The sequence below is a fragment of the Aegilops tauschii genome, chromosome 7 (genome assembly GCF_002575655.3).
Source record: "Aegilops tauschii subsp. strangulata cultivar AL8/78 chromosome 7, Aet v6.0, whole genome shotgun sequence".
Taxonomy (NCBI): Eukaryota; Viridiplantae; Streptophyta; class Magnoliopsida; order Poales; family Poaceae; genus Aegilops; species Aegilops tauschii.
This window is the reverse complement of record NC_053041.3, coordinates 124,192,569-124,336,747: the sequence shown is the minus strand read 5'-3', so window position 1 is coordinate 124,336,747 and position 144,179 is coordinate 124,192,569.

Sequence of the window (144,179 nt, the reverse complement as noted above, 5' to 3'; positions counted from 1 at the left end):
TTTATCTTGAATCTTTCGGATCGAAATATTCATGCCACAATAAAAAGAATTACATTATGCTAAGTAGCATTCCACATCAAAAATTCTGTTTTTATCATTTACCTACTCGAGGACGAGCAGGAATTAAGCTTGGGGATGCTTGATACGTCTCCAACGTATCTATAATTTTTGATTGTTTCATGCTATTATATTATCTGTTTTGGATGTTCAATGGGCTTTATTATATACTTTTATATTATTATTGAGACTAACCTATTAACCGGAGGCCCAGCCCAAATTGCTGTTTTTTGCCAATTTCAGTGTTTCGAAGGAAAAGAATATCAAACGGAGTCCAAACAGAATGAAACCTTCGGGAACGTGATTTTCGGAACAAACGCGATCCAGAGGACTTGGAGGCCACGAGGCAGGGAGGCGCGCCCCCCACCCTCATGGGCCCCTCGTAGCTCTCCTGACTGACCTCTTTCGCCTATATATACTCATATACCCTGGAAACACCAAAACAGGAGCCGAAGCCCTATTTCCACCGCCGCAACCTTTTGTACCCGTGAGATCCCATCTTGGGGCCTTTTCCGGCGCTCCGCCGGAGGGGGCATTGATCACGGAGGGCTTCTACATCAACACCATAGCCTCTCCGATGATGCGTGAGTAGTTTACCTCAGACCTTCGGGTCCATAGTTATTAGCTAGATGGCTTCTTCTCTCTCTTTGGATCTCAATACAAAGTTCTCCTCGATTCTCTTGGAGATCTATTCGATGTAATCTTCTTTTGCGGTGTGTTTGTCGAGATCCGATGAACTGTGGGTTTATGATCAAGATTATCTATGAACAATATTTGAATCTCCTCTGAATTCTTTTATGTATGATTTGTTTTCTTTGCAAGTCTCTTCGAATTATCAGTTTGGTTTAGCCTACTAGATTGATCTTTCTTGCAATGGGAGCAGTGCTTAGCTTTGGGTTCAATCTTGCGGTGCTCGATCCCAGTGACAGAAGGGGAAACGACACGTATTGTATTGTTGCCATCGAGGATAAAAAGATGGGGTTTATATCATATTGCTTGAGTTTATCCCTCTACATCATGTCATATTGCTTAAAGCGTTACTCTGTTCTTATGAACTTAATACTCTAGATGCATGCTAGATAGCGGTTGATGTGTGAAGTAATAGTAGTAGATGCAGGCAGGAGTCGGTCTACTTGTCACGGGTGTGATGCCTATATACATGATCATACCTAGATATTCTCATAACTATGCTCAATTCTATCAATTGCTCGACAGTAATTTGTTCACCCACCGTAATACTTATGCTCTTGAGAGAAGCCACTAGTGAAACCTATGCCCCCCTGGGTCTATTCTCTATCATATTAATCTACCGTTATTTCTATTACCGTTTATTTTGCTTTCTTTACTTTTATTCTTTATCATAAAAATACCAAAAATATTATCTTATCATCTCTATCAGATCTCACTTTTGCAAGTGGCCGTGAAGGGATTGACAACCCCTTTATCGCGTTGGTTGCAAGGTTCTTATTTGTTTGTGTAGGTACGTGGGACTTGAATGTGGTCTCCTACTGGATTGATACCTTGGTTCTCAAAAACTGAAAGAAATACTTACGCTACTTTACTGCATCACCCTTTCCTCTTCAAGGGAAAACCAACGCAGTGCTCAAGAGGTAGCAAGAAGGATTTCTGGCGCCGTTGCCAGGGAGCTTACACCAAGACAAGTCAAGATTTGATCTCCCGACAACGAGCCATTTCTGGCGCCGTTGCCGGGGAGTCTACTCACAAGTCATGACATACCAAGTACCCATCACAAACTCTTATCCCTCGCATTACATTATTTGCCATTTGCCTCTCATTTTCCTCTCCCCCACTTCACCTTTGCCTTTTCTTCACCTTCTTCCCGTATGTCTTTTTGTTTGTGTTTCCATGTGCCTTCTATTTTCTTGCATCTTTGCTTGCTAAAAATCTATTGATATGGATCCACTTAAAGTGTTCTACTTAGATCTTCTTCGATCTATATGTGCTCGTGCTGAAACCCCAACTAGTTTAGTTGAGGGAAAATCTTTAGATTAGCATGCACATTTTGTGTGTCATCGTTTGTTTGAAAAGGGAAGCTCTTATGGTATCAAATAAATAGTTTGCTATGCTATGCTTGGAGTCCTTGTGAAATTTATGATTTTACTTGTTGCTCTGAGAACCCTAAAAAACACCTTCCCTACCTATGTGAGTTTAATGATAATGAAATCTTATCGTCTTATGGAAAGGGTGTTTATAGTTACTATGATATCGAACAAATTGAAGAATTTGTCGTTTTTAAGGGTGCTCATGAAGTTGCTTCTTTGATTGAAAAGTATGATATTACTCTCTACAAATCTGAAAATTCCGACATACTTAGATATTGCTATGAAAACTATGCTCATAATGCCTATGTGAAGGAATTTATTGAGAGAATGACCGTTGCTTTGGAAGAAAATAATGATATGCATGAATCTATAGATAATTATGATTCCGATGATTTGATTGAAATATCCCTTGATGAACATGATGCTTGCTATTCTTGTGGCCAGGATGCCAATATTTATGAAGACGAATTTGCTATAGTTCCTTATGTTAAACATGAGATCGTTGCTATTGCACCCATACTTGATAGTTCCTTCGATGAAAAGCATGATTGCAATAATCTTATTATAAATTCTATTAATGTCAATTGTGTTAATGATATGCAAAACCCTAAGCTTGGGGATGCTAAGTTTGCTATGTCTACTACTTGTTGTAATGATCATGATTGGGGTGATTTTTCTTATGATCTTGAAAATTTATTTAAGCCCCATGATCAATTTGAGATTTATAATAATGTTTGCGATAGTATTGAAAGTGGGTTTGGAAGAGTGTCAACTTTAGATCCCACATATTTGGATTTTGATCAATCTTATGAAGTTTTTGATAAAAGTGGGTTTGGAGAGGTCATGACTTTAGCTAATGTTAATCCCACTATTTTGGGGGTGGAGGAACAGGACCCCGTGGAGGGCTGGATGAACAGGACCCCGTGGAGGGCTGGTTGAACAGTAGCCGGTGGAAGGCTGGATGAATAGTAGCCCATGGAGGGGTGGTTGAACAGGAGCCCGTGGAGAGGGTTGGTTGAACAGTAGCTGGTGGAGGAGCGGTGGAGGGCTGGATGAACATGAGCCCGTGGATGAACAGTCACAGGTGGAGGCTGGAGGAGGTCGACGGTGGATGAACAGTAGCCCGTGGAGGCAGTCGACGGTGGAGATGAACAGTATCCCGTGGAGTCTCGTTTTGCGGTACGCCACACACCTCCCGATGAACAGGACTCCCGTTTCGACCGTAGCGCTCCAACACAAGTCCGTTTCCTCCGTTTTGCGATATGCCACACTGCTCCCGATCAACAGGACCCCGTTTCGACCGTAGGAGGTCCAAGAGAAGTCCGTTTCATCCGTTTTGCGATATGCCAGACCCCTCCCGATGAACAGGATCCCGTTTCGACCGTGGCCGGTCGAACACAAGGCCGTTTCCTCCGTTCTGCGATACGCGAGGCCTCATTTCGATCGACTGTTTCGTCCAAGCCGGTTGGCTCCCGATGAACATGGTGACGACGCAATTTCTCCATTCCGACCCAGCCATGTACACGAGCCCTGGCCGTACGTATGCGCGAGTAGGCGTTCGAGACCCTGCCCGTATGTACGTACGTGGCCGTATTTACTTTCTTGCATCCTGGCCGCTGTACGTATGTGTACATGATATTAACGGGACTGCGTGACATGCTACATGCGCGCCTCTTCTACGACATGTGCGCGCCTCTACTACGACACGTGCCTTTCCTTACACGGCCACGGTTCATCGCTGCAGGCTGCAGACAGACCGATCGACCAGTATGTACGTACACGTTCGCGACCAGAATGACAACGCTACGTACACTTCGACCAGGTGTGTCCCGACTGTCAGGCACGTCCTTGCCTGCGAAGATGTAGCTGGTGGGTCCCAGCAGTTAGGGGCGAATCATTGTTTTTACCCGTAATATGGACGGACTTCCTTCCATGCGAAGATGTAGCTGGTGGGTCCCAGCATTCAGGGGGAAATGTTTTTTTCGCGAAATACGGTGGCCCATCCGGTGTGTCCCTGCTGTCAGGTGGAGGAATCATTATTTTCCGCGTAATAAGGAAGCACTTCCTTGCTGCGGCCGTGGACCCAGCTGCCAACCTCTCCACGTACAGTACTCTTCCGATGGAAGTCGTTCCTTGACCACATTGACCACGCCACGCCGAGAGCACCAAGGCGGTGGACGACGGAGCTAGGGAAGTCGTGGCAGTGGATGCCCACACGGAGAGGAGTACAACGGTTCACTGGTTCGGCCATGGTGTGAGGCTGCCGTCGCCGCAGGGCCTGCCCAGCGGTGGGAGTAGTAGGGGACGGTGAGGCCTCCGCGGCAGCACAGTCGGCCACAGGAGGCAAGAGCACGCGGTGGTTTGGACGGCTGGAGCAAGAAAATCAGAGGTTGAAGAAGCAGGACGACCGTTGGATGTTAACAATCCAATGGTCACTGGTGATAGAATTGTTTGTTGACTAAGTTGACAAAGCCCTCCGTCCGCGTCAACTTAGTAGGCCCACAAGTTAGCCTCCCACTATGGTGGGTCCCAGCTAGCAGGGGGAGTATTCATTTTTTGTGCGGAATAAACTTCCTTGCATGCGAAGATATAGCTGGTGGGTCCGAGCTGTCAGCGGGAGTATATATTCTTTTTGGCGTAATAAGGAGGTACTTGCTTGCGTGCGTCCATGGACCATGTGGGTCCCAACTGTCAGCCTCTCCATGTACATCCCTCTTCAGATGTTGTTGTTTGTTGACAACGTTGACCACGCAGTGCCGAGAACACCAGCGCGATGGACGACGGCGAGACCCAGAAAGGGAATGACCCGGCGGCGGCGAAGCCACAGCAGTGGAGGGATGTGGGTGAGTAGAGGGATGGCCTGGCCAGCGGCGGGAATAGTAGGGGGCGGTGAGGCCTGCGCGGCAGCACAGCCAGCTATGGGAGGCGGGAGGAGGCGGTCTTTCTAGCACCGGATTTGGCGGCTGGAGCAAGAAGATCAGAGATTGAAGAAGCCCGATGGCCGTTGGATTGACATCCAACGGTTACGTCTGCTAGAATCGTTTATTGACGTATATAATAAGTAAAAAAAATCTTGCATACACGTCAACTGAAATAGGCCCACAAGTCAGACCATTCCCTATTTTTTTAATAATTTATATATAGCTCATTGTAACTTCTTATGCAATTTATTGCAGTCCATTTTTTTGTTGGCCAGGGCCAGGGTTAAAAATTTAAACAAAATTCCGCATATTTCTGTGGGTTCCAAACTATTTTTAATACCGAAATGTCGAGCCAGATTTAAAGTACTTTGAAGATATATTTAAATTAGGTTAAAGCCCAGTGAAATAGGAATATGATAATGTGAAAAAATTCAGAAATAATAAAGTAATTGCCAATTTGTCATCTGTTTTTATGTTTACAACCCATTTCATATTACTTTCAAGATTTGGAGGCGTCTTGAAAGAGTTTCAGCCCATCAGGGCGTAGAAAAATAAGTAGGCCTGTATTAGGTATTCTTCAGAAAAAATAAACTGGGCTCATTTTCACAAAGAAAAAAAATAGTTGGGCTGGTCATATGGTCAACATAAAATATAAGCCTGGGCTAGACGGGCCACAGCCCAGTTGAAACCCTGCTCCGTCTCAACAATAACAAAAAAAAGACTGCTCGAGCAGCTACGTCCCAGGTGTCAGCCGATCTTGTGCTGTTCTCTTGTCTATTGACTATATACGCTGACAATGTCGTGGGTCCCAGATGTCAGGAAACCACTAGGAGGAAGCATTTTCTTTTTTCCATATGCTGACATGGTGGGCCCCTACTGTCATCCTCTCCACGTACTTCTGCCGATTCCTGTTGTTTGTTGACCATGTTGACAACACGAGAGGGCGGCAAAGCGGCGAGCGCACCAAAGCGCGTGGAGGACGACGACGAGGCCTTGAACATCGGCGTTAACGATTTAGGAGACGGTGGGGCGGCGATGCGTGCGCTGAGGCGCAGCGAGCCGTGGGAGGCGGAAGAAGGCGCCCCGCCAGCGCTGGTTTGGTTTTGGGGGCTGGAGGAAGACAGGACTGAAGAAACACGTCAGACTGTAAAAGCAGCAAGAGTACTTAACAACCTTAACTGAAACCAGCAGGGGCACTTAACAAGCATAGCTGAAAGCAGTATGAGTACTTATGCAGGTTCAACCGTACAAAGCACGCCTCGAACAGTGCTACTTTGCCTACAGTTAACCAAGGGTGAGGCCGCCAAGCCCTAGGACGAGGCCCAGGCGCCACCCCGCGCATCCACAACCTTCTGAAAGCGGCTTCATCTCGCAATGTGGTCAATAAACACGATATTCGCTTTAGAGCCATGGAAAAGCAGGCACATAATCTTCTATCCTATTATCCAAGATGGACGGGCCTTCATTATTTGAGACCACCCATGAATAAGTATTTTTTACCTCCAAGGGGAATGGAGTAGGTCGACATAAACATCATGTTGTGACCAAGCGCAAGTCTGACCCGACCATGGTCAGGCATCTGTATAGGAACAATAGAACTGGGCAGTTTCTATTTCAAGAAGATCATAGGTGTAAAACTGTGTATAAGCAATAGTTTATGAACAACATATATAAAAGAAAATAGCTCGTAAGTTTCTCGACACAGTTGGACCTGTTCAACGAGTGCAGCAGTGGCACACATATCCCACGTGGCCTTCCACCATTGAAACGCCCCACAAGGACCTCAAGATGATCAATAAAGTGTAGGAACTTGTGGATGCCGTCCCAGTCAACTTCAGTGCCATCAGTAACAGCCGAGTTCTTACAGAATAACAAACGAGTAGCCTGCTTAACTCTGAAAAAACCTACACGTGCCACCAATTATAAGAAAATATTAGTTAGAAGTAGTATCTTCGTGAGAGATTCGTTGCTACTTCTAAAGTTAAATTGTGATTAGTTAGACAGAATAGGTGGATTAAGAAGTAATCGAGGCAACAAGCAAGAACCAGATACAAAACTAACATGGATGAACAATTGGAATGACGTCGGGGTGGAAGATCGTAACACTTGAGAAAGTTTATCCAAGTTTGGCCATAAAAAAAAGCAGCGATCTTGTTGGTTCATGAACCCAACTCGGAACTTATATCCATGGCTTGTCTTCCCTGTGACCATTAAACTGGTGTATTCAGTTATGGAAAGGCCGAGCATCTTGAGTACATGTGTCACTACTAGAAAAAGGGCTATAGATGGGATTGACACTAATGGCGCACCAGACAAGCCGTGCGCCATTAGTATATACTAATGGCGCACCACCTTCTGATACGCCATTAGAGTTGAAACTACTAATGGCGCACCTGGCCCAGGGTGCGCCATTAGTATCAATTTTTTTTAACTAGTGCGCCTGTCCAAACATACTAATGGCGCATCCAGACACAGTGCGCCATTAGTAGTTGAAACTACTAATGGCGCACCTGGCCCAGGCTGCGCCATTAGTATCAATTTTTTTTTAACTAGTGCGCCTGTCCAAACATACTAATGGCACATCCAGAGACAGTGCGCCATTAGTAGTTGAAACTACTAATGGCGCACCTGCACCAGGGTGCGCCATTAGTATCAATTTTTTTTAACTAGTGCGCCTGTCCAAACATACTAATGGCGCATCCTGCCCACGGTGCGCCATTACTAGTTGTAACTAGTAATGGCGCACCTGGCCCAGGGTGCGCCATTAGTATAAAAAGTTTTTTTAACTAGTGCGCCTGTCCAAACATACTAATGGCGCACCACCAGAAGGTGCGCCATTAGTAACCTGGATTACTAATGGCGCATCTGGAGTTGGTGCGCCATTAGTAAGTGGGCAGCAACAAGATATTTTGGACAGCCTCTCCTACCCACACTCACTTTCTCCCCACTTCATTCTCTCCACCTCCTCCTTGTCTCGGGTGCCTCCTCTTTTTCACCTCATTTCCACCATAGATTCATTCAATTTAAGTGGTTAAATTACCTTGTTTTGATAGGTAAGTAAGGGGGGAAGCTATATTTATGTTGTTCTCCCTACAACAATGTGCACATGCACTTTTTATGGCCTAGCTAGATCTATGTATGTTCGTGGTGTTGCATATGTTTGTGGTGTTGCATATGTGTTTGTGTTTGGAGGTGTACCGGTATTTGAAATGCGATAGTTGCCAATATTTTGCCGGAATGTTGATTCATTTCCGTTTCGGCGAGAATTTTGGCATTAAGCATTCTTTTTGGTCCTATTTTTAGGGAAAGTCATGCCAAATTTTTTGTTGGTTCTAAAATATCGTTTTGCTCTACCCCGCAGGCGACCATGGTCCGCATGATGACCGAAGGCATCGTGAATAGGTTTTTGAGGTCCGCGAAGGCCGAGATGCTTCAAAAGAACGAGACGGAGATAAGATGTCCGTGTCGAAGATGCAAGCTGAAGAGCCTTATTGCGGACCCGGAATCCTGGCAGGTGCGGGACCACCTGCTCTTGCGTGGTTTCATGGATGGCTATCGGTAGCAAGGTGATGAAGATGACTACGAAGTCGTCCATGGGGGCCGGGCAAGAAATGAGGAAGGGCATCAAGACAACCACCGCAGCTCGGGCGGGCGAGAAGACGAAGAATCCCCAGGAGATGATCACGACGGTGATGCTGTACACAGTCATCATGTAGAAGATGCAGGACATGATGATGAGGAAGATGCCGGAGCAGACGACGGGCATGATCATGAAGATGATGATGCCGGCGGAGCAGACGACGCTGGACCATCGATGGGCTGGGTGCAGGACCCTCATATTCAAGAGCTGCTTCTCAAGCAGACGGATAACGCAAGAGCTGCCGCCTGAGAGAAAGCCAAGATGGATCAACTTGAGTTAGACGCGGTTACTCCATTGTATGAAGGATGCAGGCCCGAGGATACCCGCCTGAAAGTAACGCTCATGGCTCTGGAGATGAAGGTAAAACACAAAATGACCGACGCATGCTTCGACGAGAACATGCCATTCTGGCACGAACGTCTTCCCAAGGGGAACAAGTGCCCGACCAGTTTGGAGGAGGCGAAGAAAATCGTGTGTCCTTTGGATTTACCGCACGTGAAATACCATTTGTGCATGAACAATTGCATCATTTATCAGGACGAGCACGCGGAGTCTACCATATGTCCGGTGTGCGGCGTCACTCGATACAAGAAGAGGAAGAAAGCTCCTCGAAAAGTGGTGTGGTACTTTCCGATCACTCCTCGTCTGCAGCGGTATTTCGCGGACCCTAAGGTAGCAAAGCTCCTGCGTTGGCACGCGGATAGGGAGGAGAAGAAGCGAGAAGATGACGCAAATGATCCGGAGATAGATAAAAAAGACAAGATGCTGAGTCACCCTAAGGATGCGAGCCAGTGGCAAGCGTTGAACTTCGAAGACCTAGAATTTGGGAACGATCCAAGGAACATCATGCTGGGCGCGAGCACCGATGGAGTCAATCCGTTTGGCAGCTAGAGAAGCACACATAGCACCTGGCCTGTGTTTGTGTGGATGTACAACCTTCCCCCCTGGTTGTGCATGAAGAGGAAGTACATTCACATGAGTATGCTAATTGAAGGACCGAAACAACCAGGGAACGACATCAATCTGTATCTGGGGCTGCTGAAAGAGGAGCTTGACATGCTGTGGAAAACGCCAGCCAATACGTGGGACGCCGCAGAGAAAGAATATTTCCCTATGAGAGCCGCGCTGCTCACGACGGTGCACGACTATCTCGGTTACGGATATCTCGCGGGGCAGGTGGTCCACGGATTTTCTGGATGCGTCAGGTGCATGGATGACACAACGTATCGCCAGCTAGATAGAGATCCCGGGTCTTCGAAAACCGTGTTCATGGGACATCGAAGGTGGCTTCGCGACGATGACCCATGGAGAAAACGCAAGGATCTATTCGATGGTGAAACCGAACCCCGAGGACGCCCGCGTACGAGGAGCGGCGAGGAAATAGACGAGCTGTTGAAAAATTGGAAAGACTGCCCACTGCCGGGAAAGAAGCAAAAGGCGCCAGAGCCGGGAAAGAAGCGAAAGGCGCCAGAGCCGCTGCTGAAGGTATGGAAAACGAGGTCTGTTTTCTGGGACTTGCCGTACTGGAAGATCCACCGTGTGCCTCACAGCCTTGATGTCATGCATATCACGAAGAACGTGTGCGAGAGTCTGCTTGGTACCCTGCTCAACATGCCAGAGAGGACCAAAGATGGGCCAAAAGCAAGGGCAGACTTGAAATCAATGGGCATCAGGCAGGAGCTTCACGCTATATATGATGATGATGATGATGAGGCGAAGCAGGACACGGAAAGTCGTCGCAAAGGCAAAAAGGCCAAGAAGACCGGAAATGACTACCCTCCCGCGTGCTTCACTCTAAGTCAGGAGGAGATCGAGCAGTTTTTCACCTGCCTCGTAGGAGTAAAACTTCCTTACGGTTACGCGGGGAAGATAAGCAGATACCTAGACCTAGCGAAGCTGAAGTTCAGCAGGATGAAGTCTCACGACTGTCACGTGCTGATGACGCAGATACTTCCAGTTGCAATCCGTGGGATCATGGACGTGCACGTCCGTGAAACGCTATTTGGCCTATGCAACTTTTTCGACGTCATCTCTCGGAAGTCTGTTGGCGTGAGGCAACTCAGAAGGCTACAGGAAGAGATCGTGGTGATACTATGCGAGCTTGAGATGTACTTCCCGCCCGCATTCTTCGAAGTTATGGTGCATCTGCTGGTCCATATCGTGGACGATATCATCCAGCTCGGGCTGACGTTCCTGCACAGCATGATGCCGTTCGAAAGGATGAATGGTGTCATCAAAGGATACGTTCGCAACATGTCACGTCCAGAGGGAAGCATAGCCAGGGGCTTTCTGACCGAAGAGTGCATCTCCTACTGCACGAATTATCTAGGCATTGAGAACCCCGTTGGTCTGCCCGTCAACAGGCACCTCGGCAGGCTCGCTGGATGGGATCACTGTGAGGGTCGCCGCGAAATGCATGTCGACTTCGAGGGTCGACTCGCCGACTTTGAAAGAGCAAACCTAGTCGCGCTACAACACATAGACGTGGTCGATCCTTGGGTGGTAGAGCACAAAACCTTTATTAAGAAGACGTACAATGACCGAGGCCAACAGAGGACGGACGGAGATATACTCAAAGAGCACAACTCATGTTTCACGCGTTGGTTCAAGCAGAAGCTTCTGTCGTACCCTTTACATGAGGATTCTTCCGTGGAAGAACAACTCATATTCGCCTTGTCACAGGGCGCCGAGCACAACCTGATGACCTATGAGGCATACGATATCAACGGCTACACATTCTACACCGAGGCCAAGGACATGAAGAGCGATGGTTATCAGAACTCCGGGGTAACGATGGAATCCTACACCGGTAACGACAAGGACAGATACTACGGAAGGATCGAGGAGATCTGGGAGCTGAGCTACGCTGGAGAGAAGGTCCCGATGTTCCGTGTCAGATGGGCCAAGAGCGTCCTAAAAGAAGACCGGTATTTCACCACCATGGTTATACCCGAAGCCAAATCCAAGACCGCAGGCGCAAACGTCACCGCGAAAAATGAGCCATGGGTACTGGCTTCCCAAGTGGACCAATGCTTCTTCATTACCGACCCGTCAAAGCCCAGTCGTGTTGTCGTGAGGAGAGGCAAAAGGAAGATCATCGGAATGGATGGAGTAGCCAATGAGCAAGACTTCGACAAGTACGGCGACCCGAGAATCGAACATGACGACGATGATGAAGTAGCAGCATACACCACAAGAAGAAGCAGGACCACCGTACCTAAAGGACGTCCGTTCCACAGAAGAACTCCATTTGCGAAAAAGAAGGGCAAGAAGATTGTGAACAGATAGCTAGCTAAGATCGATTGTATTTAAATCGTAGCCTTCATTTCTCGATTGTATTTCGTGGGCACTTTTTGAACTATCATGAATATTTTTAAATTTCATGGACACTCGATCTCGATCCCCCTCCATCTCGATTGCTAGCTATCCCACCTCGCCAGATCCGGTCCCCCTCGCCGCCGAGCACCCCCCGGTCCACCGGCCCCCCGCACCCCACTGTCTTATAAAAAAATTATTACTGTCTTATAAAAAAATTATTAATGTCTTATAAAAATTTATTACTGTCTTATAAAAAAATATTACTGTCTTATAAAAAAATTATTACTGTCTTATAAAAAATTATTACTGTCTTATAAAAAAATTGTGGAGCCTGGGAATCGAACCCAGGACCTCCTGGTGTGAGAACTGGCTGCTGACCAGTCGAGCTAGTAGAGGGAACTTGGTGTGGATTAGGTAAGGTGGAAGATAACCTGTTGGCTCGAGCAGAAATCAAAAAAAAAATACTAATGGCGCACCAGGGTGAGGTGCGCCATTAGTATGCATGTACCTGTTGGATAACCTATCCCCTCTCTCCCTCGCCCTCGCCCTCGATCCCCTTCCCCTCTCCTCTCCCGACGCCGCTGCCCCGCCGCCTCGACGCCGCCCCGTCGTCCTCGTCTCCGCCGCGACGCCCCGACGCCGCGACGCCGCCCTCTCCTCTCCCGACGCCGCCGCCCTGCCGCCCCGTCGTCCTCGTCTCCTCGGCGCCGCTCTCCTCGTCTCCTCGGAGCACCACCACCACCCGGACCTCGTCGCCTCCCGGACCTCGTCGCACCACCACCAACATCCACAGCGTCGACGTCTTCGTCCCCGACGACGCCCCCGTCTTCTACGCCCGCAGGTACCCCATCCAAATCACCCCCGCCTCCATTTCCCACCTCTCCCTCTCTGCTCCTAATACAACAATCTGTCTCTGAACTTCGCTTTTGGACTCTTGATGCGCCAACATTACAGGGTGTGTGCGCTTTTTTTTAGCTTGGCATGCCGTGTGTGATGTGTGAGTTTTAGTCTGAACCTTCTCCCCTGTTCTCTGTACCTATCATATCCATCCTTTAATTTGTGAGTTCTATCAGTCTATGAGATGGGGATTGTAATTCTCAATGGTTTGTTGCCAGGATTGGTATGCTGGTCGCCTTGGGAATTGTGATTGCATTTCTCAATGGATTTTACAGTGTAAACCTTGTAGGATTTGCAGTGTAATTCCTGTCTGGATTTAGAGTGTAATTCCTAGTAGATTTGCACTGTACTTGTCATTTTTGGGTTTGCAGTGTAATTTCTGTCTGTATTTATAGTGTAATTCCTAGTAGATTTACACTGTACTTCTCATTGTTTGGATTTGTAGTGTAATTCATGTTTTTACAGTGTAATTGTAAGTGGATTTACACTGTAATTCCTACTGGATTTACAATGTTTTTCTTAGTGGAGTTCCACTACAATTTTAAGTAGATGTACACTGTAATTCCTACTGGATTTATAGTGTTTTTCTTACCGGAGTTCCACTGTAATTAGAATCCAGTGGATTTAATTTACACTATAATTCTAAGTGGATTTACACTGTAAACCCACCCCGGCCTCCATTTTTCCCCGCCGACGTTTCTGGTCATGCAGCAACCTAGAAGCCTGCTTGCCAGTCAGTAGCAACTACCTGTCCAGATAGTTCTTCGTGTATGGTGTGTCAAAAGAAAAAACCTTAGTAAAAATGGTTAGGATGCTCATGCTGGACTAAAACCATGGAATAAAAAAGGCAGAGGTAACAGTTTTTTTGGCGGTAACAGAGTTTTTTAGCAATGCATAGAACACCATAACTTTAAATTAAACACCGCCTACTTACATACAAGGGGAATCTTGACTAATCCTACTCATATTTAACAGATAATAAGTTTCTTTTTTTAGAGCACATGTTTCTAACCAACATATTTGAACAGTATATGAGCAGTAAAAGTAAGAGTGAGCAAACTAGCACCTCGCTTTGATTTGGCAGATATTGCCAAATATGTGGACACAGTGCTGGATGGAGTATAAGACTAAATCTCTTGTGTATCTCTGTACACGTTTGCATAGTTCATCATGAACTAGCACCACAGACCAGCTTATGAGTTGCTCCAAGAAACTCAGTACCTTGTTTGGGTGATAGTGCTATGAAACTTGGCGGGGTTCCTTTTGTGACTCACCTGCCAATTTAGTGCGGAGGCAATAACCACATGTCCTTGATTGATTTGTAGTTTTGTAGTTGGTTGTTACAGAATGCAGTACCTTGGTTGTGAAGATAATAAAAATTATGACAATGTTGTGCAGGAGTAGTAATAAGAGAAGATCGCTCTGAGGTGAAGGAAGCAAGTGAGAGGCAAAGTGAGTTATTCTCTGGTCGTGTATTTAGTTAGTTACTTACTCCTGGTAGCTAATAAGTGGTTACTCTTTGGACTTTGGTGGTGTATGTATCAAAGCATGTTGTAAATATAGCAGCTCTGTTCTACTTGTATCACTGTATCATTGTAGCAAAAGTACAAGGATAAGATCACTTGGGCATGAAATGGTTCCAGAAACCAAAAGCCTGTTGTACATTATAGCAGTTCTCTGTGTTTTTGTGTAATGCCTAATGCCTTCTCTGTGTTTTTGTGCATAGATTTTAGGGCAAATCTAGCACAGTACAGTTAGCAAAGCTAGAAATCTTTTAGGAAATTTTAAAAACAGTAGCAAAAAAATTAGGTATAAAAACAGTAGCAAATAAAAAAAGAGTAGCAAATATAACTAGGGAAATTTTGTTTAGGTATAAAAACAGTAGCAAATAAAAAAAAGCAGTAGCAAATTAAAAAAACAGTAGCAAAAAATTAGGTATAAAAACAGTAGCAAATATAGCTAGGGCAATTTTGTTTAGGTATAAAAAACAGTAGCTACAATTTGTAAAAAGCATGAGCAACTGAAAAATCATCCTGAAATATAGCTAGGACAAACTTCAGTCTTTTTTTTGTTTGTAACAGAAACTACAGTAGTAAATATTTCCTGAAGTAAATATTTTCAGTCATTACAAATATGATACTGCTTGGAGATGATACTGCTTGGTGTATTTTCCATGTTGTGATGGAGGCCTTTTTTGCCTTGTCCACCCGAGAGGCCCTTGAGTTTGCCGGAATGTCGATTAACTTCCGTTCCGGCAAATTCGGGTACTCCATATGTCCTATTTTCAGCAAAGGTCATGCTGAAATTTTCCGTGAATTTTAGCATGAATTTGCTAAAAATAGGACATATGGGGTACTTGTGACTAATGCATGGGCTGGGGTATCTTAGTAGTTAATTAAGTAGGATCAAGTGCCCCGGCGTACTTGTGACTAATGCATGGCTTTTAGGGTGCCTCGGTGTCGATAAAAACCGAAATGATGAAAGCTTAGGCTTTTAGGGTGCCTCGGCGTCGAAAAACCCTCAATGATAAAAGCTTAGCTTTTAGGATGCCTCGATGTCAACAAACCCTAAATGATGAGACCATGATCTTGTTCCTTGACAATAACCAACTTTTTGACCAAACTTTGTTCCTATTTAGAGAGAAACATGGCCAACAACGATGAGGCCGGGGGTTCGAGCGTCAAGCCATTCTGGATGCTGTCCCAGGAGATGGAGGAACAACCTCACTTGTATGAGGATGCCGCCTTCCCCACCGATCCTGAGACCACTGATGGTACCGCCGAGGATGACCCCACTGATGCCACCACTGATGGTGCCGCCGAGGATGCCACCACTAATGGTGCCGCCGAGGATGCCACCACTGATGATGGCGGCGCACGCACAGATGGCAGCCAACCGAAGAGGCAACGGAAGGACCGGCGCCCGACCGTGCTCCGCACCCTCAAGGAGGAAGTTACTGAAGTGGACTCCGACGGGAATCCAACGGCGCCCGAACGAATAGTCAAGGGGTACTCGCTTCAGCTCGGGTGCATTCTCCGGAGCACCGTCTCGATCAACACCGAGAACCTGAGGCATCCTGACCGAGGGAATTTGCGCAACCTCCTCTTCACGAAGCTGCACGAACGATACAAGTTCCCCGCTGAATTTGAAAACACAAGCCTCAAAGGGAATAAAGTGAACAATGCTGCCCTCACGAAGATGAGCAAGGCCCTGTCTACTTGGAAAAGCAATGTGAAGAGAATGGTCGAGAAAGGTGAGAGTTATGAGAAGATCAAGGAGAAAAATCCTTCGATCACCGAAGATGACTACAACGACTTCAAGATCAATTGCTCGAGCACCGCAAACTCCGAATCAAGTAAGTGGGGGAAAGAAATGCGGGAGCTGAACTTAGGGGAACACACACTCGGTCCCGGCGGTTACAGAGTGGCGGAGCCTATATGGGACAAGGAGGAGGCGGACCGTTCCGAGCAAGGCCTACCGCCCCTCTTCGATAAATACGGTAACAAGCAGACCAGGAACTTTGTCAGGGCCCGGTACAAGAAGGACCCGAAAACAAAGGAGCTTACCACGGATCCGAAGACCAGGGCGCTTGAGCTTGTTCTGGTAAGGAATACACCCCCTCGTAATTAGCTCCATATGGTTGCATTCTAATTAATGAAGCCAAATTTCTAAATGGTTCACATTCCTTCCGCAGGCGACTGAAAGCAGTAGCGCGGGGTCGAGTAAGAGCAACCCTTGGGACACCACTCTAAATAGGGCGTTGAATGTAATGAAGAACAAGGATAAGCTCAGTAAGCCGACGTCAGCTGGTCGTGTGGCCGGCAAAGGCTTGTCGACAAAATGGTCGTCATACTATGACACTGCTGGGCGAAAGGAGAAAAAGACCAGCTCGGAAAGCCAGGCGCGCGAGGTTCAAGAACTCAGGGCACAGGTGGCGCGGATTCCGGAGATTGTCCAAGAGCAAGTGCAACAACAACTCGGAGCGACGATCACCGCCATTGTGCCTACCTTGATCCAGGGGATTAGTGCGTGGATTGCGGGCGGCCAACAGGGGCCGCCCCCGATTCCTAGCTTCACGGCCAGCAACTCGCAGAACGCGATGGCGGGGCCATTGGTGTCTCCGGCGGAGCCGGCATTGGTGTCTCCGACGCCGGCACGGGAGCTTAATGCACCCGGGTGTACGCCGGCCGGCACCTCTGCAGCAAGCGGCCCCTCCGTCAACTGCACGCCCGCCGTTGGCGGTGCCTCGACATTAGCCGAGCTCGACGCCATCATCACGGTAACTAATGAAGCCTCTCTCGGCCGAGGACTTCATCTCCTTGCCTTTGACTGGGCATCCCTAACGCCCTACATGTTTTCGCAGGGCGCCGCCGACGTTCCGTGCACTCTCCTGCACTTCGTGAACAACGAGCTGGTCGATGTCGCCAAGGGAAAAATCGTTCAACCGGGCAACCCCTTGTTCCACGGTACCCAGATGCCACCCAACTTGTTTAGGGTTCAACTGGTTCGGGTGCTGCCAGGCTGCGACGAGGTGTTACCTCCGATTCGACCAATGGGGGCCGACGATGATGACGTGATGAACCTCAGCGCCTACCTGAGCTGGTCCCTTCTTTGGCCGAAGAGCCAGATTCGTTTGGGGGCGGGGGACACCACCCCAAAGACAACAACGCCAGTCGTGCCGGCGCCAAGTCGGCCCCATGGCAAGACCGCCGCAACGGTGCCGGACATCCCTATGCCACTGGATCCAAATATGCATATGGCACAGGATCAGAACGACGACGACGACGATACATTTGCCAACGTCGATCAGTACTTTGCCGGTCATGGGGATGGTGGCGACTTCATGGGGCCTCCTTCTCAAGAACCCAACCCAACAAAAGACGTGTGCGATCTAGCTGGTACCGCGGAGAAGCCAAGTTGCAACAGGCGTCGTCTGCTGTTCAGCTCTCAGGAGACGCCTCCAGCTGCCGACTTCACCGAGCCTCAGATAGGCGAGGTGCCAAATATGATCAGCCCCAACACACTCAAGAAGGCGGTCTGTGAGCAGAACTCGGTCCCATTACAGGAGATCAAGAAGAAGGCACGCAAAAGAAAGACTAACAAGGGTGCGGGCCAGCCGGCACCGAGTACGATCCGTGCTCAGGACGGGCCACCTTCAACTGCGGATATCTCGAGGAGGGTGCATGTGGCGGGTAGGCCGATGCTACCGAGAAATATGCTCGATGCTGCAACCGGTGCTATGCGGAGTCTGCATGACAGTGTGCTTTCTTTGGAGAAGCGGCGTCTCCGAGAGAAGGATGTGGCATACCCGGTTTTCGCGGCCAAGGTGCCAGAGGGCAAGGGCTTTGTGGATAACTCCATCGGGGGTACGATCGTCCTGCGGTTTGATGACATCCACGCTATGTTGAACCTTCATCCGCTGCACTACACCTTCGTTCGGCTATTTTCGCTGAGTATGGAGATGCGGATCATTCGCGACAAGACCCCGGACATCGTGATAGTCGACCCCTTCTACATGCGTGCCAAGATCTTGGGCAGCGCTGGGGACCGGCAAGTCGCGAGTTCTTACCTCGAAGGCGTCATTCTGGCAAACCAAGATAAGGACAACTTCCTCGTGCCTTACTTTCCCGAGTAAGTCCTCCCCTCAACCGCCCCGTAACATATGAATTCTTAGATTTCGATCGTTTTTCTTTTAACATTCCGTGTTTTCTGCAGTGACACACATTGCACGCTCATCCTCCTAAGCCCCAAATATTCCATGGCCACGTATTTCGACCCGGACCGTCAGTCGAACGTAGACTACACAAATGTCAAGAAGGTTCTTGATGATGTTCTCCCCGGCTACGTCAAATCTGGAGGCACCTTCACCAGGCCTATTCGTAAGTACGGCAAGCACGTGTTCTCCCACAACACGACGTTCTGCTGCGTCAAGCAGCCGCCTGGCGGTCAGAAGGGTGCCTACTACGCCATCCATCACATGCGGGCGATCGTGCGGGACCATAATCACCTTCTCCTACCAAATAATCTCAAAGATTGGGCCGCAAGCTTGGGGGCAATCCAGGACGCGGACATCAGACAAGAATTCTTTCGCATCCAGTCGGAGTTTGCGGAAATCATCCATCAAGATGTCCTTCGTACCTCGGGGCAGTTCTACCTCAGAAATCTACCGTCCAACAGTGACATCGACACAATCCTACAAATGCAGGCTGACAACGCCCGTTGTTTCATGACTCCCACGATAGACGGCGGCTTCATCCATGCTCCGGTCCGTTGAGTCGAGTCGAAAGCAGTGATGCTGTGTCTAGTTCTGAAACATCGATTGGCTCATGTTGTAATTAAACTTTAATGAACTTGTAGTATGTCTCTTTGGTTTCGAGAGTCCTTCAACTTAGATGTAATCGATGCTATTAGTGTCTTGCTTTTCTCTTCCGATCGTTCTGTTGCATACTTATATATTGCTTATGTATTGTCTGTGAATTGGTACTAACCTTTCGTTTGGCTACTGCATAGCGATGCCGTGGTATGTCGTGTACAAGGGTAAGGTTCCCGGAGTCTACGACGACTGGGAGGAGTGTCGGAGACAGGTTCACCGATTCAGCGGTAACAGTTACAAAGGGTACGCCACTAGGGTCGAGGCCGAATCTTGATACGCCCGCTATCTAGCGGGAGAGGGGAGGGAGCGTTGGAGGAACCGGATGAAGACGAGTTTCATCGTGATGATGCTCATCGTGATGACCGCAGCTCTCTTCTATGTGATGGTAGTTTAGATGATCGATATCGACTTGTAATGTGAAGACAAACTCGCGGTCTCGAGACTTGTAATATAATGATTCATACTTATACATTTTGTTCGGTCTTTTCAATTCGGAGACTAATATGATGAATTGTATTCGGAGACTAAAATGATGAATTGTATTCAGAGACTAATCTTTTATTGTATTCGATGAATCTGTTGTTGATGTGTGCTGTCTATATTTTGTCCAATTATACATTTTGTAACCTGTGCAAAAAACAGAAAATAAAAAATAAAAAAAACCTAATATTCATACTAATGGCGCATCACATCATAGTGCGCCATTAGTATGCCAAAGGATACTAATGGCGCATCACTAAACGGTGCGCCATTAGTATGCCGAAGTTACTAATGGCGCATCCATCTGTAGTGCGCCATTAGTATGCCAAAGCACCTGGGTATACATTGCCCCCTGGGAGGCATACTAATGGCGCACTGTTGTATATACTAATGGCGCATCTGGGGTGCGCCATTAGTATACCAGATACTAATGGCGCACCAGTGGTGCGCCATTAATAAAATATACTAATGGCATGCTACTAATGGCGCACCACTGATGCGCCATTAATGGCCAGATTAGGTGCGCCATTAGTAGGCCTTTTTCTAGTAGTGTGTTCTGGCAGAGCAAGTAATGCATTGCAGAAAAAAATGAGAATACAATGTATTCCCTATCCAAATCTAGAAATAATTTCCTCCTTCACGTCAGTGTTGACCATGGTACTAGTACCTTTTAAAATCCTGTGCGCGTTTTAAAATCCTGTGTTAGTATGAGAAGGAACAAGTGTGGCGTCTTGCCGAGGGCGCAGAAACCTGTAGGGTCCTCGCACTTTGGGCACTGCAAATGAAACACACTAGATTCAGTAGGAAGAAAAATGCATCAACGGCGACGGCTGCCATCCTAGGATTACCCGCGACCAAGGGACTTGGATTTATCGGGGATGGATGAAGAATCCGTACCTGGTTCTCCATGAGAAAACCCTATGCAATCGCCGAGAGGGGGTTTTCTCTGAACAAGCAGACGAGGGAGAAGGGGAATCAGGCCTAGTGAAATATTGCTGCTTCGTTTGTCCAGCTTACTGCTAAAGCTGGAAGGGGGGGTTGTGATTTGACGGCTCATTGGGCATTACTGCGGCACTACGACTGGGGTGTGTCTACCGTGCAGTTGTGCACTCTAATTTGGTGCATATGGCACATGGACCCCGTTGCCGGATGCCCCACGTATCAACGAAAGGAAGTAGAAAGACAGGAGTAACTAGTTACACATAAATATATTTTTGACAGAGAGGTACTCCCTCTGTAAAGAAATATAAAAATCTTTCATATCACAACTTTATACATAAGAAAAATCAAGGGGAATATATATAACTTATATAATTATAAAAACAGAGTTTTTTAACACAGTATAGACAAGTTGGGGATGATGGTGTGCCTGCCATCCTGCAATATAGGCCGTCCGATTTATATCTGACGGATAGGAAGGAAACTATGGCATTTTTGCAAAAAGGCACCCACACACATCTCCACATTGCAAATAAGGCCTTCCCTCGTTCATCCTTTTCTCTCACAAGATAAAATACTCATACAAATGCATCTTGATGTTACGTGCAATGCATCGGAATTATAGGGGTTCAGATGAGAATATAATACTCAGACAGGCTCACGGTTCTGGACTTTGGGCCACAGTCCGGTGGGCCTGCATGTTTGGGGGGCCATGTGTTCTAGCTCAGTGCTTTTCATATTGCAAGCGATCGGTACGGCGCTGGTTTTAGATGCTGTGGCAAGGCGAATACACAAAATTGAATAAAGCATGACAGTTGTTGGAATGAAATCGAACGACAGTTCCTAACAGCAATCAGAGTTGCAATTCTATCAACGATATACCGTGTGATAAATAATACTATCGCACTACTTATACACACATGACACTTGTTTCACCATGCCAGATTATTACATCAAAATCTCTCGGAGGATAGATCAGTTCGGCAGTTGCGTGCTGCTACTGAAGAATTTCAAAGTTGATTTGGACCAGCTCTCCTTGCCGAGAAAGTTCGATTTTGACATCATCCCCTACCACAAGATATGATTTAGACTTGAACCTTGACCATCTTCTAGCATCAATCATCATGCGACCATCCTTTGTACTTACGGTATATTGAGCAGGTTCATTCACACCAAGGCTGCGCATGGTAAGAGAAACTTGGCCAGGGTCGCCCGGATTGTTGAACGACTCCCTCGTTGCTCTAGGAATTCTCTGTTGGCGAACAAGAAGACATACAAAAACAGTTAGATCAACACAGTGAATCATGTGAAACAACATGGAAAGAAAAAAGAACGACACAGTTGGGCGGCCAATGCTTACCAAGAAGCTGGACATGTCGTTTTTTTAAGGACTTTGGTATATGAAGTGCGAACTGCAGCCCAATCTATTGTCGGTGCAACTGCTGGTTCTGTTGCCGCTGCACGGGCCGGAGCAGATGCAAGTGCAAGTGTTGGTGAAGGTGCTGAAGCCATTACTGGTGCCTGTGCCGGTGCGACTGGTAGTGCCGCTGCTGCTGCCGGAGATGGTGCTCCTTGTAGAGCTGGTGCCGGTGTCGGAGTAGGTGCCGGTGTCGATGCACGATCCTCCAGTAGATCAGCCTGATCCGCTGACGCGGTCGGCGCCCAATCCTCAGCTGGATCAGACTGAGTTGCTGCTGCTGTCAGTGCTAGAGCAACTGTCGGTGCTCGATCCGTTGCTGAAAATGGTACTGATGTGCGCGGCAGCGGCGATCGTGTCTGGTCTGCTATGATCAGCTTTCTAACTTGAGTAGGCTCCGTGACCGTGATCCAGTCTTTTTCTTCATATCTTTTAAACGCGAGAGGACTAATTGTGGCATGTTTGTTAAACCAAACTGCAGTTCATCATAGGGATTCAGGTTGTACTCAAACAACAGACCGAACCAATTTTATCCAGTAATATAAGTGATGGACAGTGCCTTCATTACTGACACGACATCACAAGTGAAACCTACAAAAATAGCCATCGTAGAGCAAACCAAACGGTTTATTCTGTGATGAATGTCACATGGCAAAACCTGCATCGTAATATTGTAGCAAAAGAAAGAAAACATGACATTAAATCAATAAGATTTAGGCAGTAAATCAATAAGATTTACTTGATGTGACACAAGTGAATCCTTACCAGGAAATCACTATGTTGAAGTACTAAACATAATATTGATCATCCAACTACGCGTGGGATACGGGGCCCCCGCCTACTCCCACAAGCAGGACAGTCCAAAGGTCGTAACAAAACATATGGACCGAACATCCATGGGACTGGAAATCCTGGTGGGTGCGATAAACCCTGCAATGCATACCGATATTGGAGTGTAACCATAATTCATAAACCGCACTCACAAAAAAGATGATCTGGATACTTCAAAATATACAGACTGAATTGAGTGGACAGACATTAACATAGACTGTTCTCAGGATTCACCACACACCAAAAGTGGCAGTACTAAACAATACAGGGTTCACAAACACAAATCAAGTACTGAACAATAGTACTTACTACAGACAAGCAAAGTTGCACTAACTAAACTGTGGCACCCTGATCCGCATGGAGCAGGGGACCTACGCACGTCAGCCCAGGATAACACCTGACGCACGACAGGTCCATAATACAGCATTCCAGGTACAATAATATTCATCAAATACATGTGCAACAGAGTACATCATTGATGAATACAATTATCTGATATAGCCCTAAGGCTATTAAATGACAGCGGAAGTCTATAAAAAGGAGGCGGAAGTCTTGGTTTGGCGGCTCATCAACTCAGGCTGGGCTCCACAACTCACATGACTGGCAAGGTTACGGCCTAGCACGACGGATCAAGCGAACAATTCGGGTATGACCTACAAAACTGGCATGACAAGCCAGGTCAGTACATTGAATGTACTTGCAAGACAACCAAATACATAGCATCCAAACAAGCAGAAGACAAAGCGAGAACCGAGCGTATGCAACAACCTATCTCATATCCATTACTAAACATGGCATGATAAAAATCAACTAAGCATGAACAAAATCATAGCATCTACTAACATGGCAATAACAAGGCATAATAAAACAAGATTATAACATGGTAATAGCAAAACCTACCATATCATCTCAAACATGGCATAATTTAACATATAAATCAACGCATGGCATGGCATCATGAAACTACCGATTATATCCAATGCAGACATAGCATGTTAAGTATATACAATCATCTTCTGTTCTGCCTTAGGTTTTTAAATGCAACGTATTACTCATGCAATGCAACCAAACTCATACAACGAGTCCCTCGGACTCTCTTACCAGCGGGTTGCCTCACAACTGAACGGTGATCTTTCCGACGATCACAACCATGACCAACACTTGGTCTCCAACACTTATCGAGACCTCGTCACGTGATCATGTCAAAACATCTCGTGACTTCTCACGACTATCTCATAGTTCAAGTCACCATATAGTTGTTATCACATCTTTATTTATCAACTTAATTACTTCAGTTTGTCCTCCATTTCGACCAAGACCTGATAGTGGGACCTACTACGAACTGTTGCTATCGATAGACTTTATACACTCTGCAGAGGTAGCACACTGTACCCACACCACGGAACCCATGGCCTCGTCATCCCATTCGGGTGGACCAACGACATTCCGATGAAACCAACCTACTGCCATGACGCTCTCCCGGCCACTCCGACCCAATCCCCAACGGGCTGGTCCTGGGTGGCCCCGTGTCTACCAAAGACACCCCAACCACCGTCGTGGTCAACTCCCACTCGGGGACACTCCCACTCGCGGACTGGTACCAAAAATCTCAAAAACGAGCACACAAGGTTATGTCCGCTTACCTGATCAGGGTAAGCACGCCCATAACCTTCTCTAGTGGGAGGCACCGGCGAGAGGTCACGACAATAGCTCGCATTAAGGACTTCCCACAAAGGCAAATGTGGCTGCACTGAAAAAGTTTGATTTGGTGGCACTATGACTCAATCCCATCGATGACGGAGGAGGTTTGTTATTAGTAAGTCATTTTAATTCCTTCTCCATCATCATGAACATGAATGCAACAATGAGCATGCAGCATACGATTGCATGAACAAAATATTGAACTACTCAAGTGCACAGCTATAGCATAAAGAACATGACAATACCAAGTAATAGCCTATCAATGGTGCATTACAATCCTCATAACATTGTATAACAATGACATGCAAATAAAGTAGAGTAGTGACATGGCATTATCAATAACAACATTTTAATTAGCATGGCAAAAGATATCATGAAAACACAAGCATGCATAACAGGCATAATAACTGCAGACGAAAATGATGTGAAACAACTACAACTACACACACACAAGGTGCAAGCAAAGTCAACATGCAAGTTCGGGGCTCATGATAAGAGGTTGGCTTGCCTGGGGGTCGACAAATACTCCGAGAAGAAATGGGAAACGATCGCGGAAAGATTTGCCAGAAACAGTTCTCTCTCGGAGGGGGCTGTTTACGGGCAAGGGCAGAATGGTCATTTTCACTATGTGAAAACATTATGAAAATGATATCAACGGAACGGGCTCGACGAAACGAAGACGTGGGCTTTGGATTCACCTCATTTGGAGTTGTGGGTAAAAAGATATGACCGTTTAACTATCAGGGACCAATCTGTAAAGAAAATCATTACAAACGGGGCCCTAGCAGAAAAACAGATCGCGTCTTTCTCAGAAATACGCTTTCCAGAAAAGAAAGCGCATTCTAACCCGAAGAAGAGGAAGAATACGCCTTCGGCTTAGGGAAAGCGCACACTCTGGAATATGCCTTCGGGGTTCCGAAAACGGAAAACGGCTCGAGGCGCCGCCACTTAACTGACGTGGCGAAGCGGGGTCAATGCGGGGTCACAGACGAGGGGACTCGCGAGGGGGTGGGGCCTGCCTGGCTGTCTTCTTCTTCCTCCCGCTCGACGCGCGCCTGGCCGAGGTGAGACGCCCGCCCCGACGGCGCTCGCCGGCGCGTTCGGCCACGGCAGGCGACGGGCGACCTACCCACGGGCTTAGGAGGAGGAGGCGCATCCCGTGGTGGTCTCCGTTGCCGGCGACGAGCACGGGAGAGGGAGTCACACAGCCCGCGGTGGAGAGGGGCTTCGGCCTCCGGTGAACTAGGGGCTCCGGTGGGGAAAACGGTCGGGCGAGGCTACGGGGAGGCTTGACGGACTCCGGGCGAGGCTCTGGTGGAGTCTAAATGGCAAGGAGCGCGCGGGATCGCCGAAATCGAGAGGGACCCGAGGCGGCGACCACGGCGGTGATGGGGTCAGAGAGGGGCTCTGAGCTTGGGGAGAGGCTCGGGGAGGTGGTTGTGGACTGCGAGGATGCTCGGGGCGTGCTTAAATAGCCGCGGGAGGGCTCGAGGGGGAGGGGAGGAGGTGGCACGCAGCAGGCGACGTGTCCGTGCGCCGGTGAGGGGCGCAGCATCGGCAGGCGCGGCCAAAGCTCATGGGAAGCGGTGGGAAGGCGACGAGGAGGGAGCAGACGCGGCGCAGAGGCTCACGGAGACGAGCAAGGCTCAAGGACAAGAGGAGGAAGCGGACACCGGCGAGCAAGAGGACGAGCTCACGGGCACGCACTGCTCGAGCGTTGGCACGGCTCGCCAGAGAAGAAAACGAAGGGGGCCAGAGGTCTAGAGGGAAGACGACGTCGAGGGGGAGCTGTTGGGCATTAATGGCGAGGCGAGAGACGGTCCGGGCAGCGATGCCGACGACCACAGTGGCTAGACCATCGTTTTGGCTGGTTACACGCGTGGTCACCACTGGCATGGCGCGCTCTGGGTTTTTTACTGATGTAAATTCATGTCTACCGCGTAGTCCTTCCAGCGTGGAGTGTTACCATGGTGAAAGATCGGGCAGAGACAAATGGAGATGAGTGAAACAAGCTCCACAAGTTTGCTGTTGCAAACTTGGCAACATCCTAGAGATTAAACCAGAGAGGGTAAATGGTAAACTTGATGTCCGGGAGGCTTGGGGTGAAGGAAATATGCCCTAGAGGTAATAATAAAGTTATTATTTATTTCCTTATATCATGATAAATGTTTATTATTCATGCTAGAATTGTATTAACCGGAAACATAATACTTGTGTGAATACATAGACAAACAGAGTGTCACTAGTATGCCTCTACTTGACTAGCTCGTTGATCAAAGATGGTTATGTTTCCTAGCCATAGACATGAGTTGTCATTTGATTAAAGGGATCACATCATTAGGAGAATGATGTGATTGACTTGACCCATTCCGTTAGCTTAGCACTCGATCGTTTAGTATGTTGCTATTGCTTTCTTCATGACTTATACATGTTCCTATGACTATGAGATTATGCAACTCCCGTTTACCGGAGGAACACTTTGTGTGCTACCAAACGTCACAACGTAACTGGGTGATTATAAAGGTGCTCTACAGGTGTCTCCAAAGGTACTTGTTGGGTTGGCGTATTTCAAGATTAGGATTTGTCACTCCGATTGTCGGGGAGGTATCTCTGGGCCCACTCAGTAATACACATCACTATAAGCCTTGCAAGCATTGTGACTAATGATTTAGTTGCGGGACGATGTATTACGGAACGAGTAAAGAGACTTGCCGGTAACGAGATTGAACTAGGTATCGAGATACCGACGATCGAATCTCGGGCAAGTAACATACCGATGACAAAGCGAACAACGTATGTTGTTATGCGGTCTGACCGATAAAGATCTTCGTAGAATATGTGGGAACCAATATGAGCATCCAGGTTCCGCCATTGGTTATTAACCGGAGAGGTGTCTCGGTCATGTCTACATAGTTCTCGAACCCGTAGGGTCCGCACGCTTAACGTTACGATGACAGTTATATTATGAGTTTATATGTTTTGATGTACCGAAGGTTGTTCGGAGTCCCGGATGTGATCACGAACATGATGAGGAGTCTCGAAATGGTCGAGACATAAAGATTGATATATTGGAAGCCTATGTTTGGACATCGCAAGTGTTCCGGGTGAAATCGGGATTTTTCCGGAGTACCGGGAGGTTACCAGAACCCCCCGGTAACTTAATGGGCCTTAGTGGGCGTAGGTGGAAGAGAGGAGAGGAGGCCAGGGCAGAGCCACGCCCCCTCCCCCCAGTCCGAATAAGACAAGGAGAGGGGTGCGGTGCCCCCCTTCCTTCCTCCCCTCCACCTTTTCCCCCTTTCTCTCCTAGTCCAACATGGAAAAGCGGGGGAGTCCTACTCCCGGTAGGAGTAGGACTCCTCCTGGCGCGCCTCTCCCTTAGGCCGGCCGAACCCCCCCTTGCACCTTTATATACGGGGGCAGGGGGGCACCTCTAGACACACAATTGATCATTGATCTCTTAGCCGTGTGCGGTGCCCCCCTCCACCATATTACACCTCGATAATATCATAGCAGTGCTTAGGCGAAGCCCTGCGTTGGTAGAACATCAACATTGTCACCACGCCGTCGTGCTGACAAAACTCTCCCTCAACACACGGCCGGATCAGAGTTCGAGGGACATCATCGAGCTGAACGTGTGCTGAACTCGGAGGTGCCGTGCGTTCGGTACTTGATCGGTCGCATCGTGAAGACGTACGACTACATCAACCGCGTTGTGTTAACGCTTCCGCTTTCGGTCTACGAGGGTACGTGGACAACACTCTCCTCTCTCGTTGCTGTGCATCACCATGATCTTGCGTGTGCGTAGGAATTTTTTTGAAATTACTACGTTCCCCAACATGGGGTAGAAAGGACTATGGTCCTGGGAGTTTTGAGGTAAAATGGACAACTATTTACCATAGTTGTTGTACAACCACCAAAACTGACCCAGAAACTTAATCATGATGAAACACTCACTAGGAGTGATGGATTGGGATATAACTTGGCAAAGCCTGATGATTTGAACATACCATGATGCTGTAAAAAGTTCATACCAAATGGACTCACCAAAATGGTACTTCCTTCACAGCTATCATTTCTGTCCAAAAACTTCAGAAAAACCCTCAGGGCAATTGGTTAAGTGAAATGAGCCACAATCTTGTGGAGATAGGTTGTATGAGTAGGAGAAGGCCTGGGAAAATTATCAGCCATAATGGAGCAAGATAAAATACACTTGCTTCACAAACTGAAAATTTGGACAGAAAACAAGAATTGCTCCTGTGCTCACATAGTTCAATGAAATGAATTGAATTTGGGTGGAGGATAATGATTTGAGATACTCGAGAGGATGGAAAAGTTTCATCCCATTTGGAAACACTATGAAGGTACTTCCTTCACAAACTTGTGTTCTGGTTAGAAATTTGAAACATTGCACAGGGAGCTAGGCTGAATGGATTGAGCTCATCTTTGGTATCCATGGGTTATTTAACAATGTTAAACACCCTGCCAAATTGCAGCTCAATTGGACTTAGCAATAAAGCACTTCCTTTGCCAAATTTGAGAGAAGGCAGAAACTTGCATTGGATCATGTGCCAAATTTTGAACTGTGGAATCATGATATTAGGATGGAACTAGTGATTATATAGCAAGGACAAGCTCCACAATTTATGTGGGAATTTTCTCTGCTATAAAAATAATAGTTCCTTTGGAAATTGGCAGAAATGCAATATTGGAATTAAATAGGAAAAGGCAATTTTCCTTATTTAATTATGGCCAATATACTTGCCAGAGCTTGGATTAGGCATAAGCATCAACTCCACCAATTCTCATGAATTTAGGAGATGGCTAGATATGCCTTTGGATTTTATTCCTCAGAAAGGCAAGAAAAGGAATAAATCATAATTCAAAAATATTGCATTGGACTTAGCAATATTTTTGCATATCCAAGGTTAAGAAAGATAGGATGATCTCTGGGATCAATTGGGAGGATCAACAGAGCAAGGAAAATGGTGGCTCCTTTGTAATCACAAGGGCATATCCAAATTCCAAAAATTTGGAATTAGGGTTTAAGAGGAATTGAGCTGATGCAAATGAGGTCTTGCCCACTGAAAAAGACATGAGCAGGATTTTGAAAGGTTGGAAATGACAAAAATTTCTAAGGGTCATCCAGCAAACTTAGGAGAAAATTTTGAAAATGAGTGCCAGGAGAGAATAACAGCACAAAAATTGATAACCCAATTTTGGGGCTGTTACAACTCTTCCCCCCTTAAAAAGAAATCTTGTCCTCGAGATTCCTAGGGTTACAGCACAAACGAAAGAATAACAACTCCGGAGAAAAACCTCGGGGTTAATTTTTAACCCTTTGGTTAAATACAAACGAGTTGGGGGCACCGAGAAAAAAAATTCGTGGATTCCTCCATGAAACGTAGGTGTCGAGGTAGAATCAAGGGTGAAACCTGTATCAGGGTAGATGTACTGGATCGAGTGAAATAAAATTGGCAGTGTTTCTCCGGAAATGAAATCAAGAAAAAGAATTAGAGACGAGGAATTTCCAAGCGGAAATGCCTCTGCGGGGTTTCTAGAGTTGGAAATCTGGCACACGGCGTATGCACAGATAGATAGGGATATGTGACTTTGCATTTCCCCGAGTACTGCCCGAATGTACTCGTGGGCGAACCGGGTATGCGTGCAGTATGCAGAAAAATCTAAACTAGCAAACAGACAGAGGCAATAAACATGCAACGAAAAAGACACCAGGCAAAATCATTCTACGGTGTTTTAATGCTAGTGGGTATATGTACTCCTGGTATACATATACCTACACCAGCGCGCATTTTATTATAGACTCGAGACGAGTCAGGGATAATTTAGTGTATGTGATCTACTAATTAAAATCTTGTTAGCAACACAGTGTCAACCCTGTCAAACATTTCTGCTTGACAGAGAGACAAGCAAAAACAACACAACAACAAAAGCACAAAAACATACATAGAACACAGCATACGGACTACAACAGTACCAGCAGACAACAAAGCACGAACGCTCTACGCGCTAAACGAAACAACTCATACCGGGATACATAGTTCTATCTTCATATTGGCGATGAACCGACAGACTGATCATCTTACTGCTTGATTGAGGTCATGCAAAGGACTTGCCTTGCTGGGGCTCTCCGGGAGGACGAAGACTGATCCAATCTCCATCTTCATCGTCCGACAGCACTATGGGTTGGGGTTCGGCTGCTGGGGGTGTGGCTGAAATTGATCCAAGCAAATGCTGCTGGTGGATCCATAAAAGAGCCTTGTCGAGGGTGACGATGTTGGGTCTAGGCCACAACACAGGCTGAGAGGGTAGGACTGGTTCGGATGGCGTTGGGCAAATGACTTGAGATGCGAATTTACGAGACTCACAGTAAGCTTCCTTGACGACTCATACCGCATCATTGTCCAGAGTTCTAAACTCGGCAAGCATCTGGGAAATCATCATCCCCTGGGCGGTGATATACTGCACCAGGCGAGCGATTGCGGGGTCATCCCCTTGGCTAGCGGGAGAAGGCTGCATTCCTACCTCTGTCACAATGGGGTAGAAGCAGAAATCATGCCTTGCTGCCATATGCGGGTATCTGGTTCGGAGGTGAAGCATAGCCTCCACAGCAGCGGCCTGAATGGCTAAATCAGAGGTAGGCATAGCTCTACCCTGAAAAACCAACGGCTGGCCATCCGCAGCTAGGCTGATGCACACTCTTGCATCAAAGCGATGAAGGTGAGGGACGGGTGATGATTGGAACACCAGGTAATCGGGGCTAGCCTTACAGCCAAAGGCTTTGGTGAGCATCTCAGCAAGAAGGGGTGGAAAGCCAGTGTGGTTGACGGCACTGGTGCGGGTGTAAAACTTGGGAGCTTTGAAGGTGCCAGTCATGGCTGGAGTGCTACTAGCTAGGCTTCTATGCAGGGACATGGCTGACTGAGGGGTTTAGCGATATGGCGAGCGGAAAGGAGGCTTTTATAGGCGGCTATGCGGGACATGCCCGCATGGTGTGGCCCCTTTCCCTTAATGGCGAAGGGCAAGCGGTGTGGCCGACCAGAAAGGATATGGTTGATGTTCGTTCCACGGATAACTAGGCGGGGACAGCGGGGTGAGGACGTGTCGGTCCTGACTGCGCCACCTGTTGATTAACAGTGGCCATGCCGGATGCCAGGGATGGGTCAAATCCCTTAGGGCCATTACGGGTTAATGGTAGCGGTGATCTAATTCTAGGATAACCTATGCCAGCCTGGCTGCTCTGATACCATGCCCTGTGGCACCCTGATCCGCATGGAGAAGGGGGCCTTCGCACGTCAGCCCAGGATAACACCTGACGCACGACAGGTCCATAATACAGCATTCCAGGTACAATAATATTCATCAAATACATGTGCATCAGAGTACATCATTGATGAATACAATTATCTGACATTGCCCTAAGGCTATTAAATGACAGCGGAAGTCTATAAAAAGGGGGCAGAAGTCTTGGTTTGGCGGCTCATCAAGTCTGGCTGGGCTCCACAACTCACAGGACTGGCAAGGTTACGGCCTAGCACGACGGATCAAGCGAACAATTCGGGTATGACCTACAAAACTGGCATGACACGCTAGGTCAGTACATTGAATGTACTTGCAAGACAACCAAATACATAGCATCCAAACAAGCAGAAGACAAAGCGAGAACCGAGCGTATGCAACAACCTATCTCATATCCATTACTAAACATGGCATGATAAAAATCAACTAAGCATGAACAAAATCATAGCATCTACTAACATGGCAATAACAAGGCATAATAAAACAAGATTATAACATGGTAATAGCAAAACCTATCATATCATCTCAAACATGGCATAATTTAACATATAAATCAACGCATGGCATGGCATCATGAAACTATGCTGAAAATAAACTACCGATTATATCCAATGCAGACATAGCATGTTAACTATATACAATCATCTTCTGTTGTGCCTTAGGTTTTTAAATGCAACATATTACTCATGCAATGCAACCAAACTCGTACACCGAGTCCCTCGGACTCTCTTACCAGCGGGTTGCCTCACAACCGAACGGTGATCTTTCCGACGATCACAACCATGACCAACACTTGGTCTCCAACACTAATCGAGTCCTTGTCACGTGATCATGTCAAAACATCGTCGTGACTTCTCAAGACTATCTCATAGTTCAAGTCACCATATTCTTGTTATCACATCTTTATTTATCAACTTAATTATTTCAGTTTGTCCTCCATTTCGACCAAGACCTGATAGTGGGACCTACTACGAACTGTTGCTATCGATAGACTTTATACACTCTGCAGAGGTAGCACACTGTACCCACACCACGGAACCCATGGCCTCGTCATCCCATTCAGGTGGACCAACGACATTCCGACGAAACCAACCTACTGCCATGACGCTGTCCCGGCCACTCCGACCCAATCCCCAACGGGCTGGTCCTGGGTGGCCCCGTGTCTACCAAAGACACCCCGACCACCGTCGTGGTCAACTCCCACTCGGGGACACTCCCACTCGGGGACTGGTACCAAAAATCTCAAAAATGAGCACACAAGGTTATGTCCGCTTACCTGATCAGGGTAAGCACGCCCATAACCTTCCCTAGTGGGAGGCACCGGCGAGAGGTCACGACAATAGCTCGCATTAAGGCCTTCCCACAAAGGCAAATGTGGTGGACTGAAAAAGTTCGATTTGGTGGCACTATGACTCGATCCCATCGATGACGGAGGAGGTTTGTTATTATTAAGTCATTTTAATTCCTTCTCCATCATCATGAACATGAATGCAACAATGAGTATGCAGCATACAATTGCATGAACAAAATATTGAACTACTCAAGTGCACAGCTATAGCATAAAGAACATGACAATACCAAGTAATAGCATATCAACGGTGCATTACAATCCTCATAACATTGTATAACGATGACATGCAAATAAAGTAGAGTAGTGACATGGCATTATCAATAACAACATTTTAATTAGCATGGCAAAAGATATCATGAAAACACAAGCATGCATAACAGGCATAATAACTGCAGACGAAAATGATGTGAAACAACTGCAACTACACACACACAAGGTGCAAGCAAAGTCAACATGCAAGTTCGGGGCTCATGATAAGAGGCTGGCTTGCCTGGGGGTCGACAAATACTCCGGGAAGAAATGGGAAACGATCGCGAAAAGATTTGCCGGAAACAGTTCTCTCTTGGAGGGGGCTGTTTACGGGCAAGGGCAGAATGGTCATTTTCACTATGTGAAAACATTATGAAAATGATGTCAACGGAACGGGCTCGACGAAACGAAGACGTGGGCTTTGGATTCAGCTCATTTGGAGTTGTGGGTAAAAAGATATGACCGTTTAACTATTAGGGACCAATCTGTAAAGAAAATCATTACAAACGGGGCCCTAGCAGAAAAACAGATCGCATCTTTCTCAGAAATACGCTTTCCAGAAAGGAAAGCGCATTCTAACCCGAAGAAGAGGAAGAATACGCCTTCAGCTTTAGGGAAAGCGCACACTCCTGATTACGCCTCCGGGGTTCCGAAAACGAAAAACGGCCCGAGGCGCCGCCACTTAACTGACGTGGCGAAGCGGGGTCCCTGACGAGGGGGACCCGCGAGGGGGTGGGGCCTGCCTGGCTATCTACTTCGTCCTCCCGCTCGACGCGCGCCTGGCCGAGGGGAGACGCCCGCCCCGACGGCGCTCGCCGGCGCGTCCGGCCACGGCAGGCAACGGGCGACCTACCCACGTGCTCAGGAGGAGGAGGCGCATCCCGTGGTGGTCTCCGTTGCCGGCGACGAGCACGGGAGAGGGAGTCACACGGCCCGCGGCGGAGAGGGGCTTCGGCCTCCGGTGAACTAGGGGCTCCGGTTGGGAAAACGGTCGGCCGAGGCTACGGGGAGGCTTGACGGACTCCGGGCGAGGCTCTGGTGGAGTCTAAATGGCAAGGAGCGCGCGGGATCGCCGGAATCGAGAGGGACCCGAGGTGGCGACCACGGCGGTGATGGGGTCAGAGAGGGGCTCTGAGCTCGGGGAGAGGCTCGGGGAGGGGGTTGTGGACTGCGACGATGCTTGGGGCGTGCTTAAATAGCCGCGGGAGGGCTCGAGGGGGAGGGTAGGAGGTGGCACGCGGCAGGCGACGTGTCCGTGTGCCGGCGAGGGGCGCAGCGTCGGCAGGCACGGCCAAAGCTCATGGGAAGCGGTGGGAAGGCGACGAGGAGGGAGCAGACGCGGCGCAGAGGCTCACGGAGACGAGCAAGGCTTGAGGACAAGAGGAGGAAGCGGATACCGGCGAGGAAGAGGACGAGCTCATGGGCACGCACTGCTCGAGCGTTGGCACGGCTCGCCAGAGAAGAAAACGAAGGGGGCTAGAGGTCCAGAGGGAAGACGACGTCGAGGGGGAGCTGTTGGGCATTAATGGCGAGGCCAGAGACGGTCGGGACAGCGATGCCGACGACGATAGTGGCTAGACCACCGTTTTGTATGGTTACACGCGTGGTCACCACTGGCATGGCACGCACTGGCTTTTTTACTGATGTAAATTCATGTCTACCGCGTAGTCCTTCCAGCGTGGAGTGTTACCATGGTGAAAGATCGGGCAGAGACAAATGGAGATGAGTGAAACAAGCTCCACAAGTTTGTTGTTGCAAACTTGGCAACATCCTGGAGATTAAACCAGAGAGGGTAAATGGTAAACTTGATGTCCGGGAGGCTTGGGGTAGAAAGGACTACGGTCCTGGGAGTTTTGAGGTAAAATGGACAACTATTTACCATAGTTGCTGTACAACCACCAAAACTGACACAGAAACTTAATCATGATGAAACACTCACTAGGAGTGATGGATTGGGATATAACTTGTCAAAGCCTGATGATTTGAACATACGATGATCCTGTAAAAAGTTCATACCAAATGGAGTCTCCAAAATGGTACTTCCTTCACAGCTATCATTTCTGTCCAAAAACTTCAGAAAAATCCTCAGGGCAATTGGTCAAGTGAAATGAGACACAATCTTGCGGAGATAGGCTATATGAGTAGGAGAAGGCCTGGGAAAATTATCAGCCATAATGGAGTAAGATAAAATACACTTGCTTCACAAATTGAAAATTTGGACAGAAAACAAGAATTGCTTCTGTGCTCACATAGTTCAATGAAATGAATTGAATTTGGGTGGAGGATAACAATTTGAGATACTTGAGAGGATGAAAAAGTTTCATCCCATTTGAAAACACTATGAAGGTACTTCCTTCACAAACTTGTGTTCTGGTTAGAAACTTTGAAAAATTGCACAGGGAGCTAGGGTGAATGGATTGAGCTCATCTTTTGTATCCATGGGTTATTTAACAAATTTAAACACCCTGCCAAATTGCAGCTCAATTGGACTTAGCAATAAAGCACTTCCTTTGCAAAATTTGAGAGAAGTCAGAAACTTGCATTGGATCATGTGCCAAATTTTGAACTGTGAAATCATGATATTAGGATGGAACTAGTGATTATATAGCAAGGACAAGCTCCACAATTTATGTTGGAATTTTCTCTGCTACAAAAATAGTAGTTTCTTTGGAAATTGGCAGAAATGCAATATTGGAATTAAATAGGAAAAGGCAATTTTCCTTATTTAATTATGGCCAATATACTTGCCAGAGCTTGGATTAGGCATAAGCATCAACTCCACCAATTCTCATGAATTTAGGAGATGGCTAGATATGCCTTTGGATTTTATTCCTCAGAAAGGCAAGAAAAGGAATAAATCATAATTCGAAAATATTGCATTGGACTTAGCAATATTTTTGCATATCCAAGGTTAAGAAAGATAGGATGATCTCTGGGATCAATTGGGAGGATCAACAGAACAAGGAAAATGGTGGCTCCTTTGTAATCACAAGGGCATATCCAAATTCCAAAAATTTGGAATTAGGGTTTAAGGGGAATTGAGCTGATGCAAATGAGGTCTTGCCCACTGAAAAAGACATGAGCAGGATTTGGAAAGGTTGGAAATGACAAAATTTTCTCAGGGTCATCCAGCAAACTCAGGAGAAAATTTTGAAAATGAGTGCTAGGAGAGAATAACAGCACAAAAATTGATAACCCAATTTTGGGGCTGTTACATAAACTCTGCAGACTATTTCTTGCCACCGACCTACGGGATGAACACCGCATAACTGACTAGGCCATGGACTTTGTGAGAGATGTCTACCTGCACCATCACCATCTCGTCAACCTTGGAGAACCTAACAGAGTGGTCTTTCCACTCATAAACATGACGATGAAGACATGCCACATCAGATTCGTCGGGAAGCTTTACAAGAACAACACCCTTCACAATCGAAGGCACAACCAGGAAATTGTTGTGGTCAAGTACAACCTCGAGAACACGCCTGACAACAATGCTACAGGAAAACACTAGTTCAGGACACGTGGCGACAAGGACACAGCAGCTGGATAGTTTAGCAGTAGAACTCATCCTCAGGTCTTCCAGTTCACACGTCATGACTTTCAGAACTTCATCTCCACCGCGGACCTGGTTCTAATTCAAACAGAAACCAAATATTTATTACTACCTCCGTTCAGAAATATAAGATGATTTTCGATATGTTACTCCATAGATGACTACATATACGCACAAAAATGAGTGAACAAAGACACTAGAACATGTCTTCAAAGGCATGAGAGCAGAGGGATTACTTGCAATATCCATAACACAAGTTACTGAGGCAAATATACCCTCTTAAAAGGTAGCATTGATGTTCATAAAGTAGTTGAAAGTAATCTATACGAAATTAGTGTCAACCTCTTGCATGTTTTGGTCAAAATAGGAATTTAGAACCGTCATTTGGCACACAAAAATCACATGCAAGATCACCCGGAAAGTTGTACTACTAGTACTAGTACTGCGTGTTAGATGAAAAACCACGGTCAAGATCGAGAAAAAGATCGTCAAGAAGAGATATTACCTGGACTTGCTTAATGAGGGATCTCGGAGAGGGGGGCTTGGACAGGGCGATGGCTTTGAGCTTGTCTGCAGTAGTCTTGGCGGGGTGCTTGCGCTTCTTCTTACCATGAGCCTCGACGGTTTTGGCCAGAGCCATAGACATCACTTCAGCCGGTGCTCCAGCGTCCACCAAGAAACTGTCAAATATAAATAAAAGAAAAGAAACCATAATCACAAACCCAAAAGAAGAATAGAGAGGGAGTTATAGGATCAGTGTCGGGGTTGCAAGACCGGGCCTTGGCCAGAATCAACACCATTGATGCGCTCACCTTTCCTTCTTTGGGAGAGAAGAACAATGGCAGAAGCAGGTCAGGGTTTTCTTGAATAAATGAGGAACACGATGAGGGAGAAGCGAGTGGTGGTTTTCTTCAAGAGAGGAAGCTGAGAGAGAAGAGTGAAATGACGGTTGCTTCGTCCGTCCAACTTACTGCTGGAAAGGAGGGGGTTTTGTGATTTGACGGCTCATTGGGCATTACTGCGGTGCTTCGATCGGGATAGTCTACCATGCAGTTGGGCACTCTACTACGGAGTAATTTAGTGCATGGCTGGTGGACCCCGATGCTGGCTGTCCCACACGTCAGCGAAAGTGAGTAGCAAGGTTCCCGATGACTGTCAAGGAGGATCCGCACGGTAGAGCGTCTCCACTGTTTTTCTGAAAAAAAATGATTACAGCAAGCGTTTCCACTCTTACGACGGAGGAGTGTGAAACACGGCAGCCACTAGAACATACACACTGCTCCTACTACTAGGCATGTGCAGTGGTTCATACGTTAGTACTAGATAATCTTGTTGCTAGTGTAGTAAGATATGACGATAACAAATGATGTTGTGCGCATGTCAACTATATGAACAGTAATGTAACATAGTACCACTTTTTCGACTGTCCGGTCGAGAATGAACGGTGAGATCAATGTTAACAGAACTAGGTCTACAGCGCACGGAGAGTACGGTGCTACAGTACTCCACGAAACATGAACGATATGAAGCGATTCAGTGTTAGGCAGGGTGTATGAAGGGTGCACGGGATGGGAGCAAAAGTTCCCTTCTCGACCCACTTTTGGGTGTTTGGTAGAGTGCATGAAAGGTGCCTGAGTCCACACTAGTAGGTTAACACAAATACACGAAGAGGGAACAACTATATTGAGATGCGAATGCAACCAAACACACCCACACGCTTTGTGCTACAGTGACTGATCTGCACCTTCTGAGTTTGATCCAACGGTCATGTTGCGGCGAGACATGGACATGCCCGTGCAGAGGACGCCTAAACACCACCGAAGTCCCTCTGCTTCTCGATGCACACGACGTTGGTGATGCAGGGTGCAACCGCCCGCAGAGCCCGCTCCCGGTCGACGGGAGCCAGCTCGTCAAAGACGGCGTCCAATGGCATGAATGGATTCCGGTGACGGAGCCCCGAGAGGATTCACCCAGCAACGGCGATGGCAGCCCTCAACCCCTCCTTGTCCAGCTCCGCCCCCACCATCACGCGGAGACGGCTCAGCTCCTCAGAGATATAGGTGAAGAAGGAGACTAGGTCAGGAAGCCGCAGCTCGTTGAAGTCGGCGGGGTGGTCGAACGGGTTCAGCCAAACGGCCGGCATGGTCGCGCTGGCACGACGGTAGGCATCGCGCAGCTGCAACACGTGCGTGGCAACTTGGTCTACCAAGTGGCTGAGGCGATCATGGACCTCGTCACGATCGGCCCGCTCGCGCTCCAGCCGGCTCCCCTGACGGCGTATCGTATCTCCCGCTTTCTACAGCAATGCCGCTGACGCCTCGAGCATCTTTGTGGTGGACGCCTGCTGCTTTTGAAGCTCCATGAACTCCCGCATATAACGGAGGAGCATGGCACTCCTCTCCTCCTTGAGCTCACGGAGCTCCACGTCCTTTTCCCTGAGCTCCGCATCCTTGGCCTGGAGCTCTGTGTCAGGAGCCTCACCTCAGACTCCATGATCTACTGCGCCGCCATGGCACTAGGTAGAAGCAATGGGGGCAAAACGGCTGAAAGGCAATGCAATCTACGGGAAGGCGGAGGGAGCCAGCCGAGGAGCGGGGAATCTTTTGGTTTTCACCACGGGAAAACACCAGTCGATGACTTCTCACATCAGGGAGCAGTGGGTTTTACAGGCGGAGTCATCGTGACTAATTGCTGCCGTGCCTACTCCCGTCAATCAAAAAATTAAAAATCCTACCGCGCCTGCCCCCATCAATCAAAAAATTAAAAAACATGGCGCACCCAAACACCAGAGCAACGCCGCGGTGGATATTTAAATTTACATGCCGGCAAGGAGATAAAAAAAGGGATGAAAAAATAAATGTGGCGGCAGCCTAGCTAATCAGTCGCACTAGCCCAACTAGCTAGCCACCGTGCTTCACTGATGTAGTCGGTGGGAAAGGTGGTCTTTCGTGATTTGATGACTCATTTACTTGCTTCAGCGCTACGACCGAGGAGGACCTAGAAAACGTGCGCGGTTAGACAAGTAACGGCATGAGTTACACGTATATTGCAAGTTTACGAACAAAAATGACAGCCGCATAGAATATCACATCCACCCCGCAGCTTAGATGCTATGGTGATATGATTTTTTACATCGTTGGAACTGATATCCAATGGCTTGGGAGTAGTCTGTTATTATACGAAATTTCCAAACTCTCCAAGGTTTTTTTGCAAATAAAACATTTAGGCCTCGTGTGTGCCGCTACATCTTGGATCCAACGGCTCCCCGTTGCTTGTATTAGGTGCTCCCCGTAGCTTAATTGGCCGCTACGTTGATATGAGCATCTAGGTCGTATGATCTGTGATCAGATGCCACATGCGTAGTACTTGTACTTTCTGCGCAATTCCCAAACTCTCTCAGGCGTATATTGTAAAAACTTTCAAACCTCCTACTATGAGCCGTTAGATCTCCGTGAACTCGTATCACCATAGAATCTACGGTGCGGGAGCACCTCATATTCTCCCGTGCGAGAAAACATCAGGTGCTCTCGCAGCTTGGATGCTATGGTGATACGAGCTTCGAGGTCGTTTGATCTGAGATCCAATGGCATCTGAGCAGTCTTTGTGCTTGTAAGCAGTGGCCGAACTCTTTGGGGGCTTTTCTGGAAAAAAACATTCGAACCACCGAGGAGTTGTTGGGTCACAAATCCAACGGCTCCGAAGAGCTTGTATCACCAAAGCATCTAAGGTGTGGTAGCACATGATATTCTTACATACATGAGAATATGATGTCCTGCTCTCTTAGATGCTTTGGTGATACGAGCTTCAAGGTCGTTGGATATGGGATCCAAGGGCATCTGAGTAGTTTTTGTACAAATTGTGTGCAATTCTCAAACTCATTAAGGTTTCCTATAAAAATATTAAGACATCCTGTGAGCTGCTATATCTCATATCTACAAGCTCCAAGCAACTCGTATCAGCATAGCATCTAAGGTGTGGGGGCACATGATATTCTCCCGGGGAGGAGGGGGGTGCACAATCAATCGGTGTTTGGGAGGGTGGGGACAAATATAATCTAAACAATCCTAAACAGAGCGTCACAATTTTATCTAAGGTCGAGGGGTTAACCCCCGACAATCTACATAGCTCCACCTAAACACAACATTTGTATGTACTGTAGTACTAGACTTAATATTCATGTTTCAGTTTCCTATTCATTTAAATATTGAATTGAGGACCATGCATGTCTTACATTTTACTCCCTTCGTTCCTAAATATTAGTCTGTTTAGAGATTTCAAATGGACTGCCACATACAGATGTATATAGACATATTTTAGAGTGTAGATTCACTCATTTTGCTCCGTATGTAGTCACTTGTTGAAATCTCTAAAAGACTATTATTTAGGAACAGAAGGAGTATTTTTGAATTCGTGTCATACATGCATGGTTTGGAAAAATAGATGCACTATACTTATTGGATTGTTGTTGTGTTCGTGTGTGTGTGTGTGTGTGTGGTCATATGCTTGATACATACAAAGTTTTCTCACCACCATACCGTTCATCTTTTAAATTTGAATTTCCAATGAAAAACTTACTAGGGATACCATGAAATGTGAAATCCACGTTGAGATCACTATATCACAAACTCACTCTAATTCAAGAACTCGTCATAAATCAATTACCACGTTGAGATTACTATTTGCAAGGAAAATACGGGCATTGTAATACACAAAGATTTGTTCGGCAATTTAAAAGATTCCTTTTGTATTCTTGAATGGTAGGACCCAATGGCGTACCAGCCAGACCTTGGCTCGTGTTGATCCTAAAAGGGGCTCGTGTCCATCTGGTGGCGTGCATGGTACGCACATTAGCCAACCCCAACCAGTGGAGCCTCTGCGTTTCGAGTCGAAATATCTGGCGGCCAGAATTCCAGCCCTAGGAAATTCCCCTCATGTCCCCGGTCCATAATGACTACCGATGAACAATGGAGGGATGCTTTACTAACTAGAAAACGTTACCTACCGTGCCGAGCACGGTTCAATTCCCTCGGTCGGCGCTCCCCAAGGTCACCCGTCAACTGCATTGCCTAGTACTACTACTACTACTACACCAGGATGAGCACATAATTGAGCCCGTTTGTTTGTCTAGTACTTGAGTTAATATATTAGGCAATGCACTAGTACGGAGGGATTATCCTTTTACTCTGCATATATAACTTGTCTGAAGTCTAACTAAGCAAAATGTTTGACCAAATCCTTTCTTAAGAAATACAACAGGACAGATGTATCGCTTGAAAATTTATTGCATGATGCAGGTTATGATATTGTTTCGAGTCCTGGATTTTAAATTTCAGAAAATCCAAAAGTGACCAGGAATTCATGAAACCGAGCATGGTCACGTGATATGGCACAAATATTCCTACGTAATTTTTTCCTTCAATTTGAGACAAGCTGCTTATGAGAAGTTGCACAAATGAAGAGCCAAGGTATTTTGGAAGAAAGACCTATCACATTAAGGCGAACACTTTCACTATTGAAACCGTGGGCGTTTACGTGCCGCCACGAGCCCTGCTTCACATCGGCAGGTCCCGTCCGAGAAAGCGTGTGATGGACGTGAGGCGTGCGAGCAGACCGTTGCGCTGGCTGACAGGGAGGCGTGCGAGCAGACCGCTGCGCAGGCTCACCGGGAGGCGAGCCCTTTGACTAGGCTTCGCCGCCCACCTTCATCCCAACTGCTCCCACTTTTAATGTAGCCGGCGCCGCAGTTTAAAATCAACCCCGCAATACCCGGTATCACAAGAATCTTCTCTCTTCCTCTCCAATTCTCCTGTCGTCTACCTCCAACCAGCCTAACCTAACCGTACGCCATGACGCATCACGATGGTCTGCACTTAGTCTTCTAGTTTCCACAGGAAGACACCCAGCCGGAGTCTCAAGAACATAAGGCACTTTGGGACAAGCTTTAACCGACCTTGCGGGAAGAAGCCGCGCCTGTCCCCGCTCCCGTTCCGGCTCCCATCTCCCCGACTGCGCCAGCGCCCACCATGGCGGCATTGATGGGCAGGGAGCCGCACATTGTCGCCAAGCTTGATGCCACGGGGTTCCACGAGGTCCCCGCCGACTTTCACGCGCCCGTACACATGCCAGCGCATGCGCCTGCGCGTGCACTGACGCGCACGCCAGTGCACCTGCCAGCGCATGCGCCTGCGCGTGCATTGACGTGCGCGCCCATGCCAGTGCCCGTGCACCCGAATGTCTCAGCCGTGCCGTTGCTAGCGCTTGTCCCCGCACGGGTGCCAGTGCCCCCCTCAGCGGCATGGATGGCTGCCGTCGACCGCTTCCTTGCACCAACGCCAGTCGCCTCCTCCCGCCAGTTGACTCGCTCCTGCAGACCGAAGTCCAAAACATTGTGGCCTTCCTTGAAGCTAGGGCCAACGTCCAGGAGTACGCCAACAACGGCGCAAGACGCCGTCGTCACCGTCGTCGTCACCGTCGCCATCGGTCAGTGGCCCGACGACACACATAGCACGATAGAGGAGCCCCTTCCCTTCGCAAGACGCCCCCGCCGCCGCTGCGTAATCTAAATTTGCCATGAAAAACGTTCGGATTGCCATGCTTAAAATTCGAACGTTTATCATTTCCGTTTATTTTAGACCGATTGTCGTATGAATGTAAAGTCGGAGTCAGACTGAATGAAATCTATGGTTTGATCGATTGAATGTTCTGCTAGAGCCATATCAAATTAAATATAAAACGTTATCAAGCCACATGTATTCCTTCTCATCCAACGACCTAGACTGCTTCAATGTCGAGCGCTCAACACGTTTAGCGTGTAGTTAATTTCATGCCAAACATAGTGCTAATCACATAAAACACGCAAATAATATCCTACTTAATATCCGCATGCACTTAATATACTTCCAAATTAAGGTGCATTGCACGTACACATTGACTAGTACTACTAGTACGTGAAACTGGTGCCATAACTTGTGAACGCATCCAGATATGGTCAACGGCAACATCACTCGCGAGTTCTTCGTGTTTGCCCGTGCATCTAAACGCAGAAGGGGAGGAGAGAGAGAGAGAGAGCACACATTGAACTCACCAGTAAGTGAAGGCGAATAGTACGTGCTAACGAGCCGGTCCTACTACTGTACTAAAAATAATATTACATGTTATCCATTAAATAGGCTGTGGTAATATAAAAACATTATATGAACAAAGGGGGGTACAACAAACATTGTTGTTCTACGTTTGTTGCCTATTGACGTGCGGCTTGAAGGCCCTGGTCGCATGTTCGATCCTGGTCCTCCTTTTAATTTGTATATGGGTCGAATTTTTTTTCATGATAGGTGGGCCCCTCGGTGTGTAGTTTGTAGCACTTTAATCTGTGGGTCAAAATTTGTTCCATTCTATGGACTATCGGTGTGTAGTTTTGTAGCTTATTTGTAATAATTAAAGAGAACAACAGAGTTTTTTGCAATAATACCATGGTGCGACGTTGAAGGCGAGAAAGGACGTGTGAGAGAGCAATGACCGTGCCAGAGGGAAATCAATTGGGCGAGGTGCGGGGGTTGCAACAGTGTTTGCAGTAGTTGTGGGCCGAATGCTACGAAAATATAATCTAAACCCACCAGAATAAATGCCTACACAAATTAATCCAAGGTTGGAGTACCCCTCGCAATGTAAATAGCTCCGGCTTTGTGAGGGATGGAGAGGTAGCTTCAATGTGTGGAAGATACGGCATGAGAAAGTGAGTGTGGTCCGACATTCATTGAAAAGATATATATGCTCTGGTGAGATATTGTCCGATTGAGCTTTTGGGAAGGGTGAGGGCTGTAAGATAGAGCTTGAGAGATGATCCAGTCACAGACATGTAGATATATTTTGTGCGTGGGAGGAAGCAAGGTCAATCGATTACATACATAAAGGGAGAGAGATTGAGCGAGTGTGGGTCGTCGTGTGATCGAAAGAGTTAGACGGGTTGGAGAGAGTGACCTAGATAGATAATGTGCATGAGAGAGTATACAATATGAATATGTCGAATTGGGCTCAAACATGGAGATATATCGTTTGTGTCCGAGAAAGAGCGAGGTCAATGGAGACATACAGAGAGAGAGAGAGAGAAAGAGAGGGAGAAAGAGAGGGAGAGAGAGAGATTGAGCGAGCGTGGCCCGCCATGAGGTCAAAAGAGTGGGGCGGCTTGGATGGATTGACCTATATAGACAATCTGCGTGAGAGAGTATAGAGTGTGTCGATCAAGGCCTATCGTAGAATTGTCACGGCAGATGTCCTAGGGTGAGGACTTAGTCGTGAGGCCAGCGCATCTATGTGGTAGCTTGAGAGGGGTTGAGCGGAATTGAGAGATGCAACACAAGACAAGGGTTTAGATAGCTTCAGGCCCCGGGAAACATCATCCGGTAACAACCCTACATGCTGTTTGTGGCTAGGTCTCATTATGCTTATGAGGGAGTCGCGGTAAACTGGCTCTCCTCTACTTGTGTCTAGCCCTAGAGATTATTGAGCTTCTTACATGTACTCTTTGGGGAGCCCTGCCCCTCCTTATCTAAGTTGAAGGGGCGGGCTACATGTGGAGTCCTATTAGGATTAGGACTAGTCTACCTTTTAATACAAACCAGATACAAGTCCGGGTCTTGACTCCTTGTAAGGGAAATATTCTTCACGCCTTTCTTCTTAAACCGGCCCACCATTAACATAAACCGGCCTTCTGGGCCTTGGGCCTTGTCATCCGTCTGTCCCGCTCGCCGGGTCACCAGTGAGTCATAATGTTCAGGCAGGTTGCTTGTAAACCATCTGGTCAGGGTGGGTCGCCAATGAATTGCCAAGCTCTAACCGGGTCATACATCCGGCGGTTTATACCGCGGGGTATATCCCCGACATTAGCCCCCAGTTTAATTCAGATTTATCCATGTTAAACTGATCTGCAACATAAACACAAGAACAAATTTGGCAGGTTGTGCTCCGGTTTAAATATTCTTATAAACCGGCATTTGATCATCCTTAAGTCCTTGTCATTTCTTCCTTCTGAAAAATCCGAGTCAATAGACCAGCTTCATAATCAATTTGCTTGGAGAAGATATTTTACGAATAAAGAATCCATTTGAATCGGCGTTCAACGCTCTGATTTGACAAAAATTTTGGTCTTCAAATATTCAACTGATATCAGCCGGTTTGAAAATGTAGAACTTGCCGGTTTATCATTGCCAAAATTGCCAGGTTATAAAAACTGATGATCCCGGATTATGACCATTTATAGACGCCGGGTTATGATTGTTGCCAACGCCGGGTCACACAATTAACCTTCCTGATTTGCCCAAAACTGAGAATTTGAAGATGTTCCTCCTTTATATGCATATTACCTATAGCCCCCAAGTCTTAAGAGGAGAACATAGTGATAGCTTAAGACTTGTTTCAATATAAATGTTGCAACCTTGAAGAAATCCAGATTGTTCATCTCAGTCACTAGTCACAACTAAATATTCCACATATGTAGCCCCCAAGTGCCGGGCTGTTATTCTTGCAGCAACCTGGGACTTGTAATTGTGTTATACCCATAAAAACTTCAACCAATGTAGCCCCCAAGGCCCGGGTCAAATAAGATAATATTGAGCTGGGACTTTAAATATACTTCATTGAAAATAACATCATATAATGTAACCCCCATCATGGGGCTTGAACCCACGTCCACAAGGTTAAGAGCTTTGTGATTTACCAACTCAACAATAAACCTTGCAATATAATGGATTAAAGCTTGTGTACCTTAAATTTTTTGACAGAAGCAATTGGTTGCCCCAAGGGCCGACTCATTATGATATGATGAGTCGGGTCTTTAATAAGGCCAGTAAGAATGACTTTGCATTAGCCCCCAAGTGTCATGGTGCATGCTTGCAGTGACATGAGACTTGCATATTTGATGTAATCTCAACTTGAATAATGTAGCCCCCAAGTGCCGGGTCGTAAGCCTGCAGCGACTCGGGACTATTCCTTCAATTGTAGAATAAATCATATCCATCGATAATATAATAGCCATTGCGCTAAAGCGACTTTGAAAACCTTAATCATAATACTGGTTATTAATAACCATAATAAAATCCATCCATGTTGGCTATTTGAAGATTTGAATAATATAATCCAATGATTTATAAGCGCATGATTCCAATGGCGCAATCCCAATATATACTGGCGACTTATAGTCCAAAGCCAGGCTGGGTTAATAAACACCGGATATTATCTTATCTCATACTAGCGACTTATAGTCCAAAGCCAGGCCGAGTTAATAAACGCTGGTGATTTATAATCATGCTTTATTCAACCTGTTTCTGCATACAACAAATTTAAAGTGTCCTGGCGGTTTACCGCCGGACGGGTCATAATGCCCAACATATAACCCGGGTTTATAACCAAGGCTGCACTTAAGAATAATCAAATATGAAATGTATCATACCTGTGACGTTGAATCACATCGTTGGTTTACCAACTTTTTGTAGTAAGGGTGATAACCCTAATCTTGAGTATTGATAACTCCTTCCATATTGTGCCGGTTTATGATAAACCGTACCGTGTTGTGATAAACACCGGATTATCCATATATAACACTAGCGACTTATAGTCGAAACCAGACTGGGTTAATAAGCGCCGGATTATAACTGATCACGTACTGACAACTTGCAGTTGAAAGCTAAGCCGGGTTAATGAACGCCAGTTTATCAAAAACATCATAAATCTCATCAAAGGAGAAAAACTTGGCAAATAAAAGCATATGAAAACTTGTAGTCGAGGCTTTTCACGGGCTGCCAGGCCCCAAATTCGAGGCTTTTCATGGGCTGCCAGGCCGCTGAGTTAAACCATTTTACAAAGCCTTTTAAGATGGACCTCAATCTTTAACCAATCGTCGTTTTAACTTTGACAAGTTCAGGGTCTTATGAGATTGACTTGTCAAAGTTCGGCGGGTCATACCAGGTTTACCTGGACGGAGTGACTTACTTAAAAAAGGCAGGCTAACCAGGGGTTTTAGGTGTATACACCAGGCTTCCAAGCCGTGGCTTGATAGCTTATTACAAGTGTAGATTCTTTGTTCATTGCGATAGCAAAGAATCCCCAAGCAATATTTTGAGTTGTGCTCAGTGGGTGCCTATGTTTGAGTTGTTCTTTTGCAACACTCTCTTTGGCCCCTAAGTAGTTTTCTGGTGTAGCTATGGTTCGGACACGACCAAGCTCCCAAGTGATTTTTCTGATGGCCTTGCGCCGATCAAGAGGTGTAGCTATGGTTCGAATACGACCAAGCCCCCAAGTGATTCTTCATATATGACTTTATAAGCCGGATCAATGGGTAAACAGAACTCCGCTTTATAAACAGAAGCCCCCACATGATCAATAATATGATAAACCAATAAGGCAGGATACCCATGTTTGAACCACGCATCATGGCAGCAGGTCCTCTTCGGCAACCTTTAACTTTTTGCAAAAGATAAATTCTTTTTGAACCGGGATTTTTAACCGGATATTGAGAGCTTCAAAGCTTTGTGGGAGAAATCTTTCCCTTGAACCGGATTTTAAACCGGAATCTTCATTTTCAGCCGGAAATTTTCTGACGGCCTTTAAACTCGAACTTGCGAGAAGTTAATTTTTTTGAACCGGAAATTCTTAAACCGGATTTGAGAGCTTCAGAGCTTTGTGGGAGAATAGATTTCCCTCGATCCGGATTTTAAACCGACATTCATCATTTTGAACCGGAAATTTTCTGACAACCTTTAAATTTTCATCAATATGGTAGTAGCCTCCGGGACCGGGTTATCTTTCCCTCCATCGTCCTGGGGTTCTTAAATTTGCTGAAACTGGCAAGATTTGCTGAGTCATGTCATCGTAGCCCCCGAGTCTCAAAGGTGACTCGAGGAGTTGGATTGAAACTCTCCATATTTGACCGTGATATAAACCGGCATAACTTGTATATCATTGGTGTTGATAGCACGATGGGAATCCACAGAAGGTTGAGGTGACTGCGATGGGTTATAAATGATCCCGTATGAGCCGTGTCAACAACTCGGCCAATGGTTCCTTCCAACTGGTGATTTGAAGTTAACCAAACTATAGTGGCGGCGACTTGTGCACCTGCCCATTGAACCACCCAGTGCAGACGGCGGTTGATAGTATATGATAATTTGCCTCCATTTTGTTGAAATAAAACTGGGTTATCCAAGCTGTGACTTGCTCATACTCAATAAACAGCTCATGCAGACAAGTGCGGCCCGGTATGTTGATGTAGACCAGGCCGCGAGAGACGGACGACAAGGATGGCCGCAACATCAGAGGCAGCTCGGACAGATGAGTCAATCGCGGCATTGTAAGTCGGTCTGCAGAATGCGGCTTGCACATATATTCATCGAGCTTGATGGCATGGTAAAATACTAGCGCATTATAATGATGGCGCGAGTTATACATCCATGACACAGCCATAGCTTTTGCATTGAACAATTGTCCTGCATAAACAATATTGCAGACCAAGGCAAAGATAAACTACTTTTTTGACAAAAATAATATATGCTAATAAAATATATTTTAGATGGATATCACCTATGTGTTTAGGCTGAAAATAATCCGCCATGAAGTTGATGATCATTAGGTGAAACTGAAATCACTCACGGGTGAATCGGCCGCGGCATTGTAAGCCGGTGCGGACGAGAGAGTCGGCCGCGGCGTTGTAAGCCGGTGCGGATGAGGATGTCGGCACCGGTGTTGTAAACCGGCACGGACGGGAGAATCGACCGCGACACTGTAAGCCGGCGCACACGCGCGAGTCGGCTGCAGGCGCGGACGGATGTAAACCGAACATCGGGGGCGGCGACTTACACGTGTATCCGTTGAGCAACATGGCACGGAAGAATGCCAGTGAAAAATTATGCTGGCGCGCGCTCCATATCCGCGACATAACTATATCGCGGTCATGGATAATTATCCTGCATAAAAAATATTACAGGACAAAGTAATTGTTTTCGGATGAAATAATGTATGTGATGAAAAAATAAAGGAAAAATAGCACCTGATATTTGTTATCGGGTGAACGCGGACACTAGCGCCGTATAATGCTGGATGTAGTTGGACAGATGTTGTCTGAGTACTGGTACTCCGGTACCATGGCCTTCACGAGGATAGCAATAAGTGCCTTGCTTTGATCCTTGCCCAGTTTTTGTTCCGGCGGCTTATGGGTTGAACGGATAGGGCAAAGGGCATGCAGCACCCTGTCGTGCACGCGGGAAGCACTGCTGGGCTCCTCTCTTCAAGGTTTGACCCTGTACGGCGTGCACCAGCAGACAAAACGAGCAGTGGCGGGGCTGCAGCAGCTCGAGGATAGCACGAGGCAGAAGGGCGGCTCGTCGATGGAGACGAGAGCCATGGCGATGACTCGACACAGCTTCAGGGGCAAAGGCGAGGCCGTGCAGAGGTGGCTTGAGGAGGCGTGGTCGCAACAGCTATACCGGACGTGAGCAGCTTCAGTATGGCCACGCGTCAGATTGGACGCGGAGGAGACGTCGACTGTAGCGCGGACGCAAAGCGAGCGCGGAGGCAGTGCCTTGGAGGCGACGACAGCAGAGACGACACGGTAGCCGTGGCATTTTTGGTGCAGAGGTGGAGTGACTTGAGGACGAGGTCTGGCCGACAGAGCAACTTGACGCAGCCACGCGCAGAGAAAGTGACTCGGGCCCGGAGACGAGGCCACCGCGGTGACTTGAAGGCGGCCGCAGGAGCGGCGTCCGGCAGAGGCGGCTCGGCAGTGGGCTCGAAGCAGAGGGACGAGCCGGCGGCGGCTGACAGGGCGGGGCTTGCAGGCGAGGCAGCCCCCTCGACGGCGGTGGCTCGAAACCGGCCTCAAGGGTCGGAGACCGGCGGAGGCGACAAGCCAGATGAAGCGAAGATGGCAACGGCGGTGGCCGCTCCGACAGCGCTGGCAGAGGCTAGACTCGAGCGGCGCGGCGGATCAGAACAGGCGTGTCGAAGCAAGCAGCCGGTTCAATGGCGGTACCGCCCAGTCGGCTGTAGTCGTGGCCGCAGCGGACGACTCAGCGGCAAGGGGTAACCGCGGAGAGGCTCCGGGCCGCAGCAGAAACGACAGCGGGAGGCCAGACGACTGGTGTGGACGCGCGCCTGGGGAGGCGGCTTAAGGACCGGAGAGGCGACTCGGACTCGCTGCGATTTGAAACTCCGGCCAAAGTGAAACCGGTGGGTAGCGGCTCGAAAACCCAACTACGGCCGTATCCGTTTCCGAGTCATGATGAGTTGACCAAACCGAGTCCTGGTCTTCTTTCACTTGGTAATAATTGATTCACCTTGACGTGACATGCTGATTTGATTCTCATGTAGACTAGTACTACATCCAATCTGATTAAGCAATCTTGCCTTCTCAGGGAAAACTTTAATGACAAAATAACTTCTGGTTTTGCTTGCTGCCGCCGCAATGAAACTTTTGGTCTTGGCGGATCTTAACTCAAGATTATGCATGCGCACTTTTATGATCGATGGCCCAGCGATCTGATTCATAGCATATGCCCTTGCATGATGATGCAACGACGGAGATTGACTTTCTTTTGGTCTTGGCGGATCACGTCTGCAGAAATAAACAACTATGCTATGGCGGATCACGCAATTGTGGCAGCGGACCGATCGCATCTTTCGCCAATTCCTTTTAATCTCAACTGATGAACCGGGAGACAAGTTGAATTTTTTCTGGTGTCCAGCGAGCTTCTCGAACCCTAGGAAAGATTACTCCAAGAACTCAACACCACCGTGCGCGGGCCCCATAGTGGGCGCCAACTGTCGTGGAATTGTCACGGCTGATGTCCTAGGGTGAGGACTTAGTCGTGAGGGCAGCCCATCTATGTGGTAGCTTGAGAGGGGTTGAGCGGAATCGAGAGACGCAACACAAGACAAGGGTTTAGATAGCTTCGGGCCATGGGAAACATCATCCGGTAACAACCCTACATGCTGTTTGTGGCTAGGTCTCATTATGCTCATGAGGGAGTCGCGGTAAACCGGCTCTCCTCTACTTGTGTCTAGCCCTAGAGATTATTGAGCTTCTTACTTGTCCCTCTTTGGGGAGCCCTGCCCCTCCTTATATAAGTTGAAAGGGCGGGTTACATGTGGAGTCCTATTAGGATTAGGACTAGTCTACCTTTCAATACAAACCGGATACAAGTCCGGGTCTTGACTCCTTGTAAGGGAAATATTATTCACGCCTTTCCTCTTAAACCGGCCCACCATTAACATAAACCGGCCTTCTGGGCCTTGGGCCTTGCCATCCGTCTGTCCCGCCCGCCGGGTTACCAGTGAGTCATAATGTTCAGGCAGGTTGCTTGTAAACCCTTTGGTTAGGGCGGGTCGCCAGTGAATCGCCAAGAAATAACCGGGTCATACGTCCGGCGGTTTATACCGTGGGGTATATCCCCGATAAGGCCCGAACAGGGAGATATATCATTTGTGTGTGAAAGAAAACGACGTTAATCGAGACTTAGATAAAGAGAGCAAGATTGAGCGAGTGTGGCCCGCTGTGCGGAAGAAAGAGCGAGACAGTCTCGAGGGAGTGACCTAGATAGACAACGTGCGTGCGTGTGCACGAGAGGATGGGGGCTAGATAGGCAATGCATGTATCTAGCGAGAGAGGGTGGGAGGGAGAGAGAGAGCTCGGCATGGGGTGCAATGGCGGGTGTGTGAGGTAAATACATTTGGTAACAGAGTGGAAAAGGGGGTTGTGTAGTTAAGAGAGTTTGAGATCGAAACATGGAGAGAAAGAATGAACGTGTGTGGGAAACCGATAGCTTCCTAAGGTGGTTAGGAGAGGAAGATTGGCCGATAAAGGAAGTATGTAGGGTGTGTGCCGGGGGGGGTGGGCTAAAAACAACATTTGAATGTAGATAGTACGAGACTTAATATCGATGTTTCAATTTGGTGTAGGTTGTAAGATTTGAACTGAGGACCATGCATATGGGTAATTATTTCGAATTCGTGCCATACTAGGTTGGAAAAGTTGACATTGACTCGATTGTTGTGCTATTTTGTAGGTCATATGTTTGAATCCATCCAAAAGTTTTCTCACTACCATGGTGTTCATCATATACATATGAATTTGTATTTAAAAAGTAGTGTGGATACCATGAAATGCGAAATACACGTTAGAATTGGAGATCGCTATGTGACACACTCTAATTCAAATATCTAATTATGTGACACACACTCTAATCCACGTTAGCGTGGATACCGTTTCGATTTTTTTTCAAATAACTCCTCATTAATTAATTTATAGTATCTCGTTTCGAATGACTAATTATTTGCAAGGAAAACACGGGCATGGTAATACATACAGATTCATTTGCAAATGAAAGAAGATTCGTTTGCATTCTCAAATGTAGGCGCACCAGGCAGACCAGGGTCATGTCGTGGTGGTTGGTTGGGTCGTACGGACGCTTAGCACCCAGCCACCCACCCCCTCCCTCCCTCCCCCCTCCCCCAAAAAAAAGAACGATGACAACATAAGTTCGCGCTTCCACGTTTTGGATTGAAATATCTGGCGGCCCCAATTCCAGGCCTGCAAAATCTCCCTTCTCCATCGTCCCCTTCCGCGCCCAGATTGCTCAAATCCCTAATTCGCCGCCAACCCAAGCAAAGCTCGAATCGCCCCTCGTCTCATCTCTTTCCCCACCTCTTTGTTAGACGACGACGAAGACGACGGTCGCGCTTCACCACCGCACCGGAGCTACCTCATTTATGCCCTCGTCCAACGCACCGGGTGGTCCACCGACAATGTCGGCCACCGCAACCGATGTGCCTCACAGACGCCGACTTACACCGCATCATGTGCGCTTCACCGATGCCGTCTCCCACCTCACCGGGGCTACTTCACCGAGCACATCGTCGCACCTCCGCCCCCTGAGGCCGTTGGGGCTTCACCAACGGTCTTGTCCACCGCATCATAGGGCTCCGCTGCCACTCAAGATTTGCATCCGTGCGCGGCCAGCCAACGCTAGCGCATCACCCTCAACGGCTCTGAAGTGACCCGCACTCTAGCTAGGCGAGCATGCCCAAACACCGGCCCGAACTAGTTATCCACACATCACTCCCTTGTGCACTCTCCTGGCGATGTTTGGATATCCTTTCACTGCTCTCTTAGCTTACACGGCTATGCAACTCTGACTTTAACTCTTATTTCTTATGGAGATATCATCTGAAACAAGCAAAACCATTTTTTAGCGAAGCATGATGGCGCTACGAGATCTGGTACACATCCTGCACACCCGTATAACCTTGTAAGTATCTGTCCTCCGGTACAACAGCAAGGTCCATTCCTCTTATTTGATCAACCATTCGCCGTGTCAAAAATGCAGAGGGGGATGCAAGGAGCACAAGGCCTGCACATCCAAGCAAGTGGTAACATGGACTTGTACATGGAACATCCCAAGCGCAAGCAGAGCTGCAGTAAGCCTGTAACGAGCTAGCGTAAGTCCGTGCATTTCATTTAATTCGTACTGGCCTGCGTGTATGATTTGTGTGCAGTGGCGGATCCACGAATTCAAGTTACCAGGGGCGAACATTTAACTTAAAAAATACGAAGGCACCTGCACTCCGGAAATCAACATAACTTGAGAAATGTGAAGCTACATGCACTTTGAAAACCAGCTAACGATCCAAAGTAGTTCAGATTATAAAACACTAAATGATGCAAGCACCAAAAAACACAAAATGCAACATGGTGTACAAGGACTACTAACATGGTCTGTACCTGCTTGAATTATTCGTTCTCTGGCTGAAAATATCGAAGTGTAATTGCACCTATAACTAGTGAACAAACTGCATATCAATATAGCTATTCTGCACAAGTATACCAATAGTTTCAAACAATAGATTAGAAAAGTATTTATGCTACGTTGTCATGATACGGGGACTTTCTGGTAGATGGCCTCGACGTTTCCTCAAGCGATGAAAATGTACTATAATTTGCTTGTCATCAATGCCTGCAAATCTCTATGTCTCTCTCAACATAGCAGATCATCATTAGACACTAAATCCTTCAATGGGAGCTTGCAAAATGCTTGCATTAGATCCCTCATTAGACACTATATGTTCGTCACGCATGTAAAATGTTTGCATCAAATCCTTCATTAGCAGTCTATTCATTAGACACTTCAGGCTCAACAACAACATGAGCTTGTATGTTTGCACCGCAAACTTATTACATCAGATTCAGTCAGTTCAGTATTGATTGGGGGAGTTATAAAATAAGCAGAAATTGGTTTCATTTTCTCATAGATTCCCTACATACAAGCAGTTTTACAACACTGTCAGGTTTAACTATTGGCCAGAAATTGAACAGTTGAATCAGATATAAGAAGGGATGTGATGTACCTGCTCATTGCACATGCCGCTCTTGCAAGCTATGACTGTCCGTTTGCGCAAGCTCGATGCCATGCCCATGCTGCCGCTGCTGCCTCCCACGCAGGCTACACCTAGGGTTGGATCTTCATCTTCTTGTCCTTCCATTTGGTTGAAGCCCGGCGACCGCCCTCCAACGAGGGCGCGAGGAAGTGCTGTGTCGGTCTGTCCAGCGGCGGGTAGATTAGGAGCAAACCAGACTGGAGGCTGGAGCGAACGAATTGGGATTTATCCTACTATCAATCGATATGGGAGGCGCTCGTTTGGGCCGCGAGCCTGCTGTAGGGCCTGCCTTGCACTTACGTTATTGGCCCATCCAAATTGAAACATTTTTCTTCATTTTTTTACATTGCCTGCTTGTGCGTTGGGGCGAACAAAACTAGCCTGGGCCAACCTGGTCGACTCAAACTAGGTGCACACTTTCCAGCCACCCGAGGCGGCCGCCCGTACCAGCCCCTACGGTGGCGTCAACCCTTTTTCCGTGTATGATTGGGGTAGTGAAAAATATTCGAGTGGCGCTTTTGATTTACCCACAGAATGGTTGAATTGCTTGTTTCTATGAACTGAGTTCGTCAATAATGTGAAGGATGCCAGTCTTTTCATCCTATTGTATATTGCTTAGATATCGATATGCCAAATGTAATCGCATGAAATATACAGTAAAAGCCAGTGTGATGTGTGTGGCTACAAGTAGTCTGACTACACGTCCTCATATAACATATCAAGGACGCACCATCTTACCAGATTAACCATTCGACTAACCAATGCAGTGTGGGAAGAAAGAAGTATAGGGACTACGTATCCAAGCAATTGATGCCATGGACACCTTCGTAGAACCTTGTAAGCGAAAAAGAAGTTGCAGTGTGCCTATACAAAGAGCTATCGTAAGTTCAGTTACCTGCTTTTCGGAATTTTAGTTAGCCACTTATTGCAAAATTGTTTAATTACATTGTTTGGCTTAATTTAGTTTGCTACTGATTCCATAATGCCATAGCCTGTTAATCCTATTATAGACTGCACCTATCTATGTGTTTGATACTTACTGTTAAGAATTACCTGTTTTCCTGAACTTAAATAGCTACTTAAGCACGTAGATAGCTGGTCATATGTACTTCTAGGGTGTAGCAGAATTCACGTTTAATTTACGTTCTGATACCCTATTTGTTTAAATGGTTTGTTGTTATCACTTGTAGCACTAGTAATGTTTGCATGTTCATAGATAAACAACTGCCAGGTTTATATGAGGGACACTGTCTTTTTAACTTATATAGAATCATTTTGCTTACATCAAAGAAATTTACAGATCTCTGTGTTGCTGCTAAACGGTACCGACTTGTTACTTTAATACGTTGCCAAGAACTTGTTAGTTTTACTAGTTCATGTGTAATTAAATACGTTGCCAAAACTGGTTAGTTTTACTAGTTTGATGTTAGTTTCTTATGGCTCTTGCAAAACTTTATTTATTGATTGCTAATATTCAAGTTTGCAGGATCCAACTGAAACTTCGTTGGCACAACATGTATGTTTTCAAAAACTTCCTTGTTTACCTAGTTTGCTGCTGTAACTTGTTGCTGTAATCATCTTACCAACTTCAATTTTTCATGATCCAATTGGAAGTCCAATTGCACAGCAGGTACATTTTCAAAAATATATTTGTGTAACAGGTTTGCTACTGTAACTTGTTGCTCTAATCAAGTTACTGACTACTCAACTTTTCAGGATCCAAGAGAAACTCCAATGCCACAACAGGTTCCTTTTGCAAAACTTGTTTGTTTAACTACTTTGCTGCTGCAACAGGTTGCTCTAATCATGTTACTGGCTACTCAACTTTTCAGGATCCAAGAGAAACTCGAATGCCACAAAAGGTACCTTTTGCAAAACTTGTTTGTTTAACCGCTTTGCTACTGCAACAACCGGTTACAATGATGTTAATAACTACTTTTTAGCATCCAATTGAAACTCTTTAATTCCTTGTTTGTTTAACTGGTTTGCTGTTATAACTCCCAGTTGAGATGTTTTGCTAACTTCAACTTTTCGGAATCCAATCGAAACTTTAATGGCAAAACAGGTTAGCCCAAGATCAAAGAGCGAGGTCCCCATGGACGTTGTATCATCCCACAGGATTGGCACCGGCCCAATCGTGCATCATGAATTGCCAAGTGCTGATGCTGTAGAGGCTAAACTAGTGGTAGAAAGAGATTCTGCTTCTTCACTTAGAGATGAAGTTGACATGTTGAGGACGCAAACAGCACAATCACAAGCAGTACTCAAGACAAGCATTAAATATTTGGTGGACTTCAAAACGAAGTAAGCTGAGACTAACCGCATTGTTAAGGTCTTGAAGGAAAAAAAGGAAATTAAATTCCCACTTGGTAAATCATAGGTGAAATGTTTTTTCCATCGTTGAATAACCTTTGTGTTGTTTGTTCATGTAATCGATCAAACCATTTTTTCTAGAGATCATGTAATGATTTTTTTTGTTTTTGGGTTTGTAATTTTATTTGAGCACAAGTCTGTATTAATTGATAAGACTCGGAGACATTTCATTTTGATTGCTGTACCAGACCTACAAATATGCCAATCGGGCTGAATGTGCATTCAGCAACAATAGTAGTATAGATGGACCACAAGTGGCAAGCATCGGAAAGGGCCAATATGTTGTACTAGCTTCGCGAAAAAAGGATGCTCTTCTAGAAAAAAAAGTACAGCGGCCTGGCTTATGTATGTTAGTTGATATTATTGATCCATATACTCTATAAGTGTTTATATGTCTGTTAGTTATGTACATTCTTGGTTGATTGACTTGGTATTTGAATCTTGATACATCGCTTGTGTACATATCTAAATGGGAGTACACATTATGCTGTGTGTGACATTTGAGTTGGACATAAAGTGTTCCAAATATTCGAATTCACCTTAAACTGGATTCTAGCTTCTGAATTTGAGTATCGGCATTTGTAAATCATATTCATATATGACAGTGGAATACATCTTTGTCATGCTTTTGAAGATATATAAAAACACATATAATGATTTATAAAGATTCGTATAGGAATACAAAATGGATTGGAATTTAGTTGCCAGGGTAAACGTGGATGCTTATTGTCCCAAAATTCGAAAGAAGCGGCAAAATGTCCACTCCCACATCGGCTGCCCAAAGCCAAGTGTTTGGGAGATGAAATTACTGTCTACCCCTTACATGGACAATCCATCAGCCCGATTTCCACTACTCTCAATAGGGGTAGGTTAGTAACTTCAATTGGACGTGACACGACCGCCTCTGAGCCCATTCCGACACGGTGGGCGCCAAACATGGGCGGCAAAACACATTTGATTCAAGCTCGTCCGAAAGACCTCTGTGTCTCCCTCCATTTCCCCATTCATACATGGTGGGCGGCAAAACGAACTCGACTCGGCCGAAATCAATGTAGGAAAATATTTTCAGTAGGGGCAGGTTTGTAACTTCACTCAGACATGACACAACCGCCCTACCTATCAGCCCCGTTCATACACCGTGGGCGCCAACCCTGGGCACCAAAACACCCTTTTCTCGCCCGAAATCGCTCTGGGTAAATATTGGCAAGATGCGAGATTACCGTCCTATCCCCAACCGACAAGACGTCCATATTTTAAACGGGGGCTAAGTTCGTAACTTTCCCATATTTCAAACAGGCGCGTCCCAAAAACATGGTTCCCCGTACCTCTCCCTCCATTTTCCCATTCATACACCGTCCGCGCTAGAACACCATCCCCACACCAGCCTCCTCCGTCTGCCCCCATCCATCGCCGCCGTCCTCCACCCCATCCATCGCCACCGTCCTCCACCATGCCGGAGCGCCTACCAATACCGTGTCGTCCACTGCTAGAGATGGGCGTTTCTCATCCACGGCGACGGACCAAGAGCCTTGCATCGCGTCCTCTCGCTTCATCGGCACCGTCGTCCTCTTTGCCGGGGGCCGCTCACACGACTTTCTCTTCCACCGCAATGGGGCTTATCCCCCGATGCACCCGTCTACCGTCGCAGATCTGCTTCAACGCCACCGACAGCCATCGCACCTTCGATGCCTACACGGCACCGCAAGAGAGGTGGTACTTCATATCTCCTCAACTTTTTTATCTCAACCAGAAAATAGATCGTAACTTGGTTACTGTACTTTCTTTTCAGCTCTTAGAATTTAGTTCTTAGTTCGAAGCAAACAATGGATGCTAAATAGCATTTCTCCGGTTTGCAGCTTTAAATCTGCCATGGCACAGTCATAATAGGGTTTAATTGATCCTGCTTTGGGTTTAATTGATCATGTTGGTTCCGTGGTGGTTTCTTTAATAGAAATCAGAGGGGAAACCCTCTTTTGCTAAAAAATGATTAGGGTTTCCCCCTTTTATGATCACTATACGATCAACATACGTGCTTCCTGTCATAATAGCACTGCTCCACCCATCAAGCTAAACAAGCTTAGTTGTTCAAATACTAATCTGATATTTTTAAAACAGAGTCATTTAATTGGTCAGCTAAATGTTCCTAATTTAGTTTCGAAAATGCATGTTCGCCGCTCGGGTGTGTATCTCGACAGGGTGCCCACGGTGGGCCGCGGCCCACCCTGGGATTTTGGGTCGGCCCAGGCCAGGATTCCCATCTGTTCTGCTACGCGCTTCCGATCTCTACTCGCCCCCAGCCGCCTACCTCGCCCAACGACTTGCTGTCCCCGAACGTCATGACTCTAGGAGGAGACGCCGGACTAACAGGAGGTCAGGAGCCACTCACCCAACAGCGTCACCGCTGCCCGGGCGCACCGCCGTGCCTACCTTCGCAGTTCGTTCAGGGCTCAGGCGTGCAGCACCCACTAAACCAACCCGATTTATCCTGAGATATGTTCTCAACACTCAGCAGCCACTCCTCACTAGTATAGCGAGCTGCTAAACAAACGGTTTTTAACCCCTCTCTGCAACGGCCTTTGGAACCGTCGGCAAGTGAGTGTTGGCGATAGGGGGGTCCGTCCCACAGGACCCAGAAACCGTCGGGGATATGCCCTCCTGGCACACACGCTCGGCGAAATGAGGTCGTGTGCGACCGGCGAGCACTCAAATACAGAAATACGTACAGTAGTGCTAAAAAATACAATTGTACAGGCGAAAATAATTTCCGGTCGTAAGTACATCCCACACAGTCAGCCAGCGCTAAACATTTCCGTTCGTATATACATCCCACACAGTCGCTCCAAGAAAAACGTTTCTGATCGCAAGTACATCACACACAATTTTCCCGGTTAAATCGTTTGTGATAGCGTTTCCATTGCACACGGTATTAACAATTTTATCGTTTGCGTTATTGAATTCATCACACACGGTGCCTAGAAGAAACTATGTGTCAAGGGCTGTCCATCACACACATTTTTATGTGGTAAACGTTTGCGCCAGGTGGCTTAACACAAATAGTTTTCAAGAGGATGTCGTGTGTGATTGTTCATTAATCTAACACGGTTTATTCCTAGAAACTGTGTGCGTTATTGAATGCATCGGACACAGTTTTTTCTCAATAACCGTTTGCAATACAAAAACCCAATTAGCAGGCTAATTATCCGGTTATTCATAATCCATTTACTAATCTAATTGACATTTCATATTGAGCACACAATATATTTCATTTTCATAATTGAAATACATCAGAGCACAACATCATATAGTTTCAGCACTCAGCTACCCTAGTACACAACTACACCAGGACCAAGTTTCACATGCAACATCTATAACCTTTCGAAATTAGCATCATAGACGGTACATACACAGATGTATCTCATCTGGGAATCTGTTGTAGCAGAAGGCGAATAATGAGCCTTCATTGATGTTGAAGGTCGTTGTGACTTTAGGCCAGTGCCCGTGGATGATTGACCGTCCATCCTTCATCCTCTTCGGGAACACTTCAATATTGAACCGTGGGTGTTATATGAATACCTTCCTCGCCTCCTGACCATACAGGTGGTTTGAGAGGTAATCATCAGCGAACTGCTTTGGAAAGGCCTGAAAACAAGGATGTGCATAAATATCTTCTCTATATTGGAAATGGGGCAAAGGAATAAAAAAGGCAAGGTATAATAGTTAGTACCATCTTGTAGTGAACTGATGTCTTCTTCATTGTGCAGACAAAGATCTTGTTGTTTTTTGTCGCTAATTTCTTTATCCTACCAATCTTTCTGAGTTTCTTGACTTGACTGATATTCATGGACAACTCATTTCCCCATATGCAAAAAGGGTCGAACAGTGGGTCAAAACCTCTGACAGCAGGACCTACATGTGCAAGACCAAATTGTAAAAAACCTAAATATTAGAATGGTTCCTGCAATTGCACAATAACGTGCTATTAGAGAACGGACCATGCACGTGCTAACCTCGATTGTAAACCTCAGTGCTTCCCATTATTTCCCTGCAACACATATAAGGTAGTTAGTCATCAGGTTAAGTAAGGGTTCGCATGCTATCAGTAAAATATGTTGATGAAAAATAAGCACATTGCAAATTCATCAGATTAATTCAAGCCACATGGAAAACCCATTTATCCAAACCAAGCATGATTAAGAACTAGGAAATATAGCACTTGTATATGTTTCTCATGTATTAAGTGCAGCCAAATTCGATTTATTCCTCACATGGTATACAATAACAGAATGCAGCCACAACAATTGAACATTGCATTGCAGAATTGAACCAAGCAGTTAACTAAACACCACAACAGATGAACCGAACGTTAACTGAGCACCACATTGCACAATATAACATACTCCTAATAGAAGGTCAGACAGTTAACCAAACCAAGCATGCTTAACAACTTGGAAATATACCAATTGTATTTGTTTCTCATGTATTTAGTACAACCAAATTCGATTTATTCCTCACATGGTATACAATAACATAATGCAGCCACAACAATTGAACATCGCATTGTAGAATTGAACCAAGCAGTTAACTAAACACCACAACAAATGAACCAAACGTTAACTAAGCACCACATTGCACAATATAACATACTCGTAACAGAAGATCAGACAGTTAACCAAACCAAGCATGCTTAACAACTTGGAAATATTTCACCCTGAAGAATTGAACATCACATTTGCAGAATTGAACCAAGCGGTTAACTAAACACCACATTGCACGACATATAGAACATATACACTATAGCAGAAGATTGCATGGTAAAAGTAGATAGCACAATTCACTAGCATTTGTTAAGGAAAGGCAGTTGCTAGAAAACGATGGCCTCGAGAAAACGCCACGAACTATCGTTTAAAGCAGCCAACCGCGTCGCAGCGTCGGCGCGTGAGGCGTCATCGGTGGCCTCGACGGCGAGGTGCTCCTCCAAGATCTGGGGGTCGGCATGAATGGGAGATATCGAGACCTCATCCGCGCGTGCGGCCGCAATCTGCTTCTCCGTCTGCCAAATGCTCCTTGAGGTCCTGGCTATACTGCATGCACCATGGCTTAGGCCGGCGCTTATTTGGTGGAGGGGTCGGTGATTCGGGTGGATCATGTCGCGCTCGCGCCGGTGGTCGATGCATGTGGGATGTGGAAGGAGGAGGAGGATGGGGGTCGGGTGTGGATTACCTGCCTGGATAGGTGAGGCCGAGCAGCGTGAAGGAGGGTCGCCGGCGAGGAGGCAGCGGTGCTGCAAGCACGGGGTGAAGGTTTCAACTTAGAAAGGAAGGCGGAAACAGGGGAAATCTGGCTTTTGGTAAGGGGGAGGGGCGGGGAGGTAGATATTTCTGCGGAAGTCGAAAATTTCGAATCGCTTGAGCCAAAAAACTGGCGAGCGAAGTGTCATCAGACACAGTCCCTTATTCAGACTGTGTACGATATGTGAACATTACAAATGATTCAGATAGCTTAACCCGTGTGTGTTGAGTTTGAATGTCAAAAATTTTGGTTCAAATTTCCCTGGTTACAGTGGTCATCCACGTCATTGCATAATTTGGATACACAAAGGAGACTACAGCACACCCACACTTCTTAATCAAGCAAGTTCAGCAATTAAACAGAGCTAGTTGACCTAAACATTACTCTCACAAATTAAAGATCGGCGCTCTTAATTAAACAAAACAAAGAGTACTACTACGGCTGGTGCTCGTCGATCTCCGCCGCCGCCTCCATGTCCAGGTCGCGCCCGACGGTCTCCTGGGGAAGGGGATCCATGGCATCAATTGCACCATACTCGGCAAGCATCTCGCCACCCGCGTCTGCCATATCTTTGGCATAGGCCACCACGAGCTGGGCGTGGGCGGCCGCGATCTGGGCTCTGCCGGGCTCCGTCGTGGCAAGGTATGCCGCACAGGAACGGACAACTACTCAAACTCTCTCGGTGATTGCCAGCTCTTCGGCCGTCGTTGCCGACCGTTGTCGGAGAAGCTTCGTTCAATTTGTGCGGTGACCGCCACGAGCTGGGCGTCGACGGCCTCGACATGGTAGTGGGCGGCCTCCATTAGGGCTAAGGCCGCCACCGCGGAATGGACAGCTGTTGTGCCACTCTCGCCAGTTGCTATCCCCGAGGCAGATGCTATTGCCGCCGCCTGAGAAGCAACATCGCCCCTTTGGGCTGCCTTAGCCGCCCGGACGCAGACTGCTGTTGCCCTCATGAAGCTTGTTAGCACGCGCCTAGCGGCTGCGGCCGCGCTCTCGCCGGAGTGGGCCGCTGAAGTTGCCCTCACGACGTGGGTTCATGTCCCCATCTTTCACCGGCGACGAATGAACAGTGAAATGATATTTGGGGAGTGAGCTAGTGTGCTTGACACGCCGGCTATGGACTGTAGCCAACGCACCTTCTCGCGTAAGCCATAGGCGTACTATACACCGACGGTGCTCCATGATATTTTGTGTAGCATCTCACACGGTTGGTGATACTAAACTGTGTGCGATCTACTTGTTTTATTGTCTTGATTTGAATTACGTAATGGGGTCACAGCTACAAAGGATGGTGTTTGAATTGTTAGAACTTTTATCTGCAGTGAACATGCAACTATAGGTGTGTCGTCAAAAAAATTGGAATTATTCAGGGTTCGTCTGGATGTTTTTATACATTAACTGGGTTTCCCAGACAGTTTATGCGCATAATTCAAATTTGAACTACATGCACATGCTCCAGTGCACATAAACTGGTTGAAAAATCAAATATGTGTCCTCGGTTGCATGCTTAGGTCCCATGTAAGAAATGGGAATGAATTTCAAACACCCTGCCACCGTCACTCGGCCACAAGCATTGAGATACCTGTTGATTGCCGGCAAAATGTTGATATACTTTGTTTTTAAATTCTAGTAAATCCAAAACTCGTCTGAAATTCATCGCAAACGTTTTAGTTAGAACACCCGTATGCAAACCGACAGCTTCCCCAGGAAGCCAAGGGAAAATGTGTCGAGCAGGATTTGTGTAGCTCTTGATCGCAAACGTTTTAGATATAGCACCCATATGCAAAGTGAGAGCTATGGTCTTCCCCCTTAAGTCGAGGGAAAATCCGCAGCGCAGGATTTGTGCATCCCTTCAACGCAAACGGTTGTTTTGGATGACCCGTGTGCAACCACGTACAAACAATTTGGTAAGATTTGCATCTGTCATATTGGGTATGTTGCCATTTATCAAACTGGAAAGATTTACATTTGCTGATCTAGTAACGTTGCCATTTGTCAATCCTTGTAACACTGTGATTTGTCAAAATATGCAGCTAGAAATCACTAGCACTATCTAATTTTTGCAACTAAAATTCAGTAATTTGATACGTCTCCAACGTATCTATAATTTTTGATTGTTCCATGCTATTATATTATCTGTTTTGGATGTTCAATGGGCTTTATTATACGCTTTTATATTACTTTTGGGACTAACCTATTAACCGGAGGCCTAGCCCAAATTGTTGTTTTTTTTTGCCTATTTAAGTGTTTCGAAGGAACGGAATATCAAACGGAGTCCAAATGGAATGAAACCTTCGGGAACGTGATTTTCGGAACAAACGTGATCCAGAGGACTTGGAGTGGATGTCAAGCAATCAATAAGGAGGCCACGAGGCAGGGAGGCACGCCTGCCCCCCTGGGCATGCCCCCCACCCTCGTGGGCCCCTCGTAGCTCTCCTGACAGACCTCTTTCGCCTATATATACTCGTATACCCCGGAAACATTAGAACAAGAGCCGAAACCCTATTTCCACCGCCGCAACCTTCTGTACCCGTGAGATCCCATCTTGGGGCCTTTTCCGGTGCTCCGCCGGAGGGGGCATTGATCACGGAGGGCTTCTACATCAACACCATAGCCTCTCCGATGATGTGTGAGTAGTTTACCTCAGACCTTCGGGTCCATAGTTATTAGCTAGATGGCTTCTTCTCTCTCTTTGGATCTCAATACAAAGTTCTCCTCGATTCTGTTGGAGATCTATTTGATGTAATCTTCTTTTGCGGTGTGTTTGTCGGGATCTGATGAATTGTGGGTTTATGATCAAGATTATCTATGAACAATATTTGAATCTCATCTGAATTCTTTTATGTATGATTGGTTATCTTTGCAAGTCTCTTTGAATTATCAGTTTCGTTTGGCCTATTGACAGTAGGGGAAACGACACGTATTGTATTGTTGCCATCGAGGATAAAAAGATGGGGTTTATATCATATTGCTTGAGTTTATCCCTCTACATCATGTCATTTTACTTAAAGTGTTACTCTGTTCTTATGAACTTAATACTCTAGATGCATGCTGGATAGCGGTCGATGTGTGGAGTAATAGTAGTAGATGCAGACAGGAGTCGGTCTACTTGTCACGGACGTGATGCCTATATACATGATCATACCTAGATATTCTCATAACTATGCTCAATTCTATCAATTGCTCGATAGTAATTTGTTCACCCACCGTAATACTTATGCTCTTGAGAGAAGCCACTAGTGAAACCTATGGCCCCCGGTTCTATCTTCCATCATATTAATCTCCCGTCAACAAGCTATTTCTGTCGCCGTTTATTTTGCTTTCTTTACTTTTAGTCTTTATCATAAAAATACAAAAAATATTATCTTATCATCTCTATCAGATCTCACTTTTGCAAGAGACCGTGAAGGGATTGACAATCCCTTTATCGCGTTGGTTGCAAGGTTCTTATTTGTTTGTGTAGGTACGAGGGACTTGCGTGTGGCCTCCTACTGGATTGATACCTTGGTTCTCAAAAACTAAGGGAAATACTTACGCTACTTTGCTGCATCACCCTTTCCTCTTCAAGTGAAAACCAACGCTGTGATCAAGAGGTAGCAAGAAGGATTTCTGGCGCCGTTGCCGGGGAGTCTACGCACAAGTCAAGACATACCAACTACCCATCACAAACTCTTATCCCTCGCATTACATTATTTGCCATTTGCCTCTCGTTTTCCTCTCCCCCCACTTCACCCTTGCCGTTTTATTCGCCCTCTTTTCCCTTCGCCTCTTTTTGCTTGCCTCTTGTTGCTTGTTGCCCTTATGGCCCTGCCTAGATTTGGTGATCTTCACCTTAAAAGGTTGGAAGAGATTGAAAGCAACGTCAGAAGTTTTATGACTTTACAATTTGAGCATAATAATTTCTTTAGAAACGAGCTTAAGGGACAAAAAGGCTTTATGGAGTACATGAATAAGGAGCTTGATCATATGTCTAAGGAATTCTATGGTTTGAAATCTAAGATTGCTCATTTTGAAAAATTAATTGCTGAAATTTCGGATAAGCAGGCCACCTTAGTTAATAAGATGGCCGCTAAACCGGAAAGTTTTTATAAGAATAAAGATGAAGATCTAAAAGTTATTGATGTGTCTCCTATTAAAAATTTGTTTTGCAATATGAATCTTGATAATGATGGGATTGGAGATGAGTCAACTTTAGTTAAAAGGCGTCCCAATAATTCAGAGTTTTTAGATCTTGATGCAAAAATTGGTAAAAGTGGGATTGAGGTCAAAACTTTAGATAGCATTGAACCCACTATTTTGGATTTCAAGGAATTTAACTATGATAATTGCTCTTTAATAGATTGTATTTCCTTGTTGCAATCCGTGCTAAATTCTCCGCATGCTTATAGTCAAAATAAGGCTTTTACTAAACATATCGTTGATGCTTTGATGCAATCTTATGAAGAAAAACTTGAGTTAGAAGTTTCTATCCCCAGAAATCTTTATGATGAGTGGGAACCTACAATTAAAATTAAAATTAAAGATCATGAATGCTATGCTTTGTGTGATTTGGGTGCTAGTGTTTCCACGATTCCAAAAACTTTGTGTGATTTGCTAGGTTTCCATGAATTTGACGATTGCTCTTTAAACTTGCACCTTGCGGATTCCACTATCAAGAAACCTATGGGAAGAATTAATGATGTTCTTATAGTTGCAAATAGGAATTATGTGCCCGTAGATTTTATTGTTCTTGATATGAAGGAAGGGAATATTAGATTCCAATTTCCATTAAGGAAAGGCATGGAACACTTCCCTAGAAAGAAAATTAAATTACCTTATGAGTCTATTATGATAGCCACTTATGGATTGCCTACCAAAGATGGCAATACTTAAATCTATCCTTGCTTTTATGCCTAGCTAGGGGCGTTAAACGATAGCGCTTGTTGGGAGGCAACCCAATTTTATTTTAGTTTTCTTGCTTTTTATTTATGTTTAGTAATAAATCCTTGATGAAGCCTCTGGTTAGATCTGTTTTATGTTTTAATTAGTGTTTGTGCCAAGTGAAACTATAGCATCTTCTTGGATGATAGTTATTTGATCTTGCTGAAAATTCCAGAAACTTTCTGTTCACGAAAACAATTGTTTAAAATCACCAGAACGTGATAAAATACGGATTCCAATTGCAGTAGATCAATAAACAAATTGTATAGGTCTTCCTATTTTGGTAGATTTTTCTGAGTTCTAGAAGTTTGCGTTAGATACAGATTACTACAGACTATTCTGTTTTTGACAGATTCTGTTTTTCGTGTGTTGTTTCCTTATTTTGATGAATCTATGGCTAGAAAAAGAGCTTATAAACCATAGAGAATTTGTAATACAGTAGGTTTAACACCAATATAAATAAATAATGATTTCATTACAGTACCTTAAAGTGGTGGTTTGTTTTATTTCGCTAACAGAGCTCATGAGATTTTCTGTTGAGTTTTGTGTTGTGAAGTTTTCAAGTTTTGGGTAAAGATTTGATGGATTATGGAACAAGGAGTGGCAAGAACCTAAGCTTGGGGATGCCCAAGGCACCCCAAGGTAAAATTCAAGGACACCAAAAATCTTAAGCTTGGGGATGCCCCGGAAGGCATCCCCTCTTTCGTCTTCGTCTATCGGTAACTTTACTTGGGGCTATATTTTTTTCACCACATGATATGTGTTTTGCTTGGAGCGTCTTGTATGATTTGAGTCTTTGCTTTTTAGTTTACCACAATCATCCTTGCTGTACACACCTTTTGAGAGAGACACACATGATTCGGAATTTATTAGCATACTCTATGTGCTTCACTTATATCTTTTGAGCTATATAGTTTTTGCTCTAGTGCTTCGCTTATATCTTTTAGAGCACGGTGGTGGTTTTATTTTATAGAAATTATTGATATCTCATGCTTCACTTATATTATTTTGAGAGTCTTAAACAGCATGGTAATTTGCTTTAATTGTGAAATTAGTCCTAATACGATAGGCATCCAAGATGAGTATAATAAAAACTTCCATATTGAGTTCATTGAATATCGTGAGAAGTTTGATACTTGATAAGTGTTTTGTGATATAAAGGTGTGCTAGTTGAGTAATTGTGAAATTGAGAAATACTTGTGTTAAGGTTGGCAAGCCCCGTAGCATGCACGTATGGTAAAAGTTGTGTGGAAAATTTGACGCATAAGGTGTTCTTTTATTGCTTTGCTTATGAGTGGAGGTCGGGGACGAGCGATGGTATTTTCCTACCAATCTATCCCTCTAGGGGCATGCGTAGTAGTACTTTGCTTCGAGGGCTAATAAACTTTTGCAATAAGTATATGAGTTCTTTATGACTAATGTGAGTCCATGGATTATACGCACTCTCACCTTTCCACAATTTTCTAGCCTCTACGGTACCGTGCATTGCCCTTTCTCACCTTGAGAGTTGGTGCAAACTTCGCCGGTGCATCCAAACCCCGTGATGTGATACGCTCTATCACACATAAACCTCCTTATATCTTCCTCAAAACAGCCACCATACCTACCTATCATGGCATTTCCATAGCCATTCCGAGATATATTGCCATGCAACTTTCCACCATTTTGTTTATTATGACACGCTTCATCATTGTCATATTGCTTTGCATGATCATGTAGTTGACATTATATTTGTGGCAAAGCCACCGTCCAAAATTTTTATACATGTCACTCTTGATTCATTGCATATCCCTGTACACCACCAGAGGCATTCACATAGAGTCATATTTTGTTCTAAGTGTTGAGTTGTAATTCTTGAGTTGTAAATAATAAAAGTGTGATGATCATCATTATTAGAGCATTGCCCATGTGAGGAAAGTGTTGGGGAACGTAGTAATTTCAAAAAATTTCCTACACACACGCAAGATCATGGTGATGCATAGCAACGAGAGGGGAGAGTGTTGTCCATGTACCCTCATAGACCGAAAGCGGAAGCGTTAACACAACGCGGTTGATGTAGTCGTACGTCTTCACGATGCGACCGATCAAGTACCGAACGCACGGCACCTCCGAGTTCAGCACACGTTCAGCTCGATGACGTCCCTCGAACTCCGATCCAGCCGAGTGTTGAGGGAGAGTTTCGTCAGCACGACAGCGTGGTGACAATGTTGATGTTCTACCGATGCAGGGCTTCGCCTAAGCACTGCTATGATATTATCGAGGTGTAATATGGTGGAGGGGGGCACCGCACACGGCTAAGAGATCAATGATCAATTGTGTGTCTAGAGGTGCCCCCCTGCCCCCGTATATAAAGGTGCAAGGGGGGGTTCGGCCGGCCTAAGGGAGAGGCGCGCCAGGAGGAGTCCTACTCCTACCGGGAGTAGGACTCCCCCCCTTTTCCATGTTGGACTAGGAGAGAAAGGGGGGGCGCCGCCCCCCTCTCTTTGTCCTATCGGACTGGGGGGGGGGGGAGGGGCGCGTGGCCCTGCCCTGGCCTCCTCTCCTCTCTTCCACCTAGGCCCACTAAGGCCCATTAAGTTACCGGGGGGTTCCGGTAACCTCCCGGTACTCCGGAAAAATCCCGATTTCACCCGGAACACTTCCGATGTCCAAACATAGGCTTCCAATATATCAATCTTTATGACTCGACCATTTCGAGACTCCTCGTCATGTCCGTGATCACATCCGAGACTCCAAACAACCTTCGGTACATCAAAACATATAAACTCATAATATAACTGTCATCGTGACGTTAAGCGTGCGGACCCTACGGGTTCGAGAACTATGTAGACATGACCGAGAGACCTCTCCGGTCAATAACCAATAGCAGAACCTGGATGCTCATATTGGTTCCCACATATTCTACGAAGATCTTTATCGGTCAGACTGCATAACACATACATTGTTCCCGTTGTCATCGGTATGTTACTTGCCCGAGAATCGATCGTCGGTATCTCGATACCTAGTTCAATCTCGTTACTGGCAAGTCTCTTTACTCGTTCCGTAATACATCATCCCGTAACTAACTCATTAGTCACAATGCTTGCAAGGCTTATAGTGATGTGTATTACTGAGTGGGCCCAGAGATACCTCTCCGACAATCGGAGTGACAAATCCTAATCTCGAAATACGCCAACCCAACAAGTACCTTTGGAGACACCTGTAGAGCACCTTTATAATCACCCAGTTATGTTGTGACGTTTGGTAGCACACAAAGTGTTCCTCCGGTAAATGGGAGTTGCATAATCTCATAGTCATAGGAACATGTATAAGTCATGAAGAAAGAAATAGCAACATACTAAACGATCGAGTGCTAAGCTAACGGAATGGGTCAAGTCAATCACATCATTCTCCTAATGATGTGATCCCATTAATCAAATAACAACTCGTGGCTATGGCTAGGAAACATAACCATCTTTGATCAACGAGCTAGTCAAGTAGAGGCATACTAGTGACACTCTATTTGTCTATGTATTCACACATGTATTATGTTTCCGGTTAATACAATTCTAGCATGAATAATAAACATTTATCATGATATAAGGAAATAAATAATAACTTTATTATTGCCTCTAGGGCATATTTCCTTCGGTCTCCCACTTGCACTAGAGTCAATAATCTAGATTACACAGTAATGATTCTTACACCCATGGAGTCTTGGTGCTGATCATGTTTTGCTCGTGGAAGAGGCTTAGTCAACGGGTCTGCAACATTCAGATCCGTATGTATCTTGCAAATTTCTATGTCTCCCACCTGGACTAAATCCCGGATGGAATTGAAGCGTCTTTTGATGTGCTTGGTTCTCTTGTGAAATCTGGATTCCTTTGCTAAGGCAATTGCACCAGTATTGTCACAAAAGATTTTCATTGGTCCCGATGCACTAGGTATGACACCTAGATCGGATATGAACTCCTTCATCCAGACTCCTTCATTCGCTGCTTCCGAAGCAGGTATGTACTCCGCTTCACACGTAGATCCCGCCACGATACTTTGCTTAGAACTGCACCAACTGACAGCTCCACCGTTCAATGTAAACACCTATCCGGTTTGCGATTTAGAATCGTCCGGATCAGTGTCAAAGCTTGCATCAACATAACATTTACGATGAGCTCTTTGTCACCTCCATTAACGAGAAACCTATCCTTAGTCCTTTTCAGGTATTTCAGGATGTTCTTGACCGCTGTCCAGTGATCCACTCCTGGATTACTTTGGTACCTCCCTGCTAAACTTATAGCAAGGAACACATCAGGTCTGGTACATAGCATTGCATACATGATAGAGCCCATGGCTGAAGCATAGGGAACATCTTTCATCTTCTCTCTATCTTCTGCAGTGGTCGGGCATCGAGTCTTACTCAATCTCACACCTTGTAATACAGGCAAGAACCCTTTCTTTGCTTGATCCATTTTGAACTTCTTCAAAACTTTGTCAAGGTATGTGCTTTGTGAAAGTCCAATTAAGCATCTTGATCTATCTCTATAGATCTTGATGCCCAATATATATGCAGCTTCACCGAGGTCTTTCATTGAAAAACTCTTATTCAAGTATCCCTTTATGCTATCCAGAAATTCTATATCATTTCCAATTAGCAATATGTCATCCACATATAATATCAGAAATGCTACTGAGCTCCCACTCACTTTCTTGTAAATACAGGCTTCTCCAAAAGTCTGTATAAAACCAAATGCTTTGATCACACTATCAAAGCGTTTATTCCAACTCCGAGAGGCTTGCACCAGTCCATAAATGGATCGCTGGAGCTTGCACACTTTGTTAGCTCCCTTTGGATCGACAAAACCTTCCGGTTGCATCATATACAACTCTTCTTCCAGAATTCCATTCAGGGATGCAGTTTTGACATCCATTTGCCAAATTTCATAATCATAAAATGCGGCAATTGCTAACATGATTCGGACAGACTTAAGCATCGCTACGGGTGAGAAGGTCTCATCGTAGTCAATCCCTTGAACTTGTCGAAAACCTTTCGCAACAAGTCGAGCTTTATAGACAGTAATATTACCGTCAGCGTTAGTCTTCTTCTTGAAGATCCGTTTATTTTCAATGGCTTGCCGATCATCGGGCAAGTCAACCAAAGTCCATACTTTGTTCTCATACATGGATCCCATCTCGGATTTCATGGCCTCAAGCCATTTTGCGGAATCTGGGCTCACCATCGCTTCTTCATAGTTCGTAGTTTGGTCATGGTCTAGTAACATAACCTCCAGAACAGGATTACCGTACCACTCTGGTGTGGATCTTAATCTGCTTGACCTACGAGGTTCAGTAATAACTTGATCTGAAGTTTCATGGTCATTATCATTAACTTCCTCACTAATTGGTGTAGGTGTCGCAGAAACTGATTTCTGTGATGATCTACATTCCAATAAGGGAGCAGGTACAGTTACCTCATCAAGTTCTACTTTCCTCCCACTCACTTCTTTCGAGAGAAACTCCTTCTCTAGAAAGGATCCATTCTTAGCAACGAATGTCTTGCCTTCGGAACTGTGATAGAAGGTGTACCCAACAGTCTCCTTTGGGTATCCTGTGAAGACACATTTCTCCGATCTAGGTTCGAGCTTATCAGGTTGAAGTTTCTTCACATAAGCATCGCAACCCCAAACTTTAAGATACGACAACTTTGGTTTCTTGCCAAACCATAGTTCATAAGGTGTCGTTTCAACGGATTTTGATGGTGCCCTATTTAGAGTGAATGCAGCCATCTATAAAGCATAACCCCAAAACGATAGCGGTAAATCAGTAAGAGACATCATAGATCGCACCATATCTAGTAAAGTACGATTACGACGTTCGGGCACACCATTACGTTGTGGTGTTCCGGGTGGCGTGAGTTGTGAAACTATTCCGCATTGTTTCAAATGTAGGCCAAACTCGTAACTCAAATATTCTCCTCCACGATCTGATCGTAGAAACTTTATTTTCTTGTTACGATGATTTTCAACTTCGCTCTGAAATTCTTTGAACTTTTCAAATGTTTCAGACTTATGTTTCATTAAGTAGATATACCCATATCTGCTCAAATCATCTGTGAAGGTGAGAAAATAACGATATCCGCCACGAGCCTCAATATTCATCGGACCACATACATCTGTATGTATGATTTCCAACAAATTAGTTGCTCTCTCCATAGTACCGGAGAACGGTGTTTTAGTCATCTTGCCCATGAGACACGGTTCGCAAGTACCAAGTGATTCATAATCAAGTGATTCCAAAAGTCCATCATTATGGAGTTTCTTCATGCGCGTTACACCGATATGACCTAAACGGCAGTGCCACAAATAAGTTGCACTATCATTATCAACTCTGCATCTTTTGGCTTCGACATTATGAATATGTGTGTCACTACTACCGAGATTCATTAAAAATAGAACACTCTTCAAGGGTGCATGACCATAAAAGATATTACTCATATAAATTAAACAACCATTATTCTCTGATTTAAATGAATAACCATCTCGCATCAAACAAGATCTAGATATAATGTTCATGCTCAATGCTGGCACCAAATAACAATTATTTAGGTCTAATACTAATCCCGAAGGTAGATGTAGAGGTAGCGTGCCGACGGCGATCACATCGACTTTGGAACCATTTCCCACGCGCATCGTCACCTCGTCCTCAACCAATCTTCGCTTAATCCGTAGCCGCTGTTTCGAGTTGCAAATATTAGCAACAGAACCAGTATCAAATACCCAGGTGCTACTGCGAGCATTAGTAAGGTACACATCAATAACATGTATATCACATATACCTTTGTTCACCTTGCCATCCTTCTTATCCGCCAAATACTTGGGGCAGTTCCGCTTCCAGTGACCAGTCTGCTTGCAGTAGAAGCACTCAGTCTCAGGCTTAGGTCCAGACTTGGGTTCCTTCTCCTGAACAGCAACTTGCTTGCTGTTCTTCTTAAAGTTCCCCTTCTTCTTCCCTTTGCCCTTTTTCTTGAAACTAGTGGTCTTATTGACCATCAACACTTGATGCTCCTTTTTGATTTCTACCTCCGCTGCCTTTAGCATTGCGAAGAGCTCGGGAATTGTCTTATCCATCCCTTGCATGTTATAGTTCATCACGAAGCTCTTATAGCTTGGTGGTAGTGATTGAAGAATTCTGTCAATGACGCTATCATCCGGAAGATTAACTCCCAGTTGAATCAAGTGATTATTATACCCAAACATTTTGAGTATATGCTCACTGACAGAACTATTCTCTTCCATCTTGCAGCTGTAGAACTTATTGGAGACTTCATATCTCTCAATCCGGGCATTTGCTTGAAATATTAACTTCAACTCCTGGAACATCTCATATGCTCCATGACGTTCAAAACTTCATTGAAGACCCGGTTCTAAGCCGTAAAGCATGGCACATTGAACTATCGAGTAGTCATCAGCTTTGCTCTGCCAGACGTTCATAACTTCTGGTGTTGCTCTTGCAGCAGGCCTGGCACCCAGCGGTGCTTCCAGGACGTAGTTCTTCTGTGCAGCAATGAGGATAATCCTCAAGTTACGGACCCAGTCCATGTAATTGCTACCATCATCTTTCAACTTTGCTTTCTCAAGGAACGCATTAAAATTGAACGGAACAACCGCACGGGCCATCTATCTACAATTAACATAGACAAGCAAGATACTATCAGGTACTAAGTTCATGATAATTTTAACTTCTATTAATCATATTACTTAAGAACTCCAACTTAGATAGACATCTCTCTAATCATCTAAGTGATTACGTGATCCAAATCAACTAAACCATAACCGATCATCACATGAAATGGAGTAGTTTTCAATGGTGAACATCACTATGTTGATCATATCTACTATATGATTCACGCTCGACCTTTCGGTCTCAGTGTTCCGAGGCCATATCTGCATATGCTAGGCTCGTCAAGTTTAACCTGAGTATTCCGCGTGTGCAACTGTTTTGCACCCGTTGTATTTGAACGTAGAGCCTATCACACCCGATCATCACGTGGTGTCTCAGCACGAAGAACTTTCGCAACGGTGCATACTCAGGGAGAACACTTTTATCTTGAAATTTTAGTGAGAGATCATCTTATAATGCTACCGTCATTCAAAGCAAGATAAGATGCATAAAAGATAAACATCACATGCAATCAATATAAGTGATATGATATGGCCATCATCATCTTGTGCTTGTGATCTCCATCTCCGAAGCACCGTCATGATCACCATCGTCACTGGCGCGACGCCTTGATCTCCATGTTAGCATCGTTGTCGTCTCGCCAACTATTGCTTTTACGACTATCGCTACCGCTTAGTGATAAAGTAAAACAATTACATGGCGATTGCATTGCATACAATAAAGCGACAATCATATGGCTCCTGCCAGTTGCCGACAACTTGGTTACAAAACATGATCATCTCATACAATAAAATATAGCATCATGTCTTGACCATATCACATCACAACATGCCCTGCAAAAACAAGTTAGACGTCCTCTACTTTGTTGTTGCAAGTTTTACGTGGCTGCTACGGGCTTAGCAAGAACCGTTCTTACCTACACATCAAAATCACAATGATAGTTTGTCAAGTTGGTGCTGTTTTAACCTTCGCAAGGACCGGGCGTAGCCACACTCGGTTCAACTAAAGTGAGAGAGACAGACACCCGCCAGTCACCTTTAAGCAACGAGTGCTCGCAACAGTGAAACCAGTCTCGCGTAAGCGTACGCTTAATGTCGGTCCGGGCCGCTTCATCTCACAATACCGCTGAACCAAAATATGATATGTTGGTAAGCATTATGACTTATATCGCCCACAACTCACTTGTGTTCTACTCGTGCATATGACATCTACGCATAAAACTGGCTCGGATGCCACTGTTGGGGAACGTAGTAATTTCAAAAAAATTCCTACGCACACGCAAGATCATGGTGATGCATAGCAACGAGAGGGGAGAGTGTTGTCCACGTACCCTCGTAGACCGAAAGCGGAAGCGTTAACACAACGCGGTTGGTGTAGTCGTACGTCTTCACGATGCGATCGATCAAGTACCGAACGCACGGCACCTCCGAGTTCAGCACACGTTCAGCTCGATGACGTCCCTCGAACTCCGATCCTGCCGAGTGTTGAGGGAGAGTTTCGTCAGCACGACGGCGTGGTGACAATGTTGATGTTCTACCGACGCAGGGCTTCGCCTAAGCACTGCTATGATATTATCGAGGTGTAATATGGTGGAGGGGGGCACCGCACACGGCTAAGAGATCAATGATCAATTGTGTGTCTAGAGGTGCCCCCTGCCCCCGTATATAAAGGTGCAAGGGGGGGTTCGGCCGGCCTAAGGGAGAGGCGCGCCAGGAGGAGTCCTACTCCTACCGGGAGTAGGACTGCCCCCTTTTCCATGTTGGACTAGGAGAGAAAGGGGGAAAAGGTGGAGGGGAGGAAGGAAGGGGGGGCGCCGCCCCCCTCTCCTTGTCCTATTCGGACTAGGGGGGAGGGGCGCGCGGCCCTGCCCTGGCCTCCTCTCCTCTCTTCCACCTAGGCCCACTAAGGCCCATTAAGTTACCGGGGGGTTCCGGTAACCTCCCGGTAGTCCGGAAAAATCCCGATTTCACCCGGAACACTTCCGATGTCCAAACATAGGCTTTCAATATATCAATCTTTATGTCTCGACCATTTCGAGACTCCTCGTCATGTCCGTGATCACATCCGGGACTCCAAACAACCTTCGGTACATCAAAACATATAAACTCATAATATAACTGTCATCGTAACGTTAAGGGTGCGGACCCTACGGGTTCGAGAACTGTGTAGACATGACCGAGACACCTCTCCGGTCAATAAGGAATAGCGGAACCTGGATGCACATATTGGTTCCCACATATTCTACGAAGATCTTTATCGGTCAGACCGCATAACAACATACGTTGTTCCCTTTGTCATCGGTATGTTACTTGCCCGAGATTCGATCGTCGGTATCTCGTTACCGGCAAGTCTCTTTACTCGTTCCGTAATACATCATCCCGCAACTAACTCATTAGTCACAATGCTTGCAAGGCTTATAGTGATGTGTATTACTGAGTGGGCCCAGAGATACCTCTCCGACAATCGGAGTGACAAATCCTAATCTCGAAATACGCCAACCCAACAAGTACCTTTGGAGTCACCTGTAGAGCACCTTTATAATCACCCAGTTACATTGTGACGTTTGGTAGCACACAAAGTGTTCCTCCGGTAAACGGGAGTTGCATAATCTCATAGTCATAGGAACATGTATAAGTCATGAAGAAAGCAATAGCAACATACTAAATGATCGAGTGCTAAGCTAACGGAATGGGTCAAGTCAATCACATCATTCTCCTAATGATGTGATCCCGTTAATCAAATAACAACTCATGTCTATGGCTAGGAAAAATAACCATCTTTGATCAACGAGCTAGTCAAGTAGAGGCATACTAGTGACACTCTGTTTGTTTATGTATTCACACATGTATTATGTTTCCGGTTAATACAATTCTCTCATGAATAATAAACATTTATCATGATATAAGGAAATAAATAATAACTTTATTATTGCCTCTAGGGCATATTTCCTTCAGAAAGGATGATGGAGACTATGATTCCCCCACAAGTCGGGATAAGATTCCGGACTAAGAAAAATAAAGGCCAAAGAAAAAAAAGAGAAGGCTCAAGAAAAAAACAAAAAATAAAAAAAATGAGAGATAAAGAGAGAAGGGACAATGTTACTATCCGTTTTCCACACTTGTGCTTCAAAGTAGCACTGTGATCTTCATGATAGAGAGTTTCCTATGTTGTCACTTCCATATACTAGTGGGAATTTTTCATTATAGAACTTGGCTTGTATATTCCAAAGATGGGCTTCCTCAAAATGGCGTAGGTCTTCATGAGCAAGCAAGTTGGATGCACACCCACTTAGTTTCTTTTGTTGAGCATTCATATATTTATAGCTCTAGTGCATCCGTTGCATGGCAATCCCTACTCCTCACATTGACATCAATTGATGGGCATCTCCATAGCCTATTGATTATCCGCGTCAATGTGAGACTTTCTACCTTTTGTCTTCTCACATAACCCCCATCATTATACTTTATTCCACCCATAGTTCTATATCCATGGCTTGCGCTCATGTATTGCGTAAGGGTTGAAAAGGCCGAAGCACGTTAAAAAGTATGAACCAATTGCTCGGCTTGTCACCGGGCTTATGCATGATGAGAACATTTTGTGTGACGAAGTTGAAGCATGGCCTAAGTATATGATTTTGTAGGGATAAGCTTTCTTTGGCTATGTTATTTTGATAAGACATAATTGCTTGGTTAGCATGTTTGAAGTATTATTGTTTTTATGTCAACATTAAACTTTTATCTTGAAGCTTTCCGATCTAAATATTCATGCCACAATAAAAAGAATTAAGTTGAAAATAATGCTAAGTAGCATTCCACATCAAAAATTCTGTTTTTATCATTTACCTACTCGAGGACGAGTAGGAATTAAGCTTGGGGATGCTTGATACGTCTCCAACGTATCTATAATTTTTGATTGTTCCATGCTATTATATTATCTGTTTTGGATGTTCAATGGGCTTTATTATACAATTTTATATTATTTTTGGGACTAACCTATTAATCGGAGGCCCAGCCCAAATTTTCTGTTTTTTTGCCTATTTCAGTGTTTCGAAAGAAAGGAATATCAAACAGAGTCCAAACGGAATGAAAGCTTCGGGAACGTGATTTTTGGAACAAACGTGATCCACAGGACTTGGAGTGGACGTCAAGTAACCAACAAGGAGGCCACGAGGCAGGGAGGCGCGCCTGCCCCCTACCCTCATGGGCCCCTCGTAACTCTCCTGACAGACCTCTTTCGCCTATATATACTCATATACCCTAGAAAGATCATAACAAGAGCCGAAACCCTATTTCCACCGCCGCAACCTTCTATGCCCGTGAGATCCCATCTTGGGGCCTTTTCCGGCGCTCCGCCGGAGGGGGCATTGATCACGGAGGGCTTCTACATCAACACCATAGCCTCTCCGATGATGTGTGAGTAGTTTATCTCAGACCTTCGGGTCAATAGTTATTAGCTAGATGGCTTCTTCTCTCTCTTTTGATCTCAATACAAAGTTCTCCTCGATTCTCTTGGAGATCTATTTGATGTAATCTTCTTTTGAGGTGTGTTTGTCGAGATCCGATGAATTGTGGGTTTATGATCAAGATTATCTCTGAACAATATTTGAATCTCCTCTGAATTCTTTTATGTATGATTGGTTATCTTTGCAAGTCTCTTCGAATTATCAGTTTGGTTTGGCCTACTAGATTGATCTTTCTTGCAATGGGAGAAGTGCTTAGCTTTGGGTTCAATCTTGCGGTGCTCTATCCCAGTGACAGTAGGGGAAACGACACATATTGTATTGTTGCCATCGAGGATAAAAAGATGGGGTTTATATCATATTGATTGAGTTTATCACTCTACATCATGTCATCTTGCTTAAAGCGTTACTCTGTTCTTATGAACTTAATACTCTAGATGCATGCTGGATAGCGGTCGATGTGCGGAGTAATAGTAGTAGATGCAAGCTGGAGTCGGTCTACTTGTCACGGACGTGATGCCTATATACATGATCATACCTAGATATTCTCATAACTATGTTCAATTCTATCAATTGCTCGACAGTAATTTGTTCACCCACCGTAACACTTACGCTCTTGAGAGAAGCCACTAGTGAAACTTATGGCCCCCGGGTCTATCTTCCATCATATTAATCTCCCGTCAACAAGCTATTTCTGTCGCTGTTTATTTTGCTTTCTTTACTTTTAGTCTTTATCATAAAAATACCAAAAATATTATCTTATCATCTCTATCAGATCTCACTTTTGCAAGTGGTCGTGAAGGGATTGACAACCCCTTTATCGCGTTGGTTGCAAGGTTCTTATTTGTTTGTGTAGGTACGAGGGACTTGTGTGTGGCCTCCTACTGGATTGATACCTTGGTTCTCAAAAACTGAGGGAAATACTTACGCTACTTTGCTGCATCACCCTTTCCTCTTCAAGGGAAAACCAACGCTGTGCTCAAGAGGTAGCATAATTAAGCATATATTTCATTCATAGATTAAGGAGTCGTTCTTAATTTATACAAACAGTTCAACTCGACAGCTGAATCGACCAAACTTCTCACCAATTGTTTCCAACCACGTACTAAAATAGCTAGTTCAACTATATATACTAGCTAATTTTAAGTACGTTGTACAGTTCGACCACACATCTATAGTCAGGTGAACTGAACAAAATAGCCCCTAAATACTACTACTACCACGGAGGGGCTTTGTGCTACTTCCGGCGGCCTCTCCTCTGTCGAGCGCGCTCAGTTAGAGGCATAGGAGGAGGAGGAGCCTACCGACGAGCTGGACAAATGCAATACGGTGCCTGTCGCTGCTGCACGTTCAGCGTTGCTCGCCAGCTCGAACGCCCACTATCGCTCCAGATGATCCCTCTCGAAGCGGCCGGACTGCTCGTAGATCTCCTGATTCCTCGCCTCTGCATCGGCGTGTGCTGCGGCCACGGCTGCAGTAAGGCTCTTTGCATGCTCGACGAGGCGCTCCTCCTCCTCCCGTAGGAACTTGATGTAGCGCGCAAAGTCGCTGACGCACGTGCGGGCCTCCACCTCTGCCTCCCGCCTTTGGGCCGCGGCGGCGGAGCGGGTGATAATCTTGGCGGTCGACAATGGGCTGGCAGCCACGGCAGCCGACGATGGGGTGGTGGTCACGACCACCATCTCCCGCCTTCGGGCCGTGGTGGCGGAGCGGCTGGTGGCCACGATGGCCGGCAGTGGGGTGGCTGCCACGACGGCCACCTCCCGCCTTCGGGCCGCGGCGGCGGAGCAGGAGATGGCCCTGGTTTCGATGGTGGTGTGGCGGCAACGGCGGCCGGCAACAGCTGCCGATGGGCAGCGGCACGGAGCGTGTGGTGGTTGTTCCGCGCACACCCAACTGGGATGCCAAGCGCACTACACTACGCCGGGGACTGCGCCGCCGCCGCGGAGTAGCCTCCCAGGTGGAGCTGTCCTCTGATGACGGCGGAGTGGCTGAGCGACGACGATGGACTGGTGCCATTGGCGATTGTGGGAGAAGCAGATGAGATAAGCTACATGGAGGGAGGGGAAAATGCGACCCAGGACTCGACGGTCGTGAGGGTTTTTATAGCAGGCCGGTAAGCATTGGGATTTTGGGGGATTTCACTGAGTCAGGTGGGAAGCTTGCGTGGGAATCTACGAGGTTGCGCGGGAATGGGCTCACTGACGATTCATTGGCGCTACCGTTTGGCCAAAAGAACACCCCCGCACGCTGCGCAAGCTTGCGCTGTAAGCCGTCAGCGGCAGCGGGGTGACAAGACGTGCTAGAGGAGGACGAAAGAACACGTACACATATGGTTAATAAAGAAACATTTCGATTTAATTACCTACAATACCCCCATCCTGGTTAATAAGCAGGATTTAACTAATAAAATACGAATCTATGTCGCCAAAGATTATATCGTTTGAGTCGTATTTGAACATAGTTTCCAGCTATACAATTTTTCTAACATGCATTAACAGTTTTTTGGTTAAATTTAAGGTTATATACCAGCAGGTGTTTGCCCGCAACACACACGGCTTATTCCATCACAAACAGCTCGGATGGACCACTGTATGCCACGTATCGCTCACGCAACTCTAATATGATTCGTGCTTGATGTCTCCGACATCGCTCGCACAGTTCGTCTTATTTGCCACGTATCACTATGCCAGCCTCTGCTCGCGTCCCTCGGCAAGCTCTGCTCGCCGTTAGGCACCGCAGCACGCTGTGATCGCCGTTAGGCGCCATGGCGCGCTCTGTCGGGTCCGTTGGCGCGCTCTGCTCGCGTCCGTCGGCGCGCTCGGCTTGTGGATATATTTTCCTTGCGCGTTCAACTGCTATATGCATATATATATGGTTGCTCGCCGTTGAGGCGACCGCGGAGCGCTCTGCTCGCGTCCCTTCGAGCGCGCTCTACCAGCGGTTGGGCGTGCGCACGATCACGTCGGGGGCCCCATATGCATGCGGTTGCGCCGCGCGCGTTGCCACGCGATGCAGTTACGTGCGACACGATGGAGTTACGCGCTGCAAATTAGAACTGCCATCAGGGCCTGCCAATATTCCTGGCCATTCGGCTACCCCTTTAATTCCCGCGACCATTATTACCTTAGTCTCTCCAACCTTTCGACCGCGCCCCACAACACAACAAGCACACCCCCGACGACACATAGAGAGGGGATGTCCAGCGGCGCTCCAATTGAGTTCGGCGAGCATAGAGTGGAGACCCACGCGAGGGAGATAGATCTCTCAGTGGTGTACACCATCGACCCGGTCGTGGTGGACGAATACATCAACAACGTTGAGCAGTTGCTTGCTCGAGACAAGTACAAGGTGGTCGGCATCAACCTCCAGTACACCGCCGGTCGTCCCGGCATAGATCAGAAGGTTGTCGTCGCCCAGTTGTGCGTGCGCCATCATGTCCTCATCTACCACTACTGCATGGCCACAGAGCCTTGCGACCATTTCAACAGGTTTGTCAACAGCACCGACTACAAGTTCGCCACGGTGGAAACCATGGATGATGTAAAAGCGCTCAGTGTTACGGGCTTGGCCTGCAAGATCCTTGTGGAAATCTGTGACCACTACAGGGTCTGGGGCAGCACGAAGAAGGACTCCCTAGTCGAACTTGCCTCGGCCATCATCGACCCCTACTGCGAAAAGATGAAGCGGGATGCCCAAAGAACAAGCCCCCTATCCTGGCACAGGGCCTGGCTGCGACAACTGGATGAACCTCACCTCAGGTTCGCAGCCAAGAGCGTGTACACATGCTACAAGATGCACATGCGGATCGTTGACATGAGGAAGTGCCTCGTTACCCAAATCGTCAAGCCCGGATCGAGCCACAAGCAGAGCAAACGTCACAAGAAGTAGATGATGATCAGATGATCATTTATGCTAGTTAATCATGCATGTAATATATAGTTTACTTTATTGGTGTGTGGAAATGCCATATGTCTAGTAGCCACCTATGTAATTATGCATGTAATAGTTTACTTTGGTGTGTGCAAATGCCATGGTTGTAGTAGCCACCTATGTAAGTGGATGTTTAATTTGGTTATGCAAGCATGTCCTTATAAGTGTATGTATATATATATATATATAAATATATGTTGTTGTTCTGTATGCAATCCCATCGCACAACACACACGTCTTATTAGCAGCTACCGTCTGTGTCATTATCAGTATTCACACACATTTCTGATTACAGACCTGTTTGTCGCGTATCACACACATCTTGTTAAGTTGAACCGTTTCTGTTCTCATGTCTCAACGCAAACAGTTCATCCGAGTGAACCGCACGCCGTATATCGCACACTCCTTGATCTGGCTGATCGTTTATTTTCTGTTGCCTAATCACAAACAGTTCATCCGAGTGAACCGTATGCTGTGTATCGCACACGCGTTCATCTGGCTGCCAATTTCTTTTGTTCCTCCTGATTGCAAACAGTTAATTGAACTGAACCGTATGCCCTTCATCGCACACGCAACTAAAACCTGAACCGTGTTCGATGCATCCATCATCGCAAACATTTTATACATTTCTGACGGTTTTCATACACCACCGTTTGCGATTATGGCATCGCACACAGTTTCTCGAAGGGTCTCTGATTGTAGTGTCGCGTTAGCAGCATCCTGCAGTAGTGCCTCATCACCCATTTTCTAATTGATTCATTACTCATTAGGCAGGACTGTCATTAGGGTTTGTTGTGTGCTGAGTGCTACCTACACTTAATGGTTCAGATGTATTTCAGTAATCTTTAGTACGTGTAAAGTTCACAGGGTTTCAAAATTCTGGCCCTAGGAACAGACACTAGTCATTTTGGATTGTTGGTTGTAGTGACATTGACCCAGATTACTATTGCAGGCCAGGTTTGTTGACAATTTTACTTGTCTTTCTTACTTATTCGATATGATATCCAATTATTCACGTTGATTAGTTGCAAACAATAAGTGCTAGACAAACTTCTTGATTCAGATTTTGGACGGTCTCTTACTGCAGTTACAATTCTGCATACTTGTCCTAGTAAGCTCACAACTAAATGATTGATTCACTACATCTATGCCTGCCTTGTCATAATTGTTGTCAATATTCTTTTAGGGTGGACCACCCTGTTTCAAAATACTGGAACCGTAGACATGAGTGAATAGTATTTCTCTGTGTCATCTCTTCCATCATGTCTGGGCAACGAACACTGCATTGTATAGAAAGAAAGTGTCATTTCCAGTTTTTACATAGACTCCGATCTTTTACATGGAATACAATCTGCCTACTTGCTTTGTGTCACACTACCAGCACTCCACCCTTGAAGCTAGACATTATGCCACTCATAATTCCTTAGTTTATTTGTTCAAATATGAATTTGATATGATTCTAATGTTCCTACTTTAGTTTTGAAATGTGTGTCTGCCTGTTATAGAGATATAAGAGGTTTGTATTTCTGTGCGTGGTCTGGTCAGCACGGTTGGGGGGTGAACTTTGCATATGTAGGGATTTATAGGGAGACACTCTTCGAGTTGAATCCGCAATGCATTCCATAGATAATCTGACTACTTTTTATGTTTTCATGAATCTCAGATTCTGAACAACATCATAATGATTATGAGATTGCGCACATGAAAAGAATAAAGCAGAACAATGCGCTGTCAAACTTGGCATTAAGGGACTGAAATCAAGTCTGGATGCAATGCACTGCAAACGCTCTCCACCTACAGATTCATTCTCAGAATATGATCCTAACAGTGATTCTGAGCTAGAGGGAGACCTAATTTAATGTAGCTCCCTAGTGGAGGAGCCAGAGGTAGATGCCCTATCTTATTCACCCATCAAGGTGCTTGCTCTAAGTTTCCAAGGTTATTTTGGTTGCACATATCTTGCAACTGATGATTTGCATTGCTTCTACTTTGTTGCACTGCCATTAGCTTAGTTTACACATCGTGTATGTGAATACGCCCTGCCTATCCATTTTCAGTACATATTCCATCTGTCATCATACCATATTTATCCATTCAAATGTTGTTCTTGTGTATCAGACTTCCAAAAGGAAGAGGGCGATTGCTGATCGTGGAGGAGCACAAGCAAAGTATTTGGAAAAGGTAGTGACACCTGATAAATCAAATAGCCCATTAGGTGTAGTTGCAATATCACCTGACCCACAAAACACCCCAACTCTACCAGACTCTGGCCCTACTACACTGGTCATTTCTGATGCCCCAACTCAGTAGACCCCAACTGCAGCAAACAGTATGATGATACCAGTTGACATAGCACCAGCTCTACGATGCAAAACCCCCATTCCAGCAAAGAGTACACCAAATCCAGTTGCCAAATCCCTTTTCGAACCGGAGAGAGCCCCAATTTCATCAAATAGGACCCCTGATCCATTTCTTCCCAGTTTATACGACGAAGCTTATATTGTTGTCAGGAACTTTGTGCGCATCTTTCCTTCATGGAAAGATTATACCGCAGACACAGAACAATTTCCAGTCTTCCTCCGCAACTTACGCGTAAGTAATGTACTAATGTTATTCATGGTAATTACTACATATGTTTCTGCTGACAGAAGACACAAGATTTCATTCTTTTAAATAGGCGAGGGCCAAACTGGATTGACAAGACGAGCAAGGGTTGGTTGCGCTTTTCAAGCACTTGTTGATGAAGTATCGTTCCTACCTGAGGCAAGCACACTTCGATGGCAAGCCTCTAAACAAAATTTCTGTAAAGTCTCCGGTGCTACATTTATCCGACAGTGACTGGAATAATCTTGTTACACATTGGTCTCGTCTGCAGCATAAGGTACTATCTATGATATCACATCACAATTTGAACTACATTTTTGCATTTGCCTTAATGTCTCACTTGTACGAAAACTGTTAGCAGAAGAACATTCATTCTCAAGGGACCCCAGAATCTCGCAACTATACTACACACTGCATTGCTCTTGTGAGTACCTCTTGCCGTATATGACAATACTTACTTTCATAGCTGTTTGATTATGTAGCATGACTGCACATGTTAGCCCCGTTATCGTCCATTTGGTGGACATTATAAGATCCGTATGGACTCTTACATAAATTTAGAATCAACCCAATGCTTTTGAAGAGGTTTAGCTCTTCAGTCCTCTTGTAAGGACTGAACGTCGTCTATCACTATACTTACATTAACAGCTACTCCCTCCGTCCCATATTATAAGAACGTTTTGTACAGTACACCAGTGTTCAAAACACTCTTGTATTATGGGAAGAGGGATTGGTTCATTGTGTAGCATTCTGCATCTTATCTCCCTCGCCCACCATTTACTAAAAAATATCAGATCTATATTTAATCTTACCAAAAAGTTGAATACACAGACAATGCCAGTGCAGAAGTGTAGCCTATTGCTCTTGTCAGTACATTTTGTCCTGTAACGCTTGTACTTCCAGGGATTGGTAGTTGATTATGTAGCATCAATCTGCATCTTATCTTCATTATCCTCTATCCCTTCTAGTATTATCATATCTATAATTACTCTCTACAAAATGTAGAGTACAGGCAATGCTTATGAAGAAGATTCTGTGCTGGAATTCTTGAGTTATCCTTCCCTTGACATGGAGAAGGGCATTATAAAGCCGGTGTTAACTGTTAATGTAAGTTCATCCTTCTAAAGCCTTTATCCTCAACTGCTGTTTAATTTTCTCATACTCCCTATCGTTTACTGCTATTTTGTTTGCTGTTTCTATCAAAATGCATGTTCGCAAGAACCGTAAGTTCCAAGTTTCACTTGTAAAACCAAATTCCTTATTCATACCATGCAGATTACTCAATACTCCCTATATGTATGCTTGTTTTTGTGGATCTATAATCCAGTGTGTGTTGAAGCAGCCCACGTTTGCACCTTGTCATCTCCTGTTTTATCTTACTGATGTGGCTAATGATATGAACAACATGCCATGCACATTAACCAAAATAGATACAATGATTGTCTTTGTCGTTCATGTATGCTTGTTATGTTGACATGGTAATCCAGTAGTGTGGTGAAGCTCCCCGCATTATGAACAATGCCAAATTATGCTATTGATATTTTGAACTTACTCTTTATTTTCTAATTTGAAATTGGATGGAATTAACAGCATAGTTATCATCTTTGTTTATACATGTGCAAAACATGTCATCTCTCTGCTTGTTTCAGGGTGATATGCCTGATGGCATGCACAAGTCTGCTGAAGGCTGTGAGACAAACCCAACATATATTGCAGCAAAGAAGGCAAAAGATCTTGAAGATAGCGAGACAACCCCAATGTCTTGTCTTGATGTAGTGTTCAAGTTACTTGAGACTAGAAGACAAACAAGCTCACAGAATTCGTTGCTGAATCAGGTCGACTTCTTCAGTCCCAAGTTCTAGCAGAAAGGCATTCTGCAACTCAACTTCGACTTGAAGTCCTATCTCTAAGAAAGATTGCGGAGAACACCAATAAGAACCTCATTGCTAAACAGCTACACCTGGAAGCTATGACCGACATGCTAGGCCGGTCTCACAGCCTTGCTCAGCAGCTTGCGCAGCAGTTCCCGCGCAAGGCTAACCTTTCTTATACTGTCTTGGAAGTGGTCTCGGGTTAGTATTATTTTGTTACGCTGCAATGGTGCCCAGTTTTTGTAATCTGCTTCTTCGTTGCGCTTTATGATCACTGGTTGCGAACTTTGATGCCTAGTGGATGTTATATACCATAAATCTTTATTGTATAGTGTAGGTTTATTCTTAGTTACTATGCCGTAATTTCTTTATTGTATAGAGTAGGTTTGTTCTTAATTCCTAGTAGTTACTGCCATCATTCGCTATCTGAAAAAAATCTAATGTAGTCGACCGGGCCGAAACATTCGCTCTAACAGGCTTGGTTTTTAGCGGGCCACAATTGGGCCGGCCTGCATCTTTCTTGGGCCCGAATAGCCATTGGGGCCTTCACACTTTGCGCCAGGCCCACAACCTACTCCGGCCAATATTCGGCCCAAATTTTAGTTGGGCCTTTTGTGGACCCAATGCTTAGTTTGGCCCATGTTGCGTTGGGCCATTAACATGCTAAATATTCTGCTGGCCTGTTACGGCCAAGAAGAAACCATGGGCCTTTAGCAGGCCGAGATGCATGTTGGGCCTCAACTTTCACTAGTCGTCGACAGGCCTTCAGTAGGCTGAAATGTAGACCGGGCCTTTTTCTCCCAATTATATGACGGGCCATTACCAGGCCGAAACATATGTTGGGCCTTAGTTGGCCCACTGATATTATGTGCCTTTAAGAGGCCGAATGCTTAGTACAGGCATCAACGGGTCGAATTATATGACATGCCTTTAACAAGCCCAACGTCACGTTGGGCTGAACTGTTGCCACCTTTATCACAGGCCGTTAGTGGGCCGGATGTCGCGTCAGACCATATATGGCCCATGGGTAGCACGGGCCATTCCCAGGCCGAAAGACACACCGGGCTGAAATGGGCCCATGTCTACATCGGGCCTCTAACAGGCCGAAAGTCACTGGGCTGTAATTGGGCCCAAATATTCGGCGAACAATTAACGGGCCAGATCTAGCTTCGGGTCGTAAATGGGCCTTTATTAAACAGGCCATTATTGGGCTGGCCCACTAGTGCCTGAATAAGTACTACGGGCCTTTGACTGGGCCAGCCTTTTTAACCTATATGGGCCTCTGTTGGGCCCTGCCACGTGTCGACATATCATAGGCATGTCTCCTCCAATGGACGGACGACATCTGGCCCACCGAGGAGCAGACACGTGTTTCCTCCAGCCAATGATGATTTTACACGTGGAAAATGCCAATGGTCCGGGCTGTTAATGGGTTAGCAGATCCAAACCGGAACCCGATGGCTTAACGACGACCCGTTGCGGTGGATGTCACGTGTCGGTCACCCTTGACGAAAGCACTTCTAGGACGCGCGATTTATCATCATGGAAGTGGACACTTCCGTGATGATAATCTTGGTAATGTCATGGAACACTTCTACGACAGCACAGGTATGACTATCTTGATTTTGTCATAAAATCGTCATGGATGTACATGCATGACAGAAAACGTGACCTACTGTGACAAACACGTATCATCACAAAAGTGTATTTTTTTGTAGTGGAAGTTGCATAGCATGGTAATTATCGCCAGTGACATGATCTATGATTGGTTGGATGATCTGATAATTGAGCCCGAGGAACATGGAGTGGTTGCCGAGGCTGTAAACATGCCTCCAGTTGAATACGCCTGGCCCAACGGAGCTGGGATCTTTCTCGAACACGAAGTAGCCATAGCCATCAATGTCAGGAACGCCCAGGCATTGTACTGCATGTGGTTTGATGTAATGGTTTGGTCAATTTGGTACATGCGAATGAGCATCAAATGAACGTCGTCAGCTGAACGAGCGATAAACCACCACCCATCGACTGGTATGATTCCAGGTCCTGGAATCATGAAGGCCAACGCTTTTGCGTCTGCTGCAACAAATCAAATTGGAGACCAAAAGGACAAAAATGTACACTCATCTTCAGAGTATGTGTGAAATTAAGATTATTATAATAGTGACATGTATCATAGACAGAGAATTGCAATGTTGTGGTCATAATCATACCCCAAGTTAAAATAATATGCCAATGGCTTTCATATTCTTGCAATAAATATGTCATGGTTCAAACATCATGTAACAATGAGAGGAAACCAGCTATGAGAGGGCCTACTCATGTTCAACCAGAGCACTTACTACTATTCTCATATCAACTCTAAGCAATAACATGCGTTGTTATAAAAATCTTGGAAATGAGAGTAACATATAGCAATCATGAGGTTATACTCATAATATCTATTCTAGCAATCATTAGATGCCAATTGTTCTCATATCAACTCTAACAATAACATGTGTGGTCATAAAAATCTAGGAAATGAGAGGAACATATAGCAATGATGTGGTTATAGACATACTATCTATTCTAAATTTGTAACAATCAACACACATTCGTATTCATAAGGTAAAGATGAGATGAGATAGAAACCAGGACAGAGGTTTATATACAGGTAAATAAAGAAAATCATCAACCAATGTAGTAGTAAATGATGAGTGCCCGAAGATTTTTTTCCGAAAGTACTCAATAATGGCCTCGTTTTCCTCAAGAAAATTGTGTTTGCGAACGTATTAATTGGAATGCATGCGTGAGGAAGAAATGACCAGAACTTTTAAACACGTTGGTGAGTTATCTCTTAATTCTTGCATGCAACATTTTAATGAAGCTTGAACATGTCAATGGGAGGGAGTAAAAGCCTCATGCATGCATGCAACATGCAACACTCACACGTACACATGGACGCATGCAACACTCACGCACCCATGCGGCACACAACACATGACGCAACACACACGCTCACGCTCAAGCGCTCAACCTACTCCCTACGTCCGTGAAAGACTGTACATTTAGAGATTTTTACACATTGACCAGGGCATAATTAACGCCCAAAAGTAGCAGACTTATGTGTGCATGCGACCATTGAGAGAAGAAGATTAAATGAAGGTTGTTGCATGCTGTAATTAAGGATAGACATGTTGTAACGCCCATGATGCGGCTGTATCTCCCACGTGTCGAGGCACGACTTAGAGGCATAACCGCATTGTGGTTTTGTCGCAAGAAGGGTCATCTTCACACAATCCCATGTAATGAACAAGAATGGGATAAAGAGTTGGCTTACAATCGCCGCTGCACACAATACATGAATAAGTCATACATCATTCAAGATACACACATAGGTCCGACTATGGAACCAAAAGAAAAGAAGACAACCCAACTGCTAGATCCCTGATCGTCCCAACTGGGCACCACTACTGATCAAATTGAAAAGAAACAACACAACGAACAAGATCTTCATCGAGCTCCCACTTGAGCTCAGTTGCGTCACCTGCACTGGTATCATCGGCACCTGCAACTATTTTGGAAGTATCTGTGAGTCACGAGGACTCAGCACTCTCACACCCGCGAGATCAAGAGTATTTAAGCTTAAGGGTAGGAAAGGGGTAAAGTGGTGAGGTTGCAGCAGCGACTAAGCAAGTATGGTGGCTAACTTACGCAAACAAGAGCGATAAGAGAAGCAAAGGAACGGACGTGAACTAGCAATGATCAAGAAGTGATCCTGAACTCCTACTTACGTCAAACATAACCCAGAAACCGTGTTCACTTCCCGGACTCCGCCGAGAAGAGACCATCACGGCTACACACGCGGTTGATGCGTTTTAATTAGGGTCAAGTGTCATGTTCTCTACAACCGGATATTAACAAATTCCCATCTGCCACATAACCGCGGGCACGGCTCTCGAAAGTTTAAATACCCTGCAGGGGTGTCCCAACTTAGCCCATCATAAGCTCTCACGGTCAACGAAGGAACCTTCTCCCGGAAAGACCCGATCAGTCTCGGAATCCCGGTTTACAAGACATTTCGACAATGGTAAAACAAGACCAGCAAAGCCGCCCGAATGTGCCGACAAATCCTGATAGGAGCTGCACATATCTCGTTCTCACGGCACACCGGATGAACACTACGTACAACTAAAACCAGACCTCGAATTTCCCCGAGGTGGCGCTGCAAGTGGCTCTAGTTTGGACCAGCACTCAGAGGAACACTGGCCCGGGGTTTAAAATAAAGATGACCCTTGAGTCTGCAGAACCCAAGGGAAAAAGGCTTAGGTAGGCGAATGGTAAAACCAAGGTTGGGCCTTGCTGGAGGAGTTTTATTCAAAGCGAACTGTCAAGGGGGTCCCATAAATCACCCAACCGCGTAAGGAATGCAAAAATCAAGAAACATAACACCGGTATGACGGAAACTAGGGCGGCAAGAGTGGAACAAAACACCAGGCATAAGGCCGAGCCTTCCACCCTTTACCAAGTATATAGATGCATTAATTAAATAAGAGATATTGTGATATCCCAACATAAACATAATCCAACATGGAGCAATCTTCATCTTCACCTGCAGCTAGCAACGCTATAAGAGGGGCTGAGAAAAAGCGGTAACATAGCCAAACAACGGTTTGCTAGGAAGGGTGACAAAGGTTAGAGGTTCATGGCAATTTGGGAGGCTTGATAAGCAAGTGGTAGGTAGCGCGGCATAGCAATAGAGCGAACAACTAGCAAGCAAAGATAGAAGTGATTTCGAGGGTATGGTCATCTTGCCTGAAATCCCGCTAGGAAGAAGAACGAGTCCATGTAGAAGACAAATGGATGTAGTCGAACGAATCCTCACAACTCCGGAACGAAACCGAAGCTACCGAGAGAAGCAACTCGGAAAGAAACAAACAACATAGTAAACAACCACCACAGAAACATGGCATGATGCACAAACAAGTATGATGCATGTCCGGTTTAATGAGGCATGGCATGGCAAAGTGCAACAAACAACACTACAAATTAAGTGGAGCTCAATATGCAACGAGTTGCATATTGACGAAACACCACATTCGAGTTATTTAGTTCGCTCTTGTTTAAGTAACCAACAATATTAAATGTTATTAACCATGGAAAAAGGTGAAGCATATGGAAACTACCTATTTAGGCAATTTAAATGAGGCCGGAAATAACAAACGACAATACCGGAAAATCCCCATATGTCATTTAGCAATTTTAATGCAAACATCAATTTTAGACATTTTAAATGTTGGTGTCATGATGCGAATGCCAGATGTAAGTTATATGCTTTTTTATGAAAATGTTGGTATAAAATGATACGAGGCATTTGTTACCGTGGTGGAGGAAGGGGTGCCACGGCAACGAATCCGAAAATGATGCCACGGCAACATAACGGTGATCCGACAACTCGTCGAGATGTCGGTGCAAAAGAAACTGTGGGTGAGCGAAACATGCAAAACGATGGTGGGGTGATCCCGGTTAACGGGTTCCCACATGACGGTGGCAAGGAAACGAGGAACGTGCAAGGACCAATTCGGACATGGTGCAAACACGGGCATCTCATACAACACATCACAAGCGCTCGTCCACGGGTCATCGTCTCGGGGTTATACCTTCGAAGCATGCATTTGGGGCGGAACGCGTTCGAAGTGGAAGTAGTTGTTCACGTGTCGTAGGGGAAGTAGTGGTACACACGAAGGTAGGTCGAACTTGACAGTTCCGTTACACGGGTCTTCGGCGACGGTAGTGGAAGTAGTGGCACCCGTTCGTTTTCGGAGAGGTACTTGACGAATCCAAGTAACTTAGGGTCAACGGTAGTCATTCACGTTCATAGTCGCACAAGTTTCCGTAGATGTTCGGGGTCACGGCGAGGAACTCGGCGTTTCGGTGCGGTGTAGAGGAAGTAGACGTTCTCGAAACGGTTGTAGTGGAAGTAGTGGTACACGGTCGTCGTGGTACATGGCGAGTCCGCGTAATCGTAGACGTTCCAAGGTACTAGCTGTTACATGTAGCAGAACTTGAGGTGCTCCTGTAGCAGAACTTGAGGTGCTCATGTAGCAGAACTTGAGGCGCAGTGGTGGCGTGCTCGAGCAAAACCAACGGGGACAGGGCACCGGAGGAGGAACATCGACGGTTTGGTGAGGCGAAGCAGAGGGCCGCGGGTGCTAGGATTTGGCAATGCAGAAGACCACGGGAGCGACGGCTACTGGCGTGGTGACGAGGAACGGAAGGCGGCAGCGACGAGAGGAGGCAGGCGCAGCGACGGTGAGGTAGTGGAGGCGCTGGTCGCGGAGGTCGATGGAGAGGGCTTGGCGCGGCGGGGACGAACTCGCGGGGCTCCGACGAGTGGCGCGGAGGCAGAGGCGCGGGGCGGAGGAGCTTGGGCGCGGGACGGCGGCCGTTGCCAGAGGCGGGGAGGCTGGCTCGAGGAACTCCTCTCCTCGGGCGCTCGGCGACAGGGGGTCTCGCTCCTCTCCTCTCTCTGGTTGGCGGGGCAAGGGAGAGGACGAGAGGACGAGGGTGAGGGGATCGGGAGGATGAGACAGGGGAGGCTGGCGGCGCTGCAGGGGAGATGAGGGAGAGATCGAGAGGAGGAAGAGATGGGCTAGGGTTAGGTGGGGCGCCGACTGGGCCTAGGCCTGGGAGGCTTGGCTGGGCTGCGGAGAAGGATGGGCCGACCTGGGCCGACTGCTGGAGAAGGCCGTGCTGCGGCTAACAGGAGGCCCAAGTGGCCGGCTAGGGGGGTCTCTCCCTTATTTCTTTGGCAGAAAAGAAATAGAGAAAAGGAAAAGAAAGAGAGGGTTAGAGAAAGAATTTGCGCATGCGGACAATTTTCCCGGACTCACAAAAATGAGCTTGATCCAGGAAAAATAGAAGTGGCCTGATTGGACGATATAAATTCAAATGCACTTGAATTTAATTCAAATGATTTGAAGGAAGTGAGGGTTGGGAAGGTCCAAAAATGTTTGGATTTTTGGTGGAGCTCCGGAATAAGATGAAAAAATATAATGCGAGGTTGGAGACCAAGAATTAAGATAACAAAGGCATTGGGATATTTGCAAGTGTGTTATGGTGAACTCCAACGAATGGAATATTTATAATAGCTCCATAAATATTAGGAGGATATGTTATAAAGAGAAATCACCATGTGCATTTCCCTATATTTAAATGGATCGAAGATCCATGCAATTTACTTGGTTGAGTTTTAAAAATTAAAGACATGATGCAATGAAAAATAAAAGAGCAAGCAGAAAGAAACACACGGCGATCACGAAAAGAAGGAAGTCTTCTGAAGCGTCGGTCTCGGGGCGTTACACATGTAGCCTATAGCTAGAGCACAAGTTGGTGCATTAGTCAATTAATATCGATTTAGATTAAAGGCTAAATGCATTGGAAGTGTATATGTACACTCTTTGTTTTTTAGCCGATGTACACTCTTTGTTGGAAGACCGAGGGAGTACACGTGCATGCACTCACATACACAGCTAGGGTGGTTCGCGCGCAAGGGTTGGACTCCTGTCGCACCTGCGTAAAGTTTTGTTTAACTGATTTCTTTGCTGTGCCAACTGACAGGTGGGACCCAGAAACCAGGTGACAATTTAACCAGTCAACAAAGTGCCATGTCGATTATGTGGCCGGTCCGTAGGGTGCAATACGGTGCTCTACGATGAGCTAGTGATCGTATAATCACCGCAAAACGATATAGTGACCGTAAAGAGCATATTGTTACATACGTTGACCGCCATTGTATTTTTGTCGTTTCAAATTAAGCCATATTAACCGGAAAGGACGCAGTATGGACTAGTACTAGTACTGGTTTGATGTGTCCCGTCAACTCACCGAACAAGGAGAAGCTTTCTTACTACGCCTCTCCCTCACGCACGCGCGCGGTGGCTCGCAGGACGAGGAAAGGGTTTTGACTACAACGCCCTCTCCCTCTCCCTCGCCCTCGCCCTCGCGGTGGACGTGCAGTAGTTCAATCGGTGTCAGATTGCCAGAAGCATATTGTACTGTAGTATCATCATTGTCGGACCTTCCGAAGAGGCGAAGAGCCAAGTGCAAGGTTCACATGAGTACGAACTGTTGAACCTCCTGAAGAGGGAAAGAGCCAAGCGCGAGGTTTTATAGGAGTTGTCGTCCTAGTAGGAGTATACTACAACTATAGCGAACGATGCTACTGTATGATGCCGCCACACAAGTTGGACGTACACATAACACATTTACTAGTAATAAATTCTAAAGGACAAATGCCAGTATGCCACACAAGTTCATCTCCACTTCATGTGATAAATTTGTGCACAACTAGTCTACATATATTCACAGCGCTACCGTTCACAATTTACCATACTCCACTTACACGTTATAGATGGGATACATGACCTCCTCTAGGTTCCAGTCCCAGGTGTTCTTCATGGATGGCACGATCCCTAGCGGTGGGCAACGCGAATCATTGTCACAGCTTTCTAGTCCGGTTCCACACGATGGAGACTCATCCAAGCTGAAGCGACATAAATCAGGGATAGCGTGTCCCAGCATGTCGTTCATCCGGCGGTGCGCACTGAAGACACAACCATGCTTCATGAACGGCAGGCCTTCGGTGTCGTGCACGGAAGGTGGCATCCGCTTCACAATGGGGTAGTTGTCCCTAATAAAAAGCGAGTACTCTCCAAGAGTGTTCCTCGGCACCCACGTAGCATCACGGGGGTCCAACTCGGCGCCGTTATCTGGTACACGCGGCATCTCAGATCTGGACACATGGTGACGTGCATAGTCAAGGTCCATGCATAATAATGTTGTGCTCAAATATGGCGGTCAGTAGTACTATGCAGCAAATAGTACTACTCCGGTATAGAGGAAGTAAAATAACCGGCTTATTATATATAGCCACTCTTGGCTACATGGATGAGATAGTAAGAAATGGAAAAACAAAAATGGTGGGAGCTAGTGGGTTCAAGTCTTCAAGGGCCTAGCTAGCTATACACGTCCTCCAAGGTAAAAAGTACTCCTACTAGTTCTACAGTAAGGAGTACAACAATGAAAGAGAAGGCGACAGGGTTAAAAAATATAATACTAAATTGTACTACTACTACAGTAAACATGTCCCACTCAAGAAAAGAAAATAACTAACAAGTACTACTACTCTAACACACAGCAATGAGAAAATGGAATACCTGGGTAGATGGTGACGGTCCGATTGTGGTAGATTGTGTGACCATGTTGCACATCACTGGTACCATGGGTAACGACTGCTAAGTTAGTTGATCCCAATATGCCAAAGTCAGCTACAAGGTTCCAGGTTAGACCGAATCGCAGATGCAAATGCACATCCAGGATCGGCGATCTTATTTTGATCGGGGGATGACTGGTCCCTGCAAAATAATGGAGTACCATTAGGGATGCAAATGATGGTTTGTGCATCCCGTTTGTAATCTCCCGTGTCATAGGATGGCAACCAGATGAAACAAGTCCCCTGGCTTGTCATCGCGAAGATGCGGCCTAGATGGCGCGCGGCGTCTTTGAACGTGTAAGGGTACAAATCTACCGCGGACAACATGTGCTAGCCTCTGCCGTTACTGCCTCTTGCATTGATGGCAATCCTTATGTTGAACACCACGATGAGATAGTAATCGTCGTAGCCCCGTCGCTTTGTCGGTGGGTCTGCAATTGCTATCTTCTTCAATCTCATGTAGGCATCATCATACGTATTCAAGCCCAGCCAGTCCGGAATGCCGATCCCAATGGTGGAGAAGGGGTCTATGGGAATGGCCGCAGTGCTGTGGATGTTGTGCAAAATGATGGTGGTATCCGGCCGGAGGTATGAAAGCTCATCTTCGTTGGCACCGACCCAGACCTATATATAAGACGGTGGGCAGCGGAGAAATTACAGGATGGAAATGGAATAACTAAGTACTACATGATCAAACTCCATGACTGACCTGCTCATCGGACAAAATCCGACTACCTGTCGACGTCGGCAACTCTAGCGGAGTCAACGTGCAACCATGGCCAGGGAGCGGTGGACTGTTCGAAGGATTGTCCCATAGAAGAACCTTCTCCTCGAGGACGCATGGAAGACCAACAAGCATGGCCTTTTCCCAAGCTTGTTTAACCACCGTCTTGAAAAAGTTGGTGCAAGAAGCACCGAGTCTTGCGGCGGTGAGGACGTCGGAGCAGCGTGCGATTTCTCCCAGAGGATCGTCGTCCAAGCTCTCACAGCCCTGACGAGGAGGAGAACCGCCTCGCGAATCCATGGGAGCAGCGATGAACTACCTTCTCTTCGGGGGGACTGGCGAGGAGGAGATAAGAGCGTAGTAACCGCAGGGCCTCGTCCCTTCCAACTGTAGCTCCTCGATCGTTCCTAGCGAAGGGGTGAGGCTATTATTTACTACGTACTCGTACTGTAGCAATACTAGTACTACTTTCTCAACTAGTAGTGCGATGTACTGTACTTCTAGTATAGTGCACCAGTTTTGAACTCTTGAATCTCAGGGCCAAGGAGCTACAGTTGGAAGTGGAGGGTACTACTGTTCCCTAGAACCATCGCTGTACTATCAATGTAGGGAAAGTACACCTATGTAGTGGGTACTCTCGGTGCTCTATTCAAGCGTGTAGCTGGCCTACTCAGCCGCTCCTCTCACGCACACACTAGCAGCCTGTTTATCAGTGACGGTTACTGCGGGGCCAGAACATTTGAGTTATTTGATACAGCGAGACTAGGCTTTTCGCTTCCATTTGTGGAGGTGTAATGGATATCGTCGAACTTTGTTAGTAGTTCCTTCTTTATGAATTAGATGGGGCAAAGCTTTTGCCTCTGTTTCAAAACAAAACAAAATCATGTCAAGAGGAATTTCTTTTATAGAGCCGATAATGGAGTGAAGTCCATGCGTGCAACTCCACAAGCTACAGAGTAGTAGAGTACTAGCATTTTATGTACAGAGCCTTATTGCACAGTTCCCAGTGCCGCGCCAGGCTTTTCCGGCTCCTCGGGCTTAATTGGGAGGCGCTAGTTTAAATATGCTACTAGATGACGAGGAAGATGCAAGCGAGGTGCGGCTAGGGCGAGCACGCGAGCCATGAGATGATGGGAAGGAAAACCCGTTCACGTGGCTAGGCTATCCAATGCACCCAGATTGTGGTGCGACACATCCGTTCGACTTCAAAACTCAAACTACTAGTGTACAATATTGGCTCGGAGCGAACTTACTATTTAAGAAAAGGCTGCCGTGCGTCCGGTCAGGATCGAACCCACTAAACGAGCTATACACTCCCGCGACCACTAGTAGTACTCGTTGGAGTACAACGCAACCTAGAATCGCCTTTTGTCGCTAGTACATTGTTCCTTACAAGTAACCACTAATAATGCCAAGAAACCACTAATAATGCCAAGAAACCACTAATAATGCCAAGAAACTACTACCACTTGCATACGTGGCAGACATAAGATAAGACTACCTTATCAACCATTGTACATGCCCTTACCAACCAGCCCTGCCATGAAACGACTACACTACAAAGTGCCGTTATAGGCACGTTTCAACCCATGTCGCCCCTTAAGTCAACGCCTTCCATTCGACCGGCAAGTTAGGCGTCATGACTTGTGGGACCTACATATCAGTCTGCACAAAGATCCCTGCCTGACCTCCTACCTCCGGCCCGTCCACCTAGTCATCCTCGGCCATGGGACGCAGCTACCGCCCCCGGCAGAAGGCGAGGTCAAAACCGCCGGCGGTGCGGAGCCCATCTTGCGGCAGCCCGGATGCCAGCTCCGTCCTGCGCTCGCGGCCGCTAGCTAGCCAAGATAGCACACACCCTACTGATGCATCCAGCTGCTTGTCTGCAAGGTTTGCTAGCTAGATTGGCACGGCGGCGCGGCGGCTTGCTCGCGCGCACCGCGCTAAGGCCATCCATCTGGCTCGAGCGAAGGCCAGCGCGGGGGCTTGCTCGCGCGTGAGTCATGCTCGGGCCAGCCTGCGAACCCGTGTGGAGGTCAGCGCGGCGTCCGGCCCGCCCGGCGGACCGGCGGCCAACTCGCTCATCACCGGCGCCACGGACGAACACGCATCAGTACTGTTTGAAGTAATGTGCAGGAAAAACAATGATTTGAGGGGGAATAATAGGATAGAAGGTCAGATGTGGGTCCCTCGTGTCAATGGTCAAACAAAATGTGTTGGTTTAAGCTGCCTCGTCACCACGAACGTGTGGGCCAACCCTTTCATAAACGAGTTTAAACGAGCCTAATCGGCACTAGGTATTAGTTTTTGGCGCGGATTAAGAAATTTTGGGTATGTTTTTGTTATATTTTGTACAATAGTTTCTTCCTAGGGCTGGTTGAAAGTGGTAGTTTTTTGTTAAAGTACTCTACATACTGTAAGTAGGAGTGAAAGTTAAGCTTTGGAAACCAATAAGCAAGGCTAGTTACATAGTGCCTATGTGCACGTGATTGAAACTAAATATCAACCATGAGTGACTAATATCTTGATGGAAAACTCGAAACTATGGAAATAGTAGCATTTTTTGCATGGTTGGAAATACTAGCGATGTTCACGTGCGTTGCAATGGATCATAATTAGAATATACTTATTCACAAACCTGGTAGAAAACACTCTAATTTTGATATACATATATCACTAGAGATATATTATGTTTCAATCAGAATATATTCCTTGGGCTATTTTGGTGAGGTGAGGGAGGGATGTGGTTGGTTTTAAGATACTAATTATGGTTTTTCTGCAAATTGGTAGAGAAGTGGGATGTTGGTGAGAAAAGGCAACAACTTACCTCACAGTCGTTAGATGTAGATCTAATGGTCAGAAATGACGGATGGCAGACACACCAGCATCACCAACTAAGTCTTCTGTAGGAGTACTAGCGAGATGTCCGTGCATTGCATGGAACATCAAGATGCATTTTTTATAAAATACTTGTTGTGATTGACCCATGCGGGAGTAATCCCATGTGTAAAAACTAATGGTATCTTGAGAAAGAGGAGATAAGGTGAAGAGGGGTGGGGCATGGTGGTGATTGGTGGTCGGACTGAGCGGAGGCATGGGGATGGACGACACCGGCAGCGACCACCATGCCAGTTTTTTCCAGAGGCTTCCTTTTTTTTCCTCAACAATGAGGTTGTTGGAGATAAGGATGAATGAGGGAAGGCATTGTCTACAAATGTAGAGAGAGGTGCGGGTATCTTTTAGTTTAATTTCTATCCGCAAGCTGGCACGCGTACCATCATCACCAACTCGGTTTTTTTATAAGAGAAGAAATATAAGTATGGAGATACAAACGTATTATCATACTTGTTTCCGTAAACTAGGATCTACATTCTATTCAACGGCTCAGCATGTGGGGCCTTAGCACAATGACTTCTCGACTGTGTAAAACAAAGGTTTTCCCATCGCCGATAAGGAGGGGGTGACGGCAGCGCGCTTTCGGCTTGCTCTAGTCCTAGTAGTCATACTAGGTGGTCTACGCACATGTAGATTTGTTCCTTTTCACGTCTCGTGTTCGCCGTACTGCCACGACTGTTGATGAATGGACGGTAAGTTATTCACGGGGAAACCCTTGTTGAGCGTGCTTGCGAGAGAGAGAGACAGTGTGCGTGTGTGATATGTGTAGAGACTGAGGCAATGATAAGAGATTCTTTGTGTCTATGTGTGTGGAGGATAGAGAGAGACATGTACATGGGGCTTTGTGTTGTGTAACGTGGAGACACATAGACATAATCAGAGAGTGAGTGTGTGAGATACACATGCGGACATGGGGAGAGATGTGTGAGTTAGAGAGATGGAGAATTTTGGTGTGCATCTAAGCTAGAGAGAGGGAGGCATATACATACCTAGAGCTGGAGAGAATATGCAAGGGTGTGTGTCTTAAAAGAAGGATCCAGATAGATGGGTGGTTGTGTGTGTCTGTGTGTGTTTGTGCGCGCATTTGTGTGTGAGAGGGAGTGTGTGTATGTGGAGTAGAGAGACAACTAATGTAGTAAACCTAGTATAGGGAAGGGGGAATGGTGTGACATGTGTATCAAAGAGAGACAAAGGCATGTGTAGTAGCGGGATAGCATGGGTGCGGGCAGGGAGCAGACTATTTGGAAGAGACATTGAGTGTGTGTGGGAGAGGGGTGTGAGAGCGAGCGAGAGAGAGAGAGAGTGAGAGCTAGCGACGGAGAGAGAGAGAGAGAGAGGGGAAGAGAGGGGAGAGAGAGGGGTCGTTTGTGTGCAGAAGTGGCGTATAGATAGGGAGACAATGTTGATGTTGTTCCAAAGTGGCCTATGTACGGAGACGCAAGGGAAGCGAGTCATCGTGTGTGTGTGTGATAGGGACTTCATGAGAGATCTAGAATAGATGGTGTAGAGAACAACGTGCATGATTGAGAACGATGATACATTAGGGAGCTATGGAAAGAGTCACGGCATATATGTATACAGGGAAGGAGCTGGGGCGGGTACGCATGTGGGAGAGATAGAAAGAGGAGAGTGGTGCACAAGGAGACAAAGTGTGCTTGTTTGCAGTGGGGGTGGTGTGTGAGGTGAGTGTGCGAGAACCACATAAAAGGGGAGATAGACGTTTGGGGGCGACGTTTTGTGTGTATGGGAAAGATACACTCTACATAGTGCGTGTGCTTGGGAAAGAGAGTTGCCGGGAGACCTAGAGAGTGGGGGAAGAGATGTGTGCATGCCCGAGAGACAAAGTGATAGAGACCTATATTGGGGTCCAGACTTTAGAAGAGAGGGGGGGGGTGTTAATGTGCTCGTGTGTTCGTGTCTAGGGGAGAGAACGACTTGTGTGTGTGGGGGGGGGTGGGGGCGACGGGGGAGGGGAGTGGTTGGCTTCAGATAAAGAGTGAGGTGTCTATATTTGAGGGACTTTAGCGTAATTGAGATATATATGGTCAATAGTGTGTGCACTCATGGTTGATCAATTTGTTTCACAGTTTGTACTATGAGATAACGATACTTTTAAACATGCGTGATATACCATGATGTACCAGAACTACAAACCTAAGATTAGAATTTTGGAATTCGACTCCATCATTAGCTTTTGTAATTCATTTAAATGGAGGTACATTTTTAAGCCGGGATTTCATGATTTCAAATTCATATATCAAACCTAGAGATATACACATACCGGCATGTTCAAACTTTATAATCATCCACTTTATTCATACACATACACATTTTTGCTTTTGTCATCATATTTAGGATAAACACAATTGGAATTTCATTTGAACTGGACCGTATGATGATATTTGCTTGTACTAGCTCAATGATCCATATCTGAATTGAATGGACAATCTGAGTTTCGAGTTGGAGACATTGATTTTCAAAACTTGCACTTTTTTGCGTGCAAAACAAATAAATTCTCGGCCACGATATCATAGTCGGCCATACAAGAGCAGAACACTTATAATTTCAGGCGCCAAAAGCTTTCAAACTTCCCGCTCACATCGAAATATCTCGCGCCCGAATGTTTAGCCCTGCGATATTCCTGTTTTACCCCTGCCACATGAATGGAAAAGGGCTGCCTTGGTAACTCCATTGTTTTCCCCTCTTTGCCCCCAACATTCTTCCCCAGAGCCCCTCCCCTTCCCCTCCCCGACCCCCCAACGATGGCAAGCCGCCGAATCTAGTCCTCCGCCACAGTGGTGGACCTGACACCTTGCCGGATCTACCTTCCGCACCTTGGAACCGCCAACTGCCAACTCACCACTTCACCGGAGCCGCAATAGCGACTGGCTTGTCCACCGCTCCAAATCTCCTTGACTTCCATCATGGTACACCGCACCGGATCTGCTTAACTGGCACCCTCGTCCACCATAGTATAGGCCCTTCACTGACTCCCTCGTCTACCCCATCGCTGGCCCTTCATACAAGCCCTCATCCACCGCAATAGATCCGCCTCACCAAAGCACTGTACACCGCGCCCACTGAAGCCTTCGTCCACTGCACCAGACCCGCTCCACGGATGCCATATTCAACTCCACCAGCCCTGCTTTACTGACGCCGCAGCCTCATCAGGTTATTTCGATTTGTACTCCTTCGGTTTTTCTCTTCTTTACCGTGCAACTGTTCACTTACCCCAGATGAGCTTTCTTGTATGTCGACAGGTGCCGCAACCGAAGCACCAGAGCCGCTTCAGCAATGGCGACAGCCGGCCCAAACTCAACCGCAACACGAGCACCATCGATGATCCTTAGCTATCAAGTATGACAACGATACCCATACGCCGCCGAGAATCAGGTACCTATTATCCAACGGCCGGCGCCTACGTTCACTTTCCTAGCATAAGCACCGCACCTTTGAATTTCTTCAGGGCATCATTCAATTTTTCATGAGACGCATTATTCTGCTTGCACCTGTAGGGCCATACTTCTGGCAGTGAACATGTTACATGTGCTAAATTACAAACTAGTGCACATATAGTTACAATGCTTTAGTTTTGTCCTAAGTATTACTGTACTTCCTAGATATCACTGCCTACTATTTTACTTCTTGCATGCTATATTTATGATAATGGTGTTGTTCTAATGCCACCTGTTGGTTCCATCAGACTGCTTCATGTTCTCTATGCTTAATTACACATCAGCAAACTAGCATGTGGTTCCGTTGCTTTTTGTTCGTTTTACCCTACATTTTCTGATGCTAGCTATTACATCACTGCTCCGAGCCTCTGTTCATTACTTTTTTTGTGTGTTCTTGATCTTCCCAAGTTGCATGACTAATTTGACGCTTCTATTAATTATGGAGCTGCCAACCCCATCAAGCAAAATATTTGTTCTTTTGGGGCTGGCACCTCGAACAAGCATAAAAATAGAGTGAAGCACATATATTGTCGTGTAAGCACACACCCTTCTTTCATTAGTTTAGATGAACCATTGATGATCAATTCGAACTAGTACATGCGATTAAAATTAATTTTACCTAAATAGAGGGTGCAGAATAAACTACAACAACTAGATTTGCGACCACGGGATGCTGACGATATCTTCAAAGAACATTGCAGCAGCAGCGAGGCTTCACAGTAACATATGGTAAGCCAGTGTGTTTTAGTACATGTGAAATGTAATGCGTGTGGGCTGTTTTCATGGCTTGTGCCCTCAACCTGTAATCCTACAGAATTACAAATAGTTCAGTTGTCTGCTTTGCTATATTGCGTGATTCGAATGCTTGTTTGTTACATGTTAGGCTATACCTGAGTTCACTGGTGCGCGTCGGTCCAAAACAAACGGTTTAAAACCCCTTTCCGCGACGGCATTTGGAACCGTCGCCAAGTGAGTGTGGGCGATAGGGGGGTCCTTCCCACACGACCTAGAAACCGTCGAGGATAGGGCCCCTACAGTACTCCTACTCGTTTCTTGTCACATCCTAGCTATTTCATGCATTAGAGTGTTGCATCATGTTTACTTTTTCCAGAAACTTGAAATGGGGATGACAGAACCCCAGCACCCCCCCTTGAAAACAACTAGGGTTTACTAAAATTATTTTCAACGAACCTGAAATGCCCTTCTAAAAAGTCCACACTTTTTGCCTTGGGTTAGGATCTCTGACAAAATGGGTTCACAATTTTCTAGGTCATCACAAGATCATTGGATTAAATCATATGTACCTTGCATTTGGGCATTTAAATGCTAGTAAATATTTTAAATGCCCAAATAATTCTGGAAATAAGTGTGGGTTGTTGGAAATAATCTAAACAGAGTCCCTGATTATTTCCAGGATTTTTGAAAGTGCCTAACTATTTTAAATAAAGCCACACAATTACAGAAAAATAGAAAAAAACAAAGCAAAATAAATAGAGGGAGGGAATCCTACCTGGCAGCCCACTAGCCGGCCCAGCACTGTGCTGGCCCGTGCCAGCCAGCAGCTTCCTCTCGCCAGAGCAGGCAGAGAGGTGACGCCGGCATGCGCGAGCTCGCCACGGCGGCACCTGCTTGCCGCCCGCGCCTCTGCACGCGCTGGTCGACCTCCACGTCGCCCGCTCGACCGCCCCGACACCCCATTCTCCCCCCTGCACCTTTCCCTCGCCTCTCCTCGCCATGGCCGACGCTGCCGCGCTCGGGCCGACGTGAACACCGCAGCCACCGTGCTCCCCTCGTCTCCCCGTGCTGTCCACGAGCTCCGCCTCCATCCCCCGCGCCTCTCCATCAACCCGCGCGATGCCGAACGCCCTACATCAACCTCTGCACCGCCATCTTCGCCGCCTCTGCCCCGAGATCTCCGGCGTCCCTCCGACGTCGTCAGCGCCTCCCCGAGCTCGCCAAGACCACCATCGACTCCGCCGTGAGCTCCTCAATCGAACCCCCCTCTCCTCCGGCTAATTTGCACGCCGTAGCCGCCGCCCCCTTGCTGACCGTAGCGCGCCTATGCCCGCGCTCGTCGCCGGTGGTGCTCCGGTGACCATATGGTCCCGGGCTTGTGCCCATTGCACTCCCCGCATCGCGTAGGAGCCGCAGGCGCTAGCGCCGCCCTGCCTAGGCCACTGCAGCAACGAGCCCATGCTCGACCGAGCTTCGGCCGCCGCCGAGTTCCTCGCCGGCGCCACTCCGGCCACTCCCCGGCCGCGCCACCACCACGGTTGGATGCGGACGAGCGTCCGCATCCCGTAGCTATGCTCCGCGCGCCAAACGACGATCTGTAGGCGACTCCCGCAGCGCACCCCCGCGTCTGGACTCGCCGGCGGCTAAACGCCGGTGACCGCTGACTCGTTGACCGGCGTGGGTTGACCCCACTGCCCGGTTTGACTTCACCGCCTCTCTCACTGAATTGCAGGCCCCGCCCGACTAATTACTCTAGTTAGCACTAATTAACTAGTTAGGTTAGTTACTACAGTCACTGACTAGTGGGCCCTGCCCAGTTAGTTAGGGCTAACTAACTTAGTCAGCTGACGGGGTCACTGGCCAGTGGGTCCCACTGGTCAGCTTTGACCTCGTCGACGCCTTTGACCTGCTGACGTCACCCTGACGCAATGCTGACATAGTAAATCATTTACTGGAATTATTCTTATACAGGAAATTCCAGAAATTACTTCAAACTTCAAAAAATCATAGAAATTAATCTGTAACTCCAAATGCAAAGATTTATATATGAATTTTGATCAGAAAAATTCAATCTTTCCATCTGTACTGGTTTCATGCATGTCAGAACACCTTAACCTTGCTGCTTAGGTGAAATAAGCTGATGCACTAATATCACCTCTTATTTTGGGTTAGCATTTGAATGCTTGATTCAAATGAACTCAAACCAATCTGTCCTAGTTGCATTAGCCCAAAACACACTCATTTTGCCATGTCATTGCATGCATCATATTGTTGCATATTGCCTTGTGATGATTGTGTTTCGATGTGTTCTTCGTGGTAGGTTCTGCCTCCAAGGATATTCACGAGTATCCAACTGAAGGGTAGTATTCCACTACCACTATGCCAGGCAAGCAACCCATTGATCATTTCGATACAAACCCAACTTCTCGCTTCTGCTCTCATTTACTGCATTAAGACAACGCGTTTCAAACTGCTGTGTGTTGCGGTAGTTGATCCCACTTCCTCTGCATGACCTGTCATTGCCACGGTAACTAGATGAAACCCACTAGCATGTGTAGGAGTTGATTGAGCCATGTTTGTGTTCCTACCATGCTATGCTTGCTATGCTTAGAGTCATGTCAGGTCTGGCTCATCGGGGTGATGAACTAGAGTGAAAGGTTGTGTCGGTAATAAGAGTGAAGTGTTGAATATGATTTGGTAAAGGTATCGATGAGAGGCCATGTAGGAGTACATGGTGGGTTGTTTCATTGAGGCCGTCCTTAAGAACTGAGATCTGTATGTGTGATTTAAGACCAGCTACTACCACGCGTTGGGCCCGAAACCAATGGAGCCTCTCGGCTTATTAATCACTCTTGTCCTCTGTCCAGGAGTTGCAAGTAGTTTCTGGTGTTTGTATTTGCTGGAGGCCATGCGCAACGCTGACCTTAGGGGTGGGCTGTGATGCGGTAGGCTCGTGGCCCGGTGTACCGAGTCGCCCGTTTGGTGTCTCGGGAACCCTGCACACATCGTTTGGGGCCGTTGAGGACACCCCGGCCGGATTTCCTTGCGAATGGAACCCGAATAGGCGATAAACCTGGACTAGGGACTCGTGTGTTTAGTCAGGTCATGGCCGACACCCTCGCTGGGCTTCCGCTTGAAGGTTGCCGCATACATGTCGTGTAAACGGCGATAAGTGGTGGAAGCGTGTGTGAAGAAGTACACCCCTGCAGGTTGCCGCATACATGTCGTGTAAAGGACTACTTGGTCGCTTATGCAGTTCATAGACAAGTTAATGGTTACTACTAAAAGACTCAAGATAAGTGTGAGTACCGCGGATGGCCCTCTCGTGGGATGACGAGGGAGGATCCACGGTGGAGTATTGTGATGATGATTAGTGGACTCGTGTGCGAAAACTATTTTTACAAGTGGTGTCTTGTAGGATAGCTTAGCCAAGGGTCAAAGCTGGCTTGCTGCAATAACTCCACTACCTTCTTGAGAATGTGCATGTATAGTAGGATCTGTTGTAAGACTTGCTGAGTACCTTTGTACTCATGTTGCTTTAATTACTGTTTTCAAACGACAACACCGCCCCTTCCGATGGGTTCTATCACTAGTGCAGAACTGGCCTTTATCACCGGTTCGTAAGGGCCTTTAGTGCCGGTTCTGCAACCGGCACTATGGAGTGGAGACTAAAGGCCCCCCCTTTACTACCGGTTCGGCACGAACCGGCGCTAAAGTGCCACCACGTGGCACGAGCCAGGCCCAGGTGCTGGTAGACCATTAGTACCAGTTGGTAGCACCAACCGGTACTAAATGTTTGGGGGGTTTTGGTTTTAATTTTTTTTCCATTAAATTTGTGTTTTCCATTTAATTCTTTTTTGTTTGCTGGTATTTTACGATACTACAGATTGTACACGTTATGCATATATATAAATAGATTTTCTCGTAGAACCGATCATATATATATATATAATCGAATGTCTCACAACCACCATTAATTATTCACACATACACATGTATATATATATACAATTTCTCCTACATGTTGCCTTGGTGCCTTCGGAGCACGATGACAAGTGGTTCATGGGGGCGGTAGCGGGTAATAGTATTCTCCTTTGGGATCTATGACCTGGTCGAGCAAAAATCCCGCTATTTCCTCTTGAAGTGCTCGTATGCGCTCCTCTGATAGGAGCTTGTCCCGCACCTCTTTGAACTTTTAAGAAGGAGATCAATATGCATGTGTATTAGTTGTGTGACTAGATATCGACAATCATGTAAGATTTGTGAATAGTGTTCTGGCAAACGTACCCAGTCCTGTCTATCAGATCTGCTCCTTTCGGACGCCATCATGCGAATGTTCTCGCAAACGTACTATGCACACACTTCAGTCCCCGGCGCCTGCTTCAGGGCCTTTACGACAATACAATTTAATCAGATAATAATTAATCAAGCATGTTAATTAATTAATGGTATTGAAACAAGAATTAAAGAGATGGTAGCTAGCTAGCTAGTACTACTTAATTACTTACCTTGGGTCGATACCAACATAGATTTTGTCGCCATTTTCCTGGAGTCACCTTGATGTACTTTGCCCAAGCCCTGCCCGCCGGCAAAGAAAATTAATAAAGGGGTTATTAAAAATAGTTCATATCAGGAAATGACGAACTAAATAGGCCGAGATATAGTTAATAATGATTGAAATAACCTGTCGACTATCCCCTTCACGATGCTGTAGTCACTATTTTTTTTAAGTAGTGAGTCCAGTACTTCAACTTTTCCTTCGTCAACTTTAATGTCTAACAAGATCAAGTGGAAGCTGCATGCGCATACGTTTGCATGTATAAATTAAGCAGGCATGTGCATAACACTAATCAACTATAACCCTAAACCCTATACACTTATTAACATCTAGCTAGTAGGCAAAAACAGAATTTGTAGTACAAGACAGTGTGACTCACTCAATGTTGTAAGGAAGTAGTATATCTTCATTGCTATTGAGGCGCTTCAAGAACTCTAGCATGCATTTCTCTACATCTTGTCTACACCATTCCAATTTCCATGTGTATTCATTAACGGTATTTGGGTCAATCAACCCAATGCCATAGCGTCCAGCTTTTTTCATTTCATACATCTTCATCCTGCATAAAACCACAGAAAAGAATATATAGTGAGGATATATAATTACCGGTAATTAATGATCAATCAATGAGCACTAGAGCTAGCTTGAGACTTCAATTACAGAAAGAAATCACTTATAGACAATAGCAACTGATGATAGATTTGTCGAGTGCATCTTGATTGAATAACTGAAATAGTTCTGAATACTCAATGGCCAGAGCTTTCTTATGGAAGTAATGATCTTCCTCGACTTGCACCATGAGGGACTCTCGATTGGAAATCTTGGTAATTTTCATGTACCAATCATGCAATTCATACATTCTCGTTGGGAGGTTCTTGACCTCCTCGGGCTCGACCAAAGGTTGGCCCCGGACATATTTCCGTTTTATTTCCTCCTCTCTAAGCGGAGGCTTGGGCTCGATCTCGAGGAGTTGTCCAACAGTGATCTTGAGCATTTCAGCCTACATTATATGCTCCTTGGTTATTACCACATCGCCCAGCTCGGGAACGTAAATGGTTTGCCCACAATAATATTGGGCGCGCATACTCTCATGTGTTGTTGGCACAACAAGCGGGGGGGGGGGGTCGATTGCGCCGCCTGTTCTCCCAGCTGGGGAACGGTTTTCCCGCATTTTTTGACAGCTGCTTGTTGGCTCGAGCTCGAGCTCGCTTCTTTCTGTAGTCGTGCTCGATGTGCCTTCTTGATTTGGCGCTCATAGTCTGAGTCAACAGGCCTGGGAGCTGGTGGTCTAGCCATATGAATGAAGTGGTCAATCTTTTCCTCAGGCACTTTCTCCCTCGGCGGCGTTGCCGTTTCGGTCGAAAATGAGCGTCCACTTCGGCCCGCACTATTGCATCGTTTTGCTCCTCGGTCATGTCGTAAGGCCTCTGAGGAAGAGGAGCGAGGCTGCTTGGACCATATTTATATCGCTTGTCTCCGCCTATACTTTCTGTACTACCTCGACTCGTACCGCTACGCACCATAGCTGCGGCGTGTCTCTTCTGCGATTGCTTAGGCGGCGGAGACGGCTGACGTGGCTTACTTGGAGCAGGAGGAGTGGCCTAATGCTGTGCCGGACTTGAAGCAGAAGGTGTGGCCTGACACGGTGTCGGACTTGAAGCAGGAGGTGTGGCCTGACGCTATGCCGGACTTGAAGCAGGAGGTGTGGCCTGACACGGTGGCGGACTTGGAGGAGCGGGAGTCTGCTGACATGGTGGCGGACTTCGAGGAGGAGTCGGCAGACGCGGTGTCGGTGGACTCCAAAAGATGATGCAATCCTTTTTCCATAGGATGAAACGATGTATGGCCTCTCCCAGTGTTTGCTCGTCGTCACCTCCAGGAATGTCAAGCTCTAGCCCCGAATATGGGCCCACCACCTCATCAACCAAGACACGAGCATAGCCCTCTGGAATCGGGGCGCAATGGAAGGTTGCTTCGGGGGTAATTGTAAAAGCAACGGCGTTCGCCACCTTCATGGATATGTTCTTCATTTTGTAGTGTAGCTCACAGTTAGTGTTCTCTATGATGTCATCCACAGGGTATGTATCCAGCAGTGCGTCGCCCGGGGCGGAACCAACGCTGCTTCTCGGCATGGATGGGACGGTGCTGTCCAATGCTGGATAATCATCCGCTTGCTGCTGCCGCTGCTGAGACCCCCTTTCCTGGCTAAGTGAGTCGATCTGCTGCTACTGGAATTTGAGTGCCAAGTCCGTGTGCCTTGCTTCTAGGCCATGAAGGCGTTCCGCGTCCTGCTTCCTCTGCTCCTTCTCCAGCTTCCTCTTCTTCTCCTCCTCCATCTTCTTTCTTGCACGGGTCCTGTAGTCGTCGTTCCATTCCGAAAAGCCCTCATACCAGGGAATAACGCCCTTGCCTCGTGTTCTTCCCGGGTGTTCAGGATTTCCCAGGGCGCGCGTAAGCTCGTCGTTCTCTCTATTGGACGTGAACACCCCCTTTCGAGCATCTTCTATTGCGTCAAGTAACTTTTGTTCTGCTCCGTTTAGACTTGCCTTCTTCGAAACCAGGCCTGTCTTCGGGTCCAATGCCCCCCATGCGCATAGAACCAAGTTCTGCACCTGGGGGGCCAGCTCCTAGTAACCGGAGTGACCCCTGCATCCTCCATCTCTTGCTCAGACTTATCCCACTTAGGCATTGCCAGCGCGTAGCCACCTGCACCCAGCCTATGGAACTGCATCTTTTTTGCGGCATTGGCCTTGTTTTTTCTCGACCGTTCCTTAGATAATTCTGATTCCTTGAATTTCACGAAAGCGGGCCAGTGTTCTCTTTGCTTCTCCAGTGTTCCCTTGAATTCTGGAGTCTTCCTTTCTGCAGCGAGGTTGTTGGCCCATACAGTTTTCTTGTGGGTGTTGAATGCAATTGCCATCTTCTTAAGAGCAGCGTCCTTGACTTTCTGCACATCTGCATCAGTGAAATAATCTGGTAGGGTGAAATGTTCCATCAGAGATTCCCAAAGCTTTTGCTTTGCTCTGTCGTCGACCCAAGTAACATCTGGGCGTTTAGTTTTTGGCTCTTTCCATTCCTGAATGGAGATCGGGAGTTGGTCCTTCACAAGAACTCCGCACTGACGAACGAACTTTCTCGCAATGTTCTTAGGCGTGAGGGGTTCTCCACTAGCTTTGATGGAATCGATGTTGTACTTTACACCCTCGTTCAACTTTTTGCTCGGGCCGCGCTTTGTCCTGCTGTCAGTAGAAGCATATTTGCTCGATCCGGAGGGCTGAAAGAAGAGAGATCGATTCGTTAATATATGTTCAAATAAAAAAACATGTGATGATCACTAGATGCCTACTTATATAAATATACCTCGCCGGTAGTCTTTGTTACTTCAAGATCAACATTGTATTCATCATCATAATCATTGTCTACGTCATCATAATCATAATCATAGTTCATGACTTCATCAGCTCGGTCGTCGAGATCGAATATCTTATCATCACACTCCCTGGTATTGTTCAGATATTGGGAGCCGTCATTTGCTTCATTCAGATCATCTGGCCTGCTAGGGTTGCGTATGATCTCGAACAGGGCCTCTTCTCCCTCTCTGCCGGTATTGTCCGCCATAACTTTTATTTAACTAATACAGAAGAAATATAAAACAATTTAGTATTCAAATTACAATGCATGGATGCAATCAATAAGGAAAAACTGAATCATATAGTACATAATATGCATCGTCTCGAATAATATATAATCTCAAATACATCGTCTCGAATAATATATAATCTCGAATACATCGTCTCGAATAATATATAATCTCGAATACATCGTCTCGAATAATATATAATCTCGAATACATCACTGGCTAGGTAGCTAATAAAGATCGAATACTATAGAAGAATCTAGGCCACTCGCGGTTCCTGGGGCGCGGGCGGTGGACACCCAAAGACAAGGAACCATCACATGATCATATCTCCGGTCATCTGCCCAAAGAACCTGCCAGGTATTGGAGAACCTGACGTCCATAGCAGCCAGCGATGGACGTGCTCGTCCTCCTCCCTGACATAACGACGTACCACCTCCGGCGGGGCCGGCTCCCTCTGCTCCGAATGTGGCCCACACGAATGCCACCAAAGGAGATCAGGATCGACGACGGGACCCGAGGCCGGGTTCCTCACCAAGCGGCGAGCCCCTCCAGGTAGCACCTCCCAGTGCCAGCCCAGCGGAGCCCAATCCCGGACATGGGTCAGCCGGACGTCGTCGCGAACGGGTCGACGGCGAGGATGCGGGCCGGGCATCGTCGAGAACAAATACTATATGCCCGCAAAAAGTAACATTTTTTAAATGATTGGATTGTGATAACTAAAATTCTATATGCAAATTCTAACAATTTGACATTAATCTAATTCATCTAACTAAAACTAATTCTAAAATTTCTAACATTTCTATAGATATAACTAATATTTCTATAACATTTCTAATATTTCTATAACTAAAAACAGAAAAATTGCTAACATTTCTATAACAGAAAAACAGAAAATTTTATAACATTTCTATATAACTAACATTTCTATAATATTTCTAATATTTCTATAACTAAAAAATAGAAAAATTTCTAACTTTTCTAATAATATTTCTATAACTAAAAAACAAAAAAAATCTAACATTTCTATAAATATTTCTATAACTAAAAATATAAAAATTACTAACAATTTTACAACTAATTAACAATGTGTGTGTGTGTGGACATGGCGGCCAGGGCAGGCGCTCATCGGCGAGGCGAGGCGACGGGGGGCGGCGACGGGCGGCGATGACGCGGATGGCGACGATGGGGACTGGGACGGGGCGGCGACGACGGGGACGGGGACGACCGGGGCGGCTACGACGGGGACGGGGCGGCGACGACGGGGACGGGGCGGCGACGACGGGGACGGGGCGGCGACGACGGGGACGGGGCGGCAACGGGGGCGTTGACGAGGGGTGGCGACGGGGGCGGCGAGGGGGGCGGCGGGCGACGGGGCAGAGGAGAAGAAGCAGATGAAAACTGACGAAATTTCTAAGTGCTGCTTATATAGGATGGGCCTTTAGTACCGGTTGGAGCCACCAACCGGTACTAAAGGTCAAATTTGGCTAGCCCAAGCGGCGGGAAGCGCACCCCTTTAGTACCGGGTGGTGGCACCAACCGGTACTAAAGACCCCCCATTAGTACCAGGGTCTGCGCTGCCAGGCGAGGGGCGCAGAAGTTTAGTCCCACCTCGCTAGTTGAGGAGCGCCAGGACCAGTGTATAAGCTTCGACGCGGGCACTGCATTGAGCTCCTCTCAATAGCAGGCCTTCTGGGCCTACCTCTCCTACTCTGCCTGTGGGCCTACTAGGCTTGCGGGCCTGCATCCTGGCCCAACTACAGGTTGGGTTTCTAGTCGTATGCAGGCCGCTCTGGCCCAGTAGGTTGGCTTTTTTATTTTCTTATTTTTTTGCTTTATTTATTTTTGGTTTACTTATTTTTGAGTTGTTTTTTTGCTGTATTTAGAGTTTTTTGGGAATATTTTTGCTTTACGTACAAAAAATTACAAACTTTCTGTTAGTGCCAGTAGTTTAAAATTTTGAATAGTTTAGAATTTGAATTATTTGAAATTTGTGTGAATCACTAGTTTGTGAATAACTTAACTTTGAAAATAGATTTTCAGTGATTCTTTTTTCTTATGTTTAATATTAGTGTGTTTTATCATTATATTCAATTTGGTAATGCTTAGGTTATTAGAAAAATGAAATCCCGTTGTAACGGATGAGTTTTCGTCCGAAACCTTGATACTTCGAAAGAGATTGTCCATTTTATACACGAAGTGGATCTAGTTTTTGCGGTAACCCTCTCTACTTTTTTGCACATGCTATGTGGGTGAAATTATGATACCATGCCAACTTTCAACCTTTTTTGAGTTCATTTGAAATGCTTTTCAATTTCAGGGTCATTTAGCTGAAAAAAATCTATAAATGCATGAAAGAATTTGTTTGCACATAAAATTTCTTCGCGTTTCAAATGCCAAAACACATAACTACCCTAACTATTACAGAGATTCCCTCCTGGGTGTGAAACACAGAAGAAATTGATGATAGTGAAGCCGATCACATCCCAGATATTTGGGTGTGAAACTTTTTCTTCGCGTATGTCCCTTTGCGCCGTAGCCATGGAAAATCTTCATCATTTAACTGGATGCTCGGGTCAATATTCACTGTGAATGGAGCAACTTCATCAAACTTTTCATAATCTTCTGACATGTCTGTCTTGTCATCCACTCCCACGATGTTTCTCTTCCCAGAAAGAACTATGTGGCGCTTTGGCTCATCGTATGATGCATTCGCTTCCTTATCTTTTCTTTTTCTCGACTTGGTAGACATATCCTTCACATAGAAAACCTGTGCCACATCATTAGCTAGGACGAATGGTTCGCTGCATACGCAAGATTGTTGAGATCCACTGTTGTCATTCCATACTGCGGGTCTTCCGTTGCCCCATATCGTGTCATATTGACCCATTTGCACCGAAACAAAGGGACCTTCAAATCACGTCCATAGTCAAGTTCCCATATCTCTTCTATGTAACCATAATATGTTTCCTTTCCCGTCTTGGTTGTTGCATCAAAGCGGACACCACTGTTTTGGTTGGTGCTCTTCTTATATTGGGCGATCGTGTAAAATGTATTACCTTTTATCTCGTACCCTTTGAAAGTCATTACATTCGAAGATGGTAACTGGGGCAGTGAGTACAGGTCATCTTCAATAGAGGCGTCATGCATGGTACGTGTCTGCAACCAGCCGGCGAAACTCCTAGTTTGTTCACGTGTAATCCAGTCATCAGACCACTCCGGGTGTTTGGAGCATAGAAAATTCTTGTGTTCGTCCATATACGGAGCCACCAAGGCGGAATTCTATATAACTGTGTAGTATGCTTCAGTGAGAGAATGTCCGTCCATACATATTCTTTGATTCCCTCCTAGCGTGCCTTTTCCATCCAGTCTGCCCTTATGCCGCGATTCAGGAACACCAATCGGCTTAAGGTCAGGAATAAAGTCAATACAAAACTCAATGACCTCCTCATTTTCATGGCCCTTGGAGATGCTTCCTTCTGGCCTAGCACGGTTATGAACATATTTATTTAAGACTCCCATGAACCTCTCAAAGGGGAACATATTGTGTAGAAATACAGGACCCAAAACGCTAATCTCTTCGCATAGGTGAACTAGGACGTGCGTCATGATGTTGAAGAAGGATGGTGGGAACACCAACTCGAAACTGACAAGACATTGCACCAAATCATTCTATAACCTTGGTATGATTTCTGGATCGATTACCTTCTGAGAGATTGCATTGAGGAATGCACATAGCTTCACAATGGCTAATCGAACGTTATCCGGTAGAAGCCCCCTCAATGCAACCGGAAGCAGTTGCATCATAATCACGTGGCAGTCATTCCCTTTATATTCGACGAGAAGCCAGACGGTACCTTAATACGGAGCAGGCATTCAAAGAAGATTTCCTTCTCTTCTTTGGTAAGAGCGTAGCTGGCATGACCATGATGTATGCCGTCTTTTCCATGCATACGTTGCTGGTCCTCCCGTGCCTCAGGTGTATCTTTTGTCTTCCCATACACACCCAAGAAGCCAAGCAGGGTCACGCAAAGATTCTTCATCACGTGCATCATGTCGATTGCAGAGCGGACCTCTAGATCTTTCCAATAGGGCAGGTCCCAAAATATAGATTTCTTCTTCCACATGGGTTCGCGTCCGTCAGCGTCATTTGGAACAGGTTGTCCGCCAGGACCCTTTCCAAAGACTACCTTCAAATCCTTGACCATATCATGTACATCAGCACCAGTACGTGGCGAGGCTTCGTCCGGTGATCCGCCTCACCTTTGATATGCTTGCCTTTCCTTCTTACGGGATGCCTGCTCGGAAGAAATCGACGATGTCCCAGGTACACATTCTTCCTACAATTGTCCAAATATATACTGTCGGTATCATCCAAACAGTGCGTGCATGCGCGGTATCCCTTGTTTGTCTGTCCTGAAAGGTTACTGAGAGCAGGCCAATCATTGATGGTCACGAACAGCAAGGCCTTTAGGCCAAATTCTTCCCCCATGTGCTCATCCCACACACGTACACCTGTTCCATTCCACAGTTGTAAGAGTTCTTCAACTAATGGCCTTAGGTACACATCAATGTCATTGCCGGGTTGCTTAGGGCCTTGGATGAGCACTGGCATCATAATGAACTTCCGCTTCATGCACAACCAAGGAGGAAGGTTATACAAACTTAGAGTCACAGGCCAGGTGCTATGGTTGCTGCTCTGCTCCCCAAAAGGATTAATGCCATCTGCGATTAGACCAAACCATACGTTCCTTGCGTCATCTGCAAACTCCTTCCCGTACTTTCTCTCAATTTTTCTCCACTGCGACCCGTCAGCGGGTACTCTCAACTTTCCGTCTTTCTTACGGTCTTCTCTGTGCCATCGCATCGCCTTGGCATGCTCTTTGTTTTGGAACAAACGTTTCAACCGTGGTATTATAGGAGCATACCACATCACCTTGGCAGAAATCTTCTTCCTGGGGCGCTCGCCCTCGACATCACCAGGGTCATCGCGCCTGATCTTATAGCGCAATGCACCGCATACCGGGCAAGCGTTCAAATCCTCGTACTCACCGCGGTAGAGGATGCAGTCATTAGGGCATGCATGTATCTTTTGCACCTCTAACCCTAGAGGGCAGACAACCTTCTTTGCTTCGTACGTACTCTCGGGCAATTCGTTGTCCTTTGGAAGCATATTCTTTATCATTACCAGCAACTTTCCAAATCCCTTGTCAGATACACCATTCTCTGCCTTCCATTGCAGCAATTCCAGTGTGGTGCCCAACTTTTTCTTGTCAGCTTCGCAATTCGGGTACAACAATTTCTTGTGATCCTCTAACATGCGCTACAACTTCTTCTTCTCCAAATCACTTGCGCAGTTTCTCTTTGCATCGGCAATGGCCCGACCTAGATCATCAGTGGCCTCATCTGATGCCTCTTCTTCAGCTTCTTCCCGCATTGCCGGCTCAGCTTCTTCCCCCATTGTTGTATCATCATATTCAGGGATCCCATGGCCAGGATAGTTGTCGTCGTCCTCTTCTTCTTCATTGTCTTCCATCATAAACCTTCTTTCTCCATGCTTGGTCCAAACATTATAGTGGGGCATGAAACCGGACTTAAACAGGTGGACGTGAATGGTTCTTGACGTAGAGTAATTGTGATCATTCTTACAGACTAAACATGGACAAGGCATAAAACCATCCGCCCGCTTGTTTGCCTCATCCGCAAGCAGAAAAGTGTGCATGCCATTAATGAACTCGGGAGAGCATCGGTCATCGTACATCCATTGTCGGCTCATCTTCATTACACAACACCGAATGGACCAAATTAATACAAGTTCATACAAGACTTAAATGCAACAAACAAATAAGTCTCTAACTAAAGAATTTAAATGCAACAACAAATGCGATCAAGATCGCAACTAAGGTAACAATTGATCCAACAGCATAATGATACCAAGCCTCACTATCAATGGCATATTTTCTGATCTTTCTAATTTTCAAGTGCATTTTCTCCGTCTTGATCTTGTGATCATCGACGACATCGGCAACATGCAGCTCCAATTCCATCTTCTCCCCCTCAATTCTTTCCAATTTTTCTTTCAAATACTCGTTTTCTCTTTCAACTAAATTTAACCTCTCGACAATAGGGTCGGTTGGAATTTCTGGTTCACAAACCTCCTAGACAAAAATATCTATGTCAACTTGATGGGCATAATTTTTCATAAACACGAAATGCAACAACTAGTTTTAAAAGAGAATATTGCACATCCAAATCATAACAAGGACGAGGGCCGACGGGGACGGATATCAAAACCATGGCACTATGTATAACAAACAACGTACGGGTAAGATAATTATACGAGTAACTATATATCCAAATCACACAAACATCAATTTGGTAATGTAAAACATTCATGAACAAGAGGCTCACCACAAGGTGGTGCCGGCGACGGAACGGTGCGGGCGATCGACTGTGGTTACGACGGCGATTTAGAAGGCACTAAGTAAACCACACCAACATATGCAAAGTAAGTGTTACTTTTGACCACAAATTGCATATAAATCAAATACTAGCACATATATTTTCTACCAAATTACTAAACTCATAAATTAATCACTATACAAAGCATTGCAAGAGCTAATCTAGCAATGAGAGATGAAAGGACAAAGTTGCTAACCTTTGTGATCATTTGAATGGATGGGGGCCTTCAAATCTTGACAAATTTCGGGCAAAATGTGTGATGAGCTCGAGAGGAAGAGGTGAAGAATAGAGAGGAGAGGGGAAAGGGGAAGAACAGAGCGAGCTCGGGTGGACGAAGGGTTTATGTAGGACGACCTTTAGAACCAGTTCGTGCCATGAACCGGCACTAAAGGTGCTGGAGGGGCCCCGAACTGACAACATCCTGCCACCACTCACTTTAGTACCAGTCCGTGGCACGAACCGGTGCTAAAGGTCGGCCACGAACCGGTACTAATGAAAGCGGCTGGCTAGCCGTTGGAACCGGCACTAATGCACACATTAGTGCCGGCTCAAAAGCAAACCGGCACTAATGTGCTTGACATTTGACCCTTTTTCTACTAGTGTATGTAGATCTCGACGTTGACGAGTGACTTGCCACCCAGGTGGTGATCTGAGCTTGTGAAGGGACAATGTAGATAGACAGGCTTCGTCAAGCCTTCTTTCTTTCTAGTTGTCTGTACTCCGAAAGGTTGCTTCCGCATGTGCTTGTATGTTTGTATGACTTGAGTGTCGGGTCATGTGACCCCTATCTGTATGAACATGTTATGTATGGCTCTCCGGAGCCTTTTAAATAAAGTACTTTGAGTTGTAGAGTTTTGTTGTGATGCCATGTTGTATTTACACATATCGAGCATATTGTGTGTATGATTGAAATGCTTGGTATGTGTGGGATCCGACAATCTAGTTGTTTATCCTTGGCAGCCTCTCTTATGGGGAAATGTAGTCCAGTGCCTCCATGAGCCATAGTAGTCCACTACAGCCCGGATCACCGGAGTCCTGCTAGCCCAGCACTACTGCTCCGGAGCACTTGACTGGCCAGGATGTGTTTCACTTCGTTCCTGTGTCTGTCCCTTCGGGGAAATGTCACGCGGTGACATCCGGAGTCCTGCCTAGCCTGCTACAGCCCGGGTTCCCGGAGTCCTGTTAGCCCAGTGCTACAGCCCGGATTCACACGCTGCTGACCGACATGCTCGATGTTGATTCATGTATGCCTGTCCCCGTAAGTTAGCGCCGCTTTGGGTTCACGACTAGCCATGTCGGCCCGGGTTCTCTGTCGTATGGATGCTAGCGACACTATCATATACGTAAGAGAAAAGGCGCAAACGGTCCCGGGCCATGGTAAGGCGACACCCATGGGAATACCGTGCGTGAGGCCGCAAAGTGATATGAGGTGTTACAGTCTAGATCGGTGTGACCTAGAATCGGGGTCCTGACAGCGTTGGCATCAGAGCCGGACTACCTGTAGGTGCGTCAAGCCAAATTGGTCGATGTCGATTCTAGAAATGATTTAGTTATATGTAGGGTAATTGATTGTGGGAGGGAACGTAAGGCTCTTTTTACTCCTTTACCTTATGCCCTCTAATCTGAGTCATTCTCTTCTCATTCTACGTGGGTTAAGGACTAGGCTCTCTTCTCTCTATCAGGTTCACGTGTTACTAATCCGTAGTAACTTATATGATTGTTGGTTACAAGCCTCAGTTCAGTTTCTACTACTTTTAGTATGTTGTCAGTTGAACCAGAACCTTGATATGATGTTGTTGAGTGGTTTTGCGAACTATTGTGAATGTCTCAAATCTTTTTCTGAGCATTTACAGCCGTTATGCTGTCCGATTTCTCCTATAAAATTCTAATGCCTTTGCATTATTTCGTGCTTTCAGATGGCCACCCGTTCCCAGAATCAAGTGGTTCGTCTGACTCGGTGCCTCGATGTACCTGGTCACACGGCCATGCTGGTCTGAGTGATGATCGAGACAGGCTATCGATGGTATCCTGAGTATACCGTCGAGGAGCAGTTTCGAGACTTTAATCCAAGCCAATATCTCTGTACAGTCAGGATATACCCTGCCTACCCCGGAGCTACTGAACCCCTCCATTGCTCTTATGGACTTGGGGTTACCATCGAGATGTCCGTGCAGGATGCAGCTTACTCGATGATGACTATCATACGAGCCAGAACTGCCTTGCTTCGGAACACTGATTTCCGCTATATGCCAGCATCACCCCCGGGGGCACAAGGGTACTATCAGGCTATTTACTGTGACTCCACCCATGAGGATTCACTGCTCCGCACCACCGCCGAGATGCTTGAGGACAAGGACCGTGAGAATCGTGCCTTGCGAATGGAGCTCTTCAACGCTCGTTCTTATCACTGGGCCACTCTGACACGGTTTGCACATGCCGTGCAGGCTGGGTATATGGACATGAGGGACTTGTACCCCGTCTGGTCTGGTCTGCCAGATTGTATGGACTGGCGTGATGTAGGAGGCATCACCCCTCCTCGTGGACCCCGTCTGCCACCATTTGTTGGACCAAGGCCACATTCGTGACCTTATGGACCGCAAGCTCCATAGGACCGACTGTTTCCAGATGATCATGTTCAGCTCCCAGGACATGGTGGTAATTTCTATGAAGATTACTTCGGAGACGTCTGAGTTGGTAGTAGTTTCACTAGTATTGTAACAGTTGTATTCTCCACAGTCCTGCGTGACTCGTGGGATACAACTTGGTGTGTATCACGTTCCGGAGGTGTAGAAAAATAATGTATAGGAGCTTGGAATGCCTCCGATGAGATGTAACGTCTTTCACTGTAGTCGTACTTTAGCCTGGGTTTGTACTAAACTATGTACGTTGTGTATGACCGTTGGTATATATATGGCAGTTTCTATATTACCATGTCATACGGATGAACATATCTGCATTCCGTGTTATCCATTACATTCCACACTTCCTTGCCAAGATTTTGCCATCCTTGTCTAAACCGTTGTCTTATTTTCCTAGGATGGTCAACACCCGCAACAACCCTGCTATCCAGGCGCAGGGTGAAGCTAGTGCAGCTAGGGATGAGAATCTGCCTCAACCGTCTTCTCTGGCCGAAGTTATGCTGGAGCCGTAAAGAAACAAGCGTGAGACCAACCGCTTGCTAGAGCGAATTGAGCAGAATACTACACGTCATCAGAGGAACGACTTGGTGTCAATCAATGACTTTGTCAAGTTGTACCCACCAAAGTTTAATCATTCCGTCGAGCCCCTCGATGCGGATGATTGGCTTCGCAGCATCACCCATAAGCTACGTTCTGCCAACGTAGCCGAAGCTGATAAGGTTACCTACGCTGCCTATCAACTCGAAGGCCCTGCTAGCCTTTGGTGGGAAAACTTTGAGGCTATGCGCCCAGCCGGCCAAATCACTATTTGGGCTGAATTCAGTAGGCTTTCCATGAGCATCACATCCCGGAAGGTCTCATGGATCGTAAGAGGGAAGAGTTCTGCAATTTCACCCAAGGCAGACTGACTGTGGATGCATACAGCCGTGAGTTTGGAAATCTAGCACGCTATGCTCCTGAAGAGGTATCCACCGACGCCAAGAAGCAGGCAAGGTTCCGCAAGGGACTTAGCCCCGAGCTTCATCGTGATCTTCGTCTGCACGAGTGCACCTCCTTCCAGAAGCTGGTCAATAAGGCCATCAGTGCTGAGACAGGTCAGACTGACTGTGACGCTTCACGCAAGCACTCCCGTGACTTTGGTTCTTCATCCGGCTCTGGATCTCAGAAGCACCGGGTCTCGATTCCAAACACAGCTCTGCCACCTAGGTTCACTCAGAGGCCATCCTTTGAGGTGCCTCACCCCAACCAGTAGTATGCACTGCCCAAGACCTATTGTGGCCCCGCTGCTAATGCTGCTCCATGCCCCAATGTTGTTACATGCTTCAAGTGTGGAGAGACGGGTCACTACCTGCGCGAGTGCCCCCAGAACAACCCCAATCAGCCTAGAAAGTCCGTTGGCCATGGTAAGCCAGCGGGAAAGACTTATTACGCCAAGCCAGCCACCACCTCACATGGTCATGTCAACTATGTCTCAGCTGAAGAAACTCATGAGGACCCCAACGTCGTCCTTGGTACGATCCTTGTTAATTGCCATCCGGCAACTGTTCTTTTCGATACTGGAGCATCTCATTCATTTATTTCTAAGATCTATGCTCAATTGCACAACACCACATTTAGTGACATGCCCACCTCCATGGAAATTCAAACTCCTGGTTCTAGATGGCAAACCTCTAGCATAAGCCATGGAAATGAAATTCTTGTCGATAGATTGGTCTTCCTTCCATCACTAATAGCTCTCAAGTCCTCGGACATAAACATCATCTTGGGTATGGACTGGATGCCAGCCCACTATGCTAAGATTGATTGCTCTACTAGAACTGTTCAACTCACCCATCCATCGGGCAAGACAGTCAATGTTTTGACCCGAGTGTCTAAGCGTCAGCTCTACTCTCTAAATGCCAACCCTCTTCCAGACCTTGAAGATATCCCGGTAGTCCATGACTTCCCGGATGTCTTCCCAGAAGAACTTCCAGGTATTCCACCTGACAGGGATGTCGAGTTCGTGATAGACCTTGTTCCAGGAACCGTCCCAATCTCTAGAAGACCCTATAAGATGGCACCCCTAGAACTGGCCGAGCTTAAGAAACAACTCGATGAGTCCTTGAAAAAGGGTTTCATCCATCCTAGTTCTTCTCCTTGGGCTTGCCTCGTCCTCTTTGTCAAGAAGAAGGATGGAACGGACCGGATGGTTGTGGATTACCGACCTGTCAACTTGGTCATTATCAAGAACAAGTATCCGCTCCCCAGGATCAACGATCTGTATGACCAGCTCGCTGGATCCTCAGTCTTTTCCAAAATGGATTTGAGGTTGGGCTACCATCAAATCAAAATCAAGAACGGGGACATTCCTAAAACGGCCTTTGTTACTCGTTATGGCCAATACAAGTACACCGTCATGTCCTTTGGTTTAACCAATGCTCCAGCCACCTTCTCTCGGTTAATGAACTCGATCTTCATGGAGTATTTAGATAAATTCATCGTGGTATACCTCGATGATATACTCATCTACTCCAAGAATGAGGAAGAACATGCCGAGCATCTAAGGCTAGTATTGACGAAACTTCGAGAGCATCGCCTTTATGCCAAATTCTCCAAGTGTGAATTCTGATTGCCAGAAGTGACCTATCTAGGCCATGTAATCTCTGGTAAGGGTATTGCTGTCAATCCTGAGCGAGTTCAAGTCGTCCTTGATTGGACTCCACCTGAAACGGTCAAGCAAGTTCGGAGTTTCCTTGGCTTAGCGAGCTACTGTCGTCACTTTGTCGAGAATTTCTCCAAGGTCGCTAAACCTCTAACTGAACTCCTCAAGAAAGATAAAAAGTTCGAGTGGACCCCACAGAGCGAGTTCAGCTTTCAGGAACTAAAAAGATGCCTGACGTCTGCTCCCGTACTTGTGCCACCAGATTTTTCTAAGGACTTTGTTATCTATTGCGACGCCTCACGACAAGGACTAGGTTGCATACTCATGCAAGATCGTCATGTGATTGCCTACGCTTCCTGACAGTTGCGTCCACATGAGGATAATTATCCCACACATGATCTAGAGGTTGCAGCTGTAGTCCATGCACTCAAAACATGGCGACATTACCTTCTCGGTAATCGTTGCGAGATTTACACCGATCACCAATGTCTGAAATACATCTTCACCCAACCGGATTTGAACCTCAGGCAAAGACGTTGGGTCGATTCGATCTCAGAATACGACTTAGGAATAACTTACACTCCGGGCAAAGCCAATGTCATGGCTGATGCGCTAAGTCGTAAATCTTATTGTAACAACCTGATGTTACGACAAAGTCAACCACTTCTCCACGAGGAATTTCGTAAGCTTAACCTTCACATTGTTCCTCGAGGATTCCTATCCACCCTGGTGGCGAAACCTACCCTTACGGCTCAGATCATCAAAGCTCAGAAGGTAGATCCGGGAATCTCCCGTATTAAGAGAAACATCAAGAAAGGAGTCGCGGATTGTTTCTCCATTGATGATCAAGGTGTTGTGTTCTTTGGAGACCGTCTATTGGTTCCCAAGGTACGCAACCTGAGGCGGTTGATCCTTAAGGAAGCTCATGAATCTCCTCTCACCATTCATCCCGGTAGTACTAAAATGTATCAAGACCTACGCTAGAGGTTTTGGTGGACTAGGATGATGAGAGAAATTGCTCAATACATTGCTAATTGCGACGTCTGTCGTCGTGTTAAAGTAGAGCATCAACGGCCTGCTGGCACCCTTCAACCTTTGGCTATTCCTGAAGGGAAATGGGATAAAATCGGTATGGATTTCATTACCGGGTTTCCCAGGACCAAGAGAGGGAATAATGCTATCCTCGTCGTTGTCGATCGTCTTTCCAAAGTAGCCCACTTCCTACCTGTTCATGAGAGTATAACTGCTAGCCAGCTAGCTGACTTGTACATCTCCCGAATAGTGTCTCTTCATGGTGTTCCATTGGAGATTAACTCAGGCCGTGGAAGTCTCTTCACATCTCGATTTTGGGAAAGTTTCCAAAATGCTATGGGAACTCGTCTCTCCTTTAGCACCGCCTTCCACCCCCAATCAAGTGGTCAAGTAGAACGAGTCAATCAAATTCTGGAGGATATGCTTCGAGCTTCTATCATCTCTTTCGGTATGGATTGGGAGAAATGCCTTCCATTCGCCGAGTTCGCTTATAACAATAGTTATCAAGCTAGCTTAGGCAAAGCTCCTTTCGAAGTTCTCTATGGACGAAAATGCCGAACGCCCCTTAACTGGTCAGAAACCGGGGAGAGACAACTCTTTGGCCCGGATATGATTCTGGAAGCAGAAGAGCAGGTTCGCATTATTCGTGAGAAATTGAAAACAGCCCAATCTCGTCAAAAGAGCCAATATGACCGCAAACATAAGCTCATGACTTATGAAGTCGGCGAGAAGGCTTACCTTCGGGTTACTCCTTTGAAGGGAACCCATCGTTTCGGTATCAAAGGCAAATTGGCTCCTCGTTATATTGGACCCTTTCGCATTCTAGCCAAACAAGGAGAAGTTGCCTACCAATTGGAACTACCTCCGCATCTTTCCAGAGTTCATGATATCTTCCACGTTTCTCAACTCAGGCATTGCTTCGCGGATCCTATCCGTGGAGTGGACCACGAAACGCTTGATCTCCAGGATAATCTCACATATCGGGAATATCCCGTTCGCATCCTTGATCAAGCCGAGCGTACCACTCGACGCCAGAATATCAAGTTTCTCAAAGTTCAATGGTCACACCATTCCGAGAAACAAGCTAATTTGGGAAAGGGAGGATCGTCTTCGACTTGAGTACCCCACCTACTTTCCGGAAGATCCTAAATCTCGGGACGAGATTCTTTTGAGTGGGGGTGAGTTGTCACATCCTAGCTAGTTCATGCATTACAGTGTTGCATCATGTTTACTTTTTCCAGAAACTTGAAATGGGGATGACAGAACCCCCAACACCCCCCTGAAAACAACTAGGGTTTACTAAAATTATTTTCAATGAACCTGAAATGCCCTTCTAAAAAGTCCACCCTTTTTGTCTTGGGTTAGCACCTCTGACAAAATGGGTTCACAATTTTCTTGGTCATCACAAGATCATTGGATTAAATCATATGTACCTTGCATTTGGGCATTTAAATGCTAGTAAATATTTTAAATGCCCAAATAATTATGGAAATAAGTGTGGGCTGTTGGAAATAATCTAAACAGAGTCCCTGATTATTTCCAGGATTTTTGAAAGTGCGTAACTATTTTAAATAAAGCCACATAGTTACAGAAAAATAGAAAAAAACAAAGCAGAATAAAGAGAGGGAGGGAATCCTACCTGGCAGCCCCCTGGCCGGCCCAGCACTGTGCTGGCCCGTGCTAGCAAGCTGCTTCCTCTCGCCAGAGCAGGCAGAGAGGTGACGCCGGCGTGCGCGAGCTCGCCACGGCGCCACCTGCTTGCCGCCCGCACCTCTGGATGCGCTGGTCGACCTCCATGTCGCCCGCTTGACCGCCCCGACACCCCATTCGCCCCCCTGCAACTCTCCCTCGCCTCTCCTCGCCATGGCCGACACTGCCGCGCTCGCGCAGACGTGAACACCACAGCCACCGTGCTCCCCTCGTCTCCCCATGTTGTCCACGAGCTCCGCCTCCATCCCCCGCGCCTCTCCGTCAACCCGCGCGACGCCGAACGCCCTGCATCAACCTCTGCACCGCCATCTTCGCCTCCTCCGCCCCGAGATCGCCGGCGACCCCCCAACGTCGTCAGCCCCTCCCCGAGCTCGCCAGGACCACCTTCGACTCCGCCGTGAGCTCCGCAATCGAACCTCCCTCTCCTCCGGCTCATTTGCACGCCGTAGCCGCCGCCCCCTTGCTGACCCTAGCATGCCGCCGCCCGCGCTCGTCGCCGGTGGTGCTCCGGTGACCATATGGTCCCGGGCTTGTGCCCATTGCACTCCCCGCATCACGTAGGAGCCGTAGGGGCTAGCGCCGCCCCGCCTAGGCCACTGCAGCAACGAGCCCGACCTCGACCGAGCTCCGGCCACGCCCAGCCGCGCCACCACCACCGTTGGATGCGGATGAGCGTCTGCATCCCGTAGCTATGCTCCGCGCGCCAAACGACGCTCTGTAGGCGAATCCCGCAGCGCACCGCCACGTCTGGACTCGCCGGCGGCTAAACGTCGGCGACCGCTGACCCGTTGACCGGCGTGGGTTGACCCCACTGCCCGGTTTGACTTCACCCCCTCTCTCACTGACTTGCGGGCCCCGCCCGACTAATTACTCTAGTTAGCACTAATTAACTAGTTAGGTTAGTTACTACAGTCACTGACTAGTGGGCCCTGCCAGTTAGTTAGGGCTAACTAACTTAGTTAGCTGACTGGGTCACTAACAAGTGGGTCCCACTAGTCAGGTTTGACCTGGTCGACGCCTTTGACCTGCTGACATCACCCTGACGCAGTAAATTATTTACTGGAATTATTCTTATACAGGAAATTCCAAAAATTACTTCAAACTTCAAAAAATCATAGAAATTAATCTGTAACTCCAAATGCAAAGATTTATATATGAATTTTGCTCAGAAAAATTCAATATTTCCATCTGTACTGGTTTCATGCATGTCAGAACACCTTAACCTTGCTGTTTAGGTGAAACAAGCTAATGCACTAATATCACATCTTATTTTGGGTTAGCATTTGAATCCTTGATTCAAATGAACTCAAACCAATCTGTCCTAGTTGCATTAGCCCAAAACACACTCATTTTGCCATGTCATTGCATGCATCATATTGTTGCATATTGCCTTGTGATGATTGTGTTTCGATGTGTTCTTCGTGGTAGGTTCTGCCTCCGAGGATATTCACGAGTATCCAACTGAAGGGCAGTATTCCACTACCACTCTGCCAGGCAAGCAACCCATTGATCATTTCGATACAAACCCAACTTCTCGCTTCTGCTCTCGTTTACTGCATTAAGACAACGCGTTTCAAACTGCTGTGTGTTGCGGTAGTTGAACCCACTTCCTCTGCATGACCTGTCATTGCCACAGTAACTAGATGAAACCCACTAGCATGTGTAGGAGTTGATTGAGCCATGTTTGTGTTCCTACCATGCTATGCTTGCTATGCTTAGAGTCGTGCCAGGTTTGGCTCATTGGGGTGATGAACTAGAGTGAAACGTTGTGTCGGTAATAAGAGTGAAGTGTTGAATATGATTTGGTAAAGGTATCGATGAGAGGCCATGTAGGAGTACATGCTAGGTTGTTTCATTGAGGTCGTCCTTAAGAACTGAGATCTATATGTGTGATTTAAGATCAGCTACTACCACGCGTTGGGCCCGAAACAAATGGACCCTCTCGGCTTATTAATCACTCTTGTCCTCTATCCAGGAGTTGTAAGTAGTCTCTGGTGTTTGTAGTTGCTGGAGGCCGTGCGCAGCGCTGACCTTAGGGGTGGGCTATGATGCAGTAGGCTCGTGGCCCGGTGTACCGAGTCACCCGTTTGGTGTCTCGGGAACCCTGCACACATCGTTTGGGGCCGTTGAGGACACCCCGGCTGGATTTCCTTGCGGATGGAACCCGAATAGGCGATAAACCTGGACTAGGGACTCGTGTGTTTAGTCAGGTCATGGCCGACACCCTCGCTGGGCTTCCGCTTGAAGGTTGCCGAGTACAGGTCATGTAAACGGCGATAAGTGGTGGAAGCGTGTGTGAAGAAGTACACCCCTGCAGGGTATAAAACTATTCGAATAGCCGCGTCCACGGTAAAGGACTACTTGGTCGCTTATGCAGTTCATAGACAAGTTGATGGTTACTACTAAAAGACTCAAGATAAGTGTGAGTACCGCGCATGGCCCTCTCGTGGGATGACGAGGGAGGATCCACGGTGGAGTATTGTGATTATGATTAGTGGACTCGTGTGTGAAAACTATTTTTACAAGTGGTGTCTCATAGGATTGCTTAGCCAAGGGCCAAAGGTGGCTTGCTGCAATAACTCCACTACTTTCTTCAGAATGTGCATGTATAGTAGGATCTTTTGTAAGACTTGCTGAGTACCTTTGTACTCATGTTGCTTTAATTACTGTTTTCAGACGACAACACCGCCCCTTCCGATGGGTTCTATGTAGATCTCAATGTTGACGAGTGACTTGCTACCCAGGTGGTGATCTGAGCTTGTGAAGGGCCTATGTAGATAGACATGCTTCGTCAAGCCTTCTTTCTTTCTAGTTGTCTATACTTAGACAAGTTGCTTCCGCATGTGCTTGTATGTTTGTATGACTTGAGTGTCGGGTCATGTGACCCCTATCTGTATGAACATGTTATGTATGGCTCTCCGGAGCCTTTTAAATAAAGTACTCTGAGTTGTAGAGTTTTGTTGTGATGCCATGTTGTATTTACACATATCGAGCATATTGTGTGTATGATTGAAATGCTTGGTATGTGTGGGATCCGACGATCTAGTTGTTTATCCTTGGCAGCCTCTCTTATGGGGAAATGTAGTCTAGTGCCTCCATGAGCCATAGTAGTCCGCTACAGCCCGGATCACCGGAGTCCTGCTAGCGCAGCACTACTGCTCCGGAGCACTTGACTGGCCGGCATGTGTTTCACTTCGTTCCTGTGTCTGTCCCTTCGGGGAAATGTCACGCGGTGACATCCGGAGTCCTGCCTAGCTTGCTACAGCCCGGGTTCCCGGAGTCCTGTTAGCCCAGTGCTACAGCCCGGATTCACAGGCTGCTGACCGACATGCTCGATGTTGATTCATGTATGCCTGTCCCCGTAAGTTAGCGCCGCTTTGGGTTCACGACTAGCCATGTCGGCCCGGGTTCTCTGTCATATGGATGCTAGCGACACTATCATATACGTGAGCCAGAAGGCGCAAAAGGTCCCGGGCCATGGTAAGGCGACACCCGTGGGAATACCGTGCGTGAGGCCGCAAAGTGATATGAGGTGTTACAGGCTAGATCGGTGTGACCTAGAATCGGGGTCCTGACATTTCTGCTCGCATTGCCATCACAGTCGGTATTATGTGGTGCTATGTTTAAGACGCGCGGCCCATCACAAACGGTTCACTATTAGAGAACGTGTATGATGCGTGGCCCATCACAAACGGTTCACTGTTAAGAAGATTAGCTAATCGTCATACGAGTGTCGGACTGGATACGAAACGTCGGACCATCGTAACATCATCGTACACGACAACTATCGCACACTCTATTTTGTGGTCCAACGTTTATGATGCATACTTCATCAGAAATAGTTCATGTTTGCAAATCGTGTACGGTAAGGCAACACAAACGTTTAGTTTGCCCGCACCGTTTGTGATATTGTCTGACATCGCACACGCTTTGCAAACGGCAACTATGTGCATGCTTGCACATGTTTCCTCTCTGTGAACCGTCTCGGATTATGGTGCATATCGTAAACGTTTGTGTTTTACCAACCATGTGTGCCGTAACAACCCGGAGAGTGTAATTTCACTGTAATTTAATTGCTGCTTTTTCAAATTGTACCGGATTTGGATTTGAATTTGAATGTATGCTACAGCTTTATTCATATCCATCAGGTTCAAACAACCAATGCATTATTCGATTCATAGGTACATATGTTCAAGAATTACATAAGAACCAAATAAAGAATGTTGAACCACAGTTGTATACTTGTACTATTAAAGACGGTAAAGAAAGAGGCGAAATATATTCTGGTTGCTGAACAAGGTGAAGCGGAATGCCCATATTGTGCCCTCCTCCATGCAGACGGCACGCACGACTCTAGTCCAACCCCTTGTGATGGCCAACCGCCCATCCTTCACGGTCTTCATTAAAACATCTAGATAATCATCGTGTTCTGGTAGAAATACTTTAACCTTTGCATGCCCTCCAATCATGTAGTTTGAGAGGTAATCTTGAGTAAACTGCTTTGGCAACCACTGGAAAGGAATAAGATGATTTCAGACATTGTCATCTAACACAACTCATTATGGGCAGTAAAAAGAAGGCTGCCGAGTTCTTACTTACCATCCTGCAGTTCGCTGTTGTCTTGGATAAAGTGTAAACAAATAGTTTAATTGCCATCTTTGGATCCATTTTACTAACAATCTTTATCAGCTTCCCCACTTGATGCTGGTTCATCGATATCTCATTGCCCCATACGCAGAAAGGGTCGAAACGCGGATCTTTACCAATGACATATGTACCTAAAAGCACCAAGTTAATATTAGAAGCTAAACAGCAATGGCACAATGATGTAGTACAACACTCTTTTATAATATGTCTATATACATCCGTACGTGGTTGTCCATTTGAAATCTCTAAAAGGACAAATATTTAGGAACGGAGGGAGTATCTTATAGCATCCAATATACTCACATATTAGATGAATTAACATCTTATATTATGGGCTGGAAGGAGTTTAGTTCATTCTTAAAAATTAACTGTTGCTGTATCCACGGGTTACAGTTAGTTTGAGCTAGTTCGGGCTCAAATAGCCCTAAAGTATATCTAAACATGAGGTCTAGTTTGAGCTAGTTGCATCCATAACCCACCCAAAAAAACTAGTACCCAACCCAAGAGGTGCTAATTGGAGCTAGTTCTCCTAGTGCATTTATTGTCAATCTAACCCTGCCATCCAAGCAACTCTTTGGATGGAGTTAGTTCAGGGTTAGTAACTAGCTAGAAACTAACTCTAACCTCTAGCTAAGTTGAGTATCCAAACAGGGATGTGTTGTTGCTGTTGTTGCTGCTGCTCTTCTACGTATATCTAGACATCATTAGAACATTAATGTAACACTCTTCCTTGTTGCTATGTAGCCTAGGATTGCATATTTAGACATTAAGTACAGTGCATGTTGCTATGTAGCCTCAGATATATTACATATGGCCCTAGTTAACCTAAGGAAAAATGGGTTGCAGATATATTCAGGTAGAAGTCCGATTCACCGATTAGTCCCTTATCAACCGCCAGCCTATATGGTACCAGCTACGGATATCCTAAACAATGAGCAGATATAAGCCATGGGATGAAACTAACCTCGATGGAAAACAGCAGTCGTTCCCAAAATTGTCCTGTGTAGGTACATCAAGAATCATGTTAAGCACAACAGGCTAAACATCAACCAAAATTACACATGGCAGACAAAATAATCTCCAAAAGGTAGCTTCAGTGTGCAGGTTTAAACACGCTAGTAAAGCAAAACAAGTGGAAAGGTGTGCTAAGTGCAACAGGCCTAACATTTAACAACAAGCAAACATGGTCATTCAAACTGGTATTGTGCCGGTCTAAGTACACTGGTTATGGTTAAATAGAAATGGAAAGGCGTGTTAACTACAAGATCCAGCAACCAAATGTAGTCATTCATGGTGGTATTGTTGAAACTGGTACTGATGAAATTGAACTGCACAGTTCATAGTTGCACATATAGAACATCACGTTGTGAATAACTGGAATAAACAAGGCATACTACGAACAACCAAAGATAGCATTTGAAACTGAACATATGCTAACTACAAACAATCGAACAATCAAAAAACTTTAAAAGAGGTATATGCTAGCTATAACAGGCTTAACAGCAAGCAAATATATGCATTCCTATCGGTATGTTTAAAACTAGATTCATAAAATGTACTGCACAGTAAATAATTGCACATATAGAGCATCACATTGTGAACAACTGAAATAAACAAATCATGGGTTTCCTCACTAGTCACAGATGGGCTCATTCCCGTGGGAAGAGCATGAACCCTGCATGCGCTCCATGTTGTCGCAGATGGGCTCCTTCCCCTTGGAAGAGCACGGCTGTAGGGTGCCCTCCCAAATGTCGCAGACGGGCGCTTTCCCCATGGAGGAGCATATGGGCTCTTTCCCCTTGGAAGAGCCGGAGAGGGTGCCCTCCTCGTGGTCGCCGTCGATGAGGTCTGACTTGGAAGCTATGGATCCCAAGCCAGCGTCGCAGAACGTGTCCTTCAGAAATGATAAAAGGGGCTCGATGGCGATGTAGAATGGCCAATTGTTGATAGCGAGCCAGAGGAGATCAGCAGTGGGGCCATGGATGAGATCGACGGCGGTTGAACCCGAGGGGTTGGGGTGGGCAACTTAACCTGTGACATAGCCCGCCTCAGGGCGTCGCTGTCGATGACCTCGATGTCATAGCCGGCGGACGAGACATGCCCGCATACTCTAGCCCGCTGCTTGAGTGCCTGCCGCCAGTACTGGTCGTCAGCTTCCTCGGCGACGTCAGGCGAAGAGACCGCTATACAGCTCTTTTGGGCCAGTCGCTCCCCGAGCTCCATGGGAAGCGTAGCCGGGCTTAGGCTGCGACGCTCTGGAGTGGGGGATGGGGATGGGGATCTGTGGGAAAGGGGGCGTTTGGCTGGCGTCATCTAAGAAACTCAGGGCGGCCTGGGTATGGAGATCGGTGGGTAAGGTGCACGGGCAATCCGGCGGATGTTGACAATGGAGGCTTGCGGCGGCGGCAGCAGCAGCGGGGACTTTGCTAGGGTTTCGAACAAGGGAGAGAGTGTGTGTGTGTGTGTGTGTGTGTGTGCGCGCGCGCACGCGCGAGGAGGTTTTGGTGTGTGTGTGTGTGTGTGTGTGTGGAGGGGGGCGCGGGGTGTTTGAGGAAATGAAGCGGGTACTGAAAATTTTACTACGCGGGAGTCAAACGCGGGAGTGAAATGCCGGGCTATTGAAAAATTTGATGATAGTGCATCGCACACGGTCCGGAGATAACAACCGTGTGTTATGAAAAAGAAAAACCCTCGAGGACGGCAGATATTTTCGATGCAGGCGGGATTGGGAACAAGAAAATCGCACACGGTCCGGAGATAACAAGCGTGTGTTATGAAACAGAAAAACCCTCGAAGCGGGCAAATATTTTTGAGAGGGGGAGCCTCGTGGAGCCCAATGTACTGTGCGGATGTGTGCGTGACAGGTGCACCGGTGTGGCACACCGTTAGTTTGAGTGAATCGTGTCTGTTGCATCATCCGCCTTGCGGGAGAGGGTCAGAACACGAACACACTTGCATGAGGACCAAATTTATGTATCAAAAGGGTGGTTTGATTTTCATAATACCAAATGCAACTTCGATGTGGCACCTCTCTCGCAAAGCGCACCGTATTACTTGCTCCCACCCTCTCGTGTCGGCACGAAGGGAATCCTAAGCTATGAATGCATGCCCCCTCCCCCTCAACAGAGGTTCAACTAGCAAAGTGTGAAGTAGCTAGCAGCCCCCCTCCTCCCTCATGTCGGACGAAGGGAATCCTAAGCTATATATGAATGCATGCCCCCTCCCCCTCAACCGAGGTTCACCTAGCAAAGTGCGAAGTAGCTAGCAGCCCCCCTCCTCCCTCGTGTCGGCATGAAGGGAATCCTAAGTTATATATGAATGCATGCCCCCCAACCGAGGTTCACCGTAGAAAAGTGCGAAGTAGCTAGCAACCCCCCTCCCTCGTGTCGTCACGAAGGGAATCCTAAGCTATGAATGCATGCCCCCCAACCGAGGTTCACCTAGCAAAGTGTGAAGTAGAGCTAGCAGCCCCCTTCCCTCGTGTCAGCACGAAGGGATTCCTAAGCTATGAATGCATGCCCCCCCCAACCGAGGTTCACCTAGCAAAGTGCGAAGTAGCTAGCAGCCCCCCTCCCTCGTGTCGGCATGAAGGGAATCCTAGCTAAGCTATGAATGCATGCCCTCCCCCCAACCTAGGTTCACCCTAGCAAAGTGCGAAGTAGCTAGCAGCCACCCCTCCCTCGTGTCGGCACGAAGGGAATCCTAAGCTATGAATGCACATGCCCCCTCCAACCGAGGTTCACCTAGCAAAGTGCGAAGTAGCTAGCAGCCCCCCCCCCTCATGTCGGCATGAAGGGAATCCTAAGCTATGAGCATGCCCCCCTCCCCCCCCAACCAAGGTTCACCTAGCAAAGTGCGAAGTAGCTAGCAGCCCCCCACCCCCCTCGTGTCGCCACAAAGGGAATCCTAATTAAGATATGAATGCATGCCCCCCACAACCGAGGTTCACCTAGCAAAGTGCGATGTAGCAACCCCCCCCCCCCACACACACACTTTCATTCGGCGGGCCAGAGAGGCATATATCTCTCCAAGATGGATCGTAAAACGGACCAAGAATAATCCACCTTGGTCGTATAACCTCTCTCTTGTTGTTGGTCAAAGTGATGTCCGTCCATGCGACCCCGGAGATGGGCTAGCTCGCCAATAATCACACAAGTAGCTAGTCCCCGAAGACAACCACTGCATGCATGTGGCCCAAACATATGTATGGAGAGGTGTGTTTTTTAGTAACAATGAACAACTTTGATGTGGCATCGTGATTTCGAACTAGAAATGCCCACACTGATTGAGGGTTAGGTTGACGATGCATATGTATGTTACACCACACTTCAAGCCAACGACGGGGATTCATATATGCATGCATGCATGCATAGTATATGCGCTCAAACTTAATTTGGTCTGAATCTCACCATGACCTATACTACGATAACACTAACCAAATGAAGAATCCGCCATGGTAACCAATATATCTTGTTGTTGGTCAAGGTGATCATGGATGTCCACGCGGGCCCATGAATATATAGGCTTGTCGCCGATAAACACGCGAGGGAGTGTATAGTTCGAAGGCAACCACTACATGCATATGTATGGAGGTGATGCGTGCATGCATGTTTGAATACATAACATTGATCTGGCGCGTGTGTCAAAAATCATACACTAGCTCCCCACACAGAGCGAGATCGATTCATGATGGTGTCGTTGTACTTGCCACTTCGACTCGATGGGAGGGATTCATGCGTACACATGCATATGTGTGTGCTCAAAGTGTATCATGCATGTCATCCCAGAGGAAAAACTAATAATCCCCTCCTAAGTCAAATTAACCTCTCTTGTTGTCAGGCAAAAAGAAGTGATGGACCAAGCGGGCCCACAGATGGAAAGCATCGATATCGCTGATAACCGTTTAAGTGGGTGCGAGAGGACAACCACCACCGCTTTGCATGGGGGCCAGACATATATATGTTCAATACCCAAAATGCACAACTTTGATGTGCCACATGCCTCAAAACCCGTAAACCATGCACCCACACAGAGCGAGGTTCATATCAAGCGTACTACATATGATGGTCCCCTTCCCCCCTCTTCACCACATACTATATGCTCCTGCCGTAATATATGTACAACCCAAAAGAATCCTCATCGATGGTGAAATTAATTAACCTCTCCCGATGTAGGTCAAAGTGATGCATGCATGCATCGACGATGGCCTTGTGGGCCCACAGATGGAAGCGTCACACGTGAGTGTCCTAGCTAGGATATATATGCATGTGGTCCAAAAAGGTGTTGTGTGATGTTTGAATAACCAATTTCACAATTTTAATGTGGCACATGCCTCGGTACCCAAAAAGTCCAGACACTGAGTGAGGTGTACTTGTTCACGGACGCATACGTATGGTATATATGCTAGTCCCCTCCCACCTCTTCGACGCGTACTATATACTACCATAACACAAACAAAAAATATTATACCTTGCTGGTCAAATTAACCTCACAGCCGGCTGTTCGTCAAAGTGATGGACGACGACCTCGCGGGCCCACAGAAAGCGTCACACGCGAGTATCGAGTGTCGTGTAGGACAACCATCGACTGCATGTGGCCAAAACATTTATGTATGAAAGGCTTGTGTAATGTTTTAAATAACGATTTCACGACTCTGATGTGGCACCAGCCTGCCTAACAAAACGGCCAACCCACACAGTGGCTCACAACTCGTAGTGTACCGCGAGCCACCCGCCACCCCAGACGCACACACCCAAACACACAACTATGATGCATGTTAAATTAATTGTCCCGCGGTGAACATACATGTTACCAAAGGAGGGACGTTTTAATTTCAAAAAAATCACATAGATCATTAAGACGTTTTAGTACATTGATTGATTGATTTTCTATGGGTATAATGTGCAAAAATCAAATTTGAGCTACATGCACACGTGATAGTGCACCTAAATGCAAAACCACATGTGTCTCACTGGGTGCATGTTTACTGCCCGTGCAACATATTTCAAACATTGAGAATCTTGATTTTTAAATTCTAGTACATCCAAAACTTATTTGAAGTTCATGAAACTTTATCGTGTTGTCATATGGACACCAATACAAAGTAGCATTCTACTTTTTTTTGTCAAATTTGAGACCAGTTTTGATGTAATCTTTATCTAATTACAAACGGGAGATTATTAATAATTGGGAACCAATATCCCAAACGGATTATTTATTCGAACCGTGAGCGTTAGACCAACAATGGATACGTGCCATCCTTCGGTTAAGCAATAAAGCGGCAGCATTAATCATCCAAATTGAAAAACAATATATGTGCCGCCGCACGACCCGTGTGGCGTGCGAGCAGGCGTGAATTGACGGGACGCATGCGAGCAGTCCACCGCGCAGGCAGACGGGGAGGCGTGCGTGCAGGAGTATGTTCTCCCAATCCATGAAATCTGTGTAAGTTTCGTTAGATCCGTGTAGTGTATTGATTGTTTGAATGGTAGAGGTGATAAGTGATTAGTTGTTTCATCTGTGCAAATGATTTCTGCTAGTAATCCGATTAGAGTTAGTGTTCGTGCTAATAATTCCTAGCCAGGACTTGACAATTGATTTTGAATGACCTACATATGTTTGTGCCATTATTTTCTTCAAGATTGGTCTGGACATAGACGACTGTGCAAAATCGAACCATAATATCTAAATATGTATAAATAAATAGCCATAAATTCCTAATCCTACTTCACGGCATGTAATCAGTGATTTGATGCGAAATTTGTTGTACTATATGTATAGGTGTTGTCTGACGATGTGGACAGCGAGGATGAAGATGCCCAGAGGAGGTACAAGAGGCGAATCCTGAGGGAGCTTTACGCGGGAATACATAACAGGCGTATTAGGACCTGGAACGGCGGCTATCGATGCCCATTTTGCAACTAGAAGCTTCATGACGCGTATCTAAGTGTTCTAGCGCATGCAAGAGGACGGGCCATTGGCTCGTTCAAGCAGAAGTATTCTCGCAGGGTGGTGCACGACGCGTATGCCGAGTACCTCGAGAAGCTTCAGGATCGTGCCGGCCGCATATGAGATGAGATGTGGGATGGATCGAACTATGTACGCTTGAGTATGCTTAATGATGGTTGAACTATGTACTGATGGTTGAACTATGCTTATGTACGTGTACGCTTATTATCTATGTCTGAGTATGTAAAATATTTCACCAAATTTTGGTAAAAATTACAACGGGGGACCAATAAACCAGGACGGAGGTAGTACGTCAATCACACACGGTTCCCAAAATTGGAACCGTGTGCAATGACTATCATTTTGCCTGCTGCGTCAATCACACACGGTTCGCTCTAGCAAACCGTCGCCCCAAAAATTCTTTGTGGGACAGAAAACCCTCACCACCCAATTCAAAAAAGAAAAAAGAAAACCCTCACCATCCCCACGTCACAAAAACCCTCACCCCGCCTGCCAGCCACCTCGGCCCCTCCGGTACGTTCCCCATTCACACCTGCACAAGCTCCTGCGCGTCTATGCCATGGCACCGCCTATCACGGTGATAAACACTTAGCTCGCCGCCTGCCACCGCCGCCAGGCTGCCGGCAAAGCCCACCGCATTTCGCCACTTCCGCTTGCCACCGCCTATCACCATCGAAATTCTTGACGCTGCTCGCGGTCGACCCAGATCTGCTCGGTTGGGGAATCTGCCGTACTGAGGGTTCTTTCTCATGGACGACAAGGTAACTAATTTAACGAGATATTTGTTGGGGAATGTAGAAAAAATTCAAAATTTTCTACGCATCACCAAGATCAATCTATGGAGTAATCTAGCAACGAAGGGAAGGAGAGTGCATCTACATACCCTTGTAGATCGCGATGCGGAAGCGCTGCAAGAACGCGGATGAAGGAGTCGTACTCGTAGCGATTCAGATCGCGGTTGATTCCGATCTAAGCACCGAAGAACGGTGCCTCCGCGTTCAACACACGTGCAGCCCGGTGACGTCTCCCACGCCTTGATCCAGCAAGGAGAGAGGGAGAGGTTGGGGAAGACTCTATCCAGCAGCAGCACGACGGCGTGGTGATGATGGAGGAGCGTGGCAATCCCGCAGGGCTTCGCCAAGCACCGCGGGGGAGGAGGAAGAGGGAGAGGGGTACGGCTGCGCTGAAAGAGAGACGTTCTCGTGCGTCTTGGGCAGCCCAAACCTCAACTATATATAGGGGGGAGGGGGCTGCGCCCCCCTCTAGGGTTCCCAACCCAAGAGGAGGCGGCCAAGGGGAGGAGAGGGGGGCGCCACTAGGGTGGGCCTCAAGGCCCATCTGGACCTAGGGTTTGCCCCCTCCCACTCTCCCATGCGCTTGGGCCTTGGTGGGGGGCGCACCAGCCCACCTGGGGCTGGTCCCCTCCCACACTTGGCCCACGCAGCCTTCTGGGGCTGGTGGCCCCACTTGGTGGACCCCCGGCACCCTCCCGGTGGTCCCGGTACATTACCGATAACACCCGAAACTTTTCCGGTGACCAAAACAGGACTTCCCATATATAAATCTTTACCTCCGGACCATTCCGGAACTCCTCGTGACGTCCGGGATCTCATCCGGGACTCCGAACAACATTCAGTAACCACGTACATACTTTCCCTATAACCCTAGCGTCATCGAACCTTAAGTGTATAGACCCTACGGGTTCGGGAACCATGCAGACATGACCGAGACGTTCTCCGGTCAATAACCAATAGCGGGATCTGGATACCCATGTTGGCTCCCACATGTTCCACGATGATCTCATCGGATGAACCACGATGTCGGGGATTCAATCAATCCCGTATGCAATTCCCTTTGTCTATCGGTATGTTACTTGCCCGAGATTCGATCGTCGGTATCCCTATACCTTGTTCAATCTCGTTACTGGTAAGAGAATGGAGGCGGAGGAGCACACACGGGGGCGAATCGGGCTGGATCCCGTGGCGGGTCGCGGCGGCCGGAGTCGAGGAAGGAGACCTCCTCGGGGCTCTTCCAGTGGCTAGGCGTGCTCTAGGGGGAGTGCAGGGCTGGTGGGTGCTCGAGTTGAAGCTCGGGGCCTCTATTTATAGGCAGATCGACGGGGTGGCCGTGAACGGAGAATCTCCGGCGAACGATTACGGCGGAGCAGTGGATTGGCAGGTGGTTTGAGCGGCCGGGCAGCATCAGTGGAGGTTACTGGACTCGTTTTGCAGCTAAACGGGGTCGGTCTTGGCGTAATGGCGTTGGTCCACGGTGAGGTGACCGCACGGGCTCAACGGCGGCAGAGAGCACGCTCCGCGCCCTGCGGTTCACGACGAGAGCGGCAGCGCGTTCGGGGGAGTGGAAGGCCACGCGGCGAGCTCCGGTGGTTTGGGCGGCGCTGGGTGGCGTCGTCGGCGCCGTGTCTCCCGCTGGCGTCCGCAAAGCCGCCGCCGGCGTCGGTCACGGGGCGGCGCACCTTCTGCTGCTCGTCGCCGACGCCCGCAAGGCGCCAGGCGTTCGTGCGGTGCAGGAACAAGAGAGCGGGGACGAGGAGCAAGGCGACGCGGTGGCACTGGCGAGATCGACGTCCGCTTCTGAAGAAAACGACAGCAGCCACTTGACTGAATCTCTGAACTTACTGAATGTGACAAAGACAGTGCACTGCAGGTGTTCGACAGAAGGTTTTGGCTTTGAGATAAATTTTTCTGGAGCTGTAACTTGGTGAGATGACCACTCAAAGCACCCAGAGGCTGCCTGATTTTACTTGGAATTTTTTGGAGAAGGTTTGGAATGAATTTCACCAAATTTGGCAAATCTGGTCCAAACTTGCAGCAAGTGTAGTTTGAAAAATTTCAACTGAAGACCAGTGGATCTTCATAGTTCTAGGTTGAGGGTACAAAGGACTAGGGAGGAGAGTTGGTTTGGGGGCAAAAATCAAAACAGAAAATGGAGTTCCTTTGTAAATCCCCAAGTAGTAGGATAGAAGACAGAAATTTGTTTGAATAAGATTCAAATGAAAGTGATCACAAGAGGAGGTCCAACTTGCTGGATTTGATGCAGGACATGATCCAAAGGTGAGGGAGGAGTTAGGATAGAGGATTTGCACTAAGGCCATGGCAAGAAGGAATTGTTGAAAGTGGCAAAGGACTTTCCAAAAGCCATAGTGCAAAATTCAAAAAGGTTTTCAAAAGTTACTTTTCCCAAATGAAAAACATTTTGTCTTGAGTCCAAATGAAAAGCAAGGACTTCCAAGACCAAAGGCAGATCTTGGGTGAATCCAAATAAAACTTTTGTCATAAAGAAAAATTATATGAGAGGGGGAGTTCTCTTGAAGAAAAATTTAAATCACTCCCCTCAAGTCAAATAAAATCTTTTGAAAAAATCCAAATAAAAACTTGGGTGTCACAACACCTACCCCCTTAGGAAAAATCTCGTCCTCGAGATTTCTGCTGATCCTCAAATAGATATGGATACTCTGCTCGAAGGAAATCCTCCCTTTCCCATGTAGCTTCATCCTCAGTGTGGTTGCTCCACTGAACCCTGAAAAACTTGGTCGTTTTCTGACGGGTCCTCCGTTCAGACTCTTCTAAAATCTTTACTGGCCTTTCTCTGTAGGTGAGATCTGGTTGCATATCAATGTCCTCATGAGGTACATGTTTTTCTGGGTTGCTCACACATTTTCTTAACTGTGAGACGTGGAACACGTCATGGACGTCTGACAGCTCCTTGGGGAGGTCTAGTTGGTAGGCTACCGTGCCTCTTCGTGCCTTTACACAAAATGGTCCAATAAATCTTGGAGCTAGCTTCCCCTTTATTTTGAACCGTTGCAGACCCGTCATAGGAGATACTCGGAGGTATACGGAATCACCGGGTTCAAAGCTGACCTCTCGATGCTTTTGATCATAGTAGCTCTTTTGTCGGCTCTGTGCTGTCTTGAGTCTGTCCCTGATTTGTTTCACTTTCTCCTCGGCCTCCTTAAGCATATCTGGGCCGAAGATACGGCTGTCACCTTCAGTGGGGTACGACACCTCCGTCCGTACAATGCTTCAAAGGGTGCCATTTGCAAGCTGGCTTGGTAATTGTTGTTGTAAGAAAATTCAGCATATGGCAAACTATCTTCCCAACTGGATCCATAGGTGAGTACACAGGCCCTTAGCATATCCTCTAGGATCTGGTTCACACATTCCGTCTGT